At 32.8% G+C, this 144,179-nt stretch overlaps 1 protein-coding gene across 1 annotated transcript; it reads right to left on the reverse strand.

The window, feature by feature from the left end:
* Positions 1–21,308: 21,308 nt before the first annotated feature.
* LOC129227372 (irregular chiasm C-roughest protein-like) lies at positions 21,309–121,360 on the reverse strand. Its single transcript, XM_054861922.1, has 13 exons — positions 121,320–121,360; positions 103,008–103,202; positions 97,979–98,101; positions 84,836–84,942; positions 78,174–78,381; positions 75,127–75,241; positions 71,300–71,442; positions 67,620–67,874; positions 66,625–66,746; positions 62,086–62,260; positions 51,836–51,946; positions 36,019–36,236; positions 21,309–24,732 (listed from the first exon to the last, which is right to left on the reverse strand). Exons 2-13 carry the CDS (start codon positions 103,027–103,029, stop codon positions 24,358–24,360), a joined length of 1,974 nt encoding a protein of 657 aa, XP_054717897.1. The 5' UTR covers positions 103,030–103,202; positions 121,320–121,360; the 3' UTR covers positions 21,309–24,357.
* Positions 121,361–144,179: the final 22,819 nt, after the last annotated feature.

Raw genomic sequence — 144,179 nt, forward strand, 5'->3', positions numbered from 1 at the left:
GCTATCCGTTTGTTGATAATCTCAGCTTCAAAGAAGACGAAACTAGTCTCTGACTGTCATACCCGAGCTGTCGGTATATTTCATGTAATTTCCATGTTTGTTATTATTAGCTGCGGCGTATTTTGGAGAATTTGGGGATACACCCATCCTCCTTAAACATAAAAATTATTTTTTTTTGGCTACAGAAAGTGATTAAAACGGACCATATCCCCTCAGATTGTTTTTTCCGGCTATGCCACTGAGTGTTAGAGCTCGGGTTATCTGACATGAAAATATAAAATAAATCTATAAACAAGTGAAAAACTTTGTAATATGCAACTATTTCAACAACTTGCCTTTGTATGCATTTATATGTACTAATGACAAAAAAAAAAAAAAAAAAAAATGCAGAAATGCAGTCCTAAACGCATATATGCACTTTCCTTGGGCTCAAGTTGTTACGTCAGATTTTGTGGTGCGGCTTCAAACTCTTTTAAATATGAAATTTTTAATTGGTGCAAATTTGAGACATAATAGAAAACTAATGGGCAGTTGATTCACTATTTTATTAATTTGGAATTAAGTAGGCAGGGGCAGGACAATTTGGTAAGGTACTTCGGACTTTGGTAAAGTTCTGTACTTCGGTGCAGTTTTTGAATATCAATATCTTGCTAGTTCATCATTACTTCATGTAATTTACCGACAGTCCAGTTGACGAGCTGAATCGCACGCCATTACTGCGAACTCTCGCTGGTGAGCTAAATTTTTTAACTACTAGTTTATTGTCGCCATCAGCTTCAATGAGATTATATCTGCCTTCAGCTCTGTTATAGACTATTTCAGACTGATGAGTCCATAACAAGGACGAAACTGCCGTTTCCGGATATCATAACCAGGCTGTCAGTATATTGCATGCAGCTCTGCCTTATCCCGACTTAAGGGCGGTAACTTATTGCTTATCATACTTACTTACTCGTATTTCAGACAGACCAACAAAATCTCTTAACAAATACTGTTATGTGTGTTTGGCCTAGTGCATTCTAAGGTTTATAAAATACTTCTGAGATTGAAATTAGTTTGCAATGCCTAGTATTGCCCTCCTTTCTAAAGTTGATTGCCAGTGCCTGATTACTGAATAGTTCAACTAGGCCTAGGCCATGGCCTTGGTCATCGCTTTTTAGGGGCCCCTGGCCCTAAACGGCTAAAATTGAAAGATTTGACTTCAGTCGATCCCGAAAAAGTGTTTGACCAAGGCATCTTGGTATTTTAATGAGGCACTGTCGATTGTGCGTTCCGGCACCCCTCTCACAGGTCATTAGACACCGACTCCAGGACGAGAGCCCTCCAAAATTAAAACAAACCCATCAACCCCCCCCACAAAAAATCCCCAATATATACCCCCCCCTCCCACGTCGTAGTCAACCTCTGGCTATCTTCTGTACTTAGTATTTTCCGTTTTCATTTTCTAGTTTTCATCGACGAATGTTCTTTGTCCGACTAAATACCATTTTCAAAATATGTTACTAGATGGCAGCATGAGCATACAATTTCATATTTTGGAAAGGTGACCATAAAGCTACTGAATATGAAATTTGATGATGATTTACGGATGATGATTTAATGTTGATGTTATTTTTTTCTGTTTTGGACTATTGGGTGAAATATGCGCTTGTTGCTGCTTCCTTGGAAACGAGATTGCTTTAAGTTTAACACTTAATTAGTTAATGGAGATAGGAGACTTGGGTGCATGAGTCTATCATAGGCAATATTCGTTGATTTACGCAAATGAAACGCCCCTCATTTTTCCTCCCAATGTGATTTTCTATCCATACCGAGTATTTTGATAATATATTTGTTGTTTTTAATGCACGCATTTTTGGGAGAGTAATTTGAAATTTCAAGTTGTTCTATCCATAAACTTCATTCATAAAATGATCCCTTCTCTACTATTTAAAATTAAACTGGTGGTGACCACTTGCTCTTTTACCGAATTAGTTGCAACATAATATTGTGCTCATTGTTAAAAAAAAGGCCACGGGATAAATAAAAAAACTGAGCAATGCAAAAAATACTAAAATAAGTGGAATCAGTTTCGTCGATTTCATGAAACGAATGAGCGTAAATTGGAATTGTGGTGCCATCTGTGAGCAAGGAGGTGAAAAAAATAGGTTAGCAACTTCTACGTTCGTGGGAGGGAGGAGGGGGGGGGGGGGCATTAGATTAGGTTGGTTGGCAGATCTGAAAGCTGAGAAAAGAAGGGGATGAAATAAACAAGCATGTTGTGGCCACCTAAGGCTAAAAGCTAATAAGATGTGGGGTGTTGAGGGAGGAGAAACGTTGTTGTGGCCATCACAAAACTTTCTTCTGTATCTAAATTATGAATTCTTTGATATAACGCATTGTTGCAATTTTTTCAAATAATAGTTATTTTTATGCTTGCTTAATTTCTTTGGCGTTTATTCCATTAGTTTTTGCTTAAAATTACCGTAGGTCTTGAACCTTTACCTGTATGTTGACTTTGCCTACAATGCAACTATTTAACATTATGCTATGGGATTGGCGAGAAATTTAAGAGCTATCTCCAAGTTGACATCATTTTTGCGGACTTATTTTTGGTGCATACATACCTGAATTTCGGCAAATGCGTACCTTTATAAACAGATGACCGGACTGTTCACTTAAATGAAAAATCACAGTGTACATAAACTTCTTACGGTTATTTTTCTTCTTAATTTTTTTATAGCTCAAAAAGTGTGAGTATTTCTACTGTCACAAGGCTCATTGTCATTATAGTAGGCTTATATTAGACAAATGTTACTTTTGAAACATAAAAATGATTCCGGATGAACAATTTTTATCTGTAGTTATATTTTGTAACTATATATATTAACTATATATAGTAACTATATATATTTTATTACATTTTTGTAAAGTTCCTAACATTATGAATTGAAAAACAAATTGGAAACACTTAATGTCATCTTCTATTTAAAGTTGACTGAGGGAGAATCATTGTCACTTCCTCATTATTAATACTTTCAACGTCATTTGCAATAGGTCAATAAAATGTGTCGCTATTTCCATTATTTCTTGCAAATTTAGCAGTATTTTTTTCATTTGCATCATCAACTTCTAAAATTAGTGCTACATAATACTTTATGGTTTCCTTTGATGCAAGTTTCGCAAATACGTGGTCACCAGCTTTTGTAGCTGATTTATCAATTCTTTTTAGGTCTCCATAATTATCTTGCATTTCATTCATAACAATTTCATCATCTTGGTTGTTTTTCATTTTAACATCGTCACTATTAGGAGGGAGTAATGCGGAGACCCACTTACCCGTAGTAGGGTAATTTTATGGGGTAAGTGAGCCCCTCCTCTTAAAAACTTATTAATAATATTTAGTGTAAAAATTCCTATTGCTGTGTGCGCTTTAGGTTAACTTTACATTAAAGTTTATTGGACATCAAAAGTATAATACAAACTAGCCCGGAAACACTTCGTTAAAAAACGTTGCTTAAACTCTCTATAAAACATTTTCTGAAAAACTTATTTGACACAAGTTCTATGACACGGGAAAATGTTAAATGAAGCACAAATGTATGCAATACCAATCACTGTGATGAAATGTGACATAATCAATGCAAAAAAAGAAAAAAATGTGTAAAAGTCGTGTACATATTTCTGTTTTGGGGGGTGACCACTTAACTCTGTGCCCAACTACCCCAATAAACTCAAGTTCAAAACTAAAGCAAAAGAAGGTACAAATTGGTTCTTCTTACAATTTTAACATGTTTTTGAATCTTCTAACCATACCATAAAAACAGTGTATGTACTGCACAAAAGTCAGCGACATCTTTAATTCACAATCCAAAAAAATAATCTCTCCGCTGAAAACTGACAATGACATATAACTTAAAAAGCATGCACGAAAATGGACATTGAGACACTTGGGGATGAAAAACTACATTGGCTTCTTAGTAATGCTGCCAGTTCAGTGAAATCCCGTTATAACGAATACCTATATAACAAAATATCCGTTTCAACGAAATAAAGTTTCGATCCCTCACCTATTTTCTATAACATTGCTTGAACTCCATTACAACAAAATTATCGTTACAACGAACAAAATTTGTGATCCTTTGAAGTTTTAACGGGATTTAACTATTAAAATTATGCGTCATAGCAGTGTCGAGATTCGAAAGGGGGAACAAGTCTCCTGAGGGATCAAGTATCCTCACTCTCCCTTATTAGTCCTTTTTGTAATAAATACCAATATTCCCAGTGTTTAAAAACAAAACAAACCTTTTTTTTTAGCTAATACGTTGCATTTTAACTTGCTTGACATGATTTGTTTAATTTTTAAAAAAATATTTTTTAATTCTTCTGACTATTAAGACTGAATCATCCACACTTTCTTTCGTGATCTAATTATAACAAGAAAAGGGGGCATTTATCATACAGAGTGTTTCCGTTTAACATGCAAGACGTCTATTTTTTCCAACCGTTAGTCCTAGGTGCATACATCCAATTGCAAAAATGTTCAAGATCAGATGAAGTTTGAAGCTGAAAACAAAATGAGTCCTATAATGAAAGTTAAAGGTTTTCTCATTTGTTCATAAGATGTTTTTCATCATCAAATAAATTTTATGCTTATGAATGTTTTATATAAAATTTAAATCAATTTTAACTGCATCTATTTTCATTTTCAAGTAATCGAGTTTCACTTTTTGGATTAAATCTTCACTGCAGAAAAGGATAAAAATTTGAAGGTTGAATTCTTTCAACTTTTAAATCATTTCTTGCAGCGAATATTTGCAATATTCGTGAAAAATGTTTGGAATGAGAAATTGGCTACAAAAGGAAAAAAAAAAGATTCTAAGAAATATTCCATGTTCAAATGAGCTAATTTATTAATCTAAATCACTTTTTTAATTTTTTTCGTACATTTCTCAAACGGTGTGTACGTATGTGTGTATGCTGTTTTTAAATTTATTTTTAAAACGTAGCGAAGTAGTGACTACTTTTCAAAAGTAGTTTGTAGTCGCTTCATTTTGAAAAAAGTAGTTGCAGTTGTAATTAATTACAATTGTAATTAAGTAGTTGTAGTTGTAGTTTGCTACAAAAAAAATGTAGTTTTTCCAACCACTGATCTCGGACGAACGTTTGCGAAAATAGAGATTTTACAGTAAACGGGATCACCCAATAAATGAAGAGGCTTTTGCGGCAAGTGAATAGTTTAAAACGTTCCCCAGCATGTTCATAGCAATTTTGCTAATTTTGGGTAGATATTTATGCACTCCTATCACAGTATATTAATCTTTTTCAAAGAATGACCGGGAACCATAATGAAATGAAGATAATAATAACACAACAAATGCTTTTCATTTTACATTTTGAAAGCTCTACGCATAGTCTTTTGAGTACTTATGATGTATAAGAGTACATGTATTTCTTTTTCAAAAAAAAAAAAAAAATCTTTTAAAAATTTTTTTACTGCCATTATTTTCCCACCAAAACACAATAAAATTCAGAAACATAAAAAAAAGTTTTTTAAAAGTTAATTTTTTTTTAAAGAAACGTTTTTAATTAAAGAAGCCATTTAAAAGAAACGAAAACGTTTTTCTCTTGAAGAGAATTTTTTATATAAGGTTTAGAAAAACATTAGTTGAGAGCGTTTTTTCCCCTTTTAACAAATTATCTCTGTTTTATAATTTGTCTTAGGGTATTAATAGAAACCGCATGTCTTGTAATTAAGCTTATGTTATCTTCACTAATTCCAAAATGTTTGGAAGCTTCAAGGAGCAATTTTATTAAGCAAACCTAATTCTTAGCAACTAAATTAAAATTGTTGACGCTTTAAAATGTTTTCTCTACTCTTTTTTCAATTTTTTCTAAAAAGGAATGTCAGTTGTTGAATGCTTTATGAAGCTTAGGTTTCACGACCGAGCACCTTTTGTATTTCAGTCAGAATGGAGCTGGTACAGTTTTTCTTTGAGGCATTGCCTGATTTGTAAGTAGAAAAAAAAAAAAAAAAAAGTAAAATTTAAAAAAAAAAAAAAAGATTCAAAAAAAAAAAAAAAAAAAAGGAAAATATGGTCCTTTTTTAAAATAAGTAATTAATATTAAATAGAAATTATCGTAATAAGAATCTGCAAATTTCTTAGGTTTTAAAAATGTAAACATAAGATAAATGAATAAAAAATGTACGTAAAACATCAAAGGAAAAAATGTAAAGTATTGGAATACACATCAGTTTTAGACCCATCATGGTTATGGCTTTATATTAGTTAAACAAATTAGAATATTGTATACATATCACGTACTTTGTAGTTGTATAACTCAAAAAGCCAAAATTCCAAATGTTTAGGGCTGATTACGAAGTTTTGATTTACAAACCTACGAGGAAAGTTTGTTTTAGGAACATTATGAATACAGGTGAATGAAAATTATCATAACTTACGTATTGATACAAATTCTGTAAGTAGTAGTTATTTTTGTGATTAATTTGTTGTAATCTAGCTAAATTTGTCGTTTATTTCATTATCTTTTATATGAAATTATTTTAGTAACGTAATCTGTAAATAGTTTCTTGTAATGTACATACAACAACCTAACACTCAACTGAAGTATACGGTCCCCCATTTCTGAACGATAAGATTTGTGAATGGAATAAAAAGAAAATTTGAGAAATTTGCAGAACTTTGAGAATTTTCTAGATATTTCTTCGCTCAATATAAAACGCCGGGCGTCTTGTGAATGGAGGAGTCAGTTAGTTTGTTTTCTAACTGTGGAGTCTCATTTTCAGCGTTCCGCTGGAAGCGTGTATTAACCAAGCCTTTGCGCTGCGTTTTTGTGTATTTTGATGTGAATACGTGTGTGACCATTGAGTTTTCGGAGTTAATTGATATCTGCCTAACTGCTACGGTTAATTTAGCAGTTGATAAGGTTATTTCTTGTACATAGTTGTAAATAAATCTCCTGTGTTTTCTCAAGAACTGTGTCGTCATTTAAAGAAAGTTTGAAATTGCAGCGAACGCGTATCAGTATTATGGACTGCATCACAGCTAATTGTTTTTACAAAATTACTTCCTTTTTATCGATGGGGGGAGTTCATAGTAGTTCATACCATGCTTGTTCTACTTCTGCTTTTAAGGTCTTACGTTGAAAAATAGTGGCTCCTATTTTCAGATAATTTTCATGCTAAATTTTCCCACACTTTTCCATGCGATTTAAATCTGGACCAGTCCATGTCAGTCCATGACATTGATATTATTCATGATGAACCACATATTTGTTGACTTAGAAGCATGAGTAGGCGCTTAGTTTGGCTGAAATACACAGTTTGATCCTTCCAGAAAATTGAAGTAAATGATCCTCATATGTATATAGTTGTGAGAGTTCATTTTCTAGCTGCACATTGCCGAAAATGTTTGTGCTTTGAAACCAAAGCCTCACGAAGTAATTACTGATCCTCCACCTTGCTGTCTACTAGAGAAACGTCTTCGTCTGCTTCTTAAATCATACCATTAAAATTTATATTTATCGGGTTCATCCAAGTTCCATTTTTCTTATTGTTAGGTATTGTTGACATCCATTTGACATCGTAAGACATCATTCCTTTGCACCGTTTAACTGCAGATTTTTGTGGCGGTTTTGTATTCAACGGACAAACATTTTTCGCAATGTATAGCAGGGAAATGAACTCCCACGGCCATTAGCAAGTGTTAGAGGACCATTTTATTCCAATACAGGATTTGCTGGGATGACCAAAATGTTTATTTCAGCCAGAGCAAGCACCAACTCACGCGCCTAAGTCAACAAATATGTGGTTCACCATGAGTAATATCAATATCATATGGACTGGCCATCGCTAGACTTGAATCCAAAGGAAAAGGTATGGAAACATCTAGAAAGAAAGTTATATGAAAATGGGTGCTAATATTTTTCGACCCAGGACCTTAAAGCATCGACAGAGCAAGCATAATATGAACAACTATAAACCAGGGCTGCGGAGTCGGAAGGAAAATGGTCGAATCCGACTTCGACTCCAGGATTTTGAAACGTCCGACTCCAGCTTTTTTATTTTTTTGATTTATTTTTTCAAATAAATCAAAAAAATAATAAGGTAAAGAGGGAAAACCCCAAAACAGATTGAAATATGAATTCCTTTTAATTAAATTTTCGCGCTGTATTTTATTGTAAGTCTAAGATGCATACAATGCTAGAAATTCAATTTGAAAATCAAATTATCCAATAGGTGCAATTTCTAAAGTGAGATTACTAAAAAGTCCCATTTTTAAAAAAAATTGAAAAGGATTAATTTTCTCCCCTTCAATATTTAACAAATAGATATTGATCAAATCCTGTGCTTTCAATTTTTGAAAGCACAGAGAAGAGTGAGAGAAAGAGTTTTGAGAGAGAAAAAAAAACTTTTTTGCTAAGTCAAAAAACCTTTCTTGAGATGGGGCGCCCCCCCCCCTTTCCTCCCGGTGGCTGTCTCCTGAACTTAATTTCAGAGTTTATAAAAATTGAAATACTTTAATTTTGAAAAAACTCCCCATTAATAAATCTTAAATTTCATCTTAAATATTTCAACAAAATTATTGCACTATATTACGGAGAGAGATCGGGTACATGTACGTCTGGAGCAAATTTTACACAAAATGCGGCGGTATGCAGCTTTGTACGAATAGCTTTAACTATACCTACATTTCTTGGCTCAATTTTAAATTTTATTTTTTTTATTGGCAGCTTCAGAATTAATTAGATTGTAGGATTAACAACAATCATTGAGTGTTGTAACCAATAAATCATGTACTAATTTTATTTTGTACTTTTCAGGGTTAACATAACCAAGCTTTCTTAGATAAAGTTTTTATAACTAAAAAAATTTTTATATTTTATCGGATCTTTTGGATTTGCTTTTTCGTGCCAATACTCTTTTGAATTTACCAAGCACCCTGAGAAGTTTCTCGACTTACTCGAGCAATACATACATTCCTTTTACTATTTTATAACAGCGATCGAGGTAAAAAAATATATTATTATTTTTATTTGGAAGAGATTATTTAGAAAATGTTAAGCAACGAAACTGTTTGCTGACAGTTGCTATTAGTTAAATAAAGTTAAAAAATAAGCAAACTAGGAAACGGCGCGGCGCGGTGTAAGCAGCTGTTACAGAAAGTTCGATAAACAATCAAGCGAGCTGATTGCAACAATGAGTTATTTTCTTATTATTAGGTATTTATACATGTAATCAAATTAATTGGTAGCCCTTTTTTTAAACATAATACAAGGAGAGTCAGTAAAAACTAAAAAAAAAAAAAAAGAAGAAATCCGGAGTCGGAGTCGGCATATTTTCGAACGACTCCGACTCCTTTACCCCAAAATCAGTCCGACTCCACAGCCCTGCTATAAACTCTTCCCATAGATTATACAAAACTTGATACTTTCGATGGAAAACCAGGTGTTTGAAGTAATTAGGGGAAATGGAAACACAATATTTCATATTAATATTTGTAACTGTGTTTCTGAGCCTTAAAAATATTTTATACATTAAAAAGTGTCTAATTATGGCACAGTATATTTTCTGTTTTTTTAAATAAAATCAACACATGATGTTTATTCTAATAAATCAAGCCTAGCTGTTTCTCGTACTATTTATTATTATACATTTATGAATTGTACCATTAGTCTTATTTTCCTGTGAATTGTATTTCATGCTTGTGTCTATACTTTTGGGGCATGGGTTACATGCTTTTAGCTTCTTTACTAATGGAAAAAAAAATGATGAGGTAAGGATCAAAATACAAAAGGAATTATGTGGAAAAGCTACAATAGTTTTTTTTAAAAGTAAATTTTCTTTATCAGTGAAAGGACTTTATAACCACCGTGTATATTTTGAGAAAAATGATAATGCAAGAGCCATACTGCCCGAGGACCTTATTAGAACAACTGACATAGAGATAACTTGAAAAATAAAGTGACATTTTGTACCCAGGAAATGTCAATTACGTGTGAATAAACCCGCAGCAGACAACGTAGGTTTTGTGAATAAAATGTTTCAGGAAAGAAAAGCATTTTGTACATATGAATTTCGTATTGCTTCAGGGAAATATCATTGTTATTTGTCTATAGCTTTATTTGGGAATTTTTTATCAATCAATTCAGTTTTAACAAGGACATATTATGTACAGTTACTTTAAACTCAGTTTAACCGCTGCGATGATTATCGAATTAATTTTTAATTTAGCAAAGCATTACAGAAATAAATTAAATTGCAATGAATTTTGAACCTTAAATATAATCTTGGACTTTATTAACAGGCCCCGTATATGTAAAATATCACTCTACTGGCATTTTATATACCAAGACAGCAAAGATAAAATATAATATGGATAGAGTTCCCTTTATTTTTTTTCTTATTCAGCTCTTCATAAACACTTAGTATGCATTTGAAAAAATAAATAAGGCCTTTTAATTTAAAGAATTTGTGATTAGAAAAATATCACATTTTTGGAGAATCATACGAATATGTACCGCAAAATGGGGGTGAATCTGAAATCATTTTAGCTTTGGACATAAAGATTTTTTTTTAATTTAATTTTTGGCTAGAAACTTCGGTCTGATCTTGTTCTTGCAGTTTGTAGTACAAACAAATATTTAAAGAACGTTTTATTTATATACACTGCTGACGATACAAAACACCCGGAAGAAAGCATGCAAACCATGTGAAATTTACATCATGCCTTTACGGCGATGAAATATGCAAATCATTAGCATTACAGCACAGACGCACCTCATGGGCGATCGTAGCGCCACCTGTAAGCGCTAAATATGTGAAGAACAGATTGGCGATTTGAAGTACGGCCGAGGAGCCTGAAAGGCAGAGAACCCTGGTCTGGCAAAAACGTTAGAATCTAGGTACAGGACTTTTTCCAAACAGAGTGGGTATGTATTTTTTTTTTTTTTTTTCAAGAATTTTAACAACAAGGAGCTCTCCAAGAACAAGATGTGCTAAGAAGTCTCCAATAAGAGTCCGTCCCGAACAGTCTTCATTCGGATTAAGAAATAATTCTCAAAAAACCTATTAGGATTGAGTCACAGTAACTTAAAATCTTGTCTGAATAAGGACGCAATTCCTTTAAATGTCATTATGATAAGGGCACAGTCACAAAAGATGCCATTATGAAAAGAGCAAAATCCCTAAAAGTCCTATTAGTGTAAATACATATAAAGTCCAGTAATGATTAGGGTACAGCGCCTTAGTTTGATGACAACGCCAATAGGATTTAGACACAGACACAAAATCGTAACTAGATAAGGATGCAGGCCGTAAAAGTCTCCATCAGGACAAATGCATAATCCAAAAATTTCCCGTCGATTAAAAGCGAATTCCCTGAAAGGTCTTTGCTAGGATAAGGATGCAGTCCCTAAAATTCTTATTACGACGAAGTAGGCTTGCCAGACGTCCCAGTTTTCAGAAAAATCCCGGTATCCCGACCGGTTTACTTCATGTCCCGGTAAAGGATTAAAAAACTGAAAAAAAGCAAGTTTTTCCTGCGAAAACGAGCACAAGAGGTTGAATGACATCCCGGGATTGATAAAAACTCACCTCTTAATAGAATATCTCATATTCATCCTAATTGCTAATCGGACTTCTTTGAATTGCAGAATTGTTTAGTAAAATTTTCGCGGTTCGTCGGATTTTTAGAGGAATATACCCTTTGAAGTAACCTTATTTAATGCATACAACTTTCAAACTCCGATCCTAAACTCGGAGAATTTTTTGTATCAATTTTACTATAAAATCAACATTTTGATCTTTTTGCTTCAAGACAAACATTTAAGAAATATATCTGTGACGACATATTGCAAGGATAGTGTAAAACATACAGAAAAAAAACACACACACACACACACGCACAAAAGACCATGGTTATATGAAGCAAAGAGTCAACGGGGGAGTTTTGTTTGCCAGCGCCGCAGAGAATCAACGAAAACGATTCTGCAACAAGATTGATACATGGGTGCAATTTACTGAATAAGTACGTTCCTAATCACGTAACCAAATTAGTAACCTATCAGCGACTCGCGTATGATACCAGAACGCAAAGTAATGTTTATCGGCATACCCGGCGAAACTGAAAAATGTTTAATAAATTTACCACTGGCCAAGATCAACAAAGCAGACTAAGGATGTGTGTGCAAAGATTTTTTTTAACTAAATTGTAGCAATTTTTCTTACTTAGTGACCACTCTAGATTTAAACTACTTTAAATGTTTCTCTTCAAAAAGACTCCGTACGTTTCATAAGAAAAAAATGGCCCATTTGCAAAGCGTCTTCAAGATGTCAACCCCATAATGCAGGACATATGTTCGATGAGTCACTGCTTGAATATAGAATCTGTGGATATAATTCTAAAAGAACTAAAAGGTTAAGACAGAATTTTGAGAGGTTTCACCGCCACATTTGCCGGTGACTTTAATCAAACTATTCCAGTAGCTCCCTAGATGAACACTTGCAGATATACTTCAAGCCTGTTAAAATTCTCCTTTTAGGAACTCTGTACGATCTCTGTATCTTAAGAACACTTTTAAAAGCCCATATTTTTTGTATTAAAATTAAAGGCGTTATTCCAATAACTTCGTTGCGAAACTTTAATTTGTCCTATGTATACAATCAAAAGGGATCCCCTAGTAAAATTAATATAGACTAATATGATTTAAAGTATTATTCTTATTCTTAATGGACCAGCAGCACGTCAGTCAGATCATGTTCATGGAATTTCCATGGTCCTTGCACATTTCCATTTCCAATATAACTAATTGCAATTTCCAATGAAAAATTTCTTATGCCATCACCGTCATCAAAACTGAAGGTCAAACTTACAATCATTCACAGTACGACGTTATATTTAGGAAGATGATATTGTTCTCGGAGAAGATAAGGTTGGTCTCTCCTGATTAGGAAATGAATTAAAACAATTTCTTTTCAAACCTCATAAAACTTAACAAAAAGTATTGCATACCGTGTTATTTTATAACAAAGAAATCCGCATAATATTTATTTAAGACAGATATCTTTTCCACCCGAACAAGTTTCGGGACGGGTCTCTAGTAATTTATAACTTTTTAACTTTCTTAAATGTTTCTTTTCAAATTACTTCAAATAGAAAATGTTCAACAGAAAATAAAAGAATGTTACATGAAAAAGATTACAAAGTTTCAGTTTTTATGTACTGAGTTCTGTACAAAACAATTGTATTTGAAGTGTCATCAAAACAGTATGTATGTAATTATCTATGACAGCCTTCATATCGAAGCATAGAATTTCCCTGAAGCGCTCAAGGAATTTGACGAATTTTACTCTATAAAAATACATCTTTAGAATTTCTCTTATGAAACTTACCCAAAAGTTATAGTATTGGTAAATTTAGTCTCTTTTAACACAATCAAAAAACTAACTGAAAAATAATTGAAAAAAAAAAGGTCAGGATATTGCTTTCATCTGAAAAATTACTTCTGGTTTTTATGTTCAAAAAAACATCAGTAACAATGCAGGAGTCCGAAGAGAATTTTTCCATTAAACTAAATTCTTCCTGGAATTCATTTTAAACTTATTTATTGCACTTTATTCGATTTGGTTTTGTGTTTCCAACAACAGCTTAGGCTCTGGAAAAAATCTTATTTTGTTAAAGTTAAAACTATAACAAGCATTCAGAATTAGATTCCATTTTTGCCAACTAATCGACTCATTTGGCAAACTTAGGAAATGAAAAGCATTTTTCACCAAACCTTTCATTGAATTCAGTTTCTGGTTGACCTATTAACACCAGTATTCCCCAGAAATGTGACGATAAATTTTAGAACTACATAGAGGAGAGGCTTATTTATTAAATTCACTTTATCCGATAGAAGGTTATCAGATTATTTTTTGTTTTTTGCTTCAATTTCAGTCTTTACCCATTTGCAGATGATTTCCAGAAATAACATTCTATCAATTGGTAAATTAATGTAATTACAGAATGTGGTAATGTGTTGCAGAAACAATGAAATTCAATAGTATTTTCATTAAATTTACTAGAATACTTTATAGTTTAATTTTTAATCTAGTCTTCAAGATCTAAATGACCATACTTCAAATATAGAACTTTAATTAAGAAATAATTACATTAAAATAGGTATGAAATATTCTATATTTTATTGCACTGTGCTTTTCTTAAGAAAGGAAAGAAACAGCAGCTGTTTTGGAATATAATTTTTTTTGCAATTTCATGTTCTTGTATTAATTACATCGTGTGAGAAGTAGACAATTTAATAGAAATAACCATTTTTGTTTAAATGGTTTAGGTGCTGCGGAATATAAAAGAATGGGAAAAAGCAAGTTTTGAACATAGCAAATGTAAAGTAAGAAATACCAGCGTCAAAAAGCACAAATTGCAGATTACTGCAGACACGTGTTTCGGTGTTAGGAGAAACGCACTTTTCAATGCAAAAAGTAATGAGCTTATGGATGAAAAGACATCCGAAAAAAGCGGATTATTGGATGTTTTTTCATTCATAAGCTCATTACTTCTTGCATTGAAAAAGGTATCCCTTATAACGCCGAAACACGTGTCTACAGCAATCTACAATTTGTGCTTTTTGACGTTGTTATTTCTTACTTTACTTTTCAGAACAAAGGTATTTATTAATCTTATAACAAATGTGATTTCTCCTCGCCTTAAACAACAGCTTTATAATGTAATATTTAATCAAGTCATTTATGTATTTGTTGGGTGTATTTGTGGTAATTTATGTATTTGTTGACACTATGTTATTTGAAGCAATTAAACGTTTCACAGCATCTACAAACTGTTGAATTTAAATGCATTTCGATTCAAAAAAGCCCTTTAAAAGAGAAATTCTACGATATCTTTTACGACATGGAAGTTCTGACACTGCTGTACTCGTCTTAAAGTTATCAAGGTTCACTTATGCATTGTTTGCAAAAAAATATTCACTAACTGATTTTTATCTTCGTACTCGAAACATGTAACACTATAGCAGCTTATATTTGTTGAGTTTTTTTTTTTTTTGTGATGGAAATGTGAAATTTATGGATATAAACAGTGAAACCTGTGTAAGTTGACCACTTGCGGTACAACTACTTAAGTGGTTAATTTAACAGGCGGTAACTTACAGAGGTTGATTTATATGGTACATAATGGCTAATTCCGTGCCTGATAAAAGTGGTCAACTTAGACAGGTGGTCAACTTACAAGGGTGGTCAACTTCACAGGTTTTACTGTGTATATGGTTAAACATATAACTTTCTTAACCACTTAACGCATTTACCCGTGCATGACACGGGCTTGAGCAAAGCTACTGGTAAATTTGCATATGCTCAATGTGTCACAAGGGAAATCTTGTATTTACGTTACTTTACTTTATTTCTAGTGTTCGTGTGAAATCCGTTCTAGCAAAAATAAATTATTTAAATTATTTACCATAGATGACCCCTGTATGCACGTGTAAACTAAAGCCCTGAATCATAGAAAAGGTAGCGACACGTCCACCATCTTGGTGCTAGACGATGCTATGGCAAAGTAACACGTTTTGCATTTGATTGTGATTTCTGATTGAGTTCATGTCAATCCGCAATCTAGAGGGAAAAACACGTTACTTCATTATAGCAGACGTAGGAAGAAAGGCATTTAGCCCCAAGATGGAGGACGTCGTGTCGCTACTTAAGCTACGATCTAGGGCCTTAGTGTTAACCGTGTAAGGCATTTTGATGATTAACTATAAGTTTGTTAGCGATTCTTTGGTTTAGAGCAGTTGTTTGGTGTGGAAAAGGCAGTGGTGTCCATTTTTATTGCGTAATTCTTTTAAGTATGACAATTTGATTTCGTTTCAATATTTGGAAAGTCAGAATAAGCATATAGTCAAATCGTAAAAACTTGTGTAAAATTTATTTATAACTTCTCCCTTCCTAGTCACCCCATGCTGAAATTGTAAAAAAAATAACTTACAATATATTTATAAGTTCATTTTCTGTCAAAAAAGTCTCGATTATTTTTCACCAGTTTTTTTTTAGAAAAAAGGTTGGGCTTTAGGGTTTAATACACTCAAAAAGTTATCGATTCTAACAGACAAAGAAAATAATTCTATTTCTTAAATTTTTAGGTTTTTTTACTTTCTATTTATTTGTGTTAAAATTTTACATGTTTCCAATGCTATTTTTGTAACTGTAATTGCTTATTTAAGAAATATATTTATAAAAAGTAATTATTGTGTTAAAAAATAGAATTTTATTAGTAGGACCGGAACGTAATGTCGCTTTTTCGTTTAATACAAATTTTTCGCAAGCTTTAATTTTTAATCAATGATGCAAATCCAAACCCTTTTGGAAACAAAAGAACAAATTTTCAATCTCCATTCATTTAAAACCTATTAGTTTTGTATCAAAATATCTGGAACTATCATTTTGGATTTCAGCCAAATTTTCAAGATTTTTGTCACCCAGCTACCGGAATAAAGAAAAATGAAATAGTGCGAAGTCGGACTAATTGATTACAGCGATTGTCAGAATAATTGTGGTTCTGAAACCCGAATTTTCTAAGATCACACCGCTTAAAACGAGCTTTGGAAAACATCAAATGCGGCAATTTTTTTAGCTGACATTGATTCATTTGATTTTTCTTTATTCCTATCGGTATGTTCCAAACTACTTAAAAAATTTTAGATATCCACAACTCCAGACATGTTTCTCCTAAACCAACTGATTTTTATCGATCGGAAATGAAAATTTGCACATTAGATGCCAAAAAGCTGGTGCAGCACAAGGGTATTTACAACATCTATTAAATATTATAACCTATTAGAAATTCCTTAGAAACAAACGACATATTATTCTGGTATCTCTAATGTAACTTACAGTTACTTTTTTAACCTCTAAATACATGAGGGTAGATTTAGTAATAATGTTCAAAAATGTTGATCAGTTTTACAGTGAAAGAAAGAAATCGCTTCCTAGTAGTTCGATTTTTCTTTTCTATGAATTATAACGAAAAACGGAATAAAGGGTTCAACAGTAACTTATTTTGATTGTTATTTGATCAGAAAAACAGTAAAAGGAAACTTAAAAAAAAATCAGCATTGATTATTTATTTATTCTCCAAAATGAAATAGGGAAGGACATCATTTTATTAAACTTTCAGCTTTGATTGCTCACTAGGCCTTTAAAATTGAAAGTGGAAAAAGAGGGACACAATATTTTCATAATTTTGTTTTGGCTGTTAACTTGGTCTTCAATTTAGGAAACAAAAAACTTAGTTTTCATTGTTTCACTTATCCTTTAAAAAGAAAAAAAGAATGGTCTTATTTGAAAGTTTTAAGCTTGATGGAAAAAGAAGGACATAATTTTGCAATAATTTTATTTTGACTGTCAATTTGTTCTTTATCATGGAAAACGGAGAATGAACGCTTTAAAATCAGATATATTTTCGACTTGTTTACTTACCCCTTACAATTAAATTCAGATTATTTTACATTTTTGTGCCGATAGTTTACTTATGTATTAAATTTTTAAAGGGCGATATTATCCTTCAATAAATTCGTTTTGATTGTCAACTTGCCCCTTAATACTGTAAAAACGTAGAAAAAAATTAAATCTAATTTAATGTTTAACTGTATTTATCCATTGTAATGAAAGGACATTATTGTTATTATTATTTTTCAATTTTAGCATTAAATATTTACGTGTTTTCCGAATTGAAATTTAGAAAAAGCAAGACACTGTCATTTAAAATTTAGTTTTAACTGTTACTTCAATCTTTTTCACGGAAAACGGAAAAAGAACATTTTAGATAAGAACATTTTTTTTATTGCAGTTTTGATTGTTTTCGTACTCGTTACGATAAAAAACAGTATATTTTTTAAAATTTAGTTCCAATTATTCACTTGTCTCCTGAAACGGAAAAAAAAACCGACACTATTCTTCAAAAATTTCATTTTGACGGTTAACTTGTCCTTTAACAAGGAAAACGGAGGAGAAAAAGAAACCTTATTTAGTTTTTGACTCTTTACTAAATGTTTCTCGAAAATGAAAAACAGAAAAAGAAGGGCTTCTTTAATTATTCAGTTTCAATAGTTAACTTCCTTTATCTCAAAACTGTGAGAAAGAAAATCTTAAAAGATGTCATGTGTAATATTTATTATTATTATTTATTATGTTTTCTTATTCTTTGCAATGAAAGAAAAGCAATATGCTTTCTAAATTGTAGCTTTAATTGTTCCCTTTTCCTTTAAAATGGAGAAAGGAAGGTACGATTTTTCAGTAACTTTAATTTGCCCCTTCACACACACACAAAGAATAAAAAAAAAAGGGGGGGGGATAAATATATAAAAATTAAATTTAAAAAAAAATTAAAAAAACTTTAAACTTATTTTAATTGCTTACTTTATTTTTGTAATAAAAGAGGGACATTATTTTTCAACCATTTTAGTTTTGATTTTTCGGTCGTCCTCTGAATTGGAAAACGGATAAAAGAAGGACATTATTCTTCAGTGAATGAGTTTCGACTGTCTTTGAACAAATTATAACAATACTAACGACAGAAAATATAAGAATTTATAACAAGAACATTTAATTCAGGAAACTTTATTGCTTACATCATTCACAGTGAAAAATATATGATAGCAATGTTGATTTATGTCTGAATTTCACCGTTATGATTACTAACAATAACGGCTTCATACACTTTTTTGTTTTCTGTCTTATACACATATTTACAAGGCAACTGGCACTAGCTAGGACGAGGAAAATAGAATGGATATGATGGACAGAAATCTCCTCTGGGGAAGAGAGTTTTGCTTGGAAGAGTCGAAGGTGGGACACGTGACCAATTTTCTCATCACCAAGGGGCGATGAAATGCAAACATATATCTTTGGATATCTTACGATGAAGCTGTTTCAAGAACAATAAAAATAAGCTACTTAAAAAAAAAAAAAACTTTTAAAACCCAACTTCTTAATAAATCTTATCACATAAATATTTTGAAAGATATGATTTTTTAACCATTGCATTAAGGTGAAGGAATACATTTCAGTGGTACATAATTTGTACTCTTTTTTAAAGCACAAATGCCTAATAAAGCCCGGATGAAGGTGGTACTTTTCCGTTATAGGTATGTCACGGATTGTTTTCAACAGTTTTTGCCTGTGGTCAAAACAAAATGCTTAATGACTCAAAACGCTGCCAAAACCAGTATTACTTAAAATAAAGTAACCAATTAAAAAAAACCCTATAGGTCGTTAAATATATAAAATACGATCATACGACGCCAAATATGATCATCAGTAACGAAAATCTTTGAAGTAAATATTACGTATTTTTTCATTGCTTATCAATTATGCAGTAATAAGCATATCCCAATATTGCAATCAATGAATTAACGGTGAATTTCACTTCAATTGAATGTGCGGCATGTAGTAAGCACTAAATCGTATAGAGGTCAAGTATACGCTTATTGATGAGATTAAATAAGTTCTTGTGCAAGAAAAAAAAAAGAAAGAAAAATTAGCTGAAATTTTATTGTTCTCTACATAAAATAAACTTTCTGAATATTTTGACGATGCATATTCATCGTTTTTTCTCTAGATTTAAATTTGCGGTATTATATTCGATGTTAATTTTTAATAAGTTTATTCAAATAATAGTAATTGTTTATGCTGGTTCAAAGCTTAGTCAATAGTATATTTTTATGAAGGGTTAATGTTTAGATACCGCAAAATAAAAGATTTTTGTTGAATTCCTTGTATTTTATCAGCAGTTTTACTAACAGCGTGTTTTCAAAGCGCGCCGTGAAGTAGCAAAAAAAAAAAAAAATGAAATTTGTGCCAAGTACGACACCAAAGGTTAATATTTCTATTCGGTTTGTAAACTTGCATCAATAAGTTATTTAACAGATTTTTTTTTAATTTGAGATTATATTTGTTTTTTCTTTTCACGAAACACGTCTTGTCTGATATAATTTTGTAATGCTTACAAACTAAAAATATATTACAGTATAAATATAATTTAATAAGCTCTTATATTGCTGTAAACAGTAAACTAATCTCAAAGCTAATTACGAAAACAAACGTGAGACATTACTTATATACATGTTTTAGATTTTTGAAACAATTATTCTAGGCAGAATAAAACAATATCTAAGAATACTTTTTACATGTTCTTTTGCTTTTTATGACAGTAACAGTTGTTTATTGATTTCGATTAATTGAACAGAGGCGTATTGCTCAAGACACTTTAAAAAGTCATTAAAGTTAAGAGTTCTCCATAATCTGCACAAAAAGACGCTACAGAATCCATTTAGTACTACAGAACTTATCGACATACGATGGGTGATTACAGATGACTCAATAGGAACCCTTTATAATTCTTATTGTCTTTGCCGAAAGTCCAAGTTAACTCGTGGGACTTTAGGCAAACACGTCATGGACCGAGAATTTCATGATGAAAAACGCGTAAAATTTTTCAGAGAATTTTCAGTCAATACCACGAATCTTAGAACCCATAAGTAGTTCACGGAAAATATAAAAGATCACGCAAGGGTTACTAGTGCACCAAATAAGGTGGTACACTAGTAACTGATCCTGAACGATTATATGACGTGACGAAACGAGAAAAACTTGAAAAACCTACTACCATTGACATTGCTCTTCTTGTAATTTCCGCATGAATCTTTAGAGCCATCACCACGAATCTTTAGAATCTAAAACCAGTAAGAAGATGGCACGTGAGGTACCAGTGTATAGTCTGACCACGAAATGCATGGAATGAGCAATCGACCAAGTTAAGACGATTCCATCTGAATGAATCTAGCAAGGGAGAAGGTAAAGTAGCGATGGGATATTGATGCACGCGAAGTTGAAAATGAGGCGAACCAAACAAGGTTTCTATGGAAACAACAAAAAGTAAATAAAATGTTTTCATTTTGTCCGGAAATGTAAAAGCAAAATGGTAAGTTAAAAAATATAATGTAAACAATATCTCAATTACCTTTTGTACAGATCTAATAAAGTTTAGACTTATTACCGCCGTGAACAAATTGTCAGTTGTATAAAACTGCGTCTTAATAATTAAGAGGTAATAATTAAGAGGTATTAAGAGGCATATATATGACGAACAAGCTACTACCCTTGTAAATTAATAGATACTCCCATTTCCGCCTATAAATCGGATGTTTGCTTTCCATATTATCGGTAGTCACACAATACAAAACCAAATGATTTTAGTGAAGAGTCATTTGTATTTAAAAAAAAAAAAAAAAAAAAAAAAACGAGGAAAACTCGAGGATTGTCACGGCACAGTGAGTTAGCAATTTCAAAGAAAATAAAAACCTTTCAATCAATAATACTGCTATCTGTACTAATGTTTCTTGAAAAACCAAACTTATTAAGCAAAAAATAATTACAAAAGCTATTAACTGATTGACAAGACACAATCGGTGAACTTGAGTAAAAAATGTTAATTTCATATCGTGTAACGAAAGTGAAACAGCTTCATCGCATTTTTAGAATGTAAATAATTAAAACAGTATACATTTAAAAACACCATAATAACGAAACAAAATGCAGTTTTAATGAGTGAACAAATGTTGAAATGCTTCAAATCGAGTAATAAATATGATTTAACAATTCTTAGACAGCAATATGTAGTTCATTCACACAGCAAAGTATTCCAAGATCAAGATCATTTTTTCCAGGACATTCACATTTCTTCAAATTTCAGTTACAATCACAGCTAAAAAGTATGAGCATAATGACACTTATTCAAAAAGAAAGAAACATATCATAATCAACGAGATGAATAGACAGATTGGTTGGTGGTTCATTGAAAACATTTCAGTGAATCTCATATCTCTGCTAGCGAAAAACGGAGAACGCTGTCCAAATTTTGCTTTTCGGGGTAATTATTTGAATATTCGACAACTGTCTATTTAATCATTATCAAACGCCAGCAAACACATAATATCTCGAGTTAGCTATAGAATTACTAAGCGTGGTTTCGAGGAAACAGTTCGATACATAATAAAGCCAATGTATATATCACTTGTCTTCTAGCAAAAAGTAGAAAAAGGTTGCCAAATTTGGCTTTTCATTGTGATAAATTAATGAATATTAGTCAACTGCCTTTTAATTCTGCCAAATGCTAGATAACAAATGATATTGATTTCACCATACAGAGCAGCCACTTAAAGCACTCTATTCATTCATCTCGTTGTCCATAACAGGAAAATTAAGCTTGAGCGGAGTTGTATCCTGAGGAAAATAGTTAAAATATTGAATTTGAAACAGAAATTTTTCAAAGTTGTAAAAATTGGGGAAAAATTATCTTTAAAGACTGATAAAACGACAAGATTACAAAAAGGAAAGTGGACCGACTTAGGTAGCAAAATATTTCGAACATTTTTGCAACTGAAGACATGTTGATATGGTGATCGCCGTTAAACAAAAAGTGCATTCAAGGTAATATCGCAATAACTGAAAATATATCTTTAACTAATTTCCAAAGACCCCTAGAAATGTCATTGTCAGAAACCACTACTTTAGGCGGGATGGCTTCTCATGGATATATGGTATATTTTTAATATAAGAAAAGCATTCGTCAAAATGATGTACAAAAATATTCTATTTTAATTTATTAAATAATTTTTAAATGTTAAGCTGACTATTAGACGAAAAATACTGCAATATATGCATAATAGATGGCGGTAAAACAAATAAATTACACCTACTTATCAACGTTATGGGATTTTAAATATGACATTGTTGTAGTATAGGTAGTTCTAGGCGGGTGTTAGATACTACTTTCAAGGAAGAAATCATTAAACGATTAAATTTAAATAAGGAAAGAGTTACAGAAACATCTAGTAGCCATTTAAAGGACCAAAGGATGTGTTATGGATGTGTAATAAATATGCACACGAAGAAATGAGCTAAATCTTTAAATGTCTTTAAAAAAAAATCTCAATATTAAGTTGTAAAACAGTACTGTGACAAATTTTGATGCTTCATGAAGTACAACGGTCTCATATTAGGCATCATAAGATTGTAATTTTCGAGAAAAAATAAATAAGTAAAGGGAAGATAATGGAAACATTTGTTGCACATTAGATTTGAAAGATTTCTGTTTCAAGAATCAAAAACTTGATGAAGATGGGATGTACGATTTTCGTTTGGAAAAACCCCCCGATGCTCCAGGGCCAAAGCAGTTTTTAGGAAGGATAAAAAGACACGAATACAAACAAGCAAATTGTTGTATCGCAAGAGGCTAAATTTTCACTTTTAAAAGTCTTATTTTCTGAAGATGAAAATGACGATGACAAAATGATTTGATACGTAAAAGGTCATGCAAAGGGAAAATCGTTTCTACAATCAGGCAGCAGAGGGCGTTGTAAAGCACCTTTCATTTTTTCTTTTGTATTCAACTTTTTTTTTATACACTGTGACTTATCGAAGTTCGATCTAGCTTCGATACAACAATCTTTAGAACTTCCATTCAGGAATAAAACGCGGGATTCAAAAAAATAATGATACCAACACTAGAGTCAAAGTGAAGTGGCACAAATTTATTGGAACAAATGAAGTTTGGATCCATATTAGATCGCTGGCACTCATATCCAATGAAATCCATCTTTCGCAGTATGTTCTTTTGACTAATTTGAAGAATGGAGATATTTTTTGCATGCTGAATTTCATCATGCTATTGTGGAAAACCTAAACAAAAGTTTTCACATTTATAAAGTCACTAGAAATGTTCAACAGTCGTTAAAGGAATTTGCATAGTTAAATACATAACAGTTCTATTTCCACGGCATCTCTATTCAGTTTTCTGATGGCGATTTGGTAGAACTCGGCAACGTTTGACATATACAAGGCAGTTCATTTCCATCAAGGAATTGTTTTTCCTAATGTCTCTCAAGCTCTTCTATTCAAAGATTGGCGAACAAATTGTTCCTTTCTTTTTTCTCCTGTTGGATTAGGACGTCAAGTCTTCTTTGTGGCTCCAGATTGCTGTACAGTCTTGAAAAAACTGTTTCATCTATCTAGTAAGGTCGCCATGACTGGAAGCCCGCAAGCGTGTTAATTTGACAACGGAAGTAGGGGCTGTTGATGCTATCACTGGACAAAGCCTTTCCAAATAGAAGCATTTTCGTGCGTCCTTGACCGTAGTTTCTTCAAACTCTCAGAACTTTGTCCCTATGAGAACAAACATATATCAAGAAATAGTCGGAGAAAAGAACAATCAGTCGTTTGACAATATCCCAGATGTCATCAAACAATCTCGCTGCTATGAAGCCTTACTGAAGACCTTAGGCCTAGCGTCAGACGTGGGTAGCCAAGGTACCCGGCTTCAGGCCTTGCTGGGCTGTGATATATCTTGTCTGCCCAGGTTGCTGCGCGCTGGCCTGCTGGGGCGACGTTGGACTGGGTGTATGGCTTCCCCATGTTGATGTGACGAATACGGCCCCTTGAGGCGGGGTTTGAGGCATGTTCGAAACAGAAGTCCTCATGTAAGGATTGTTGCCATACCCCGCTCTGAATCGGGGATCATGCGAGAGATCACTTAATGACTGGGGTGGAGGCGGGTTGCCGTAGATGCCGCTGTCTCGGACACCACCAGTGGGTGGGACGGCTGGAGGGGTGTAATCACGAGTGTAGTCCACATACGGGATGTAGCCGTTGTTAACTTGGCTTTCCTGAAAAAGGGAAAATAATTTCATCATACTTGTTTAATGAGTTGACGAGTGACTGAAAATGGAAATGAAAGAAAGTGACTATTTATCTGAGAAAAAATTTCAGCACAAAATCATTTTCAACGTACATTGAAAAGCAGAATAACTACAGATCAGAATATGAACCGAAATCAGTCGCATTACCAGTACGACAAATTTCTTAAAATCGCGATTTAAGAAAATGTAACTGGCTCGTTGTTGCACTGAATTGGCATCAACTTCATTTTTTACTAAATATCCCAATTTTTATGCATTAAATTGTACTGAAAAAGAAAATTTTGGTTGTGTTGGACGGAAGCCCATTAGAACTTGTGTGTATTAAGAGAGAATTTTATTCTGGAGTCTAACTTTTTAGTTTTTTCAGACATTACATCATCATGAAAGAAATTTTAAGAAAATTTTCAGTTGCAATTAACTGGACTTTTTTTCCTAGCTAATGGGTTTTGAGGTAAAAATTCAATATCTCTTTGATGAATCTTTCTGGTGTTTACCAGTTCAGGTTCACGAAAATCATTTAACTTGCTTTATTAGAGATCTTGGAGGGAATGATAGTGTGGGTAGAGGATGGGGTGCTCAGTTTGCTTTGAGAGATTAATGACCTCTCTTTTGGCATCAACAACTTCCTACGGTGAAACAACTATGTGCAATACAGTGTATAAGCATAAGATACACAAACAGAAAAAAAGAATGAAAATAGGTTTTGAAGGAATGGAAAAGTTGGATACAAACGAACAGGAGATTTTTCTCTAATTTCGAACGGTCCTCGGTGTATTATTTCTCCTAAGTTTTAACAGTGAGATGAAACTTTTACCTATTCTTTCTAAATGTAGAACATGCAGCTCAACCTTTACTAAAATAAAACTTAAAGCTTATTTATAATATAACTAAACTTTTAAAGTATTCAGGAAAAAGCATGCATTACTATGTACCATTTGGCATGCAGACATAAAACATCATGTAGTGTTGTTTTATTTAGTAGTATTTATTTAGTAGTGTTACGACGAAATTTTGTCTTAATGCACTTGCATAGTTGCTGAAGTCTTTGAAACAAGTATAGATGCATAATAACGCAGAACACAAATTAAGCAATACCTTGATAATTATACAGCAATCCGAAATAAAAAAAAATAGTAATGATATAGTAGTAAGAAGAACTTTTGAATGTCTCACAGTTAAACAGATAATTTAATTGTTAAGTAAGAAAATTAAATTACATTTCATGATCAAATGTCAGCTTATACTAATATTAAACTGCTAACTAATGGCTGTAATTTAATTCATAATTGCTCTAGTGCTAATTCAAATTAAATAATGACTGTCTGACAGAGAAAAAAAAAAGATCACCCAATAACATTTAGTTTATTCGCGCATTAACTTGATCATGATAATCTAATTGTACGCTCTGCCCTTAATTCACATAAATTCTTATTATACAGGAAAGATTAAATGAAATGAAATTATATTATTTAATTGAAGAAGCAGTGATATACAATTAAAACAATGTTAAACTTTAAATATGAAACGAATAACTAAACAAATAAATACAAATATTGCAAAAAGCAAATCATTGTGAATGCAGTTCAAAAATTTCCTGTTAGTGAACAAGTTGTTTTATGGGTGTTAATGAAGAAGTTTAAATTTTTTAATTACATTTTTAGAAAGAAAAAGTTTTTTAGAAATAGTCAAGAACATTAAAATTTTGAACATGTAATGAAAAAAGAAAATTTTTAAAAACGGGAAAAATAGTTTAACTGTTACTGAATCTAATAATCCGAAGAAAAAAAATCCACTGTCACTTTCATTTAGGTTTTACTGATTTATTTGTAAAAATATAATTACAAATAAATAGGTTAACAGGATATTAAACTAACATTGCTGAAAAAAGATACGTTGAAGCTAAGTTAAGGACAATAGCCTCAATTGCTAAATATCATAGCGCAATATTAAATTGTCCTTCCGTGCATTATGTAAACAGCATTAATCGCAACAGGGAGCTATAACTTTCAAATTCTACAATCATTTTGAAACAAGGATTTTTTAAAATTTTGAAACAATATACAATAGTTTTGAGGAAATGTTAAGGAAGTAAGAAAACGTTAAGTCTTCTTAAGCATCAATTGATTAGAGATCAGAACCTTTACAAAAAAGAGATTATGAGGAATTAAAGAACATGGGATAGAATTTGTATTAGGAATTGAGCTGGTAATTGTTGTTGATTTGAAAAGAACTGTATTATTCCTTGAAAAAAAAAAAAAAAAAAAAAAAAAAAAACAGATAGTTTTGTTATGAGTTCCACATGAACTGCATTTTGTTTCAAGAGTCAGAAAACTTTTCGTTTTAATCCGCTTATATCTGACATGCAATTGCATTGTACCTTAAAGGTCGTGAGAATAAGGATGTGCTACAGTTAAAAAACAAGCACCCTTGAAAGAATTAGAAAATATGAAGCAGCAGAAGTAATAGTTTCGGTTCATGGCTCGGTTGAAACACAAACACAGTTTTTATCAAAAGTTATATGAGTTAAAACCATGTTAAAACCCATGATAAATTCAGTTTTGCTTCAAAAATGCGTTTAATACAAATTCTATAAGCATGAGGGTCATAACTTAAATGCTGTTGGTCAAAGCATAGGTAAACCTTTATTACAATAACAGGAAGGAAAAAAAAAGGATTTCAAAGATATTCTAAGGGATGAGACCGAAGCAATAAGGGTTCTTTAACCCAAAGGCAAATATTTCTTGTTCTAACATGAGATATGACTATAAGATCAAGATTCAACAAATGATGTAAGGACTGATACAAATAACGTTCGGAGTTCCATAATCTAAGACAGAAACAGGTTCTGGTTCCTCCCCAAAGAAAATAATTATGACTCTAAGCTACAAAAGTTGCAATGTATAAAAAGTAATTTGTAATTATTACTAGCTTTCAGAGGCTTGAAGTGCATTATAACTGAAGTAGGGTTTCAAAAGAAGACAAGATTCATTTCAGAAGGAAAAACAAAAGTAAAAATTTTTCTTCATAAAAAGTGGTTTAAGCGAAGACTAGAATTCTTGCTGTAAATTCAATAATATTAATATTTCATCTTAAATTCAATGAACGCAAACGGGTTGATCAGAAGTTTTAAAGCAAGCAGTAGCAGATTCGCACACAAGAATTCTTGTTCATAGGCATAAGAGTTGAAATGTATCTTGATTGCAATGCTACCATTATGACGACTACTTAAACGGATTAACCAGTAGTATAAAGTGCTCAGAAGCAGATATGCAGTGAGGACAAGAATTCTTGTACTAAATCATACGAATAAAAATGTATCCTAATGGCGATGCTACCATAAATATGAGACGTTTACTTAAACGGATTGATCAGAAATTTCAAAGCGAGCAGAAGCAGGCTTGCAACGAAAACAATAATTCTTGTACTAAGTCACAAGAAGTCAAATGCATCCTAATGGCTGTGCTACCATGAATGCAAAACACAAGACAAGCAACGCAAAATAGCAATGCAAGAATGCAAAATACAAGGTTTATCATGAGTTTTAAAACTATCAGAAGCTGCTTTGCAGTGAAGACAAAATTTTTTGTCGAAGTCAAAAGAATTAAAATGCACCCTAAAGGCCATTTTACAACAAATTCAACACTGCTGCGTGAACGGATTTATCAGAAGTTTTAAAGAGAGCAGAAGCATATTTCCAGCGTATGAATTCTATTACTAAGTTGAAATATCCTACCGGGTATGCAACCATAAATGCGACTGCTACTACATCTGAGTAATTATAAGTTTGAAAGCGAGCAAAAGCAGATTTTCAGTGACAAATCAAGTGTTTATGTACCAGAATAGTAGAGAAGAATTCTTGTGCTAAGTTATAAAATTAAAATATATCTAATGGCTATGGTACCACAAATGCGATACTAACAGATCTATCAGTAGTTTTAAAGCAAGTTGAAGCAAATTTGCAGTGGAGACAAGAATTCTTGCACCAGGTTATGAGAATTAAAATGTATCCTAATGGCTGGTGAAACTACTCCGTAAGCGGATGTATATCAGAAGTTTTAAAGCAGGTAGAAGCAGATTTTGAGGGAAGACAAGAGTTCCTGTATTAAGTCATAAGAGTTGAAATAAATCCTAATGTCTATGCTACCATGAACGTGAGACTTCTACGTAAAGGAGCTATGGGGGGATTCTGTAAGAATGACAGAAAAAAACGGACCCCAGACATAATCGTTGAGATCTGCGGTCCGGGACGGCCGGTCATCCAGAACAGTTGTCCGCACGAAGCATCTGCTGTTTAGAGTGAGGGGAGGTTGTGAGGGTTGTGGAGAAGAAGAATGTTGTGGCGGAGAAGTTGATGCTGTCGTATACCGAGCAGCCTCGATTTGGCTGGGATGTTGTTGGTAGTTGTTAGGACGGTTGTTGGTTAATCCGGTTGTTGAAGTTGGTGCAAAAGTTGGTCCCGCCTCACTCATGCCTGCGTAAGGAAGAAAAAGTGAAAAGAAAAGAGAAAGAACAAAGTCAGTAAAGGAAAGGGAAGATGAACTTCTGTAATTGAAAGTAAAGATCTGTTTATAAATTGAAAAACAGAGCACTTAGAATCTCACATAATCGACATTATGGTCAAAAATAAATGAAAATATTGTATTTTTCATTTAAAATAGTTTATCTTACATTATTCTGATTCCAGTAATAATCTTAATGGTCGCGCGAATTTTTTAAGTTTCGTTTTATTATGAATATTGTTAAATATCTAGCCAGAAATGCTTTTTGTTGTAAAAAAAAATTATAAATGTACCTTGGTAATATTGGTGTGAATATTAAATACGTAAATCTGAATCTACCAATTTTTTTCTCGGCCCACTGTGAAATTGAGGGATGGTGCTTATTTCTTAAAGAAGAAGGGAGCTTTCATCTGTTGGGGGGAGGGGGCTTAAGAAAGAGTGATTTGACCTACCGCACTAAGTGCCAGTCATCAAGAGTGTAGTCAAACAGACCTTCAAGATCTTTTTCCTACAGGGTGCTGCCACTAGGAACAGCCACAAGCCTTGATGATGATGTTCATAATGTACCCCAGTGGTCCAGATGTAAGTTCGTAGCAATACCATAACTCTTTTCTGGGCATCTTCCTTCCGTTTCCTTGTGGTAACGTTACTGGATCGATAGGCTTAAGATGATGTACAAAGTTATGTCCTTTTTTACTTCGTATATGTTTTGCAATTTCATTTTCTTTTTGATATTTGTTGTCCTTTTATTGACATTTGAAATATAATAAACAATAAATGAAATATACTCTATTCAAAGAACTGTGTTATTTCAAGACAAAACGAGCCTACTGAGTGTTTGAAGCTAGTAAGTAAACATTAATGGATTTGCGTAAAAATTTCAATTCTATGGTAAATTACGACTATCTACACTACATCATAACTCTACGAGATATAGACGGAGCAGCTTTGCCTTGCCTCTCAAAGGCAAAAGGATAAATTATTTCTGTAAAATTATTTGATCGATTCTTTTAAGCAAGGTTTCCGGTTAAACTAGTATATATTTTTTTGAATATTCAATCTATATAAAGCTTTTTCGTGATTGATATGAAAAGACAACATTCTACTAATCCTTTAACTTTGCTACACAACAGGATTACGTATTCCTGATCACAAAAGAAATTGAAAATTTAACTTAATATTAACTAACCATTCTTTAATTACATTTGGCTTCTAATCTAAAATCCTCCAAAATATTGGTTTTGGCTTAGCAGGTTCAAAGTTTGTTAGTTACCTGCCTTAACGGGTTTGTCTAAAAGATTGCAATAAATAACAAGTCTCTAATTTCAGAACTGTTGAAAAATATTCCATGAATTCTTGTTTGATGTTTAAAAATATTTTTCAGCCAATAATCTAAATTAAGTAGCGGAATTGATTAAGTATTAACAAACTATAATCGATATAATGGAAAGAGGAAGTTATTTACTTTTATACTGATAGCATTTCTGACAGATATTTATTAAATGAATCAGCTTGCAAATTGACGCTTTCGAGGTGCAAAACAAACATTGATTTCCTTCGCGTTAGGAAATATACATTTTTGCACGTAATCTTATAAAAAAAAAAAAAAAAAAAAATTAAAGGAAAAAGAGAAAAGAAAAGTTTATATATCTGTTTCTCTTTCTAAAAAAAAAAAAATGTTATATGAATGCTCATGATTAGAATAGAAATTTTTTTTCCCAGTAAATAATTTCGAATAATATGTCTAGAACAATTATAAAGAAGGTAAGATGTGACGAAAGGTAAGTCATAATAAAATATATAAAAGTAAAATTTCCTGTAGTAGCTTTAGAAAAACTATCGTTGATTCCAGGCAAGAAAAAAAAAAAGAACGGATGTGAACCATTTTAAACAAAAATACTGAAAATAACCATTTTGCAGTATTTAATCACAGTTTTCAGCACCATTTTTCTGCTTGCGGCTTAATAACAACTTATCAAATTGTTATACATGACAAAGGTTCGTTGAAAACCATTGTCACGTGGGCTTTTCCTGTGAAAGTGATGGATTTCATTGCAAGAATAATTAGAATAAAAATAGCATTGGAGCCTTTACTATTATTATTAATTAACTATTAGTTTTAAGCATAACCCTTTCTGCTTCTCCCACTGTCCTAAGATGTTACAGACTCTGTAAACTGGTAATACTGTTTTCATTTCAAGTACTAGAGATTTGGCAAACGATAAAAAATAAGATAATTAACAAATAAAATTCATAATGGAGTTTCTACATTAAATCCAAGGTATGAGCAGAACAAAAATAGTTTCATACAAAATGAGTTTGCCAAATAGAGTTTCAGATAAAAGCTTTTTTTTTAAAAAAAAATTCTCGATCTTACGATTACCGAAGAATCTTTTCTTATTCAGAACTCTTAAATCTTCTATAAATTAAGATTATTTACATATTAATAAGAGGGAGGGAAAGAGTTTTATCGTTCTTTTCCCATTATTAAGGTTGTGCTTCTTCGTATCACGAATTTGGTTAATATTTTACATGCAGTAACGTTAAAAAAATGTTATATTTACTGTGTATACTCTTGTCATCCACAGTTTAACTGAGCATGGAACTCTTAACAACTGAACATTATAACTTCCTTGATCAGTTAAACTGTGCATGTCACCTAATTTTCCAATAGTAAGAAAATTGGGTGTCATGCACCGTTCAACTGAGCATGACAATCTTAACAGCTGAGCATAGTGATTGCTGTGCTCAGTTACACTGTGCATAACACCGAATTTTCTAATAGTAAAAAAAAATAGGCGTCAGGCACGGTTTAACTAAACATGGCAATCGTAACGCTAAAGATCGTCATGTTCAAAACTATTCAGTGAGTTAAAACAATTTTTAAAAAGTTGAATTTTTGATTGAACTTGAATTTAAAGCATTATCAAAATAAATTAAGTCACTCAATGTGCCCCTTTTAAGTGAGTAACATAAGAGATGAAATATTCTAAGGAAGTGAGGGTATGGAAAGAAAGAAGCAATGCAACAGGCTGCATGCAATAAAAGTCAGAGTTAATCCTCTATAAGACCGATTAAAAGTATGCTAACGAACTTTTTATTTGAAAGTGTTAACTATTAACTACAAAACATCTTTCAGAGATAAAGTTAAGTTTTTTTGGGATTTGCACAAGATTTTAATATTTCATGAATAGTGAAACTTATAGGAAAATAGTTTGAGCTTGACTAAATTAAGAAAAATAAAATATTGCTCAAGCTTAGAAGAATTCGAGCTTGAAGGTCAGTTTTTGACTAAATAAACAGTCCAGTTTTCCAGAGGCTAGTTTTAAGGCGAAACGAATACGAAGTAGGGGACAGAGAGAAAAAAATGCAGGAAAATATATATTATTTACAAAAAAAGATAACAGATGGCGCCATGTGTTAATTTAGTACTAGAGTAAAGCGATAATTTTGCAAAAACAAAAATTCTATTGCCGGATCTTTTTCGCCAATAACTGCCAGGTCCGTCATTTTAAATTGTTCCTAAGGAATGGAGGGGCCGGGGGGGGGGGGGAGGGAACATTCTCAAATTTTATCATTAAAAAAACACACGTCTAAGAACCTAAGATTTTAATACCTGGGGGGGGGGGGGGGCTTCGTTTGTATTGTAAAAAGGATTCCTTTTAACCGCGTAACAAGTGTCTGAAATTCCAACCACTACTTACACGTTTTTACGCTGGCTTTCAGTTTTTAATTTTTCGCACTAAGATAGGATTCTTATTTTCAAATATTTTACAGCTGGATCTTAATTTTCGTCTTTATTGTTTCTTAACCACACAAATTGCTACACCGACATCGTTTTTGTTTAAGCAACTTATTTTTCTTTCAAATAAGTTTGTTTAAAAAAATGAAAAGCTTGACTTTTTAAATTCCATTTAATAACATAGCTATTAAATCAGCACTAACTAAAAAATACTTGTATTTAGTATATAGTCGTTGTATAATCATAGCTTTATTTATTTATTTTTTCATAATCAGCAACTTTACAGACAATATTACTATAAAGAAAACTGGACGTAACCATTTCCACAGTATATGAACATTTAATTTGAATTTCACTCGGCGCGCAGTTTTTGTAAGTAGTACCTGGGATTCGTCCCTGACAATCCCTTGCAGTTGAAATCCTCAAAACACTGTTTCTGGCTATCTGCAGTCGCGAGAAAAGGGGAGGCGGGGGATCCGGGAGTCGTGTTGGTTCTGATAAACTCCCTGGATCTACACTGGCTGGAAACGTGCATTCTTTTGTTCTGAATAATTTAGAAATCTTTTCTATAATCTATTGGCTTCTATAATAGACTATAGTGAAAAAAGAAAACGTTTCGAGTTTTCTAAAGTTTTATTAGCTCTGCGAAACAGGAGTTTCATCTCTAATAAAGTTGAGTAGGGTAACTGGTTAACAATATCAACAATAGTTAAAAATCAGAAACAAGAAGTCAAAAGAATTAAAAGATTCTTTGATGAAAGAGAGAAAAAAACGAAACAAATGGAGTGAAGCAAGAAATAAACTCCTGATTTTTAATCATTTTTTATACAATAGAATTATTCACAAACAGAAAATTAATCTAACGAACAACAGTGGAAAATTAAACCAGAAGTTAATCAATGATCATTAATTAAATGGCGAATTCATCAACAATTAATTAATAAAATCATTTCTACTCATAAAATATCGAACTTTTGTTTTTTTACGATTTATTAATGTTTTTCTTTAATTTATAAATATTTTCGAATGAGTAATAACTTTTCCTTTTTCACAAGTCAAATCATACCTCTTAAATAAGGTTTGCAACTTTTAAATTAATTTCTGTTTGTTAAGATCTCAGAATCGTGTGTTTCTGAAGCTTTCTAAGGGTGGAAGATATATTATCTAGAACAGGGACAGGCGGTTCTGGAAAATATGTTCAGTTTGTTTCAGAGTTTCGAAGAAGACATTTACAAAGGTAAAGGACTGCGATACATAAACTATTCGACCAATGGAGTTAAAATTTTGAATATACTTATAGTCTTAAATTAAAGAAATACTTGATGATGGTGTGAAATCATTTAAGGAGCCTATACGTGCTATTTCGGCAATCATTGTGACACAGGAATGCATACTCAGATTAAAAATTCACCTTTTCTTCATTTTCACAGGATGTAATTCTGCTGATCTGCCTAGTTTTATCACTGTTTAATGTTAACAGCGCTCTAATCTTTACCTCGAACAACCATCAGCATCGCCTGAAGATCATGTGACTTCTAGTTGCTAATATTATAATCGTCTCTAAATTTTTCAAAGATTACAGTGCATAAACAATCTATATACAATGAAGGGACTGTAAATTTCATATTTTCACTTTTCATTCCAAAATCCCCCCCCCCTTCGTACCTACCACTATTTGTGGTTTAACCCTACTAACTCTTTCAAGGCTTGTATGCTGTGGTCACTCGAGCATGCTTCAGTCTTAAGTTTCTTGGATGAACATCATTAACTTTCTGAATGAACGTATAAGCCCATTGTTCTCAAGAACCAACTTTCACAGGCTTGTCTGGACGTTTAAAACCAATCTGTCAAGCAGTTGGTATGCATGGGAGTCTTTGGGATACTATGATCTAAAAGCTCAGAAAGTAGTTATAATATTTAGCGTGTGTCGCGAAAGTTTCAGTTCTTTTATTAGGATATTGACCATTTACCAAAATGGCAAGTCTTCAATGGCTAGCAATAATGCAGTAGAGCAGAGGTACCCGGCCTTCTTTTCTTACCCGAGGGCTTCATCCCATATTAAACTGAATTTCGCAGCTCAACACATATGTAAAATTTAAATACATTAATATTTTTATAGATATTATGAAAAACAGGGAAAAGTAAAGAAAGTTACAAACTAAGAATTGCTGCTATAATTTCTTAGTTTCCATCGGTTTATAGGAAACCAATTTCTAACTATTTGATCGAAATTCGCGGCACTCATTCTGAAGGCATCCTAAATATGAGGCGGTTAGTGGAGTCAACTTTTCTAAAAGTCTCCGGTCAATTAGTTGACTGGCATTTTTCGTTGTCTTCACACGAGACAACTTAGTTGAATCAACTTTTTGTCTAATAGGTCGAATTTATACGAAGAGCTACTCCATAACACTGTTAAAAAACTGAACCGAGTTGACTGTCAACTAGTACTCGCGTGTAGAGCAAACGCTTGGCAATGTCCCGATGAGTGTAATCAACTAAGAAGTTGATAACACTTATTCAAATGAGAATGGTAGTGGCATATGGTATGACTGTTGTGTAAAGAATGACAGGCGATTCATTGACTTTTATACCTGGTGGACCTGAACCACCCGTTCGAAAGTCGATTCCACTAAGTTGCCTTTTGGGAAGGAGGCATTATACTGAATGAAGATGATTGGTAATTTTCGAAAGTTCCAGAACAAAGTTTTCGATTCGTAATATTGAACATAATGCTGAGCCACGTGGATCAGCTTCTTGGAGCCTATATGTCCAGTGGGCTTCAGGTTGGGTACCACTGACTTAGAACACACTCGATCAAGTCAAATTTAGAACAATAACAAAGGTCCACATGGATCCGCGTTGCCGGCTCCATATAGCCTGCGGGCCATGGGTTAGGCACCAGGACACCATTGCAGTGGAAAATGGAAAAATTCGTACAGGAAAAGAGGAAAGCAAAGAGAGATGCAACAGAAGAAGAGGTTCTGCTGCGTTCGTTGCAGAGAGGTACCTTACCGGTTTGGGCGGAAAGTTCGCCTCCGAGTAGTCGTTGGGGTGGTTGTATTTGTAAAGTTGTTGTTCCTGTGCAGCCCGGTCGCTATGCTCGTCCCAGCTGCGCTCGTGCTCATTGTTGGACAGCGAGGAGGCCGTTCGGATCTCGGCTTTCAGGTCCGAATCCCCCGACGAAGCCGAGTCCGACCCTTTCGTTTTTTTCTCGGACCCGTACTCCTCATCTGCAGAGATAAAAAGCGCAAAAATCAACAAAATGGCTGATCGGGGCCTTGCTCAACACAACAGAAGGGAAACAAATCAAAATAATATAAAAATCAAAGAAATTTTTATACTGGCCGTGAATGGAAAGTCAAAAATGTTTGCATCAAATTGCAAATTCAAATCAGAATATTTTTCAAGGGTTATGTAATTAGAGAAGCATTATTTAAAAAAAATAAACACTAATCTTGTGAGGACCAACATTGAGCACTTGAATCTCTGCATCCCTAGAGTTCCTAGGTCTGCCATAGATCAAGGGTTTGAAATCTTCTTTAATTGCACAAACCAGAAATTGTAATATCAGTCACAGTATGGTACTTTGAAGCTGCGAAAATGCGCGTTCGGATTTTTGTTAACGTCTCGATAATTAATTTGAGCTTTGTGTAGGTAAACTAGCATTCAAAGACGCTTTAAGAAGAACTCAATTACTATTGTAAGAGTGGTTCTCAAAATGCTAGAAACCCGTTCGGTTTTTCAGGACTCAAAACTACTCAACATTCCACGGAATCTTTCGTAGTGTGGCGGAACAAGTGATTTAAATATAAAGAAGACACATAAAACGTTCATTAATAGGACAAAATGTACTCTTGTAGATATTATAACATTATCAAGATGGTATCTGTTCTGTTACTTATGTAGAGATGTTTTTAGATTAACAACATTGCGTTGAACGGTGAGTCAGAAAAAAAGTCGCAAGGAAACTTCGAGTTCCCTATATTTCATTCAAAATTCTTCTTCACAGTTTGTTAAATTACATAAATTTATGGCTGCGCCCAATCTATAAATTTATGATGATAAAATCCAATTTAAAGGAAGGTTAAATTCTGCGAATCGCATTTTATCCTCGAAAAACCACAAACGAGAATACATTTAACGCTAAGAGAAACTCGATTTAATTAAACTATAAACACGAAGTTATCACAACTCAAGTTCAGTTCACGTCACAAGCAGTGGAAGAATCTGAGATTTTAAGCACAGAACTCTCGTTAGTCAAAACTGATCCCAAGCTTTTAATCACTACGAGAACCCGGGTAACAGCATTTTCACTTATTTAAACACGTTTCTGCACTTCCTGTTATAAAATCAATAACATGCCTTAATCAGGAACATATTTCGCCCAGAAAGTTTTAGATTCATAGGAAAGATTGGTCGTTATCTGATTTCTGAGGCTATGTTGAGGGAAATGAAAGGGTAGCTCTTTCTCGAGGTCTCTTTCAGAAAATATTTAGTATAACTCTCATATGTGTATTCATACATATTTTAACTATAAACAGATATGACTAAAAATTTCAGTTTCAGAAAAGTACTTTATAAAGACGAGGAATGTACTTAAGATTTCAAGTTTTGACATTCTCAGTAATTGAAAGAAAGCTTATAAACGGAAGAACATTGTGGACTCATTTTCTGGAACTTAAATTTTTTTTCTTTACTTTACTTGATTTCGTACTCAATCCCGTTTCAATAAGTTAAAAGTAAAATAAGAAATTTACCTGTGCGAAAAAAATTAAAATAAGAAAAAACAACACCAAAAAGCACAAATTGCAGATTACTGCAGTGTGTAACAAAGAAGCTTCTTACAAATATTGTTTGAGCGAGCATTTTTCGAGTTTCGGCGCGTTCAAACAAACAAATGCTTTTTGGAGTCTTCATTTTATACTATGTAGAGATTTGGAAACTGAGGAAGAACGCGGACTACAATTTTCTGGGTAAACTGCACAAGTGAATATTTTTGAGCTTTACCAAGTTCATGAAAAGGATATAATTAAATGAATAAAAGCAAATAAAATGAGATAGGCATGTCACCTTCTGTTCATGAATTCAGAAAGAATTACCCTTAAGGGTTTTAGTGTAACTCCTGCTTGTAGAAGATCAAGAGGATGACCTAAGAGAGGAAAGGTGGAAGGACTATTTTGATGAGGATTTTTCAATGTTAAAAGTTATGAATTAGAGGTCATTGTCTGGCAGGAATAGGGGAATAGGAAAGACTTCTAAAGAAGACCAGGTCCCCCAAAAGGCTGTCGGGTCAGTGTTGCTGTTGTTGATGATACAAGTGAATTCATTTCACTTCCAAGATGAAAAGTTAAAAAAAAAAAAAAAAAAAAACCCTACACATTAATTAGGTTAAAAAAAAAAAAAACTGCACATTTAACTGTATTTAAGAATTTTAACTATCTAATTGTTTATTCTAATATAGTCGATCAAAACATTTTTACTGATTTTTTAAGTGTACGGTCGAATCTCGATAACTCAAAGCTTATAACTTGAATAGTCCTTTATCTCGAAGTTTTCATTAGTTACCAAACTCTAGAGACTGTTGTGGAAGCTTCCCATAACTCGGACTACCAATAACTCGAACGTTTTAGTCGGTCCCTTGGGACTTCGAGTTATTGAGAGCAGACTGTATTTTGGATTAAAAAAAAATAACAAGGAACCCTTGATTGATCTTTGTGGAACCCTGGAGCTCCGCAGAACACAATTCAAGATTCATTGCACTAAAGCAGCGTTTCTTAAATTGTGTTCCGCGGAACCCAGGGGTTCCATGGAGATCAATCTAGGGTTCCACTAAACTCTCATTCTTTATTTTCCTTTCTTTCAAGAAAACTTAAAAAATCTATCAAAATAGTAAATTTTCAAAATTTAAATTTTAAACTTTAAAGTTTTGTTTGTGTCTACAAAATTTTGTTTGCAAAGTTGTTTTCAATTGTTATTATTTTTTTTTGTTAATTTTAGAAATTATGTTTTGACATTACAAAATTTTATTTGAGATAATTTTCTCTTTGACTGTAAATAAAGCATTTCAAGAACGTTGCTTCAAACTATACTACTTACGAAAAAAACAGGGGTTCCACAAAAAAGCTGGTTTATTTAAAAGAGTTCTACTCATTAAAAAAAATTAAGAAATACTGCGCTAAAGGATATCGAGGCATTGATAGCGACAGAGCATTTTAACTCATTCTTCTGAGCGAAAAAGGTCGGAAATCTTCGCAACCCCGTTATTTCTCTTACAAAGTTGCACTCCGAATTTTTCCTTCTTCGGCTAAGACTCGGGGTGCAGTCTTAATCTCAATTGAACTAGGACAACAAATCTTTCATTTATTTGAACACATTTCCAGTACTTCCAGCGATAAAATCAATACTCCTCACTAATCAGCGGCGAATTTTCCCTCGAATTTTCGTCAGCAGTCATGAGACATCTTAGAACAGTGCCCGTTCTCCCCTCAGTAATCAGCCCTCGTTCCGATCGGAATTATTAGCTAACACTTAATGAATCGAATTGATCTGCCTTCTTGTAAGTTTCAATTTCTCGGAGTTAATTTCGAGTCTCCTAATCGTAAGGTTTACAGATCTGGAGGAAAGTTTGTGAAAAGTAAAGGGGGGGGGGGGAATCGACGACTTATCGATAGAGTTTTCATGGTAGAAAAGTTAAACTGTTAACGAAATGTTTAATAGAAAGCAAATGAATTTCGGCCTCTTGAATTTATTTTGTTAACGTGTCTAAAGACTTGATTTTATTTCAGTTTCGAAATTTTTCCACTTGTAATTTACAACTCAATAGTCAGAAACAGATTTGATTGAGAAGACGTGGAATAAAGGGGGTGGGGAAAATTCAGATACATTATGTGAAATGTGTAAAATTTTGGTGGGCTTAAAAGCGGACAATATTCAAAGAAATAAAGAAAGGAAAAAGGGAAAGAGATAGAGAAAAGAAAATTACAAGCATTAAGTTTCGATAGATCAATTTAGCAAAAATAATACCGAAATGGCTTTTTCCGCTAAGTACTGAATTTAAGCAAAGTTGTTATATTGCTTTCAAGACAACTGTTTTCTGCTAAGTCATTTTTACAATAAATATTTGAGACATTTCACTTTGGTCGAAACATTGTTAATATTAACAAACGCAAACATATGTCTCAAGGGAAAAAAACCCTATTCGAAATCTGAATTGATTACAAAAAGAATTGGTACGCTTTTTAAATGCGTAATTTTTTGTTTTTAACGTATGAATTCAATTCAGAAGTTTCACCTAAAGTTTCAATGATTGTTACTAAAAAAGGGAACTAGAAAAGGCTACTAGAAAAGGGAAGAAGGGTATGATGTTCATAAGTGAGAGATGTCCAGGAGTGGAAGCCAGCGCTTTGAGTTCTACTTCCATTTCAAGGTACCATACTATTTTTCATTAGATTAAATGAAATTTATTGATACTATTTGTAGAGCTTGTACTAACATTAAATAAATTTATAAATATAAATATATGTTCTATAAATAACATCAACAGTTGGCAATCATACAATTAATATTTCGGGCAAATGGAAATTAATATAATTGTTGCTTTTAATATTAAGTTTTAAGGAGGTTTATTCATAAAGTCTATTAGAACAGTCTCAGATAATACTGTATCTGGAATTTCTATATCGTAACTTGAATTTATTCTCAAAACTAGATTATCTTAACACAAAAAACTAAACCTCAATATAAATTTTTACAAAGTTTATGTCTGATATCTTTTCAAGGGTGCAACTACATATCAATCGACCTTAGATTAAAAAAAAAAGTATTCAAAACAATGTTTTCGCTAAAAAGTTTGAATTAAAGCAGAAACAATAAACTTTGAAGCTACCATTAATTATAAAGAAACAAATTCCTAGTCATTTGCTGTTCTTTAACGATAAAATAAAAACACGAAAAGTATTTTACTTTTTAAATTCAAAATTTTACAAAAAGAAAAGTATTTAAAAACCTTTGTTTTTCCCTTAACGTTATAATTTCAATAAAAACAAATCCATTTGCTTTTTTAAGAACATTTTAGTAAAAACAGCATTAAAAACATTTGTTTTTGCTGAAAAACTAGATTCTGACTAAAAATTGTTTAAAAATAAACACAGGGCGTTTGCTTTCGTAAAAAAAACAGCTGTCAGTTTTAATGGAAGCAATAACATACAAGACATTTCTGTTTTACTCACTTGCAACAAAAACAACCCAATTTCAGACATTTGTTTCGTTAAAAAAATCAATTTTTAATGTATCTTAGCTATTTATAAAGATAAATAAAACAACCTCAAAACATAAGGTGTTTTGAAAAGTTGAACTTAAATGTTTTGAATCATCACTGCTAGATTACTTCTTGTCTTGATGTTAAAGGAGTCTTACATAATAGTCTTAAAAAAGGTTTTTTTTTTCCCTTTTCATGGGAAAAAATACAAAAAATTAAACGTATAATCATTGTAATTTTATTTCTCTTGGGAAGAAAACGAGATATTTCTTCTTCTTTTTACATTATTGTAATCTCATTTCCACAGTAGCATTTTGGTAGTAAACAGAAAAAGAACAAAGAAAAAAATCATAACACACTACTCTTTACCGCAGATGAAGCTTTATTCCCCAAAATCTCTTTGTGTATTTTCCAAGGAGAATAATGGTTTTGTTCTCAAATATAAATTGAAATTCTGACTTAAAAATTTAGAGAGGTATTTCACAAATTAAAATATGTAATAATGGGAAAAAAACTCAGCGTAGAATTTTTTATTTTTCTCTAGCAATATTTTTAAAAGCTAAAGAACGTATTTTAGAAAGTCCAATTTACTGTTCAAAAATAATGGAGCATTAGAGTTTTTTTTTTTTGACTTTATAGTAGATGCTAAAGAATAAACTGTGTACTTTTTAGTACTGTAAAGGTAAAGTCTAACTAGAATAAAATCGTAAAGAAAAACTGCGCTATGCAAGAAGAGATAAAACATTGAAGTTTAATCATCTACTCAAGAAAAATGACTCATGCATACAAATAGTATAAATCGACTCCAGTTCTGAAATATGTACCGTATTACCCTGCATTAGCCGGCATGCCAGAAAAAATCGAGGTTGACCAGCATGCCAGAAAATTCGAATTTTAGGGCATGCCGGATAATTTAAGGTTTATTTTGCAACAAAACAGAAGTAAATTTATTCATTCAGTTCCAATCAGAAAGCAAACCATTGTAAGGAAAAAAATAAGTAAATCCCGATAGTAAACTTCTAACAAAATTGTGTAATACATAAATATGTGCTTGTTATTTATGGTAGGTTATTACTAACGGATTTAATTATATGCAAATAAAGTAATCAATTCAGAAGCAACCATTGTTACTGCGATTTGTTCATACTTTTTAAAAATAAATTATTTTAAATTTCTTTTAGAGAGGTAAGTTTATTTTTTATTTATTGAATAGCTATGGTAAATTCTTTAGCACTGGTTTAAGGGCGGTAACTTACTGCTGAAATGTTTTCTTATTTTTAATTTAGTTTTAATAAAATTATTCGTTATTAAACTATTTTTCTTGTTAAAAAGTCAAATGACACTGTTAGTAAATATTTTTACAAAACTAAACTGTTTATTAATACTAATAAAATATGTGTATCACTTATATTCATTTTTAAGCTGAACATATTTTTTTTATAGTATTCATTTTTCCTAAGCTCGATCTTTCCGGCATGCCGGCTAATGTGGAGTAATACGGTATATTTTTTCATTTTTTGAATCTTTTTTTCTCATTTTGAATTTCTATACTCTTAGGTATAGTGCAACCTCGTTTATCCGTACTAACTCGGTTATCCGGACCAAAAGCAATCCTAATATTCAAAAATCCAGGTAATCCGGATAATTTGGATAATTACCAAAACAAATCCTTAAATAAGAAGACTTACAGTTTATTGCATTGAAGATCAATGTGTTGTTCAATATTACGCAGAATTGTATCAATGAAGATTGAAAACTATGTTATTAATTTTTAACATTGTTTATTAACAAAGAGTTGGTCTCCAGTTTTCTGTTTTTAACATGTGTGGGATTTGAATGAAGCACGCCATGTTGTTTGTTTGCTGTCGTAATTTATAGTACGATCTATACTGAGCTCTACATGTAACATAACAAAAAGAAATGGCTTACTTATTGTTACGTTATTGCTATCACAATTTTGAATTATTAAATGCAGCGATAAAACTTTTTAAAAAAATTGCAAGTTTTATTCGCATTATCCGAAGTTCTGAATCAACTACGGCTGGGTAAACAAGGTTCTATTGTATAGTTGATCACTGCACTTAAAAGTTTTGCATGAATTTCAAACTATCTTTTCAGATTCACACTAAATAACATACGAAGAGAATGGAACGGAAAATAAATTAAATCCGAAAATAATTCATCATGTAATGGCAATGGATCATGACACTTGCTGTCTTCCAACCACAAAGTGAATACAAATTCACTGCAGAGAGAAATTAATAAAGCAATTTGGTTTGTAAAAGATCAATACTGCAATATACTCTGTCTAAATTTTGCAAATAATCAGACCAAATTCGAAGAATAAGGAAATTCTTTGGGAAGTAATAATGTCCTCTAGTGACCTCTCATCTTGGAGCTCCTGATCAAAAGTCACAAAACTTATTAATTACGTATTAATTAGTCTTAACAGTGCTGAAATAATAAGTATTCTTCTGAGTAGGCATTCCAATACTCTAACTCTTTAAATGCAAATTCAGGTTTATTAAATTTCATATGTGCCGAAGACCTCTAAATACTTAAACTCTCTGACAGTAAATATTCTTTACAGTCTCACAAACTAATCAAATTGAGGTTGGTGGTATAAATAACAGTAGTTGTGATGCAACTTATCTTTACTAATAATAAAGCTGAAAGCCTCTCTGTCTGGATATATCTCTGTCCGTCAGGATCTCTGTGACGCGCATAGCGCCTAGACCGTTCGACCGATTTTAATGAAATTTGGCACAGAATTAGTTTGGAGCATGGGGGTGATCACTTCGAAGTGATTTTTCGAAAATTCAATTTTTTTTCTTTTTCTATTCCAATTTTAAGAACATTTTCTCGAGCAAAATTATCATAAGATGGACGAGTAAATTACCGAGTTATCATAACGTGGAACCGTAACATGGGCAAGCCAATTGGTGAGAATTTTATCATACATTATTTGTAAATATACAGGCGAACCAAAAGACTTTTTAGTTTTCTACTACGGGCAAAGCCGTGCGAGTGCCACTAGTGTGAAATAAAAGTATTTACTGCATAAATAGAGAGTGGAAGAAACCATGTACATGTGTGTAGTCAAGAACTTTACATTTTTACTGCATGCAGCAGTTTCAATATTTTATAGATTTTTTTTTAAATACCCTTTCTTTATTTTAGCTTAACACTAATAAAGCGATTCCTGAAGCACTGAAAGCAACTACGTATTTAAATGCGTGATGCTTTATTGTTTGTTTAAACATTCAACATTTAAATTGTTCTATGTTTAAATTGTTCAATGCCACATTCGTCATATTTGGTATTTTTTACCAACGAAGTTTATGTAATCCGAAACTGACGTTCATATTGTATTAAAGCGTTGTAAAGGTGTGAATTAGGCATTGTTATTCCTTCAAATGCCGAGTTTCTGTTAATGAGAAAACCTTTATTTATATTGTATTCCCGTGCTGATAAGTATAATAATTAGCATTAATTACTTTTCTGCTGAAGATACTCTGATTAATATTCTATTTAATTACATAAGCATTAGGTAAGTTACTCTTAGTGTTAACTATTAAAAGCTTTTATTGGTTGTGTCATTATCTCTATTTTAATTCTATTAAGATGTTTTGAGATAGTACATGCATCAGATTAGCTATATTGTCCTTGTATATGGTACTATTAAGTTCATGCACTGTGATTAGAGTTCGTACTGTTACCATTTTTGCAAAAAGTTGTTGTTTTGAATTTTATATGGGTTTATTTGTTGTATTCTTACAAAACTTCGCGCCAAAAATTAGTCGTCCTTTTGGTGATGTCTCTTCTTTTTCTCGCCAAATATTTTATTCAATAAAGGCAAGATTACAATAAATGGAGATTTTTCCTTCACTCAAAAGTCCTACTTATAGTCAAGTAAGTGATAGAATACGCAATGAGACTAACATGGACCCAGAAAAAAACTTATTTTTCGAAGATATAATTTTTTTTTTCATGTCCGACTTTGTAAATAAGGCGTGGTCTTATTGACTCGCTGAATGTTTACGCTTACTATCAACCGCGATGCCATTACATGAGAATAAAGAAGCGAATTAAATATTTCGCTCTGCGCTAACGGCATCAGTGAATGGCAGTTCATCACTTTTGACGTCATGCTCAGAAGCGTAAAAAATGAAAGTGAATCAGCGCAGCGATTAAAATAATTAAAAAATATTAAACTTTGTGAAATTATTAAAAAAAATGGTTTAATCCAATGTTTTAAGCATGCTCTTTTAGAAAAAAATACTTATAAAAGTTTGGAAACAACCCAAATTTGTAACAATACTTATTGGAGAATTTTGATATTGTAAAACTACTTTTGAAAACGATAGATACAATTTTTTAAATGCTGAAAACAAATTGAAAAGTATTAAAAGAAGTGTAACTTACTAGTACTTGTCAAAAATCAGAACTAGTCCTGAAAATTATACTTTTAACCTTCTTAAATGAAGATCTATTTTTTCTCCTTACGGAGATACGCTGTCTAAGAAGACAAGATAAATGGAATTCTTCAGCCAAACCTTTTTGTCGCCTTTGGAACGAAAAGAAAGGGGATGGAATATCTGTCAATTATATGCTACTTTATTACCCCTACTTAATTTCGAGGCTATGCGTTTTCGTCATTTTTAGACGGAGCAAAATTATTCGCCTTAATATTTTTTTTTTTTGCTCCAGAGTCTCCATTGAGCGAGTATGTTTTACGCCATATTGATCTATTTGAAGGGTTATCATTATCTCAATATAAATGGTGAAAATATATAAAAGAAAGTATAAGGAATATTTTGCATTTGAAAATAATGGAGTTCTATGCAAAAAAAAAACTTTATTTAAATACAACAATGTTTAAAGTTAAAAATGGCTGAATTATTCCAAAACAAACCGGAAACCTTTCAGAGATATATTATCGAGTAGTCAAGCATTTTTTCCCGCTACAACCACCGTCCACTAGGTTAACTCTGGACTGTGTGGGAAACACTACCACAACAAACGGAAATTCAATAAGTACTTGAAAAAGATAATCACTCTTCACAACTATATTACCAAAAGTATTCAGACACTTTCAAAAATTCACACTTTAATGGATTTCTCGAAAAATAAGAGACTAATTGTTCTGTTACTTTTGTTACACAAAAGGTATGCTTCAGCTGTCATTTTCCAATAAAAATTAGATCACCCATGCATTTCGGGATCAGCAACGAATTGAGAAAACAAGAAAAGGTTTTGAATTATCCTTCATCGCAAATAGCATGGAATAAACTATAAATTTCAAACATAGCTTTAAGAACTGTATAGAAATTATTTTCATACTTCCGTGAAAGTATCACTTATATTCACGAAGATTTAAGCATTTCTTTTAAAATTACCGATTTCGCGCTCAGGTTTTTGGCTCATAACATGCTGAGTTTTCCATCGAACCTGAAACTTTCAGAAAACTCGACAGCATACAAGAGAAGTATAGTACTTAAATTTGAAGTTAAAATATTGAAAATTTGACGAAATATGAACATTTAAAACACTTAATTGTTTACTGCGCATGCGCGAAAGATGGCAATTTATAACTTTTATAATTAAAATGCCAAGTAGATTCCTCAACTTATAATGAAGTTCCTAGTCAATATCTCAAAAATTTGGAAAGATATCAGCGATTTAATGAACCGAATTTTAATAATTCTTAGATAGGCGATGAATCGTTAAGGGTCGTTCACAAGTTTACAACACTTGCCTGCAATCGATCAGTGTGATTCATGATAAAAGCAGATTATTAATATTAATAATTGTAAAAAACATTGCAATTATTACTATTTCTTCTGACTGTAGAGTCGGTTACAAATGATGTTACGCTTTGAGGGAGGTCGGAAAAATATGACGTTTTGTGACACTATTAGGGTATATGTGTGACGTAACAAGTTTTGGTTGAAATAAAGACATTTTTCACATAAATATGTTTATGTAATATAGAATGAAATGTGCCGAGGGGGGGGGGGGTTCGAATATGTCGATAAAAGGTGTGACATCATTTATAGACACCCCTTGTATTAAGAGAAGCAACTTTATACATGGTATACATGGTTCTAACTTACAGTGCTGTCCAAATTATTAGACTAAAGAGTTTTTTTTTTTGTTTTTTGTGCACTATTTGTACTAAAATACTACTTATTTTACTGTTAAAGTACAGTACATACTGTAAGCTGATTATTACGTTATTTTTGCATAATTTAATGTTTGCAGGTGGCAGCACTGTCTGCTTTGTTTGTGTTTTTTATTTATCTACCTACCAGGAACATAACCTCAATCAGCTTAAACAGTACACTAGTTCTTTTTATTAGTGTGTTCTGTTATATTTAAAGTTAGTTATAGGTAGTATGTGAGTATATATAATAGTGAGTATTAAACAATTTTTTACCTCCTTTTTAAAAAATGTTAAGAAATGGTGTAAACCTTGTGAAAAGTATGCCAAAAAGACTTACAATGCTCATCAAGAACAAGGGAATGCATACTAAACATCAGATAATTATTTCACTATTCGTTAATGTGTCTACAGTTATGTAATCAATAAAGAATTTGCTTTTAAAACAATCTTAGTCTAATAATTTGGCCAGCACTGTATGGCGATAATCTATCGTTAGTAATCACGGTCTAATTAAGGCTGTTTTATTTTATTTATTTATTTATTTTTTTTTTGCTTTGAAGAGGGTGAAATTTTGCTATTATTGGAGTCTGCAGTTCGAAACAAAACAATGTGCAAAAAACTTTTTCCAGAAGCGAAAGCAAAATCGAGAATTATACCCAACATTGCACCAAGCACGATCATTATGTCAGGATGGATTTAGACAGTTTTGCTCTGTACTAACAATTTATATGTGAAGCTTTCAAATTTAGAAGATGTATATTCTCAAAACGAGATAAGAGAGGGGTCTTCAGACGATAAAAATGAAGCATTCTTCATTCCTAACGAGGCTGGAAAAATTTGAGGGGTAGGCTGAAGGCGAATTTTGTTTGATGAATAGTGGCGCTGTTGCCAACAAATTATTTCATACATCGCTCCGAACCTTACGAAGAGTGCAATTTGCGAAACGCTTTCGTGAATCTGTGAAACTAAGTGATAGGATTTTGTGTTCCTTGGTGTTGTTCTTTCTTTTCTTCTTGATGGAATCGATTTGCTTCTTCCGAGCTTTGTTTTTTCCTAATTTCTTTTTAATCTGTTGTTAGAAGCGCGGATGCCATTTTTTTTTTCTCTTTTTAATAAATCTAGGGATAAAGCTGATCGTTATCTTGCGACACACCTGGTGGTAGCAATTAAGTTTATCTGTTGACAAACTTGGTGATACTCTAATTACGCTCAACGGAATTCGGTGAAAAATAAGAAAGGAATTAGTACCTTTGTTGTTGATTGAGGAAAACGCCGGAAGCGACGACACTCAAGACGAGAATCAAAGCAAGTAATTTTAACACTGACAGAAAGAGTGATGACAATAATTATGGATTTCTGTGATGAAGTAAATTAGCTAATTTATGACTGTACGCTTTCTTTGGAAAACAAAATTATGGTATACAATATACAATTGAGATAGGCATGGTCAATTTTTTACCTAGTTTCAGCATTCATATATTCTGCTTCGGGGAATATTATTGTGATTCTTTGCTAAAGGTAAAATGTTCAATCTGACCCATCTGGCTATTGAAATGTTTTCCCTGGGTTCCAGAGTTGGATTCGGAAGCTTTAAAGTTTCAAAATTCGGAGCCGGAGTTGATTATTTTTCCGTCGACTTCTCAGCACTTTTTAGAATCATGGTCGGGGGTTAAAAATGATCTTTACAAAAATGAATAACATTGGTAATTACATTTTTTGTGATAATTTATATAAGTAATTCTTTTCAATACAATTGTAATTTATTCTGAAAGGAAATGAAGAAAAGCCTTTTCATTTGTTCTCTTTCATGAATATTCACTAATGCCAATGCTGTTTTGCTAGCTTGAAAAGAAGAAACAGCATATTGTTTCTAAAACACCAAAGAAAAGATAAATTTATAGATGAAATTTTTTAATATTTTAGGCACTAATTCTTCCAATCCTAAAGTGTTTGGAGCCGGGCCAACTTAAACTGACTTTGGTGAAAGCAGAAGCAGCGATGCATTTCATTGCTTTTTAAAATCGTAACTTTATGATTATTTTGGAAGACGCAGACGCAAAATTGAAAGTATTAAATATCGTCAGACGAAAGGGTTTAGTACTACATTAATATTTTCTTTTTCAATTATGTGTAAAACATAATTACATCTATTTATATTTTTCGCTGCTTGCAGCTGTTTAAATTTTATGCATCTGAAAATTGAAATTTACGCAATTAGACAAGTGTACTACGAAATTCATCTTAAGTTAAGACTTATTTTAAGCCACACATGGAAAATTTTGCAACTTTTATTAGCAAAAGTTTTCTTCTAACTTTAAAATAGTAAATATTTTTTTTTAAATTGCACACGAACAAACGAAATTTTGTAGTTTATGTTTAGAATTACGGAGTAAGTGCACATTATCGGTTTAGTAAGTTAGAAAACTCATATTCATAAAAATGTTATTTATTCAGTTAGATCAGTTTTATACGGGAGTTTTATTGTTTGAAACCGCACATTATAAATGTGGCAACTTACGTATGTTGCCCGTACCAAAAGTGATGCCCGACCTTACTTGAGTTTTTTAAATGTATAAACGAACACTGCAGAAAAATGTATTTTACGCTACCGAAACTAATAACAATAAAACAATAATCTGGAAACGAACATTTTCAAACCTAGCTACTACTTTAAAAACAAATTTGCCGAAAATAGTGTCGCTTGGTAGAATTACAGAAAACCATTTTTTTTTCTTATAGTCGAAATGAACATAAATTTTTAAGTTCCCAGTGATCAATGTTTGTTTTGCAGAAATTCATTGCTAAGACTGAGAAAGACTTGAAGTTCGAGGCGCAGTACAATCAATTTCCTTTTTTTCCCCGAATTGATGTTTAAGATCTTATCTGGATGAACTACAGTTATTCGTCAGTAAATGATATTACATAATATATGAAGCTGCCACAACAAATGGCAAAAATTTATTTAGAAATGAAAATAAATTTAGAGAGATTTTTTTCCCTTATAAAATTGTTTTATGGTTAATAGATTAAGATAAAATAGAAGATATTGCAGTTACGTTTAAAAATAAAAGCTGCAAATTTTTAAATGTTTGCAAAATCGATATGAAATGTAAGAACAGGTTAATCGAAAGAGAAAGATGATTTCATTTTAAAATCCTGATTTGTTTACTGGAATCATTTTTTGTCCTTAAGTTTTTGAAAAAAAAATGCAATTTTTAAAGAAAGTCATAAAAATAGATTTATTTACAAAACAATACAGTATGTCCGAATCAAATGTATCGAACTCGAGCAGTCGATTAAAAAAAAAGATGTTTAAGCGCTACGAAGGCAATATTGACCAATTTCGGGAGCTGAATTCTTAGAGCTTGACGGCAATTTTTTTTTTCGCGTCTGAGCACCTGCGCTTTTTTAAAGCTGACAAAGGAAAAAATGGAATCACCGTGAGAGAAGTGGTGTACAGAACAAAAATCCATATTAACTTCAAAAAATGTTTCCAACAGTTTATCGAAGAAACCCACTCCGGTATAAGAGCATTAAAAAGAGGTACTAAATTTATCTCGAAGCGTATAGTGTACAGAAAAGGCCACTAAGGGAACTCACTAAGCAAGTAAGAGAGCTCGCTAAGCCACTAAAATGGGTCACTAAGTTACTAAGGGAGCTCTCTAAGCTACTAAGAGAGCTCACTAAGTTACTAACGGAGCTCACCAAGCTACTAAGAGACCTAGCTCATTAAGTTACTAAGGGAGCTCACTAAGCTATTGAGGGAGTTCAGAGCTACTAAAAGAGCTCACGTAGAAGTGTACTGATTTTTTAATAAAATCTTAGCGAGTATTGGCATCTAATATTAGTTTCCTTATACTTTAAATTCTTTGTTAAGTATAACGACCTCTTCAAAACTCGTTACAGTGATTCGAACACCCTGAAGTGTTGATAAGTAAATAAACTTTTGTGAGTGATGTTTTATATGCAGTCAAAAGTTTGAAGTTTCAAGCACGAAACCTTCATTTCGATAAAGAGCATATCGTGAAGTTTCTACAAATTTCATAAAAACATATGCTGAATAAACACATGTACCCTGACACTACTCTACAAATTCCTTCTAATTTGGGACGCATGAAAGGGTTTCGATTTTTTTAAATATATAAAGTAACTTTTTGTTTTTGATGCGAGTCCTCCTCACATATCCATTGTTTTTCACTTTTTGCTTTAGAAAACCAAAGTGAAATTTGCAAATTTCATAAAAAATAGCTTTTGAATGCCTTAAAAAACCTCAAAATCTAATTGCTTCAATATCCTTTGCTCATTCTTCAACTTCTTACTGCATATATAATATCACTTTAAACAACTTCAAACTAAAAGGAATTTCATAAAACAGAATAGAGCGAATAAATTATATAAAAGTTTACCTTTAATGACGGATTTTCTTCTTAGGCATAATATAATAACTATCGTAACAGATACAATGAAGACAATACCACCTATGACACCAGCCAGGATGATTAACATTGGTATACTCTCTATAAGATGAAGAATGCTCTTGTTACACATGTGAAGTGAAACAAACTGTTTAAACTTACACACACATACATATATACACACATATACCATTAAAGCATAAGTTATATATTATTATTAACATATATTTTATATAAAATATAATTTTTGACGGACCTTAGTATGGTAAAAATACCAAGTAACAAAAGAATTAAGTTTTACTTTGAGGTATTTAGGAACAAAGGCAAAGTACCATAACAATATTAATAAACTCACATCTAATTTTTTTCTGTAAAAATATGCTCGTAGAATAACATCGCTGATTAAAATTGAAAATTAAAAAGTAGTAACTTTTCCATTGATAAAGGAATGTTGATAGTTTTAATTACTATCCCAAGGGAAAAATTTGATGTCGGAGGAGAAAAAAATGAACAGTATACACTACCAAAAAATGGTAATGAAATGCAACCAAAAAGTCAAGAAGTTGACTTTCAACTCCTTAATTTTTTTTTTTTTTTGAGCTGAATTAAAAAAGTCAAGAAAATTATTGTCGAAGAAACACTAAAATAAGTTTAAGAAAATTACATAATATGCCTAAAGGAAATTACTTAGGCAATAAAAATATTATGTTGGCGAAATTGGTAATTATTCAAATATTGTTTATGAATGTATACACTGTAAAAACGATTCAGAAACGTTCCTGGAAAATAATAGGCAGCTGATGTGCCCAATTTCTGCCAGTAACATATCTCCCAAAAACCAGGAATGTTTTCAGTTGAAATTCAGAAACCTTTCTCAGATTATCCAGAAAAATCCAGAAATATTCCCGTACGAAGCTAGTCGCGTCGCTGGAACGTCAGAGTAATCTTAGGTAGGGATAATATTTCAGCTCCAAAATCTGTATTGCAAACACGGCCAATGCTGAGCCAGAATTGCAAGTAAGTATCAAGCATAATACTTCCTTGCAATTCCATCCAGCTAAGTTAGTCCAAAGACTTAATCGCTCACTTTGGGAGCTTAAATCAGTCTGGACGAGCCGCGATCGAATAAAAGCTTGACACACGTTATAAATACTGTCAGTTATTCTTTGAACTGGGAGCTAAAACTATTTTTTACAACAGTGAGAATTCTGCATTCATGCAACTTATAGCAATTCAGGAAACTTTTTGACAATGATACTTGATATTTCCAGGAAGTGTATAAAAACCATTGAAATCCCGAGACGTTACATGAAAATACTCAGTAACGTTTCGGAATTTTTTTACAGTGTACGGATGCTCTTTACCGACCCCTACAAAGGCTTCGAATTTTAACGATATTGATAGCTTCTGATAATGAAAGTGAGCCTAAGTAATAGTAAGAGAAACTACGTTATATGTTCACTAATTTGCAACAAAAGTTTTTGTCAGATAACTTTTCATCCAAAAACTCTTGCTGCATTGAGAAAGAGATTCCTTCAAACCCCAAAACTGATATCCGCCATTTAATGAAAATTTGAGCATTCACAATGTTGTTTTTCTTATTGTTACTTTATAGCACATAGTTATTTACTCATTTCTTGGTTGGTTGGTTAGATCGTTTTTTTTTTTTTTTTGGCGCAAGAGCCTTAGTATATGCTACACTGCCACTCATTTCTTGTACCTAAATGTTCATATACTGGTCATAAACTGACACAGTATATATAGTGTGCATATACTGATTGGCCAAGCACTAATTCTTTATCTTCAGGGCCCGATTAAGATGTCAGCGGGCCCAGGGCCAAATTATTTTTGCCCCCCCCCCCTGTACTAACTTTACTGTTTTAGCAACTTGATAAGCAATTTCAGCCATTGATTAAAGCAATTTTTGCCATTTGGGGGTCCATAAATAGTGGGTGCCCTAGGTCAAGGCCTAGTCGGCCTATTCTGCAATCAGACCCGGAGGGTCTAAGAGCATAAATCTGCCGAGTGCAGGTAAACGGCAGTATCTACAAAAATGAGTTTTCGAGACATTTGAAGAAATGTGTGTCGGATTCAATATTAACCGCAGGGAAATCTTGGAATTAGACGTTTTTCCGCACCTTTTCTACAGCGAAAACCAAACAAGCAAGCTTGTGCAATAAAGCTAGCGTACAACAGATAAAAAAAACCAAATGCAGTTACTGCCATGGCCTACCTGCACATGGTAGGAATTGTCCATACAGCTATTTTTTATCAAGAGCACGAATGATGCATGTTTTTTCCTCTTTTCAAGTGCGTTAACACCATTAATAACAATAAACGGATGATCACTTGCGTGTATTTTAAAAGCCGCTTCCCTACTTTTTCCGCATTATTCACAGTAACGCATTCCAAAGTTCATCTCTCACCACACTGCATAAATGGCCACCGCACCATTATACAGTATTGGGCTTCCACGCAGCGCGGCCAAAGGGCGGAAAATGAAAATACGCATCCGTGCGTGCGAATGGGTTCGGTTACAAAAGCCGAAAAATCAGGCATCTGCGGTCGGGACTCGGGCGGATGGAACGTTTTATTAATTAAAAGTGAAACGTTCTGGGGTGGGATAGCAATTTGAATCGATTGCATTATCGATATTCACTTTAGGATTGGGTCAGGAATTTCTCAGAGCAATTTATCAGATTTAGTAATTTGGGTGAAAAAAAAAATGGCGGGTGATACTTTTGTGGGAAATTTGGAATTAATGAGCATTAAGTATTTAAGATAATTAATGTTTTAGTTTCCGCTGTTACTCTAGTTGAAGTTTTTGTAATTGGATTTGTAAGTGTGAGCTTATGAATAACATGCAACTTTTATGTAACTGCTCTAGAAAAAGAATATAATTTTTATGAAAATTAAGTGAATTTAAGTTTTTAATGAAAAACAATGTTTTATTGATTGGCAGTTTTAATTATTTTAGAAGCTAAAGAAAAAATAAATAAAAATAATAAATAAAGTAAAATAAGATAAAATAAAAAATATAAAAAAACTAAACTAAAATAAAATAAATAAAGGAAAACTAAAACCGAAATTCAACTTCTGTGTTACACTTACTGTCTAACACTTTGTACCATGAGTTTACAAAACATTGTGTTAATTGAAAAAAGAAAGATCTGCTGCTTTTTACTGGTAAATATCTAATTGCAATCGAAAAACAAGCCTCTATAACAATCCCCCATTTTTTCATTCCCTTTATCAGCAAAGAAAATTAAACAATAGTTATAATAACTATAATTTTGAATAATACAATTAATCTTGTATTAGTTCATTTTGTAATGAATGAAAAAAAAAAATACAAAAAAAAAAAAAAAAAAAGTTAGTACTTAAAGATAAGTAAAAAATAAAACATACAACACAGCAAAATGAGATGTCCTATAAAAATAATGTACGAAGATGCACGCCCAATAATATTAATTTAAAAATAATTTCGTATAAAATAGATTACAATTGAAACATAAAAAAAATGCATTAACTAATTACAACTATTAAATTTCTTCGAAAAAGTGGAAAAAATTAATTCAAATCACAACATTTTATACGTTTTTATTGTTCTATTTCATAATTGCGTGGATTAAAATATATTTCTTTAAAAATGTGATATATTTCTTCTATAATGGATTTTAAGTACAGATCTAAATTGATCTAATTAAATAAATTCCTAAGGAAAACATATTTTCTATTAAGAGAGTTTTGATAAGAATTGTTGAAGCATATTTTTTAATTACTAGCTACGTCGACCGGCTTCGCACGGTCCACCTCGAAAATAAAAGTTATGTCAAGTGACGCGTGTTCAACAATCAGGCTTGAACAAAAAAAAAAAAAAAAAAAAAAAAAAATCTAAAATTTCTGCGGTAGATTTCGGAAAAATAATCAAAAAGTAAACATTTTAAATCCCCTGATTACATGAGAAACCTTTAATACAAAACCCAGAAATTTATTTGCTCATATTTGAGACAAAAAATGGCAACAGATCTTTCGTCTCAATGATTTTCTTCATGCTATAAATTTAGAAAAAAGTATTTCTGCGGAAAGTTGAGATGAAGCACTGAATAATAATTTGAATGGAGGAAAGCCTTCGAAAAATAGGGATTTTATGTCGAAATCTAAATATTATAATTAATAGTTTTTAATTGATATCTCAGCTATTTATTATCGGAGGATTATGTTAAATAGCCAGACATAAAGACGGGAAGATTACGAATCCATCGATACCTTGTTCGATGGTCAGTTCGCTGTCGTTCGAGAGAAGAAACTTGGACATAGATGACTACTTAGATACATAGGTACATACATAGATACATACGCTCAGTTTTTAATTATATAAGATTAAGGAACGCATTCAGAAACATATAGAATGAATCGAAGAGTTTCTTTACCACTTTTTAACGGATTATAAAAACAAAAATATAAATTCAGTTAAACGAGTTTAAAGCAAATATTCCAACTCAGAATGATCAATAAAATGTTTGTAAAGAAATTAGTAAAAAATACAGATTAAAATGCAAAAAGCAAAAATAGCAATAAAACTGAAATTAATAACGTAAATTTCTTACATAGTTCATTAATTACTTTTTTAAGTTGTGAAGTAGTAAGTCCTTTTTATTTGTATCACGTTTTTTTTTCACCCAAGCATGAAAAAGTACCATTTAGTTTGGATTTTTTTCTTAATAGCGTTTGAAAACAAAAGTAATGTTTTAAAAGATTCATATAAAAACTAGTGCATGATGCGTGAAATAAGTTTTAGTTTTAAACTTTTTTTAAAGAGAGATTATTCATAAACGGAATATTTTATGAATTTTTGAAGCTATTATCAATCGCATCAGCCTATTAGTCATCAAAAGCATCCATAAAGCTGTTCAATGAAATACGATATGGATAGCTGAATTAAATAATACGATTTTACCAAACATTTTCAAAATTCAATTCATAGCTTAAGAGATTTAATACAATTTTTTTTTGTGTAAGACTGCTCAACAAGCATGTTTGGATATTTTTAAATAAAAATTCATTTTAAATTCTTATTTTTAAAATTTCACCTTAAAAAATACAATACATTCATAAGTTAAAAATTGTATTCATTTTACTTGAAAAATGAGATATAGTAACAAGTTTCTTAATAAAATTTGCTCAAATTTCAGAGTATTTTTTTTCTTTTAAATCTTTTAACTAAACACGAAATTGCAAACATAGTACCGAAACATATCATCGGAGCATATGTAAGTATTTTTTTTCAATGTTAGCTATAATACTCAGGTTTTTTTGTTTGTAAAAAGATAAAAATATTACTCTTAGTGCAATTTTGATCAAGTTTCTATTCATTTAAGTTTTGCAAGAAGTCGATCACATTAAACAAAGTTAAATTTTCAATGTTTTTCTCTAGGAAATCAAAGGACGAAACCATTAAGTAAATGTTTAGCTCTTTCTTTTTAGAACAGAAGTTTAGCCGAAAAGTTGCTAAAAATATAAATATCCACGAAAGTTTTCCCAAAACATTTTGCATGGATATGCAAAGATTCCTAACAGTTAAGTCTTGAGAAATCATTCATAACTTCCTAAATAATTCATTCTTTAAAATAAAAACTTAGGAACAGGAAAGAATTATTTACTTTCTTTCAGAGTACGGAATTGAAATGTAGCAAAATTCTGAAAATGAGGGGGGTGTTATGGGGTGGGATTCCAACGTGAAATGAAAGTCATCACAAAATAATAATGCAGCTATTATAAGAAAAGAAGCAAAAAAAAGCGGGAAGCGGAAAAACTTCAAAACATTTTAATGATTTAGCTCACGCAGATGATTTAGATTTTTCGACTAATGGCGAAAGTTTCAAAATCAGTCGCAGCGAATTTAAATCCTTTTCCATCTCTATATGTTTGCCGAGAGAAGATTTTTTTTCTGGGGGTGTGAAATGCTGATCGAACCGTCACTTTAAAAATAAGGAATCATAACTGCAAAAGTAGAAGTTTTAGTTATTTTTTGGCTTGATGAAGTAAAGTGACAACTCCCAGAACTGTCTGCTTTCGTGGCAGCCGTGCATTAAACGTTTGTGAAGATGCAGCGCCATCTGACGGTTTTTATCGGATTTTTTATCATATTAGTTTTGCTTGATCAGAAAGAGTGAAGATAGTACTCTTGTCATTTTCAAGTAAATAGAAGTTGTTGTTCCGTGTCTAGAATATCATGCCGAAGTATTGGTCTCGTCTGTAATCCTGCCCGCCACTTTTCCTTTTTGAAACGAGACTTTTACTTGTTTTTCTCTTCGAATGTTTCTGGTTTCTTATTTTTCAGGGTAATACACATTTTTAACTATTATAATATTTTTTATGCAATGCTCATGCAGAAAATGGAAAACATGAATTTGAAGGTAAAAACGAAAAAATAATTGCATTTCTCTTAAGACTATCTTTTTCTACCAAATGATGTTTCAATTCAGTGTGTGTGAGTGTAATAATCAATGTTCGGATAAAAGAATGGAAAAAAGGTAGGTCAAGTGAAAACATCAACAATTTTTGTTTGAAATAAACATATAGTCAACCCCCGCTACAACGCGATTCGACTTACGCGAAATGGCTATAACGTGAGTTTTGTAGGAGTAACGAATTTTAATGCTAACGCTAATTCCTGGACCACAACGGGAAAATTTTTGGCAGAATAATTTCGGCAGAAAGTAGAAGATAAATTCATCATTCCTTCTTGTTATTCCTCTTCTTCTGACAAATTTTCTTGAGTTCATGTGGTTTCAAATGGAGACTGATAATATGATTGCGCAGCGTAAATCTTTATCTTCTATGTACTGTACTGTACTATAATAGTGCTGCATTTATTATTACTACGTACTTTACGTACGGTACTGTTTTATGTTTTTCTCCTTTCTGTCACTGATCATTGGTTTTGTGCATTGTAACAGTATTTTACGTTGAATAATACAATTTTTTTTTAAATACGGAAAAACTTCACTTCTTTATGCAAGAAATGGTAATATATAGTTTAGAAATGATAAAAGGTGTCAACAAATGCCTAAAATAGCTAGGTATGTTTGCAAAAAGTTCGTATGTATATTCTTTTCCTCGGCGCGAAATTTCAAAATTTCGACTTACGCGAGTGGTCTTGGAACGTATCCCATGCGCAAGTAGAGACTCGACTGTAGTTCATTCAGCCACGGGCTCTAGCCTATTAGTCCATAAACGATCACCTCTGCTATCCACATCTCAAAGAGCAGGGGTGCTACTTTTCAATACCAAGGACGGAATTCCGTCTTAAAAAATTGATTGACGGATTCCACAGACATGAAGGGAAAATAAACTTTAAATTTAAGGACATGAATTTGTCAGTCATTTTCTTAAAAATCGGAACTTCAGTACTGAAAAGGGGCAACCTTGTCTATAGGCCAAACGTAAAATAGGTATGTTCATTACACTGTAAACTAAAATAAATAAAGGTCATCTAAGCGATGGGTTCAGAGCAACTAGTACCTCTGAGCTCACTGTCGCATATCTTTCGTAAGTAAAATGTAAAGCGAGTGACCACCATGAGCTATAGATCTAATAAGTATAGATAATCCAGTTGCGGGCTCCGATCAGTTTGTACCTCACTTTCTGTCACAAACACAAAACTAAAGTCATATAGCCTTAAGATTACAGAAACATTCAAGCGAAACAATTTCGTATTTATATTTATTTCCTATTATCCAAATGTAGTGATTAATGTGGAGTGGCAGAAGAGTCTCATTACATGATTGCAAAGCTTATATAGCCCATGTATATCCACGAGTCGAATTCAAGCATATAAAAGTAATGATCGTTTAATGATTCTTGGTTGTACTAGGACATGGAACTAAAGATTGGGATTGCAAAACTTTTTGACGAAGACTATCATCATGATAATGCTACCATATTAATAATATATTCTGGAAACTGAAACATTTAAACGAGTAAAAAGACCGTGTGCTTCAACGAATCTTTATTAATTTTGATTAATAAAGAGGCATTTAAGTGGTTAAGAAAATTAAAAATTCTTTTATTTCTTTCTATTAATATTAATGGTTTTGCATTAAATGTTAAATGGATTCGAAGAACCAGGCTTCCCTAATGGACTGATTTCATTTCATTTCAACCTCCTCTCAACAACAGTAATCTTTGCAAATCAAGCATTCTTTATTTTTCTGCAAAAGACTTCTTGAAATGCCGAAACGCATCGTAAAACTAAATTGATCGCGATAGCTTTTGCCATTATGCGCTCTTAAATTAGTCTTTTAGGATTGAAATCCAAAAATATTTCCGAGGCTCAACTCAAGTAAATGTTCCAATCAAGCACCAGGCTGAATGAGATACTGCTGCCATTCTACGTTTGTACAAATCATCGATAAAACTTACGACGCGAAACGGAGGCCGGCAATTAAAGATTTTGACCGTCAAAATGGCGGCTAGCTCTGTAATTTGCATAAAATCCCCGACAACTGGAATAATTAGGAACAGGGCATACGCCCTCGTTATTGCTGTTATCGCGCCAGCAGAACACAGATACCATCTGTGTGTGTGAAGTGAAGGGAAATGGTAAAATGGGGCTTAAAATCAGGCGCGCCTTTGCTTTGATAACGAATGCAGAACCTTTTCTAATGCGAATACCGCCATCTTGTAATGGTCGCTTCATGCAACCTTGGCGAAGTACAGTTCTGCATAACTTCGCCACTTGATGGAGTTTCCCAGAATGTCAAGTTTTTAATGTCACTTTCGTGGCCGCCATAAACTTTTGCCAAAATGGCTTTCGGAATCTGATGAAACAACCGGTATCGTTTTCTTGGGGACATTTCATACGTTTTGAATTGCATTCATTCGTGGCAATTGCGAGCGATAGCAAATGTTCCACTCATATGGAACAAAAATAGCTCAGAAAGTTTTAGTAGGCTTATTTTCTTGGAACACTAAATACAATAGATTCCCGTTCTTACGAACTCGCAGATAGAAACTAAATAAATATTAAATTTGGAGTTTCTCAAAACGAATGAACATATCAGCGTTATAGAGACTAATAATTTGTAACATTTTGAACATCATAGGTTCTCAAAATGAGCGTTACCAAAAATTTAAAATGACTAAGAAAATAAGATTGTAATATCACAATTGTAATCTTTTGTAAATTAAAATTTTGGGTTGTTGCATAATCTCCTGCAATTTATCAGCTTTTTTTTAAAAATTTCGCTCTAAAAATATATAATATTTTGTGTTGTTCAAAATCAAATGTTTTGTTGGGAGCAGGCCGTAAACAACAATGGAGAATATATTGTTGATTAAATTGTTGTTATTTTTCGCTTCAAAATAAAGCTATAAAAAATTCCAAAAAAAAAAAAAAAGATCCACCAATACAACCTACTAGAAAAAAAGACAAAAAATTTCTATGAAATCTGAAAATGCTCTCAGATTGTCAAAACGACCATAACTACAACTGAAAATAATCGTTACTTGGATCAAAACAGAGCAAGAGTGTTATTCAGCCGTGGGAAGGTAAAGGGCAGTATTTACAGAAGTGAGTTTTTGAGATATTTGAATAAATGCGTTTCGGGTTTCATACTAATAGAGAAATATTGCATTTTGACGCTTTTTTATGCTTTATTTTTTAACGGAAACCAAATAAGGTAGCTTGTACAATAAAGCTAAAGTGCAAATAAGGCAGTGAGAAGCAAAAGGATATAAGTGCAAAAATTAAAAATTTAGAGATAGCCAGTCCGATTGGTAGGTGTATCTCCTCTGTATTGGGGCAAGAGATAGTACTAGCAGCCCTGGCAGCTTCTGTTATACAACATGAATTAGAAAAACTGTTCAGTGAAAGCCTACCAAGAACCTTATCTTTAATCGCGTTTTACTCAGAACTAGAAAAAAATCCATTTACATCCCTTTATTTCTCACATTCCTCAAATGATGGCAGTTACTGCCCATTATCTCCTCATGGCAATATTATTCTTGGTGTTCATCATATAAAATGTCTTTAGCTCATCGAAAATTATAAGATCATTTGCTGTGAAAGAGCATAAACTGTGTACATTTTTAATTGCTTCGTTCAAAATTTACATCTGAATGCATTTGAAAAAAGCATGCATTTTTAAAAGACATTAAATGATGTAGGAAATTGGCTCAGCTATAAGCAGGAGATTTAAAATTAATTTTAAAGATCTTGCGAGTATTAAACTTACTTTGCTTTTTGAGTAAAATGAGCATACTATCTTGTCCAAAGCTGTTCCACACAGAGCAGTTGTATTGCCCAAAGTCATCATCATCAGCATTGTGAATCGTGAGAATGTTTTTAATACCATCTGCCATTGCATCTTCTGCTATTTGATATCCGTCATTGTTGTCTATATCCACGTGCTGCAAGAAAAGAAAATCATGTCTTTTTCTATCGAGGTAGGAAAATGAATGATATTATGTTACTGGGTATAGCCGTATAGCATATTTCTTAAACTTAACAGAAGTATCACGATATGCACTTTACTAATGCCTAGTTCTTTGAAACACAATTTGCCAGTGCATCGTTTTCTAGGTTAAAATGCTACCAATGCTGAAACATTCAACATGCGTACCTGAACTTCAAATTATGTACATAGAATATAAATACATCTAGCTCCAAAATATTTACGTGCGAATTTCGTTGCAAACTTAAGGATTTATGCATTTCAGAAAACCATAACAGCTGATCATTGCGATAACTAAAAATCAGACAATGATCAATAACTATGCTACATTGATTAACCGAAATGGCGTAGAACAGCAAAAAGAAATAAAAAAGCTTTGACTGAAATCAAGTAATTGGATTGAGAGTGTTATCACAACTCAAGTAATCACAACTCACAATTTAAGTAAACTCAGTGTTTATTAATCGAGACATAAATGCCAATACGTAGAATGTGTACAAACCCGAATTTTAGACTCTTGACAAAAAGCCACCAATAACAATCCACCGATTACGAATTGAAAATTTACCTATTTGGTGGGAAAATGTACTAATAAAGATCTTAGCGTTTTTACTAATTGAAATTAAACATTTGACTTTCATTTTTGATAAAAGTTAAACTTTTAATTGCAGTGGAAAATCTCGCTGCATATAATCTACTAAAAATTTTACTGCAGTATGCTACTTTTTGCAGTTCCTTCTGTAGGTAAAAGTTGCTTAATACACTGTTTTGAACTAATTTAAGTGAATTTCTAAAGATTGAAGAGTACGTAATAGTCTGATGTAAGGCAATACATTTTTAAATAAAAGTTTTATGAAATTTAGATAGAAGTTTCAATGCTTAAAAGAACGCTTTTTCAATAAAAAAAAGTATAGATAAGAGTGCTTTTTGGTTTATTTTTAAATCAATTCTCTCAAATACTTGTATGTTTATTTAGAAACTTTTTACGTAGTAACTGAACTGTTTCAAAACTGACAGCATTAAATATTATTATGATTATACAAAGTAATTTTTGAATTATTTAAAAAAAATGTTATGTTCAAGCTAAGAAAAACTTTTCTTTCGAGTATCAAAGAAATATTTGGAATTTTTATGGATACTTGAATTAAAATGTAATAAAATAATATTTATTCCTTCATACGCTTAAAGATTTAGTCTTACATAAAAAAAATACTTTTAAATTTTCAGTAATAAGATAGACTTGCAGACAGAGAATGTCTAGATTTACTTGTTTACTGTCTGGGTTTGAGACTTAAACTTAAACTCAATTAGATTTTCTACTTATGTCTGAAATTTAAATTTCTTTCTTCTAAAAATCAAATATTACGTAAAAGTTATGTTCTTGTAAATTTTGAAATCTGTAAGGCCTTAACATCGAATTTCGCTAAAACTCAAAATATTCTTGGTCAATTCTCAAACTTTTTCCAAACAAGTATTCATTAATATCTAAGCTTTAATTTTTATTCGACGATTTAAAAAATATTAATTCAGTAGAAAATATTTGAAGAAAATTTGAAAATACTTTTTTTAATCATATTTTTTACAGATTTTTTTTTTTTTCAAATTTGCCGAATAAAAATTAAAGTCATCTGTTTGAAAAATATATGCTCCACATTTCCTTACTTTATCTTTATCAGTTCTTGACTTATAAGAGTTTTAATGCAAAAAATCGGGAAAAATTGCATAATGGAGAAAAATGCGTTTAAAGTTTTGAAGTTAAAGTTAATATTAGTTATAAATGCATGCAGCAAAAATAATTATATCTTTCATTCTAATTAAGATAGAAACACGATTCAAATGTCCTTTTGAGCAGAAAAAAAACGGAGAAGTTTATTTAATAATAATAATAATAATAATAAAACAAAATTTTACGATTTTTGTGTCCCTGACTCCCTTAAACTCTGACATAAAAATATTATTATTTCAAAACATTCTATTGTTCTACCAGCATTTGTTTCGTTGAGATACTACTGTATCTATTAGACACTTTGCAAATTTTCCATTATTTTCCTTATGAAAAATACTTTATTTTTAGAGTCCAGCTGAAGGGTTCCTCGAAAGTACATCGGCAGAAGAGAATGCGGCCTTTATCGAGTGAAATTCGAAATAATAAAGAAAACATCAGAAGCATTAACTGCACGCCAATTCCCAGCATCGCCAGCTGTTTCGTTTCTCAGGGAGCGTTCTAAGTGAAGACCGCCCCATTCGAAACTGAGAAGGCCAGTCACGTGATCTAACGGACATCCATTATACGATCCGTTCCGAAGGAAAGAGTTTCGCGAAGCAGGTCACGTGATATCGCACGTAAGGAGGTATATGACTTATGAAAGTTTAAAGAGTTTTAAAAGATGTCTTCTGGGATCATGCGAGTTGGTTCGAAAGGGTTGAACTATTTTAGCAGCAATGCAACAGGGGAAATTTCATAAAAATGCGGGAATTTGAGGAAAATAAATGACTTTAAAAAAGAAAACGAATTATTTAATCATCATTTCTATACATAGTTTTCCTTGTTTAAGAACACATGCAAAATTATTTCGCCAGTTGCATTGTAAGTGTTGAAGAAAAACTATCTTTCGCTTGGTAGATTATCGATTTTAACGCATCTAATAGTTAATAGAAAAAGAAAGTAATGAATAAAGGCAAAAGGAAATTACATAATTACATAATTAGAAAATAGTAGTTTATACTATTGGAATGTGATTTTGTCTCACTATATATGTCTTATTGGATGATAAAGCAGAATAAAACAAAAACAAAATACTCATCATGTTACACTGGTAAGTTTTTTTTAAGCATCCCTTAGGTCTTGTCACTGATTAGCTTATCATTCTTAGCACGATTTGACCCATGATCAAAAACCTTATGAACCAGGTAAGATGTAAATTTTAAGTAAGACAACGGCAATTCACGTCGATGTCCGTTTGTGAAACTTGTAACTACGTCATAGATTTCTCGTAATTAAGCCTCGCTTTAAATTTACCTTTTTTTTCTGTCATTTAGAAATCAGAGGATAAGTTATTTAAACAGTGACACAAATTCAAAGTAAAACAAAACAAAAATGCATCACGTGACACAGAAAACTTCTTTTTAAATGTCACTTAAGTCTTATCACTGATTATAACCCATGATCCAAAACATTATGAATCACGTAAGATGTCAAATTTAAGTAAAACAACGGCAATCCACGTCACGATGTCATTCCGTTTGTGAAACTTGGAACTACGTCATCGATTTTCCATTAACAGCCTTGTCCCCGGAGTAGCTTAATAATTAACTCGTAACTTAAGCTACATATAATCTAATTTAAATGCTGCTCCAGTTAAATTTATTCTGCGGCGAAGAATCACTTTAGCTCACACAGTTCAAGTTTACGGAAATTTTACCTGGAAAATTTGCATACTGTCCGGTTGAATTGCAGTTTGACGATCCCTTAATTTGTCTTGTTCCAGATAAATGTCAAAAGAGTTACTCAACAATCTCCAAGAGTAGGAATTCTTGAGCAACTCGAGATATCTGTTTAGAAAATTTCACTAAAACGCAATTTAAATGAGATTTTAAATCACATTTGAAATATTAGAATTGCATTTTGTTGCATCAAATCGTAGAGTGATTAACATTGTGCTTTGAAGATTATCCGTTCACTGTATATAGTACATCTATAATTTTCCGAAACAAAGAGCCAAGGGAGATCAATTTACAATCTTTAAACATGAGGTAGGGGTTAACTATATGTATCATGTTTTGAACGAATTCATTTAGTTTTAGGTTTTATGTTTCCAAGAAATTCGCTTTAGAGGAATATATCTTGTAAAAAATTTTCCAGAAGTAGATTATTCAGGAAATAAAAACTGAAACTGGATTCTCTCTCTGAAAATAAATAAGCAAACAAAGTGCAAACAAAAATGTGAGCAGAATTCAGTAACTATTTTCATCTAACTCATTATTACTGTCAGAATAGAAAATACAGTATAAAAATTAATTTAATAAACTACTTTTTATGTTTTTATGTTACAAAAATCTGGCTCTGACCATACCGTTTTGCTTAAAACTAGAATAAAATTTGATATTTGTAAATCATTTCTCTCGCATTAAGTGTGGAATGCATGAAGTCTAATTTGTTATTAATGAACATTAAAGAAGTTTTTTTGTTATAAAACACTTTTTTTTTCATAATTGAATTTCTACCACTGTATATTTTTGCAGTTAGATGCCATGAAGATTTTATTTTATAAAAAGATACAAATAAAAACACAAGATAGTTGTAATATTGAAGAGTCTTACTTGCGAGTTTCTAGACCAAAGAATCCTGGTTGGAGGAGGCACAGAAGATATAATACATTCCAGTTTCACTTCTTCACCTAGGGTTCCATACTGTACAGGTGGACTGCGGACTCTAGGTGGACCTGTAATAAGTATATTAATAAGAAATACTGTATAGGATCAGAAACAATTTCCATAGTAGGTCATGAATGCAATAATTTTTTCATGATGTTTTAATGTTTAGCTACAGACTGTTGAAAAGAAAATATTTTTCAAATTTAAAAAAAAAAAGAAAAAAAAAAAGATTGAGCTGCAATAAATTTTTGTGCACTCTGTATCAAATCTAGACATCCGAAATTATTGCTTGCACGTTTCACGTCTGTGATTGTAGGTAGACTACACAACGATTAACTTCATTATCCCTTTTTTTCTCATAAACCTTTTCAACATAACGTTACTGAAGACATAGACATTTTATGTAGATTTTACGTTTTTTGCCTTTTGCCTTATAAAGGTTTTCGACGTTTCACATAACTCTATACGTTATCCGGGTAATGAAATGCATTTCAAAATATGTCCAATCATTGGCTTAGGAAAAATTGAGGCAAAGATCCAAAGTCAAGTGATTCAACTTCGACGAATGGGCGACATGTTTTGCGTAAAACTAATGAAAAAATCCATATTTCTTCTAATACTTTACTTCAAATACTATCATGTGGCTTAGGATCTTTGTTACAAGAATAAAAGGCTTAATGATTCACTCTAACCGCCTTTTATTTCTTCTCAATTGTACAGACCCAATGAGACACAACACATTTCTTATGAATAATAGTGAGGGAAAATATCCTACTATTATATGACACCGATCTAAGTGAGATGCAACACTACAGATTGCAGATAGGAACCTTGAAAAACTAAAGTTGATGCTACTGAGTTTTGGTAATTGTACGAAAAGGCTTCTTTTATCAAATTGATTAATAAGTATGAAAGTTAAAAAAAAAAAAAAGTGACTTTACCTTTGATGAAAACCAGCACATCTGTAGATATTTCGGCAAAACCGGCAACTGTTGCACGACACGTGTATCGTCCAGCTCGGTCAAGGGTCAGCTGTGGAATGACCAGGCGAGGTTCTGTGCTGAGGACGGCGTCTGAACCTTCGAATGTCCAGACCGTGTCCGGCTGAGGATTTCCTTCCACATCACAGGACAAGGACACTTCAGAACCAATGTCGGCTGCAACGTTTTCAATGGTAGAACGAAACACGGGACCATCTGCGTTGGAACGAAATTGATCGAAACACATTAAAAAAAAATAAAGTAAAAAAATAAATAAATAAATTTCAAAAATGAAAATTTCATGAACATCATATCCATGAAGATAAATTAAACAGTTTATCATTATAAACTTATTGCTCATACATAGTATATCTAAGCACACATACATGTACTGCCGCAAGTACATACATATACTGTTGCATGTAAACGGCAGTATCTGCATAAATGAGTGTTCGAGACATTTGAAGAAACACGTTTTGGATTATTATTAGGCGAAATTTTAGGCATTAATTACGCAACATTGGCCATAAAACAATGATTATCGTGTATCCATATGAAATGCACCTGATAAAACTTTTAACCAAATACGAAAACTACTTCAACCAGTTTTTTTTTTTCAATACAAATAAAATATTTTATTATTTATGATTGTAAGTTTTTCCATATGATTAGGTTTCTGTAATGGCACCAGATAGATATATTTTAAACTATTTTCACTACTAATTTAATGTTTTTCACTTCCGAAAAGTATTTGAAAAAACTATTTTATGATAAAAAAAAAAAATGACTACGTATGAGTGGTTTAAAAGTATGTTTCTCATGGAAACTTCAAAGCACGCCTTAAAGAAATTTGAATTTATTAACATTTTTGATGACATGTTTTGATTTTATCAGATATTTATTATTTTTAATTAATTTAATCATACATTTCCTAAAGTTTGCAAGTCATTACTTTTTTTTTTTATAAACAAAATAGGTTCACATCGCAATTTGTTGAATTTCGCGAAAGTTTTCAAGTGGTATTCCTCAAAACTGATCCCAGAAAAAGAAATATTTTACGTCTACATCATGTAATAATAATAACAACAGCAATAATAACTAAAGAACAATTATTATTATCGACAAGCTATGTGCTTCACAAGAATGCGTTATTGATAAATCTTAAATCACGCAATCTTGTAAGGAAGGCATTTGTGCATTGATACAGCTACGAAGGTAAAACAAACTTTACAGACACGAACTGTTTGAATACGAATATAAGATGCTTCTTGTGAAACGTGCTTATAAATATAATCTCAGTGAGTCACAGCTACGCAAGGATTTTTCCATGCCAAGTGCTTATTTAAGTATTAATTTGTTCTAATTTTGTAAGAAGTGTAACTAAAAATTATTTTTTGGGTAAAAGAATTCTTTTAGACGAATTTTAGTTAACTAATTATGGATAAACAAGTATTGTTATCTGAAAACCGTTCTAAAGAAGAGGCTACATTTCAATTAAAAGTTATACATTCTCGGCTTCAATACATTTTATAAAAACATAATTTGAAAGATTTTCGGCTGTACAATGCATCACATTTTTTTTTTGTTTGTTATGATATCAACAATTTTTATTTGTCTTTATACATCGTTTATTTCCATGATCCATTCTATTTTCATTTAAAGCTATTTTTGTTGTATGAAACGTGCTATTTTTATATTTAGCTCTATCTTTCCTCCTAATGGATGTTTATTTTTAAAATAAGGAATAATTATTATGTTAGTAGTGATATGTATATGAAATATAATTTACAACCACAAAAAAAAGGAAAAAAGTAGTTTTTTTTATTGCTCAATGCAGAAAATTCTATGTATCAGTATCCTTATTTTTAAAAAAAATGTAAGTTAACAATATTCTTGCTATTATTATAGCAACTGTACACCATCAGCACGTAAATGAAACTTTACTTGTCATAATTGACCCAAGAAAAGTGTGGACAACATTAATTATAATTTCATAATGTTCCTTTTGTACACTTATGTAACTCTCACGCCTTCGGGAAGAATACTATCGAAAAAATGTTCCGTCACAAAAATTAATTTGAAATTCAGAAAGCTAAAAACTATATTTTTTTAGATTATCACTCAAATCAGCTACATCGCACTTTAGGTAAAATTAAGATGAAACAGCAAAATACGAACAATGAAAGAACGAAGTATATTTAATGAGTAAAAAGTCATCCATATTAGCATAACGTTACTTGAAGTCTCTTTCTTGATTTAAAATTTATTCACACAAGATGAAAAGTTAACCACTAAGAAGAAAATAGCTTTTCTGGAAGAACACTTTTCGGACAATTTGTTTGCCTTAAACTACATTTGTACGTTCATTTGCATTTGTTTATTTCACCGCATTTTTAATTTGTTAAAATTAAGTAAATAAGGACATCTAATTATAATTAAAGATGTAAGGATTAATTACGAGGAAGAAAAGTACATTCTGAGTAAGTTAAAATAAAACGGGATACTGGCAGGGTAAAATATTCCATGCAAATTATAACGAAAGATATTTATAATTTTACTATTATTAGTGAAGCGTAAAAACAATTTTAAGCTACATCAGTAAATTATCGAAGAAGCATTTATACTACTTTTAAATATGACATTTAAAGTTGGCTAAAATTAATGAACAAAATAAAATCATCAAATGTGTGGATTTTACGTTTACGTATCTATTCTTGTAGTTTCTGCATTGATTTTAAAACATATGTACAAAAGTGGTATTGATGTTGCTTATAGAGTTCAAATACATATTACCTGTTGCCAAAAATGTAGCTAAGGTAAAAATTATTTTCAAAGCATAAAAATACTCTCCGACATTTTTTAGGAGTGAAACTCACTTTGGGAAAGTGAAATATGCCAAATATATCAGTGGCGAACCTAGCATGGGTGACATCCGGGGTGGTAATTTGTGGTGTGGAAATAAAGGGACCCGGAGGTTCTCCCCGGGAAATTTTCAAATTTGTAGTTTTAAAAATAAATATTTTTCAAAACTTGCAGCAACTCATTCGTGTGACACCAGGGGCGGATCAGCCCCCCTCGCCCCCCATGGCGTCGTCCCTGAATATATATATATATATATATATATATATATATATATATATTTAGTACAGGCGATGTTTAGCATTTAGAATATTTGCTATTTTGGACTAAAAAATACAACTGACATTCTCCGTCATTTTTCACTAGTGTAAAAACTTATTTTCGACAGCCGTAATTTTCATGAAAATGAAGATATTCGTGAGCTGAAAATTTTCGGAATTTTATAGGAACAGAAATGGAATTTGGTTTTATATATAAAGTTGAAATATTGCGTGAGGCTTAAATTTTTGCTATTACAACGGAATCGCGAGAATTGAAGATTCGTGTATATAAGTGCTTTTACATTATGCTAAAAGTAGCGTCAAAGTAAACTTCTTAAATGAATTTTTGAGTCACATCTTTGAGTTTCAATGCTTGTTTACGCTTGTAGGTTGTAAAAAATCACTTCCTGTCGCAATTCACCTTTTACTTGTTGCCGCTGGAGACATAACTCAATCGGAGGAAGGAATATAATCTAACTTAAAAATAATATAACAATTAAAAAAATTCCAATTTTTTCTTACAGAGAACATTGAGGGTGTGAGTAGACTTGGTGGTTCCCACGTCATTGTTCACTTCGCAGCTGATGGTGTCTTTATTGTATTCACGTGACACCCGAGATATGACATAGGTGGTGCTGTGGTCTCCTGGTATGATTTCGTCGTTCCTGCGTATGATAAAGAAACAATTAGAGCAGTCAAAAAGTGTTCCATCAATGCCTCTTTATTCTCAATAAAGATTTTTTTTTGTTTTAGAGAGAGCTGTGGTATTAAGGGTATCCGTTACTTATTCAAGGTTAAACGAGAGAGAACTTGAGAAGGCAAACGTTTTCACATTTGCTTTGAACTGGTACCGATTTGTTAATTAAAATGCCCTCAAACGTTGGAATACTACAGATTTCTCAAGCAACTTGGATAGAAATTTAAGTTAAAAATTAAAGCTTCAGGTCTTAGATTTGCAATATTTAACGCATGAAAATACAATTAATATTATTTTTTTTAAACATTTTATGTACTAAAGGAATTTTTCATTTCAAAACACATTTAAAATGCAACTGAGATTTTTGATTTTTATTAGTGTTTTCGAAAGTTTAATGTTATTATAAATGTTCATTTTAAAACTAATTGAAAATTCGTGATATAAAAATTCGTTCTTACAAAAAGCATTCAGTATTTAGTAATATATTTTTCGCCAAATTGAAGATGTTTCTTTTGTGAACTAATTCATTAAAAGTGTACTACTTACTAGAAATCAAATGATAATTATAGTATGATGTTATTAATTCAAGAATAACTAATCATTATAGTCAGGGCAGCCGAAAGTCGAGGCGCGCCCCTCGTCAGTCTGGTCGCCGAGCCCCAAGTTTCCATCAAGAATGTTAAAAATTAAAACTTCAGGTCTTAGATTTTCAATATTTAACGCATGAAAATACAATTAATATTATTTTTTTAAACATTTTATGTACTAAAAGAATTTTTAATTTCAATACAAATTTAAAATGCAACTGAGATTTTTGATTTTTATTACAGTGTTTTCGAAAGTTTAATGTTATTATAAATGTTCATTTTAAAACTAATTGAAAATTCGTGATTTAAAAATTCGTTCTTACAAAAAGCATTAAGTATTTAGTAATATATTTTTCGCCAAATTGAAGATGTTTCTTTTGTGAACTAATTCATTAAAAGTGTACTACTTACCAGAAATCGAATGATAATTATAGTTTGATGTTATTAACTCAAGAATAACTAATCATTATAGTCAGGGCAGCCGAAAGTCAAGGCGCGCCCCTCGTCAGTCTGGTCGCCGAGCCCCAAGTTTCCATCAAGAATGACATGGCCTCTTGTCCCCTGATTATACTTCCATTTTTAAATGATAGCTACGGTAAAGTAAAGCCTCAAGATAATTTATAACCTGTCGATAACTCAAAATATAACAAAAAGTTCATCTTTAGTCTGAGTCTACTTTCTTTCACACCAATTGCTGTCTTCGTTGTGTATCCTTAGATGTTAATATTCATTTTATTTAACTAGCTCTTTAAACATGTGCTTTTTGTTAATTTGATTCATTTATTAATTTTTTGATTAATTTTTTTCTTACGTTCTCGTAAAATACAGCTAAAAGAGAGAGAGAGAGAGAGAGAGAAAAGAAAGAAAAACTGAGCGATTTTAGAAAACTTTTACAATAAAAAAACTATCTTGTAATTCATGAAAGAGTCAACATTTATGTTGTCAGTGATACCCACATTGTACGTTTAATGTAAAAATCATTTTAATAAGAAATGCAAAAGATGATTTGAAAACAATTACCAAACCATTACATGAGTAAGCCAATCCTCGTGACATATTTCCCAGGCAGTTAATTACACATAAAATATGGATAAAAACCGTTTCCTTAAAACATAATTCTTTTCTATTCTATTAACGTTTACTTTAATGGCAATTTCATTCTTGATTAATGGAATAGAAAGAAAGTACCAAAGCAAAAAACATTTTTTTTTACAAATTAGCTTTTTGGTTTGCATCGTAGTTTTTTTCCATTTTTAAGCATAATTAACCTCACAGAAAAAAAAAAAAACTATTTCATTCTTTTAACAAGAAAACAAGATGAACATTTACAAACATAAGTTTTTTACAAACGAAACCTTATAGGAAAATATTTTTTAAAGAAATCCTGCACGAATAGTTTCATCACAAATGCTATTTTTCATCTTCAGCAACGACCGTAGCTCTAGAAACGGAAAGGGAAAAAATCAAAAACGCTGCGAACGTTTCCAGTTATTGCCAGATCCTAACTGTGAAAATTCATTTTTCAAACCTTCTTCACACAGTTTGACAAATGATCTCAGTTTCAATTAGCATCCACATTCGAATACGACTTTTTATTCTTAAAACACCCGATTCTTCTCTTTATATTGATGAAAATTAAATACAAATTTCTTTTCGCGTAAAAGGTTGAAAAATATTTGAGTTTTAAAACCTCTTTCTTTCGTGTGTGGCTCTTTGAATGTTTAAGAAGACAGAATTACTTTAAACACGTACGCAAAGCACTGGTCGAGGTATTCTCTTCATTTTTTCTTTCTGCTATTCTTTGCTTTTAATTTTGAGGTTGAAATTCGAAGGAAATACTATTTAGCTTTGTAGCCTGAGGCCACAAAATATTTTAAGGGAAAGGGAAAACAATATGTCGTTAAAACTTTCAACATTTTGCGTTTCTTCATTTTGTAAACAACCATGAAGATACGTTTTTAATTTGAATGATACTGTTTAAAAATAATAAATGGAGACTTCTATTTTGAGTAGCTAGTTTGTTTTTTTTATTGAAATTTCCAATTTACATCCTGTTCACTTATCTATTATTTATTTTTTCGGAAAGAACTAATCAAACATTTTCGAAGAGTGATACTAAACTGAAATTACATCTAGGGAAAATGTTTTGGAAGCTGATAAAAATAAATTTAAATGAAAAGCGAAAAAATTGTAAATTTAAAAACAACTAAATGGTTTAAAGAACCGACTAGTGTACTGAAAATACTTACGCAGCAGCCTTAAACTATTGTATAAAATATTTTGCTCTTTTAATGGTTTTGATGTAAAAGAAAATATTTGGTACTTCAAGATTAATAAAATATTGTGAATGATCTTCGGTTATTACTATTATTTTCTTTATTAGAAGAAAAAGCTTACTAACTAACAGCTAAAAGTAAGGACACGCCCCCCCTCCCCAACAAATAAGTAGAAACATACAGATACGCTTTCCTTTTTTTATTTTCGATAGTAAATAGACTTCGAATTTATGTTTCAAAATTTTTTATTTACATTTTAGTTCAAATGTACACATTACGTACAAGCGTAAAAGAAGTGTGTTAAAACAACAGTGATCCAGGATCAAAAAAGTTTTCAAAGTATTCCTTAATTTTATGCGCTCATTTGTTTGCTGTTTTATTCAACATAAGACATCTTAAATCATTTAAGAATTGATTTTTTTAAATTCACTTTCTCTGTATTAATAAATTAAGTGTCATCTTTTGCAGATGCTAAGTGCAATAAAAGTTAGTAAAATGTCTTGCAACTTAAGCTTAAAAGTTCAACTATAGGAAATTGTTGATAATTTGACTTGGACCAAAGCTACTTTGATTCTTCAGATAATGCATTGAAAACGAGGTACGGAACGAGAGAAATAAGGCAACATTAAAAGTAATCCCCAAACTTAACGGTACAAGGAAGTAGTCAGATACAAGAAGAAAAAAATCGTTCTTTGAAACTAAAGAAGCAATTTGGAGCAATAAAAATTCATATGAGTCAATCTCCATGTGTCTGTTCATAGAGTTGAGTAGAAAAAGCTTTGCTCTTACCTATACCACTTGATGTTAACGTCTGCAGGATTGGCAACGGCATCACAGGTGAACTTGACATTATCGAGTTCCATAATCTTGTCGGCGTTCACTTTCAGGGTGATTTCTGGGGGATCTGGAAGGAAGAAAAAGCATCCATCTTTATTAGGTGGCTTGTCAACTCACATAATGGTTTGTTGCCTCGCACGGCAAATCCTCGTTTTTTCCCTCTCAAAGATTTCTTTTCATTTTTTTTCGTTTCGATTCGTTTTCTGGCAAAACAAAGCCACTAAATAAATGCCATTTCTGGACAAACACATCAATTTTTCTTTTACAAAAGATAGACTGTCATTACTTTGATAAGCCCCTTGAAGTGCAGCTACATGATGGTATTGAACATCCGCTTTGAAACTTTTTGATTTGGGAGAATATTGTTACGAATTTCATTCACGAAAGAGATAAAAAAATTATATTTCTCAACAATTAGTAAAGTGATAAGTTCTTTTATAAATTGTTATTAAAATTTGATTCATAATTACTTTTGAACAAATATTTTTTCAGTCAGCAAAATAACTATTTCATCTTTACCATATCGTGGATGGGGCACTATTTTAAAATCATGTTCAGTATAACCTAGATTTAACGATTATCAAGGGACTAGAAAAAGTAGTTCTAGAAAAACTCGGACCAGTGAAATATATCATTAAATTGAGGAAATCGTTACACCGGGTATCGTTAAATCGGATACTATTGAATCGAAGTTATACTTATTTATATCACACTAGGAGTAGTTCCCACTTGATATAAATTTCTTTTATTTCAACGATGTACTTCTATTTCATGCTCAGTGTAACTGTTTCATATGATGTTTTCTATTTTATATGCTGTACTTAAACTACATACCATATTTCTTTTCTATTTCAAAAAAAAAAAAAAATGCCAAAAGTAATATTTATAATGATTACCATTTAGTCTAGTTTGGGCCTTTGTCTTTCACCCACAATACCCAGTATAAATTCCAGACATGAGTCATGAAAGCACATACCGCTTCTTTCTTGCTGTACAACAAACTTAAGGTTTCGTGCTCGAAAATTGGGAGTTGCTGGCGGAACGTAATGATCACAGTTCAAATCATATTACAGTAAAACCTGTCAAGTTGATCACCCCTGTAAGTTGATCACCTGTCTATCTTGACCACCAATATGCACCAAATTTGGCTGAGAATCATACAACAAATCCTTTGTAAGTTGGCCACCTGTCTAAGTTGACCACTGAAGTACTGCACTGCAAGTGGTCAACTTACACAGGCTTCATTGTAATAAGTTTCTCACAGAAAGGTTTTTTGACAAGACGTGGCTAAAACGTGTGTTAAACAAGAATTTAACTTTTAAAAGCTCGACAATTTGCTGATTCAATTGTGGAAACTTTCTCGCCAAATTTAGCATGACTCTAATGATAAGTAGTTTATTGTATTGTTTTCTCTAGGGAGCTATTTTTGAAATTGCAACTGATTTATTTAATTTTAAAATAATAGTAAAGTAGAAGGTAGGCAGAGCGAACCCGTGTTATCTAAAAAGATTGCACTACGTATGTAACAAACGGTAGCCAAATGCAACTTTTCATTGCAATAACTAATGAAATTTCGCCAATATCAAATGAATGCCCGTCAACTCCGAGTCTAGTAGTTACTGTCAGACGTGAGAAATCAGGTGGCATCATCTGGGGATATCATTATGAATATGAACGTTTTATCTTGCTGGTGCAATCAAATACCAATGATTTACCTGAATTTATTATTTAAAAACTTAACATTCTTCCTCCCTTCAAGCAATACCAAAACCACATCACATGCAGCTCGGATCGCCATGTTTAAGCAGCACGCAGATTATATGCCCGGATTCAACAGCAGAGGAGAGCAACGGCTCGCCAGGAATTATGTCCAGATTAAAGCAGACATTAGCAACTCAATTCTGCTTGAACATTAAACTAGGAAGGTATCTTTCAATTATTTACACTTGCCAGTTAATCGGGAATCAAATATTTAACGTGGATGGATTGCAGTAGGGGCTCCTGCAGTATTATAACGGCTTTATTATCATCATTTTCGAATATTTATTCAGATTTCTGACATTAGCTGAATGAAGATCGTGCTGCAATGTTCGTTATCCCAAACAAATACAATTATAATGCTTCGAAAGGTTTGGGGTAAATAGTTTGAAATTTGTGTCATCGTAATATCTTAACACGTGTAATTATTTTAAGGTATTTGGACACGTTCGGAGTATACTTTCTGAAACTTGCAATATTGCACACTATAATATTATATAACTTACTATACTACTATAAATTTATCTAACTACTATAGTATTAGTTACTATAATATTATCTAACTTACTATAGATGAACAGAAGAGCATTTCTGGCGTGGGTAGGTAAACGGCAGTATCTTCAGAAATGAGTTTTCGTGATACAGTCGAACTCGCTTATAACGAACCCTGATTTAACGAGAACCCGGATTTAGCGAGGAAATCAGCTTACTTGGTTGGTACAATGATAAATCTATGGGAGTACCAATCGCTTTTAACGAGCAAACCATGCTTAAAACGAGTAATATTTTTGTGATTCATAAAATTTCTATTGACTTCAGTTCAGCTTGTGCCTATACGAGCAAATACCGCCGTCCCTTTGCTATCTTTATGAGCGAGTTCGACTGTATTTGAATAGGGAAATAATGCAGTTAGACGTTTTTCGCACTTTTTTTCAGAGGTAACCACAAATGACGTCACGGTTTGAGAGGGGAGGAAGGGGGGGGGGTATTATGCACTTGTGATAGTTTGTGATAAGAGAAAAGGTGTGAGGTGTAACAAGAAATGTGACATCATGCAATTTCATGATGTTATGTTTACGTAATGTAGCGTGACAAGTGATAGGGGAGGGGGTAAGGTGAACCCCCTCTTTATCACAAAGTAAGGTGATAAAGAGGATTAGGGGGTCAAATATGATAAAAAAAAGTGTGATATCATTTCTAGACCGCCCCTCATATATTTGGCATGCACCAATCTTACTTACATTTGACTTCGAGACTTATTCTTGCTGTTAAAGGCTGTTTAAGAGCTGGATTTTCAGACCTACAGGTGAAAGTCTTCCCGTCATGCTCTCTTCTAGGGGTCAAAGTCCATTTCAGTGCAGCATTTGCCCTTTTGCCGTCACTCAGCAACTGCGTCGTGTACTCTACATCCTCGGAAACTACGTTTCCCTCGCCGTCAAGCCACGTCAGCTGCAAACATTGGAAACATTAGATATGTGTCTTGAGGCATCATCATCATGATCGGTGCAATTGTGAAAACAATTATGACGGCATTTTATCAGTAACTAAAGAATGTTGCATAAAAGTGAACACAAGTATCATACTAATTTCTTTGTGTTAAAAAACAAAGGAACTTCAAGTATACTTTAAAAACTGAAATGAAGAATTTAGGACCTCATGTATGTGGGATTTAAATATTGTATAATTAAGACACGGATGAGAAAAAAAAATGTTGAAAGTTTATTTAATATCTTTCGTTCAAATTGAGGTTTAAATATTGCGAAGAAAAAAGGGGTAAGAGACGGAATTTTCAATTTAAAAAAAAAAAAAAAAAAAAAAAAAACTAGTGGAGCAGTAAAAAAGACATTAATTATTTCCTCACGATTTTCTGCAAATGTAGAAAAATAGAAATACTTTGTGTTAATTTTATGGAACGCATTGTCAATAATATGTTTTGGTTCTGCAATATAAGTATGTTATCTGTAATGTATTTTATCCAAATTTCTACAGAATGCCTTATTTCTTTTCTATTACGTTGCCGGTAATTTTTAAGAATAACTGAACATTAATCATTTCATGTAAATAATTTGTATTATTGTTAATTTTATCATTAGATTCATGAACGTGAAGTATACACATTAAAACTGTAAGACACAAGGCCCAAAGATGGAAATAAATGTAATATTTTGATTCATTTATTAGACGATAGATGTGAAACAGATGGTAAAAAAATAAATAAAACTACATCATGATATTCGGAGATACAAACTAAAATATTATCAATAGTTCAAATATCTCAGGCAATAGTAGAAAACGTTACGACAGTCAAAATGTCGCATAAAGGAATATTTCCCCAGTAACAGTGCTTTTAGCATAATTCAACAGAAGTGATGGAAAAAGGAATGAAAGAAAGTTGATAAATGAATTTAAAATATTCAAATCAAACAACGGAAAAAAATTGTATTGAAAGAGAAATATCTATTATTGCAGAATTGCAATTTATCTGAGAAAGACAATATATGCAGACATATGTAGATGCATGGGCATAAATTGTAATACTTACCAGGAAACATCACGAGTTCAGTAATCATGAAAAAAGTTAAAAATGGTCGCATTCGAAAGAGTATCTTTAGAAAAAAATTTGACCCAAATATTGTGTGCCCTCGTCCTTTTGTTTTTGAGATATGGGGGGTCAAAGTCTGTCGAAATCTTACGAAAATTCGCCAAATTTAAAGACTTGGCAAGAAATGGAAAATACCACGTGATTTCATCGCCTGCGTCTAGCAAGACTCTCATTTCCATTTCTGGTCATCTGCAAAACGCGTAAACGATGTTTCGAATTAACCCTTTACTTGTGTGGGTAAAATTGAAAAGTAACTATGAAGCCTGTGAAATGGAAGCTAGAGAGCTTTATCCAGAGGAGCTACAACTTTATAACGAAATTGAACGTAGGATTTAACTTTGTAATCGTGATAATAATGCATTTCAGAATTTAAGTGCATTTTAAGTGTGTTTTACTTAACTAATTTAAGTTTGTACTCTTGTAATGAAATGTGTTGTAAGTAATTAATAATTATGTACGAGAATTAATATGAATAAGTAAAAAAAAAACATGCTTATTAAAGCTTATATATTGAAAATAAAATGGATAGTTTTTGATGTTGAAAGAACATGATCATGGGTTGTAGTATCCCAGCTCTTATTTATTTTTTCAAAAGTTATTATCATTCATGAAGTTTTATTGTCTGACCACTGCTAGAGAAAATGTTTAATTTAAAATCGAAAAAAATAATAATTAAAAAAAGAAACAACGGATAGTAAATGTCAAAAATTTGCACAGCAAAACTAACGATGTCGGAAATTACTTCATAACAGATTCTTATCAAAAATTTTATAGTCGACGTTCATTACAACAACCCCTGTAGTTCGAAAAAGTCTGTCACTGCAACTGAAAGTCGCTATAACGTAAATGCACATCATATTGCATGTTATTTAGTCATTTTTAAAAATACTGAAGTCACTTTTACCAATTATGTTTCACGTTAAAAGGGAATTCAAATACGAGCAAAATAAAAATTAATACAGTTTTTTTTTTTTTTTGACTTGTTAGAGGGTTTACACATAACTTGAAAACGATACACATAACGAAAAACACACTGGAAATAACTGACAGAAATCGTTTTTTTTTTAATTTGAGAACATGGTTTGAAATTTTTAAAAATGTCGTTTTCTTCGTATTTAGATACTGTTGAAGACTTCAGATTTACGACTTTTCAAAAAAAAAAAAAAGACTTTAAAGTGTGTTTACCGTTTCTCTACGGTTATCATATTTTCTTCAAAACAGTTTCATCATCGAATAAACTCTTTCAGTGGAAATATTTCACCCGCAGAAGCATAAAAGTTTTAAACATCAGTTTTTAACAGTCTCAAGAATAACAAAAAATTCCATTGTTTTTACAATAAAATAAAACAAATATTTCGGGCAGTGGCGTTTTCCCCTATACAGTTGCACGTTAATATCCCGGAACACAAGCCCCTAAAAATTTCAATGCCGCAGTCCGTGCCACGACACCCCGCGCCATGGTAGTCACCCCGAGTAAAGAATTAATGCGATATTTCTCACGCGCTTTGGTGGTGACCAAATATGGAAGTGAAATGTCTTGTCAGATGCAGATGTTGAATTCGCGCCGTACCTTCCATTTCTGAACAAAACTCCCTAAATTTGGCGACTTTACTAAAAATTTCGGCAATTTTTAAGACATCATATTTCGATAACGTGGTCACGAGGGCACGTAGTTTCAGTGCCATAAACATGTTTTCCAATGTTCTTTCGAATGCCACCAATTTGGAATTTTTTTGAATTTCCTTGATCATGATGTTTCCTGGTTAGCTCCTGATATTTATTTTTACGGTCGCAGTAAATACTAGGAAAAAAAATAGGGACGTTTAGGATTATAGAAATGCAAACAAATAGCGTTACTTAGACTGTCATTTCGCTTTGCACAGTTTTGTGCCTACGATATCCATTTGAATTGATGGAAAATTTAAGTCAATCGAAGTCTGATCTAGCAACATCTTTTTTCAGTAGCGTTGCCATTCAGCCAAAATTAATCGAAATGTTAGAAAATAGGAGGAGAAAAAGTAGGGGAATCTGGAACTACCAAACTAAATAACGGAGAAAGAAGAAGAAAAAAAAAGAGATTTCATTGCGAAATTTACAAACACCAATGGCGAACACCAATTTCCCCTTCCTTCCGTATCTTCCAGGATTGGCCCATTAGAGAAAGGAAGAAAGAAATTACTCTGGAAGAACACAGTGATGGAAAGAAGTGGAATGAGAAAACAAAACTGAGGGCAACATTGGGGATTTTCTTTTTTCATTTATCCCTTTTTTCGAGAGGGCGGAGGGAGCAAAATAGGGGAGAACGAAAAAGACATTTAGTTAGGGGAGGAAAATTGTGGGCTACAAAATCATCTTCAGTTTTTCTGAAGATCCAGAGTGTTTTGTTTGTTATTCGATTTTTTTGCTCCAACCGAATGATTACTAGGTCCTCCTTAAAGCTCTTCAAAGAGGACAGACGCTGCGCTATTGTCGTTTGAACAGGAAAAAAGAAACTCTAACCACAAATTTTCGATTCTAAAAAAAAAAAAAAAAATACGCATTTTACGCAGAGTCATACATTTGGATTTTGACAGCAGCAGATGGAATGTGAGTAGATATTATCATTATTTAAAACTATTTCCAATAATAAGAGCACATTGTAAAATTGAAAATTTCAAAATTTTCGTAATAACAACAACAACAATAATAACAAAAATAATAATTAAGTATTTTTTTTGTACATATGCGGGAAAAGTATTTAGCGAAAGATATGTACTCTATTTTGCAAACAGCGTCAGCTGCTACGAATTGGTTAAAATTGTATGCATATTATCAATATTTTGTAGCAAAATTTGAGATTTTAATACTAGAAATTTACAATTTTCTACCACTTGATTTACGGCCTTTAAAATATTTGTACATTATGAAAAAAGGATAGTTTATTAAAATTCTGCGGAAATCTTAGCCTACTTTCAGAACTGCAAAGAATTTTGAATCAATGGATGTAAAAGCAGTTATGATGTTTAAAATTATTTCATTCAAATCTATTTATTAATATCTATACATGAATAAAGTTAGCATCTGTTTCTTACAAATTTTAGTGCATTAATTTTCCATACACATATAAAGTAAGATAAATACTAAAGCACCTTATATAAGAATTGTGTTGCAAATTTGACAGTACGTCCGTATAGATATGATTTGGTGTGTTTGTGGTTGGGAGGGGAGGGGGTAATACGTCAATAATCTGTACGAGATTTACATCAAATTCTATAAAAATAAACATCTGCACACATTTTAACAATTTGAAATTAGTCTCACCATAGTCACTAGTTCTAGAAATTTGAACAAAATTTAGAAAATAGATACCCAATTTCAAAAAACGAAAAAAGTTACCTGTGTAAACTAAAGTTACCTAAAATGTCTCATCCACGAATGATTCCAGGATCAATACTAAACTCATTTGTAGAGGCATTTTAATACCGAGAGAAAAAGAATATCCCAACAAACAGCCGACACCTTCCCACCCCTCTTCCCTCGACGATGCAATAATTAAGCCAAGGTGACAGACGTTCTGGTTAAAGCGTTCCCCACTAATGAGCAGCCTTCGCCATCTGGAATGTTCGAAGATTCCCTCCACCCCTCGACTTGCCCCACCGGAACCCTAATTTGCTACAAAACAACAGCTTGAGTATCTCGTGGCGTACTAATTTGAGGGGCTTTTAAAAGGTATCCCTGACAGAAAAAAGGGATATAATTCAGGGAATTTCCAAATGATAGGTGGCATCAGTACGATTCCCTCCCCCTGAAACTTCTTCTCACCCGTTTTGACCGTTTTGTTTGTTCCCTAATCAAGGTATATTTGAGCTCACTTCTTGAAAACGGTGTTGCACCATTAACGACAGAATTTTTTAACTCTGGCGAAAAAGATTACTTATTAGTGAACGCTTAAATTGTCCCCCCTTTTTTTTTGCTTTTGCGTAATAAGAGGTTTAGTCGCTTGGTTTTGTTTTTGCCTCGATACATAAACAAGGGAAAGCAAATTAAAAATAAGTTAAGGTGCGAGAAAATTTCAGGCTGTTAAAGATTTTCTCAGTTCTCATAAATATAGAAAAAGCTTTAAAAAAATCACGTTTTATGTCTTTCTTTCAAAGGCGTGGATTTGGTCGATTTATCAAGAAGTTCTGGCTTACACGAATTTATTCCAGCAAAGACTTGAAAAATTGTGTAAAATAGTAACTTTAGGCATCATATGACTTATTTTGGAGCCATGATTCCTTCAAATTTCTTTTTCTTTCAGACTTAGTACTTTTAGTAGATATTTGACAGAAAAAATGTTTTAAGAGGCAAATTTAAGTAAAATTCCCACTCCCCCATACACAACATAAAACGTTTGCTTCGCAACGTTGGATGAGAGATAGTAACAAAATTAATTTGCATAGATATGAGAAAAATTTGTTTCTTTGCCGTTGGGGGAAAATGAATTTGAAGAAAATGAAAGTTCTTATCATTAAAAGGCAAATGTATATCTAAAATTTAACTGTAAAAATGAATGTGAATTAAAAAAATATGAAAGCGAATTACAACTATTTCTCACAATATCGCAACAGTAATCTCTACAAGATTTTAAGTGCACTCAAGAATCGACATTTTCTCACAATGCTTCAAAAGATCCTTTCATTAGAAAGGAAACATTTTTCAAGTATTGGATAAAATGCAATAAAAATGAAAAAGTAGTGCACAATTGTGCGAGATAAAAGAACCAAAATAAAAATGTAAGATTCTAAAATTGCCTAAAAAATAAAGGCTATTATATCTTGCGAATTTTGGGCAAATGAAACTGCAACTGCAACAGTTGAAAATGATTATGCAACTAAATATAATTTTCTCAAATCTTTATCTCGTCTCCGTATTATTATTATTATTATTATTATTATTATTATTATTATTATTATTATTATTATTATTTTTGCATCTTGAAGATGTAGTCAGTTAATCTATTCGTTTAAAATCTTTTGTATGTCAACTATTTGTGCTTTAATTTTCACTTACTATAGAAACATAGAATAAAATGTCTTTCTTATTGCAACTGCTAAACTGATTTCTAAAATTGAAATTAAGTATACACACACAAATTTTACAAAAATCGGAGTAGAAATAGTCTTTTATGGCCTATGTAATGCTTCTTGTATATAGCTCTTGATGAAAAACTGACTAATAATTATTTGTTTAATTACTACATAAAAGGATTATTTATATAAATTTAGTTGCTATGTTGTTTCGTAGAGTCTATAGTTCCTTCTGAAGAAGAAAGAATCTTACCTCGGCGGGAGGTTTCCCAGCATGTGACTCGCAGGTAAGTTCTACTGTCATGCCAGCAGTCGTTCGAAGAAAATCGCCTTGCACAATTTTTGGTGGCTCGGGAGGAACTGAAATGAGAAGAAGAATGATAAGTTTAAGAAATATGAGCACTGAAGACTTAGTTAAAGTTTACATCCCGCAGGTAAGTGACTTTACAAAGAAATTTATTTTCAAATATAAAGAATAATAAGAAAAAGTTATTATTAAGAAAATTTTTTTCCTGCTGTTGCACATAGTTCAATCATAAGGATAAAATTGTGGATGATCCTTATTATTTTGTCATTTCGATGTCACTGCGGGTTCGATCTTCGACAATTTTTACGTGCGAACAGTGCCCGATTATGAACGTTGAAAGCACTGTGCACGAACTTTATTTAGCTTCAGATTTGTCACCCTAGAAATTTTAGTGCCTGTGCTCCATGTAGCCATGCTTTAGTCTGGCCCTGCTTGTGACTGCTTCTGCTTCCCCTTTCGGTGCAGCAATGACTCGGAGTCCAGGTATCAGATTCCTGGTAGCTGAACACATTTAAGCAGATTCTCGAGCAGATGCCCATCAATATATTAAAGCCAGGTCCCTCGCGTATGGAGCCGTAATGATGAGAGCCTTCACGTGGTGTGGCATGGGCACGCTAACTCTCCACCTTCCTACTGCTGCGGATGTTTGACTAGGTCTGTACAGGACCGAAGACAGGCCATGTCTGCCTAGTCAGAAACTAGGGGTGCGGCTTGGAATTGGAGTAGTATACGTTTTCTATGTTTTATGGAGGGAGAAGGCCTGAGACCAAACTGACAAGATGCCTTTCGGGGTTCTCGACAGCCCTAGGTCTGTATTTAGTCAGTAGCCTGTGAGTGTTATATTAAGTTAGCAATGGGAGATACCGGTAAACGCATTATACTTGAATTCACGTTGTTTAGACTCGTCAATGGTCTGCATTGTTTCCTGGGAACGAAAGGTGTATATGCATTCCTTTTTGGGGGTACGTCCGTAGAACCCTACATGGTAGATGCATTGTGTGTGCCACATTAAGTACCCCCCTCTTACGCTGTTTAGTTCGTTCTTACTTATTTTATCGAACAAATTCATTACCTCGCTGCTCAAATAATGTATATTTTGATAACTTAACGTTTAAAGTTCATTTTCAAATAAAAATTTTCAAAAATGAATTTCCTTGAAACTTAAAGAGTAAGTTTCCGAAAATACCAATTAGCTAATAAGGAAATAAAAGAAAAAGAAAAAATAATGTTGAACTCTAGCAGATCATGAAATCAAAAATAGCCCAATAAGAGTATTAGGGGGGAAAAAAAGGCAGAACGTACAGCAAATTGGTTATTTAAAGTTTTTGAAGCAAATAATTAATGCCGCACTTAAGAATTCTTGATGTTGAAAACAATTAAGAGAGAATGCATTTACCAGGGAAAAAATGTTTTTCTTCGTTACGTTTGACTAAATAATAAAAGGCAAGTTGAAGTAAAAAAATGCCAAGCAAGGAAAAAAAAACCCGCTGCGGAGTGTAAAAAGTAAGGAGTATTACTTTCGTATAAACGCAAAGCAATTCATTTGTTAAAAATACAATTACGGCTCGGAAAAAATTTTGAGTTAGTTATTCAATTTTATTTATTTATTCTTTATTATGTAATTAAGTTCGTTGTAACGAGAGGGGAAGATAGACTATTTTTTGTGTTTAACAAGATTTTTAACATTGATTTAAATTTTTGTTTCCGTTTAAGTTCTTAATTAATAATTGCAAAAAAAAAAAAAATAAATAAAAATGGTTTGTTATACATATATATGGGGGGGGGGGGGCAAAGCGGGTAAGTTTTTGAAGGAAGCTCGAAAATAGTAAGTTTTTGATTCTTATCGCAACAATTTCGGTTTTATTTCCGAGCAGGGTTCTTGAACTTCAAAATAAGAAGTGATATTTTTATTATTCCAAACCCAATACTTATTTATTATCAAATTTTACAAACATTTGATAAACCCGCTTTTCTTTACCAGGGAGCCCAAAGCGGGTAAGCTTAACTAATTGTGATTTGGTACATTTTCCAATCAAATATGAAGTTATAAATGATTAAAACAATTGACTAGCTACCTGCCATTGTAAGGAAAAATATAAAAAAGTTGTGCTTATCCAATTCTAGAAAGAGATATCTAAGAAGATCTAAGTCAGCACACGAGTCAAGAAATTATAAATAAATAAATGATTAAATCCTTTACCCGCTTTGCCTGAAGGCACGTTTTTTATTTAAAAAATTATAACCTTAAATTTAAAAAAGAAACAAACGAAATGAATATCGTAGTTTATAGGTTCATGTTGTCAGAATAGCGTAATATAATTGACAATAAAAAAAAAGAAGTTTTTTTTCGACTAATCACAAGTGACAAAACTTCATTTTTTTTTTTAGAAATGTATCATTTTTTTTTTTTTCATTTTAAGCCGGGCTAGCGTCATGCCGCCTCACTGCTGCTTCACTGGAGGTGATTAAAACTCGGCGGTGTTCATGTAAACACGACAAAGTATGTATCGCCGCTTAAACACGTGGGGAGGAGGAGGGCATACTAAGGCCTAACCGCTTTGGGCGCCCTACCCGCTTTGTTCCACCCTCCCCTACATATGTATGAAAAAATCAAAGTAGTTGCAATTGATTATTAAATTTAACACAAGCACACACACACACACACACGCGTATATATACAATAAAGTCTGCTTTTAAAAATTAAACAGGTATTTGGAAATTGAAGTAGACACTTAATACTTTCAGATCGTCCGCTGTAGAAAAGTATATCGATAGAATTTCTGCACCTCCATGTATGTATACAAAACATTTATTAGAATTAAGCCTTTTCTTTTTATGAAAAAAAGTTTTTTTTTTTTAAATTAGTGTATTGAAAACTAAACAATAATCGAAATGACAAAATAATGAGGATCTTCCATAATTTCATCCCCATGATTGAATTATTTACAACCGCAGGAAAAACATTTTCTTAATAATAACTTTTTTCTCATTATTCTTACATTGTGTGAGTTTTTTCCCCCTCTCTCTAGCCAAGTCTCTCATTTCTAATTTTCTATTCATTTTTAAGCCAAAGGAACAGAAAAGGACGTAGAAAAAATTTAAAAACAAAAAATCTTCTCTTTTCTTCGAAAATACTTCCACTTTTAATTGTTTTCAACTTTAAGTGATCTTACATGCGGTATTAATTATCCGCTCCACGGATTTTAAATAACCGAGTTGGCGTGCCTTCTGCGCTTCTTTTTTTCGCCAAATTCTCCGAACGTGATCTATATGTGGGGAGAAATTCAGCTTACGGCTTTTCTTAAACATTTCATTTAGTTTTTTTTTTTAATTTTTTTTTTTTTTTTTTTTTTTTTTTTTTTTTTTTTTTTTTAAGCTAACACTCGAAGAGCTAACCTACCCCAGCCTAATTCGATTTCAATGCGGTAAACTGCAAATTGCATTGTTATATGATTACTGTTCCTCCCTTCGCACCCTCCCCTACCCCTTCAAAATATTCGAATTTCGAGCCGTGCTGCTCCATTAACGGCGATTATTCGAAACGCAAACGATGTGGAAAAAGATAATAACATCGGAGGTTGTGAATTTGTTAAACTGTTGGATGCATTTTTATTTATTTATTTTTAATTTTTTTTCAGATTTGGTAAAATTAAAAACTATAAATATTTGAAATGCAATCGCAGATGAGAAATTCGAACCTTTTTTTTTAGATTCAAAGTAATCTTATTGTTATTGCTTTTGTTTTTGAGTAAACCCCATTTTTGAGTAACCCCCCATTTTTGAGAAAAAATCCACCGTTTTTGAGTAAACACAACAACAAAATAAAATGAATAATAACCTAACGTCGTAACTTAACATTTGAGTTTCTGTTTAAAGAAAAAAAAGGCGGGATAATCAGGGCCCAATTAAGATATTTTGGGGAGGGGGGGGGGGGCTAAGCCAAACACTTTTTTTGCGCCCCTGTATTTAAACTTTATAATTTTAGTTAACTTTAGCATAGACTGAAGTAATTTTAGCTAATTGGTAGCCCCTGAATAGCGGGAGCCCTAGGACACGGCCTAGTTGACTTTTTCAGTAATCAGGCCCTGGTGATAATACCCAGTGCTACAACATTTATGAGGCTAAAACTCCTTCTTCGAAAAACAAAACAAAAAAACAAAGGCTGCTAAATGAACTAAAAATATGAGGACATTATATCACATGCAGAATATACTAAAGCTTCAACTGTTAAATAAATTACATTTAGCGATTATTTTACTAGATAAAGTCCAAAACTGTACGCACATAATTAATCTTACAAGCTTAAGAGCTCTGGTTCAAGAAAATATTGTATGTATTATATTCATTTTCATTAAATCAATCAATTTACTGAAACACCCACGACGCGATCCAACGGTCTATAAACTACCAGAAATTCAGATAGACACATTTAAAGTTGCACCAAATGTCAAGTGTTATTTTATGCGAGGAGGCTTAAAACGATTCAGTAAATAAAACGACCTCAGACAATTTTACATATCTCAAATGCTTCGCCCAAATGATACTTGGAAAACTCATAAAGCAGCTCAAGTGCAATTCCAGTGGAGTTTAAGCGATGGGAATCATCAGATGTGGCATTTTTAATGTCGCCAATATTTTCTGGATATAGAAATGAAACTAATAATGTTATGGATGCAACTTTTCCTTTAAGTTTTTGCATGTTGTTATTTCTGAATTTCGTTAACATTTTCTGGACACCGAAATAAACAAACAATGCTGTTTGTGGAACTGAAAATTCTTAATATTTCTTTGATGTATTTCCAAAAAGTGCCAATGCTGCGGGTACAAATGAAGTTATTGATTATTTTTGAAACTGAATTGTAAATTTTTTTATGTTCCTTGAACACCGCTTTGAGCACCCGTCAATATTTTTTAATATAAAATAATGAGTGTAGGAATGGAACTACCTTGTTGTTCATTTTAAAAAGGCCAAAGCAAAGTTCAACGAAAACGAAGAAACGGTAAGAAGAGATGGTTGGACGAGGTTGAAAAGGACCTAAAAAGCAGGAAAATAACTCGATTGGAGAATTAAAGTATGAGACAGATTGCTTTGGAATGGAGTTGTTTCGTAGGCCATGGTACTATATGACCTGTTAGTTCCATAATAACAATATACAGCCGTTTACTTATGGATATTATACTAAATTGAAATAATTAATATAATAGCCGAAATAATTAAGTTATTAAGAAGTAGACGGGTGTTAGATGAACTTTTTTCAAAGAAAAGGTTTTGAGCAAAACTAGATTGAAGTTCAAAATTTAAATAGGATTCCATTGAAAAGTGTTCTATATCATGCTGCATAGCAGCACCTACATACTATCTTTTGCCCAAAACGGAGGATTATTTCTTCTACCTGTTGTACTAGTAATTTGCAAATTTTTAAATCAGCGCTTACAACCTTTGCTTTTTGGTGCATCGATTGTGACAATCAAGTTATGGCAAATGACAACAAAGAAAATTGTCAACAGAATGCTTTTATAAGTCGAATACTAGCAATTGCTTCCGTTTTCTAAAATTCGTATTAAAAGTAGATAAAAAGCCAGAAATCAACTTAAATAATAAAACTTCAAGAACTATTTCACAGTAAGGAACGATTTCGGAAAGACACGGAAAACTCTCCACCCACCCCCAGCGCATGAGACAGGTAATCGTATGGAACAGAATCTCCTTCGAGTTTCCGTCCGTATTCTAGTCCTTCCTCCCACGTTTTGACAAGTGCTACCTACTAATGTTTCTCCCACTAGCTGACATTTCAGATGAATTGATCCAAGCTCCCCACTGCTATTCGGAAACAGACCCACCCTTTTCACAAGAGCGGGAAAAAAATAGTTCGAAAAAAGGGTCTATTCTGCGGTCGTCACGGACCATTTGTCCCACCGTGCCATTTGTCAAGAAGCGAAAAATGGGCGGGGGGACAAAAGCGTCTGTCACTTGAAGGCGACATTTCATTGCGAAAAATCACAGAAAATGTTCCGGTGCACTTTTGAGGGTTTGGTATATATACATACACCCTTAAAAAGGAAAGAAAAAAATGAAAATCTAGAGCGTTAGATGAATCATTTCTCACTAAAGGACTGCCTATGATCCAATACGATGCGCTCCAGTTTCAGCTCTATCACTTATTGAAAAACAGTTATTTGTTTCTGACAGATATGAAAAATATTTTAGAACGTTATAAGCATGTATTGGATACAACAAACATCGATATTCGCATATGTATTAACAGATTTTGACCATATCACTCTACATTTATTAAGAAATTGCACAAATCTGCTGAATTAGAGCAAACTCGAATAATTCTACGGCATTTTTAATTAAAGTTGGTTTATCGAGGTATTCGTTAGTAAGTATGCCAGGATCACTTTTAAGCAGCACATTATGATGATATGTTGCGAAACATTACGTTAAATTAAAATAATGGAACGTAAGAATGCATTGTCGGCTGTAACTTCAAAATTGAACATTAAAAAGTTCCTTCATTTATAGTTTAAAAAAAAAAAATGCTATTACATTATTAACAATAAATAGGATTAATAAAAGTTGACTATTAGCTATAATATTTCACATTAACTTAGTAATATATTGGTGAAAACAAAAACAACTATGACTTAAGATTGATAGAAGAATGTGCCACAGCAACATGCGTTTAGATATTTTTCCACTCAAGTAATTTTTTAATGGGCTATAAGAGATTGCTATTATTAATCAGTAATTGCCATCACTGCTTTCGAATAAAATCTCACGTCTTATGATGTAAAAATGTGTCTTTGGAAATCAAAGTTTTTCTTTCCTCTATTTTTCATTTGTTTGGCTCAAATTTTCAAGCATGACTCATTGAAGTTCTTTTTTATGAGAAATACGTATTTATTTCTGGACAGATAATTCATAATCAAATGTCTCTACATGCATTAAGCAGAAAAAAAATCCAAGCACCGAAAATTGCAGCTTGAAAGTAATTAAAATCCATCTGATTCAAAGCACACAGATCCACACGCTTTCAGTTCCAAAAATGGAAGCAGAACCGTTCACAATGGGAGCAAGCAACATTTAGATGAGCCGGGTAAAAACTTTTACCCCCTGACCATTGTTGGCAGGACAAAGGGAAATGGGAGGGGAGAAACTTAATAGTTGGTGGGGAAGACCAAACCCTTTGTACAAAGAACAATAAAGAAGTGAGGGAAAAGAGTTCATGAGTTTAGGGATTATTTCCGAGATGCTGAGCTGCAAGAAAGGGTTGCCGGGAAGAGAACGAATATTTTTAGATGTGGCGCCAATTTTGGCTATTTCACGTACATAAAATTCAATGCAAACGACGATGCTTAGCAAACATTAATTACGTTTTATAATGAGGAATTTTGATAATAGTATTATGTGATTGAAGATCCAATTTAATTGTGAAAATTTTCTTTTAGAGTATTTCTTGCACTATAAAATTTTTTTACGCTATTGTAGTTAAATTTTTGGAATATAAAAACTGGATTTCTCTGAAGGCGTCAATAACTACTTTCTGGACCAGGAATATTCCTCTAAGATGTTTTTGGGTGACACGTCGCCTAAATTTACACACAGATTTCTCTTTCGAGTTCCTACGTGCTCTGAAGAAGCCTGAGACAGGTCAGGCGAAACGGTACCCATAATCATCTGGATAGATCACGAGCTACAAAAATGAGGTGTATTGAAATCCATTGAGGTTCTCATGCATCTGAGTTCAAGGCATATAGATTCAGAGGAACTAAATTGATATCAAATATTTGCACATAAGAACTGGATTTCAGAGGAATCGACAATACTACTTTCCAAGCACGAAAGATCCAAGTTGTTTCTGGCTGACATCTTGCTGTCTAACACTAAGCAATGACTTTTGAATTCCTTCGTACTCTAAGATTAAGACACGTCAAAAGAAAAGTCACACAGAAAAAGCTTGAATAGTCCAGTCCACGGCATACAATACTAGAAAGTACTAGTTATGTTAACACCTTTTTAGGTTGTAATAGATCAGACCACTTGGGGGCTTGAAGTATGACGCGAAAGAGAGAGCTCTGTAGAATATTGTTGAAAAGCAAGAACAATGCTATAAGTCATATGCAGTATGTCGATGCTGCCTACTACTGTAAATTTCTTGAGACGTTGTATGCATGCAGACTTCAGGAGAAAGCCACTAGTTGCTTTTGATTCGTCCATGCTGGACTGAGGACGTTGTCGGGTATCTCTTGCAGTTGTAGAAGGTAACAGGACGGTGATATCCGTCCTACTTATATAAGAAAGTGTGACTGCGATCTCTTTAAAAACATAAAAGAACTACTATGAGAACTTTAAGCAGAGAAGAGGTTATCCATTCAAAAGGAATGTACAAATGACAATAAGGGCATTTTCCACCTATCGATGCATTTTTGCTATTAATTTGCTATCCCTAGTACAGTAGCTTTTGATTTCAAATTAGAATAGGCTTTCGCAGAGATTTAACATCGTTTCGGGCGCTGCATCAGTGGGTCTAGAGGTTTCGAGTACACTTGGAACATGGAGGGCACCTTATACTTCCCAACGAACGATTTAAAAAAATTGGTGTAACTATGCATTTATGAGATATCCTATCCTTAAAAATAGTGAATTTAATGCGCAGCAAGTAGTATTAGCTTTTTCTTTTTCTTATGTTCCAATGAGGTAGAATACTACTCCTGATGATTTCCGTACGTACGCCTCTATAAATGAGTTCCTTCGAAAATCATCACATCATCAGAATTTTTTTGCCTGAGGACATTTTCTAAGACATCTGACGGGGGGGGGGGGGAAGGGGGTCACGGAGTTACTAGTCCAGCACTGGAGTTCTTTCCCATGGTGCAGACCGGGGCGCGGTTAGGGAGTTATGCTTCAGTTTTACCTGATTACTTTAAGCCATAGCCATTATGACACTCCTTGAAGCACGAGACTGGTATTGTAAACATGCATTACACACCTGCACGGGTACTTTTCTCAGAGCTGATCTGTCAGATGTAGACAGAATGGATGCTGAATAATGATCTCCGTGATCTATCTTCATGGGTCCCTGTTCGTCCCAAGAAGTGGTTCCTTGCTAGTCTTATAGCAATGCTACAGAGATTCACCTACTATCAAACTGTTGACTGGCCAAAAGCTATTTTTAAATGTTTTAGTCTTACCGTTACATAAGGTATAGTTAAGTTTTTCACATAAGTTCTATATTCATATCCTTTCTTATAATTCCCAGTGACATTCCAAAAGTCTAATTTCCTTCAAATACATATATATAACTCACATAGTATCTATATGTAACAAATGAGGTAGAAGGGAATCCAGGAAGGCTGAAATATTATGCATGGTTCAGAAATATTTTGATACTTCTTCGCAACATCTTGAGCAATTTCATAGGGTTAAACAGAAAAAAAAAAAGAGTGCTACTTTTTTTCCTGTCGTAATGCAATTTCAATTTAAAGTTGAAGCACAAAAGTAATGCTTTGATGAAGCCGCAGAAAAGGGAATGGAAAGTTACAGCGGAAAGCAAAATTAAAACAACTAAAATGTTCAAATCCACTAATGTAATGTAACTACGAACAGAAACAACATAATGACCTAAACTAAAATCAATACATTTATTGCGTAAATTATTTTCTTTTCTGCTGAAAAGAGTTATAAATCCTTCTTTTATCATCCACTAATTCCACGTAGCGATTCATCGCCAAACACAGCAACCCAGCATTCAAAACATCCACCATTAATGGCAACGAAAAGCCCGTTCCGGCTGGTCAGGGAAGATAAGGGGTAGAACTTTTCACGCCCAGTCCCTCATCCTTGGCCTCCCCCAACACCGAAAAAGCTCTGAATACCGTATAAATCGAAATACTTTCTCATTTATAAATCCAAACAGCGTTTGTGCCACTGGAGCATAAGCGACGGTCCACCACTTTAATCGGCGTAAACCACCAGTGCCGGATCATCTTTCACTGCAGCTCGAGATGGATGGACTTTGCCGGACCGCAACCGTGTTGCCGGAACCGTTAGATAGAAGTTATTTGATGAATGTTTAGAAAAAAGAAGATTGTTGGGTATTTTGTGTTTGATAGTTCGTGCAATCGAGGGGATATTTGTGGATGGCAAAATGACCGACGTTTAATGATGTTTTCATTATTGGACTTCTGAGATTTCTTTTTTTTTTTTTTTTTTTTTTTTTTTGAGTTTTTTAGAGCTAGATGATGATTTTGCTTTTTACTTCGGTGAAGAGGTATTTTTAGTTGTATTATCGTGAAAAACAAAAATCCGCAGTTGATAACATTTTTTTCCAAATGTTTTTTTAAATAAAATAATAATGATAAAAAGTTGATTTTTTTATACGTACATACAACTGTTTCTTCCTTTTCTCGTGTTGGAAAATTTAATGAATAAACGTACTTCCACACTTCAATAAATATTTGAAATTCTTCACACTTTTTAAAAAAATTTATTAAAGAATACTTTTAATAAAATAATTACGGAAAAATTATTTATTATATTCTCCGCCAACACATGGCGAGGAAAAAAAACATTCTCTTTCCATCATAATAACTTAACTGTTCTATCTCATTTCTTTTGCCGTTGCCATTTCAAAAAAAAAAAAAAAATATATATATATATATATATATATAGTGCAACGATAAATAAATAAATAAAACAATACAAAGAATTATATACATTGCAGACGATAATATCAAAACTAAGTGTTAAACACAGCTGACGATAAATTTACAAAAACCAGTGTCCAACAATGCTGTATACACGCGCACTGAACAGACTCATTATTTCTTATTTTCTTATGATTCATGTACATAAAAAAGCTAACTATTATATTATCTACAGTTCGAAAATTGGAAAATACTCGTCATCGATTAAAAGTTAATCCGCCAACTACTTTAATTGTTTTTTATACCGAAGGTACCTTTGACCGACAGGTTGTTTTATATGCGTTGCCCGATATAAACGTTTTACCACCTATCGTTATAGCTTTTACTTAACAGGCATTCTATGTCTACTGATCTCTAGTCGATAGCAACGTTTTATCGGTAGTTCATTTCCTTGTCGAAGATGTTTTGTCAATTATTTATTTATATAGCAACTGTATTTGATTTACACAACATTTCTACAACAGGTGCTTTAGATATCACATTCACACGTAGCCAAAGAAGAATTTCAGGACAGTCACTTTTGAGTTTTTGATTTGAGAAACTGCCCGCAAAATGTACTAATTTGACCAAATGATTAACGTTTTGGAAGTACGATTCTCTGTGTTTACTATAATTTTAGAAGTATAGGAAACTGTCTAAAAAGCTATTCATCAAAGAAATATTACTTCTTACACACGTGCATGAGTACACGCACCCAATCTTTTGAGCAGTTAAGAAACATCAATTATTTAACTGACGTAAAAAGAAGCAGTGTCCGGTCTATGTCAGATTTTTTTTCTTTATTTTTTTTTGTACAGATTATACAAACAGAAAAGCCAAATATCTAAAGGACTTATAAAATTAGAAAGGATCTTCCTCTCCTTCATGGTTTTGTAGATTTAAGCAACAACGAAATACAATGTCAACGAACTGAATAATCCATGATTCCTTTAAAAAGCTAATGTGTTATGAAATATGAGTATGTCTTGCTTTTTTAATATTCAAAAGCGCATATATTGGGTTATAAGCTATTACGTTATTCTTATTGCCTCAAGAGTCCCATGAAAACATTTTTTATTCCGCTTGGAAATTATTTTGTATTGCCACAAATGCTTAGTAACACTAAACATTAATCTCTTTAGTTTTTTTTCCGGATATTTATGAGTTAAAAGCTAAAGTGGGGAAAAAATGCAGCAATAAAAAGTCACATAAATTTTTAACTTAAGTACCTGATCTTATTATTGTGGAAGTAGGGAAAGGAAATTTACGAAGCTTAAAATTTCATATTACTACCCTTTTGTTTTAGCTGATACATGAAATTAGTTCAAAAAAAAAAAAAAATCATGATTTTACGATTTTTAAAATACTACTTTATTGGAAAATAGTGGTACCCGCACGGCTTTGCCCGTAGTAGAAAATTAAAAGGTCATCTGGTTCAGCTGTATATTTACAAATAATGGATGCTCGCCCATGTTATGGTTCCACGTTATGTTAGTTCCGTAATTTACTATTCCACGTTGTGATAATTTGCTCGGTAAAATTTTCTTAAAATTGGAATAGAAAAAGAACAAAATCGAATTTTCAAAAAATCGCTTCGAGGTGCACACTCTATGCTACAAACTAACTTTGTGCGATATTTCATGAAAATCGGCCGAACGGTCTAGACGCTATGCGCGTCACTGAGATCCAGCCATCCAGACAGAGATCCAGGTAGACTTTCAGCTTTATTATTAGTAAAGATATAAGAGAGTACAAGTAAAAACAAAATATTTTAAAATTTTGATGGGTTATTACAAATTATGACAAGCATACAACTTGTATTCCTATGTTTTATAATCAGAAGAAAAGATTCTAGCTATATATAAAAAAAAAACATGTGTTTTGTTCATGTTTATGGATATCATTATTTAGAATTTTTTAGCCCTATCTTTTGGTACTCTTTTAAAGATACATTTGAAAACAATATAATACTTTACAATACGACAAATTATTAAAAGAGAACACATTTTTTATAATCACTATAGCTGTACCCACAAGGCGATACTTGTGCTAAGAATTTTAATAAAGTTTCTTGAGTTAAAAAAATCGCCTCCTAAGTTAAAAATCCTTGTTTGCCAAAAATGTACACATTTTTAACCCGATCTTATTCTTTGTAGTATTAAAATTCCCTATTAGAATAACTACAACTGTCCCTCAAAGCTCCATATCTCTCGCCTCTAAGAAAAGAATGATTCGGATAGCAGGAGATCGGAGATCTGGAGTTCTACTGACCCTCCCCCCCCGACCTGTGTATTAGGTGAATTCTCCGGTTCAACTTCTAAATTTTGTCATAATTTCTCTGAAATACACTCGAGTATTATTTTGATAACTAATTATTTTGAGAAGGATAGATCCCCATACCGTATACAGTGAAGGCAGCATTCCTGGATCGTATGCCCTTGACGCCATCGACTGCTCCTACTTGGCACTGGAATTCGGCGTCATCTTCCAAAGTCACGCTTCCGATTTGGAGGGAGTAATCACCTGTTTATAAAAGAAATAAACTGTGTTACACAGATCCTTGTAAAATAAAAAGAAAATACTCAAATAAATTTCGTAATCATCACAAAAATAAAAATTACCTGGTATTTTGTAACCTATATGGTTCACATTTTTTTAAACCAAACTCAGACCACTCAATTTAAAACGCATCGTTTGCCTTAAGAAGGCAGACCAGCACCACAAACGTATATTTTGTCAAAAACATGCACAACAATGCTTTTTGAACCGGGCAATAGTACCCCAAGTACCTTCTATCAATTGATGAGACGGGAAGTCTAACATCCCGTTTACATACAGAAATGGACGCATCTATTAGTTTGCAGGGATGCCAGATTTTAGGTGTGTGTTAGCCTCTAAATAAGCGACATTGAAATGAACAAAACACGCTCATAAAATGTTTATTTTTCTCCCTCATTCAGATAGACTCCGTCTTAACATGGCGTTTGCTAATTCAATAGCAAACGTGGGCAGACAGTAGTCATGCATAGTTTTAAAAGAAAAAAGAAAGAAAAAAGCTTTTGAAAAAGAATAGTAGCTAAGAATGACGTTTGAAAATTGACTTTGGTTGAGATTGTATGTAATGCGTGCAACAAAAAATGAGTCGGATCCAAAATGTGCATATTTTTTAAAGATGTTAACAGAAAATTAGTTTTAAGGTACATATAAAAGGTATAGTTCATGTTCATATCTTAAAAGACAATATTGATGATATTTAAACAAAAAAACAGAAATTTAAGTTTATAAATGCAATTTGTATTAAAATTTTTATACAATAGTAAGCTATGAATTTTAATGAGAGAGTTGTTGAAAAAGTTTTGTAGAGTCAAAACAAGAAAAAATACTAAGATCTGCAAGGCTTATAGGAGACATTTTCTTATTCGGAACCTTGACATTTATAGGTCAACTGGCAAGTATTTCGCAATGATGTTTTCTTTTTCCTAATTTGCATTCAATTTTTTTACATGTTACATTGTTTTGTAGTTTCGACTTCTGATTTCTTTTCAGAAAAAAAAACATATAATTCCTATTCACAGAATTTTCGAAAAGAATAATTTATATAATAGCTGTATTTCGTGTGCAATAATAATGAAAAAAAAAACATTCTCTATAAATTAAAAACCCTGAACGGCAATACGAAATGATTTTCTCAAGATCATTATATTTAAGGAACGATCGTTCATAAAACGAATCGAATACAGTAGCTTCAAAAATAAATCACAGCGATAATTTAATGTAAAAAATAATTTAATAAAGAAAATGTAATAAAACAAGCTCTCCGTATTTCTCACAAACATTGCGATCGCTTTTTGAAACTAGAAAAACGGGCTGGCGTTTTCTCATATTTATAGCCCATTGTGTCAAATTTAATTGTCCCTATGACGTATTCGAGGGATTTAATCTGCCAAAATTCTGACCTCGACAAAATAGTATAAATAGCGTTCTTTATTTTACCGTTCCTTAAAAATGAAGTTTATTGCTGTTGGAAGCGAAAGAATTGTATAAATACATCCATTTTTTACGCTTTTCCAAGAATAGATTTTTTCCCTTTAAAATATAATCTCTTTACAACGTATTTCAACTCATTTTTACTTGAAATATTGCTAGTTCAATGTATGCATTAGAAAGAAACTTTTTATATTTGTTTCTCCAGTTATTAGAGACATTTTTTGTTGAATGCTCGTAAAAATGTGTTAGATGATTTAGTTGCTTCTGCAAAGGAGAAGAAAAGGTCTCAAGTAATTTTGTTTTAAGTATTGTACACTTCATAAACGACATCTTGAAGTTATTGTCCGATGGCATAATAGACTTCAACAACACTGAAATGCGGAGAATAGACTTTAAAAATGATCTGCCCAATGGCGCAATTTAACTGTAAAAGGAATGGATAAAAGTAAGATCTATGTTTGAACTTGTATCTATTAATTTTGAAGTAATGCTTTGACAGATGTTAAAACCAAAAGTTTCATAAAAGCGTTGGGAAAAAAATCAAATACAAATTAATAAAATTGACAAAAAAAAAAAAGTCAACCAAGCAATCCATTACCAATTTTTTTCTTTTTTTCAAAACTATTTTTTAAAAGTTCAGTTATCCTCATATATATTATAGCGAATGATCTAATAACGCTCCTGACGTCACCATTAATGAAACTCACGCCACGGCATGATAATTTGATGATATTTTTTGGTAGTGTTTAGCATGCAGGAAAAGGCTTTATTTTGACAAGACTAAACTGGACCCGGAAGCTTAAAATGTTTTACTAGCAAGACTCATTTTAGGAGAATGAAGAGATGAAAAAGTGGTCAACAATTAACTCTATCTACTGGGGTTTAGGTTTAATCCACTGGCGTTAGGATTGAAATTTCAACTATCAAAATATCACCAAATAGGCAATTACTTCGTACTTTCATGTAGAAGCAATTTTCACCCGTCATACCTTGACGGGCGATTTTCTAGTATTAAATAAATGATTGGGTGAATCGCCAAATCAATAAATTAGGCGTTTTCGTAAAGTTTTGGCAGATTGTCAGATTTTTTATCTCGATAACGGTGGAACGATGATCAAAAAATATATTTGCTTCAAAAAATGTCTCAATATGCTCTTGGGATAGCTACGTAAGTTAATGTTTTTCATTTTTACACTATTCGCGTAATAATGGAGTAATAATAATAATAATTAAAAAAAAAAAGAAAAACCTGGTAGCGCAGGTCAAGCCTACGAACTTGGTCATTGTTGTTTGAACTTGTCGGTTGCACAAAAGATTGAGAGCACTTTCTGGATGACTACTCTGATATTAATAACTTTTCGGTGGTGTTAACTACATTTACACTATATCTTGTGATTTTTTTTCCTAAAACAGCTATGTCCTCATTACTGCTAAGTTTATTCACTTGTTTGACCTAAATATATTCTTATGCCGTTTTTATCTAACAATTTTATATACACCTGTCTTACTATGTACAGTCGATCCTACTAACTGGAATTTTGGTTAAAAAAATATCCCGCCTAATGTAACTTTCAACGTACCTCACTGTTGTAGTTCGCCATTTTGATCCCGGACAATGGAGTATCTCGTTAATACGTAAGGGGTTTTTTCTTGGTACCATTCACTCCTACGTTTATCAATCAATATTTTACACTCGTTTTTTGTTCAGTATCTATTACCAAATGCTAGTGTCATCAATAAGGGAGTTGGAAATTAGACACTAATTAACGAAGACATTAATTAAAAACGCATTTTCGCCCAAATAGTTTTCTCTACGAGAAAGGATGGTCCAATTTCTTCGAATTTGATACGATTGGAATGATCTTAAAAAAAACCTCAAACGAAATTTTCACAAAGCATCGAAAGTCCAATAAGCTAAATTAATTTCTTGTGACCACCTGGCTATTCCTTTAAGCGAGCTCTACCGTATTTGTTTACCATCATGTACGCTTATTTATACATTTATTAAATACATACATACATCTATATCTGTTCAAAAGCCTTATTTATTCAATGTTTTTCCCTTCAGCGAATACCTAAGGTCCTATTTATTCCCCTTAAATTAACTATTCCATACATTTACTTATCTGTTATCATATATTTAACAAATGGTACTATACTAACCAATATTTTATGCCTTTATCTATTGAATAGATGAAAAGGAACGGTTTTTCCTTTCCATGCTGTATCTGAAAAATTAGGTGAATTCCGCCTTATTACATGTATCCTACGATACTGAAGCAGTTTATTTTGAAAAAAAAAGAAAAAAAAATCCTTTTATCGTTCTTCTTACCGAAAAAAAAAAAAAAAACTTTTACAAGTAATCCATTTTTCTGTCACTAAACTCGCAATTCTGGTTAAGCTTTTGAGATAAGTCACAAATATCACGTTATTCCTCGTGTGATAAGGTCAATGTAGCAGGTGTCTCACAGAAGGAATTATCAGTCACGACGACAAGCAAAGACACGGAACATAACCCACCAAATAAAAGCATAGCAGAAAAAATATCTGTTGCAGATCAAGTGAAAACTGTTCTGACGTGTTATACCCTAACACTAGACAGACGATTTTTTTTCACTAAGTGAAGTAAACGGAACCGTGTGTGGCGGAATGGATGGAATAATATTTTCGAAGTGAGTATTTTGAATTATTTTTACGATGCAGAGTTTTTGCTGAGTGTAATTTGAACTTTTTGGAAATAAGGAGAAAATATCCGACAACATAGTTTAATGAAGTCGATCGCAGAATTTCTAAAAAACAAAGCACTTACTAAACAATTTCATACACTGCGATATTGAGTTGCTTTGCAGAAAGTAAAAATGCATGAATTAACTTGAGAGTGTGGTAATCAAATCATGTAGAACAAATGATGTGTGATGAACGCCTACGACGAACTTTTGTCGCAGCTGCAATGAGAGGGAAACCATCAATAGCCGCCGACAAAATTTGAACATGTTTGTGCCATGCTTGAAATTTGTTATCAATAAAAAACCGTTAAGGTACATTATTTGCTACGCCATTTAAAACAAACAATATACTTATTATTGAATTCAAATATACAACTTTGATACATCTGTGCTTTCAACTGTTAATTCTACTAAAAAGAATGATTAGCATTAGTTTTTAATATTACATATAGTAAGGTAACTTTTAAAACAATAAAAAACATTGCACTAAGTTATCCGTTCGAGAACTGCAGTTTCATGCTTTTTAGCACTTATCATCCCGGCATACGAAGTAACTGAGCTGGAAGCGGAAAAACCTCTTAAGCAAACCAAGAGAGCCAAAACAAACTGGTAGTTAATGTAGAATAAGCACTCCAGACGAGTGACCGCAGCAATGGTGCGGTTCAACTCTACGATTAAAAGCACACATGTACATGAAGTTTTAGAAGCATTCTTACCTTCGTCGTCGCTTCCAACCATGGTGTAACGCGGGAAGCCCCGTAGCTCGCGGTCAGATCCGAGGCCGAAACCATTCCGCGTCCACTGCAATGTGCCAACTTTGTTGAGTACTCTACACGGAAGAACAGCTGGCTTACCGACAATTGCCGTCCGGTCCGCCGGCTCTATGGCGAATACCTGTGGTGGTTTTCCTCCTAGAAGAAGAAATACGTAGTTTACATAATCATTTTTACATTATTTAAAAAAAACTTTTTTAAATTATAAAGTGTCATAAATCAAGAAAGGTTCATTATGATCATAAAGTGCTCTTTCTTAATGGCAACAACGAAAAACGCCTCGACCTAAGTTGGAAAACCTGGCAGTAGTTTGAGTACTGAAGATCCTAATCATAGCATTACGACGCTGCCAGGTTAGGTTTGCCACAACGTGCTTACATGAATAGAATATGTTCCTATGCAAGTATCGCTCAATTTGTATTTTTTTTTTCTTTTCGGTAGCAGACGATATGTTCCAACTGCTGATAGGATGTTGGAATATGAAGATTCCATGTTCCTGAGGATGAAATAGACGATATCAGGACAGCAGACATGTGTTTTATTTTAATATTTAGAATATTTGGCATTTAAATGCAACATTAAAATAATTCCAGTTTTTTTTTAATCGTTTTCCAAGACACCGAAATCTTGTGTAAAATACCAAGCATGAAAATACCCTTGACAAAACTTTTGAGACGTATTTCTGATTTTCAATGCGTGAAATAAGATTGAGGAGGGGGTTAAAATATCTCCAATGCTACTCTTGAATTTAGTTACTTAAAATCTAAAAATTACTTAGAACGTTTTAAAGGAACGAAAAGGATGGTGTGAGCGTTTTCAACAGCTATTCAAAATTCCCTCTGCATTAGGAAAAAACTCAAACATATCCGATTAAAATTTATTTTGCCCTATGTAAAGAAACCAGAAATACGTAACTGGAAACAAGATGTTTAGCCAAGTCAGAGAATAAAAAAAAGCAAAGAAATAACTCAACTTCTACCGAGTCAATCAATTCTAGAAAGATAAACAACGCACCAAATATCGTCTGCGGAACACGTCTTTACTTGAGAGTGCGCTGGGAATTCATCACTGGAAATTCCTTTTGCAACAAATCATCTCCCAGTTTTATCTTCTTGGAAATGAAGCCGACTTGAAAAAACAACGACCGGATACTTTTTCGCACATTTATCCTTAAGCTTGTTTAGACACGTAAGTTTTTATATGCTAGTTGCTTGAAAACATCTAAACTTGATGGGCTGTGATGCTCTGTGTTTCCTGTTTTGAAATTACCAAAGCTGCTAGCAGGAAATGATAAATCCGGGAAAGTAAAGAAATCTTACTTAAACATGACAAGAAACAGTTCTGGGCCAAATCAAAATAAGAATGATTATGAGTTATTTCCCTAAGTGCTTAAGCAGTTAAAACAAGTTCAAGACTTCTTATATTTCTTCCGTTTTCTGAGGGATGGTTCTCAATTCAGCAAATGGCGATGTAACACTTTGACGTCGCTGCCAGGTTAGGTTTGCTCCAATTATATATTGCATATTTTGCAATTGCTTGAAATAGTCATCTTATCAATAATTGCGCACAGGTCCGGATCTGCGCACCCACGGTGGGGGTGGGGGTGGGGGGCAGGTTCTTAAGGGGTCTACCGGCCCAAGAAATTGAAGGGAAAAGAACTTGATGAACAACCATGATATAAGTTTATGACAAGATCTTTCGCTAACCTTGCATTAATTTCCATAAAAAATAAATAAATAACAAAAAAAGAAACATTTTTTCGTCAAAATCAAACGTTTACATTTTATTAAACACATAACTCTGGAGAACGGAGAACGACACGTATTACGTACCTTATTATTGAGATTAATGACTACACATATCTTTTAAAGATGGCAACCAAGGGCTCCTTATCTACAATTCATTGATATCAATTTTTAAGGGAAATGTTTGGCCATTTTATTGGAATCGAAACTTCTTCTGTTAATAAAGACATTCAGTACACTTTTACTTCGTATTAAAGAACTATATTCACTGCTATGATTACACATTGAAGCAGTATTATGAAAAGTGACCGATGCATCATTTACAGTACATAATAAATGTGTACTTCTTAACTGCTTGAAAAAAAAAAAAGAAAGAAAACTGTAAATAATAAATGACTAAACTTGTTAGAAAATTGAAAATTGCAAAAATATGGGACGATTTTAAATAATAAGATCAATGCACGTATTTTACAAAGAATTAAAATTTTCGCAACTTTTAAAACAATCAAACTGTTTTCAGATTCATCAAAATCATTTTACGCACTAAAAAACTAAAATAAACTATCTAGCCATCATCCAAAAATCTCGCTACTTTTCAGGTACTGAGAAATCGGGAAAAATCCTACATACCATCAGACACATTAGAATATTTGCCCATCACGTTTTGCGTAACCGCAACTGTGTTTGAGGTAATTACTGCCAGAGAATGTCCATTAAGTTGGCGACAAATTGCAGTACTTAGCAAATTGAGGCCAACCCACGGTTGATGCTTTTGAAGTGCACCCAATGCCTAAGAAAATGTTTTCATGCTTTATGAAACCAAAATATGTACGTCATATAAATTTCGAATTGCTTTACCGTCACGTTCTCCCGAAGATTCTGTGCTGGGTTATTTGAAACGTTTCGAATGCTTTGATAATTTTATCGATTTACCTCTTCCGCTTTAAATGCGAACAATCTATATATATAATTCTCTTACGTGCCGGCAAATGAAGGGGTGAATTTCTAAACCTCTGTTGGCAACACTTCGCCGATAAATCATGTAAACAAACTTCTACGTTGTTTTGAAATCTTGAATCACAGAATACTCAACGAACTTTTTTTTTTTTTGAGATGAGTTTGAGTCGGGCTGTGGCCCATTTCAACCTTAATCAGCAAAGAAAAGCTCAAAGAAGGCAGGAAACCGTTCTTGAATCCAATTTAAGACGAGCCATTTCCAGAGTTGTATTCTCTGATTCGCTGCCGATAATTTTTAGCGGCTGGGGAATTTTCAGTCAGCAGTTCCTTCAACAGATCAGGTGCGTCACACAATGCCGGTAACCGCACCTTTCCGTCATGGCAACATTTAGTATATTTATTTGCAGTATTACGCTCTTTCTGCCAATAAAGAGCACCACAAAATTCGCATTCTTCACACATTGCTCCACAATCATGTTCATCGGCAATGTTGTTTTGAACGCGTAGGCGCTTTGAGCGTCGTCTATTCTCTGCTTCAGTACGACAGTTCAGTTCAAAATGAATAACCGAGAAAGAATTTACTTTATTCCTTTTATTCTCAGCTGAAAGGTTTCGCCAAATTTGTTTAGGGTTATAGTAGTTTTAGTATTGTGCAAGCAAAGTAGCCTTGGCGAGTTTTCGCGTTTTTAGTTAAACCATTTTTTGTTCGTGACGTGGCAAGGATTCAGAATAACAACAAGAAGGACAAACGTTTGAGAAAATATGTTTGGTGCTCTCTGAGCCTGTTTTTAGTCATGGCCAGCTCTATGTGGCATTATCAATCTATATATATAATTCTCTTACGTGCCGGCAAATGAAGGGGTGAATTTCTAAACCTCTGTTGGCAACACTTCGCCGATAAATCATGTAAACAAACTTCTACGTTGTTTTGAAATCTTGAATCACAGAATACTCAACGAACTTTTTTTTTTTTTTGAGATGAGTTTGAGTCGGGCTGTGGCCCATTTCAACCTTAATCAGCAAAGAAAAGCTCAAAGAAGGCAGGAAACCGTTCTTGAATCCAATTTAAGACGAGCCATTTCCAGAGTTGTATTCTCTGATTCGCTGCCGATAATTTTTAGCGGCTGGGGAATTTTCAGTCAGCAGTTCCTTCAACAGATCAGGTGCGTCACACAATGCCGGTAACCGCACCTTTCCGTCATGGCAACATTTAGTATATTTATTTGCAGTATTACGCTCTTTCTGCCAATAAAGAGCACCACAAAATTCGCATTCTTCACACATTGCTCCACAATCATGTTCATCGGCAATGTTGTTTTGAACGCGTAGGCGCTTTGAGCGTCGTCTATTCTCTGCTTCAGTACGACAGTTCAGTTCAAAATGAATAACCGAGAAAGAATTTACTTTATTCCTTTTATTCTCAGCTGAAAGGTTTCGCCAAATTTGTTTAGGGTTATAGTAGTTTTAGTATTGTGCAAGCAAAGTAGCCTTGGCGAGTTTTCGCGTTTTTAGTTAAACCATTTTTTGTTCGTGACGTGGCAAGGATTCAGAATAACAACAAGAAGGACAAACGTTTGAGAAAATATGTTTGGTGCTCTCTGAGCCTGTTTTTAGTCATGGCCAGCTCTATGTGGCATTATCAAGAACAAGATCTTTTGAAGCAGTGTCAGTTGTGGCTACCAAACGGGACATTTTTAATTGTGTATATGAGGAAGTTTTCTCAGATTAGAATATATAAGAGTGTAAATATGTAAATATATATAAGAGTGTAAATAATGTAAATACATCCCTCGGGGGAGCCTGTAACCCCTAGAGGGCGCGTCCCCAGGTGGCGGATAGGGGAATGCCTTCATTGGTTTTCCAATGGGTGGTAGAAGGGAAATAAAATACCTTCCGCGGACCAACAGGTAGAAGTGCAATCTCTCCAAAGCAATGACAGACACTTTTGTATCTATAATGGTAAAGTTGTGCACATTGCCAAGGCAGTCATCTTACATACAGCAAAGTTAAACTGTCGAAAATCTGGCTAAAGCAGACAAATTAACATTATGAACGTAATTTTCATATTGGTTAAATGGATGGTGACCTAAATGCAATTACCAACTTTAATTTTTACGGAAAATTTTAGCTAGGCTAATGTATTGGCATACAGCGAGCGAGCGAAGCGAGCATGGATCGCGAAGCGATCCACAGGGAACTGCGTAAGCAGTTCCGGGGGTTGGCGAGCGATAGCGAGCAGGGGGCGATAGCCCCCTAGTTACAATTTAATGTGTAACAAGTATTTGCTAAATGTGCTGTATTCCATTCAAAATGAAATCAAAATGTTCTATTTATATTCTAAAGAAAATTTTTGTTTGAAGAACAAGGCGCGCAGTGTTTTTGGTCTGCTGTAATATCTTATACAAAATCTACGGTTTAGTGGAAGATTTTCGTAATAGTAAACTACAAGAAGATGCGAACTTGATACTTGAATATGACTTTGAAGGACATAACTTACCAGCCAGATCTTTCAATTTGAAACCTACGGCTACACGCTAAGAGATGGAGTGAGGTGGAGGAAAGACCCTTTAATTCGATTTTTATACAAAGCTATCATTAATTATGCTTAAACCTCTGTTTTTCCCAACAGATTGTAATTAGGTCATACAGAATTTCAAACCTCTTTTCCTCGCGCTGTGAATTTTTGCTTTAAAACACAAAATTAATTTTTCTTGAAATTTTTTTTTTAAAAACCTTTGTGTCTATTTATCGTTTTTATTATACCATGGCTGTTGGAAATGATTACATAGAAATAATAGGAATAAAAAAAAGTCTATTAGCCATATTTTTATTCCGTGTTTTTCATGTTTCTTTTACCCAGGCACAGGGGCGTGCACAGTGCACAGGGGGAAGGGGGAGAAGGAACATCTGTTGGCCCGGGGGTCGATCATGAAGGGGGCCCAATATTTTTTTAATAAGGGGTGAAATATAGGGGTAAACAATATGGAGGGGGCACGTAAAATCATTTGCGACGGGGCGCCGAAATTTCTGTGCACGTCCTTGCCCAGGCAGGTATAGTTCCCGTCATATAGAAAAATAAACAAAAGTTAAGAAGTGAAAGCACTTGTAAACATGAATCTGTAGAACATACAGTTTCTCGTAAAAGAAAAGATTACTTATTATAGACTCTATATTTTTTAATGAGGACTAAAAATTTCCAGGAAAAAGACCGCTTAAAAACCGTCCGCCGAGAGGAGTTTTGATTTATATTGACGAAACTAATGATCATTCGTACATAATGCTCTACAGAAAACAATTTAACAACCAAAATCAACTCTAACTTCGAAAACAAATAAGCAGGAAGTAAAACGAAAAAATCCGTTTGAAAAATAAACTACCTGACGAGATTTAGACAGCTTGAGAAATGTTGGAGTATAAATCCGCGTCTTCACCAATCATGGATCGAAGCGCCTGCTATGCAAACGAGTACAAGACGAAGGTAGGAGAACTCTCTTTCCGACACCCCCCGTGGAAAACTCTATCAGCATTTGAGGGAAGACGAAATCAATGCAGATTAAAGGAAGAAACCGTTCAAGCCCCTAGCGAACATAAATCTTTCCATTATGATGTAGCCCATAACCATTCGTTATGAAGATATATTCGTGCAGCTAATGGTGGCTTACCACACTTGGCTGTAATGGGGCATTGTGCGTGTGTTTGTTCCGATAATGAGGGGATAACGAAAGTTTCTCACATCGAGGGGTTATTTCTGGAAGGTGATAGTTGTGTTTGGTTGAATTGACAAATTCTGCTCCGATTTACAATGGAACTTAAAAGACTTTTTGGTGTTTCTGATCTTTAGAAAATTTTAAAGTGGCAAATTCATTATGAAAGAGATTGTAGTCAATACAATGGGACTTAAGATTTAAAGGTGTTTCTGATCTTTAGAAAATTTTAAGTGGCAAATTCATTATGAAAGAGAGTGTAGTCAGTACAATGAGACTTAAGACTTGCTGGTGTTTCTGACTTTTGGAAAATATTTAAGTGGCAAATTCATCATGAAAGAGAGTGAAGTCAATACTACAATGGGACTGAAAAGACTTGCAGATGTTTCTGATCCTTAGAAAATTTAAAGTGGCAAATTCATTATGAAAGAGAGGGAAGTCAATGCAATGAGACTTAAAAGACATTCTGGTGTTTCTGATCTTAAAAATATTTTAAAGTGGCAAATTCATCATGAAAAAGAGTGAAGTCAATTCAGTGGAACTTAAAAGACTTTTAAGTGTTTCTGATTCTTAGAAAATTTTAAGTGAAAAATTCATTATGAAAGAGAGTGTAGTCAATGCAATGGGACTTAAAAAATTTACTGGTGCTTCTGATCTCTAGAAAATTTTTAAGTGGCAAATTCAACTTGAAAGAGAGTGCAGTCATTTAGAGCAGTTTTGAACCATTTAAGTTTTTCCACTTAAAGTTTTTCATTATTTTTGGTCAATAATTCGGGAATTATTTTTTAAATTGTTGAAATCAGGGTTGCGAGTCGGAAGTCGAAGGTTTAAAAATCCAAGAGTAGGAGCTGGAGTCGTTCCTTTTCCCTCAGAGTCTAACTCTGCAAGTGCTGCGGAGTCAGAGTGTGTCATATTTTGGGGCTGGGGTAAAGGAGTTATGGTAGGAGTCGAAGGCTCTAAAACCCCTGGAGTCGGAGTCGGATATTTTAACTCCGACTCCATAGCCCTAGTTGAAATTGCTCTTTGCGATACTATAAATAATAGAAATTGTGCGATGTTGTAAAGTTAACATGAGAAATCTCCATATATATAACAGCGAAAGATCGAGTAATGCTCCTGTCGTTACAAACTCGCGCCACGGCATGATAATTTGATAATATGTTTGGTAATGTTTTGCATGCAAGAAAATGCTTCATTTTGACGAGGCTGAACTAGATCCGGTCACTTAACTGTTTTACTGGTAAGGCTGTCATTTTGGGAGCGTGAAGAAACGAAAAAGTGGACAACAGTGAACACAATCTACTGGAGTTTAGGGTTAATGCACTGGAGTTAGGGTTAAAATTTCAACTATCAAAATATCACCAAACAGGCAATTGCGTCATTAAAATGTAGAAGAGTAGAAGCAATTTTCACACCTTGACGGGTGACTTTCTATAGTTTTAAATATTTAGAATTATTTTTCTGGTTTAAAGTAGCATTTCCCTTTTATTAAGATAATTAACTTTACAATCTATTTCTGACGCGACGCTAAATCACTCGAACTGCACCAAGCTAGTAATTCCTTTAAATGGATTTTAGAATTATTATTTCTTAATTTTGTACAACTAGCAAATTTTAGAAGTGTTTCTTTCATTTTACGCCAACAAATACAGTAAAATGAAATTTCTGAAAAACTGTTTATACTACAGATTACAGAGTTTTTACTATCTGCTGAGAAATGCGGTAAAAGTTTCTGTTAGAGAGGTACTTGAGAATATATAAAAACAAAATTTATTAATAACTTTTTAATTGCAATTTTAATAAACTTCGGATATTCATTCACGTATTTTTAAATTTAGCTGTTTTTTTTTTTAATTTAATGTTTTGTAAAAGGATTTTAAAAGGATTTACCAATACAATATCATTTGTTAGTGCATATTAAATCGAACTCGAATAAAGTTTTGAGAAGGTCGTTGTTTGCCTCATTAAAACGAAAACCCGATGATACATGCTGCAAAAATGACTGTTATGGAGATATCAGGGAAAGTAAAAATGAATTCATTTACTAATAATAAAACTGAAAGTCAGTATATCTAGATATCTGGATCTCTGTATGTCTGTATGTCTATTACGCGCGTAGCGCCTAGAATGTTCTGCCGATTATCATGAAATTTGGCACAACATTAGTTCGTGCGATTTTGTTCTTTTTCTGTTCCAATTTTAAGAACATTTTATCGAGCGAATTAACATGGACGAGTAAATTACCATAACGTGGACGAGCAAATTATCATAACGTAGACGAGCAAATTATCATAACGTGGACGAGCATATTACCGTAACATAGGCGAGCAAATGAACACAGCAAATTGGTGAGAAATTCATCATCCATTATTTGTAAATACACATGCGAACTAAATGACCTTTTAATTTTCTACTACGGGCAAAGCCGTGCGGGTACCGCTTGTAAGTAATAAATAAATAAATATATTTGTTTTTATCAGCACAACTTAACAAAAGTGATTTTATATACAAATATGACTCATACGAAGCAACATCAACTTCATGCGGAAATATGTTCACAGAGATTTCATAACATACTGAGCAATGATTAAAAAAAGGTTTGAAAATTTTCCACATTGTTATTATTTTTTTAAAGGCACGTTTTTCAACTTTACTTGTAGGATAACATTTTTGAATGGAAATTAAATCAGCTAAAGTACTTTCCAAAAATAACTGTAGTAGAGAAATCCGTGCAAAGCAAAATTAACATCACCTATTGTTTTTTTTTTTTTTTTTGCTCTTATAGATTTCATGATAAGTTCGCACTCAATCTTCGTCCTAAGACAAAATCACAAGACATCTGTAAAATTTCACTTCTTCCTTTGTTCCCTAATCAAACAAATTCATTTTTCCTCCTCCACATGCAATTTCCAGCCTTCCAACAAGCGAACAGCGTTTATGATTAATGAGCTTTGCACGCTTCAACCATCAGAATTTGCCAGAAATAATTTATTGTTATAAAGCCTTCAACGGACAGGGGAAACTCACTTGGAAAACTTTTCCGCTGTTCTTTCGATAACGTTAGAAGTACTGTCATTTTTAGCTCCCCGCAAGGCGTTAAAACTTTTCTTTATTGTGAAATGTAAACAATTTTTTGAAGACGCAGCAGCGAGAGGTGGCAGAGAACTTGCATAATTATGAAAACCCTTCCAACTAGAACTTCTGCCAATATGCATGCGCTTTATTGCATTCTTTTTATTTCTTTCCCAAGAAAGAAGAATTCTGAGCATTTGGAATTTAAGTATTTCCGACTTTCTAACACAAGTGGTTATTTTTTCTATGGTTGAACTTTTTATGGAGGTGTCTGAAAAGTGTTTTAACTAGACACTGAGGACTGTTTTTAGCATCTAGAGCTTGCAGAGAAGGTTAAAAAACAATATACTATCAGACGTCTGGATAAAATATGTTGGCTTTACAAAATGTCTGTATAAGTAGAGCTCAGATTCTGAATAAAAAAAGTGCACTTTATTTTTAAAATCCTTCAGAAGTTTATTTCCTATTCATATTATAAAGGACTATTCTATTTTTCCATTATAATGCGTAATACTTTGTTCTGTAAAGTATGTTTTATTTATAAGATTGAACAAAAATAAACTTACGCTTTACAATGTGTAGTTTTATGGTAGAGATGGATTTATAAGAAGGGATAAAGGGTGTTTATTCCATGCCACACTTGTTACCATTTTGTGACTTATCACTATTTTGTTCAGGATGTTATTACGTTAGCCAAAATTTGTGGAAGATATTACACTAACTTTGCGTCATGAAGTGTTTTCATTGTTGAAAATGAAGTTAAACGAATGATTTCAAAAAATGTAACAAAAGGGGAAACAAAAGTAGGTTGCATTCACAGAGGACAGTTAATGTTCCGAGAAGCATTGCAAGATAACAACTGAGCTACATTTGACGGACGCGTTTTTTTCATCTCTCATGGAAATTTTCCACCTACTATTTCAGTTTAACAACTTTAAAATGATATATATCAATCAAAGGTATTTCCATTGAACGTTAACTCTATGAACAGAAGCTCCATCACATAATTTATTTTTCTAAAATCTATCATACGTCTGTTTTAGTAAACTTAGAAAGCAGAATCTTCATTTCTTTAATCATAATGTATCACAAACTTGAACTGAGTTGCTTCAACTCGTGTAGTGAACAATGAATTACATTTCTCAAGATGATGTAGTGCTACTTTTCAATATTTGAAACGAATCATCTGTTATTCCATCTTGTTGCCATTTCTTACTTCCATTATTTCTCCAGATGCTAATCGTTAATGACTATGTATTTTAATTTATGTCCAAGACTTTAGTTTGCAGCTGCTAAAGATATTAATTTATAAAATCATTTATTAATTTATACCACATTTATAAAATCTGTTTAATTAATGGATATATAGAAAACTTAGGAGGAAATGATGAAACAGGGAAGATAATAAATTCATCAATTTAGGAAGACATAGGATCTAACTTGGCACCTATACTACGTTTTGAAAAGCAATAACATCTGGCTCCGTTACATAAAAGAAAGTTTTGTTACTAGTTCAGCAGTAGTAGGGTTCCCCTACAAAAGTCTCCACATAAAATGCGTTTGTTTTTTGCGATGTTTTTTGAGACTGGGATGTCATGAAAATTTTTAAACTGAATGCCTAGTTCAAAACTGCACTGGTAATTAATTCCACCCGCAAACGTGCTGTTATTTTTTAATCAAGCTCGGGTTGATGAGTAGGTCATAATAACTAACGCAGCAAGAAATTTCTCTTCTGGTCAGAAAAGGACCTGCCTCTAACTAGCCAATGCTAATACTTGAATATGAAAATAGAAGCGGTGATAATTAGGTTTTAATTTTACATACACATAAACGGATACATAAAGCCGATCAGATGATGAAAAAAGTGCTTTAAACAGAAGGTAATGCTTTAATTTTCATTATTGGAGTATAATTTAGACTTTCCGCTTAGAGATTTGGAGCCGAGGACCACCACCTTTCCTACTCCACTGCATGATAATAATGGCTGAGATGACCATAGATAGCTACTGATAACTGGTAGATACAAGCTGCCTATCTGAAACATGAGTAGATAGATTATTAATAAAAATCAATTCACTGCACGATTGCAATCGTCTGTATTTAGCGAAAGTTTGAAAAATGTATAATACCTTAAATCTATTTTGTTAAAAATTGAGATGAAATGCCAGCATCTTAGATGTGTGAAATGTACTTGCACCATAGGAAGCAAGATTTTATGAAGCAGTCAGGGGTGCAAAGAACTCAATTTTTCAGGAGGCTGGAAATTCTCAATTTGCTGAATGGAAATCCCAATTTTCCAAATTATGATAATATTGCCGAATGGTACTCCAAATTTTGCCGCATAGAGCTCTAAATTTCGCCGAATGATAATAAGTTTTGCCTAGTCAGACAAAATTTGGCATTTAAAGAAATTTCTGGAAGGTCACAGTGACCTCTTATCGAGGCGCCTCTGAAAGCAGTTACGGTGCAACTATATTTGGGAGAAGGAAGAAAGCGTTTATATTCTCTATAAGAGAGAAATCGTGAAATGCACAAAAATAAAGCTTTCTGGGCCAATTTTTGTTTTCTTCAAAATAACAAATTTCGTCATAAAATCAACTAAAAATATTAACCACATATTAAGAGCTGATAGTCGAAGACATAGTCCTGAATCCAACCACAGAAAAGGCAACCTGGAAATTCAGCAATCTGCTGCTACTCCCGTTCTCAACACACACACAAGAAGACATGTTTACACAAATACCACAAGATACTTTACGGTTCTCTTAACCAACCATAGCCCTTATAACAATCCTCGGTTAAGCTCCTTTAGAAATACGTGACCTAACTCCGGACTTAGCGCCAACTCTGAGGAACTCTCTCAGGAAAAGCTTGACGTATCCGATTTCCGTCCACAAAGCAGCATCTATGCATGTAATGAGAGGGGGGGGGGGGATAGAATCTCCAGCGATACAGTCGATTAGGCCGAGGCCTGCTCAATATGCATGTAAATCCCGGAATGCATTACGTACGCTGCCGAATCAGCATATCTTGCGAGCTCTTAGTGCATATTACGCAGGCCGTCGGAGTTGGGGTTTGATTTGTTAAAGATTCGCGTCACGGTTGGGCGAGTCATTAGCCCGCAACACATGGAGGCGAATCTCTCATTTTAACGAAGCTGCGACGGTATCGTTGCAGTGGTGGCCCGAGAAGGCATTTCGATTTCGGGAATGCATCTCTCAACGACTTATTTCTCAAGTTTTGAAATAGTGAATTTTTGGAAATTTAGTCGAAGATGGGCTATAATATGGGTGTTTCAAATAGTTTGTCTGTGGAAATTTTCTGTGTAATATTTTGAGATAAGAATCTGTTTGGTACGTTATAAAGAATAATTGTTATATCGAACTGGGGTTATGGATTGTAGGCAAAATAAATTTGAAATCAACTTTTAAAGCAACTGAGACGGTATCGTTGCAGTGGTGGCCTGAGAAGGTATTTCGATTTCGGAAATGCATCTCTTAACGACTTATTTCTCAAGTTGTGCAATGTTGAATTTTTGGAAATTCTGTTGAAGATAGGCTATAATATGGGATGTCTCAAATATTTTGTGCGTGGAAATTTTCTTCGCAATATTTTGACATAAGAATCTGGCACGTTATAAGGAATCATTGTTATATTGAGATGTGGTATGTATTTTAGAGAAACTAGTTTGAAAGCAAGCATCAGGGAAACTTGGACGGCTTCGTTGCAATAGTGACCCGAGAAGGCATATTTCGGTTTAGGGAATGCATTTCATAACGACGTATTTCTTAAGTTTTGAAATGGTAAGTTTCTGAAAATTCTGATAACGAATGAAAAGTGGTTATAATAGGTGTGTTTCAAACGTTTTGAGCGTGGAAGTTTCTTCTCAATACTTCGAGAAAAAAAAATCTATTTGGCACAGTATACTAACCATTGTTCTACTAATCTGGGGTACGTGTTGTAAGAAAAATAAATTTTAAATCCTCAGGGAAAAAATTCAGTTACAAAATTTTGGATACTTTATTTGTCGACAGATATCAATTATTTTATGAACGAATTCTATTCATTCACAATTAAAAGTACATAAACACGTGTAATGCTTTTTGAATTTTAGTTTACACAACTCTTTAGAAATAATATTTCCTGTAATTGTTTTACAGGGGAAAAAACATATTTAGTTAAATACGGTAGAAAGGCAGTAGTGACACATTAAAGGATAATAATACACAAATTTCGATAAAAACACACAGAAAAATATAATGAAAGTTGAATCAGAGAGATTGAAAACTATTTTTTTTTCTGAAATCTCATATGAGAAATCTTTAGAGATAAAAAAAGGTTAAAAAAATATTAAACGGTATTGGAGCATAAAAGAATAATTTAAATTAAAAAATAAATTCCAAAGATTAAAACAAACGAAATAATTCAAAGTAATAAAAAAAAGTTGTTTGCTATAGTTATGACTCAATGTAAAATTTTTTTTTTAAAGCAAGTGTTTTCGATAATTTTAATGGAGGTGTAACGTTGAAACCAAAAACAGTGTTGAAAACATAAATATAAAAATAAAAGAGTTTTAAGAAAAATCTAAAAGTAAATTCGGAAGATTTAAATTCGTTCTACTTCCTTCCACATCTCGCCATTGCATATTCTGACAACATAAACACAACTGCTCCTAAAAAAGTGTTCAAGTCTTATAAGAAAGGAGTGACAAAATCTCCAAGAAACAAAGTACCAAAAATGACAATTTTACCAACGAAACTCCTCAAACGCCACTTTCTTGTTTATCCATGGAAAAACATACAGACACACATACGAAAAATAATTTCTTGAATCTTTAAAAGATGGTTGAGGGAAGTTTTCGAAATCAGAATTTTCGATTCTTCCGCAACCACCCCATTCCAGACGATCTCTTGTAATTTTCGTGAAGTGTTGCAGGTAAGATTGCTTCTCGGTGAATGTAAATAGAGTCTCAGAAATTTGAATTGCTGATGTCCAGAATAAGAGAAGCAAGTATCGTCTGCATAGAGCTTTTTAAAAGCACACTATTTATTGTGGACTTCTACTCTTCCGCTGTTGTTTAGGAAGAAATTTTGAGCAAACTTTTGGTAGTTTTTCATTTTAACTGGTAGTATTCATCTAGATGGAGCTATCGGTCATGTTTTGTAAAACTTAGATGTTTAGTATAAACTAAATATAGGCAGACTTTACATGCTTAGGCATAAGTTCAAAACTTTGGAAAGGAATAAAGAGTGGGCTTAAAATGCTGTTCGAATCATATATTTCTAGTATAGGATTACATTTAGGATTTGAGAGCCAAAAGACTTGCTTTCTTAACTTTTGACAAAAGTGTGAAGATCAATGACATTCCTTTGAAACAAAAGGAGAAAAGAAAGAAATAAGAAAAGTTTTTGAAATAACTTAAATATCAGCTCTATGACGTATACTTTAAGAAAATGAGTAAAATTTAAAAACAAAATGTATAAAAAAAATAAATAAAGGAAATAAATTGTATGAGGAATAATTAGTTTTGACTTCTCCAACAAATCCTTCTCCATTTAGTGGAAAATGTCTTCCAAAACAAAACTAAAATGTCCATCACGTGAACGTAGCTGACGTTCTATTAGCTCTTACTTTGACAATATAGAGTAAATACTAAAAAAATAAATTATGAATGACTAGTTCCCATATGTACTAGTTTGAAATACCAAGATAGAAATGTAAAAAGTTCAAAACAAAACGTCGTAATGGGCAATTATGGGGCTATAATAGATCAATCTCTTTTGAACTTTGAGTATACATTACTCATTAAAAGATTAAAAATGGTGTAAACAGGAAGTGAACTATTATCAAAACAAAGTAATTTTAGAAACTAGTTCTTAGTCCTCTGCGAGAAGAAGGAAGCTCTCGATTCGGAAAACGTATTATACAGAAAATTAATTTAAATTACAATTGATTTTTTCGAAACATAATTTTCCGACTAAATTGTGAGATAAAAGTTTACTTTTAGTACAATCGTTACAACAAATATCACAAGACATTGCAGCTAAAATGTACTAATCGGCGCTTTAATGATTAGAGATTTTTCTTTTGTTATTAAATATGGCTTTACTTGAAGAGGAATCTGCAAACCACATATGCATACATGCATTTGCTGTTTTAGTACTTAACATAAGTGAAGTCCGCAAGATGTTTGCGTTGTTTACAAAATGCACTTACTGCCAGATAATTTTTATATACGATATACAACTGTCTGCCCACGTTAGCGATGGAATTGGCAAGCAGTCAGTTCAGATGAGCCTATCTGAACAAAGGGGAAAAAGGAAAGATTTGAAGCGTGTACTTCATTCATTTCAACGTGGCTCTACTTAATTTAGTGGCTAATGCACATCTAAAAAAGTCAAGTTGCTATGCCTGCAAATTGCGCCCATTTCCGCCTGTAAACCGAAAGTTTGCCTTTCCATCTCATCGGTGGTCAGACTGTATATATCTTAATTTCTCCAATAAGTCTGTTATGTGGATTTACAAAAAAAAAAAAAAAAAAAAAAAACAGTATATATTTATTGAAAATATTATGCATATTATACCATACGGAGAAAAACTTAACTCAGCAATACAATATTCGATTATGTGATACATTTCATTGTTCCTGCACAAATACGAATGTTAAGGGAGCACAATCCATTCATTGAAAAAACTGATAGTAATTGGATTGTTGAAGGTTGCCATTCAAATAAGTATTAGTTTAAAATCACTTTCGAAACCTTGATGGTAGCACAAATAACGTCATATTCAGAAATTCAACTCACAGCCAGAACGGAATCTCGTTGAGGCACGGAATTACAGCGAAATATTTTTTGAAAGCGCGAATTTTCTTTCCTTTTGACAGATATTTAAATTTTCCTTTAATGGGGTTGTCGAAGTGTCAAACCATCACTGGTTTCTTTACAAATCTTTCCTTAAGTTGACAAAATTATCTCTTCTTCTTCTTAACAAGTACATCGGATTTTGAGTCAACTAAGCCATATCTATGTGACGTAAACATTTCTCAAATGTTAAAAATCAAAGAACAAAAACCGCCTTTCCTTTATGAGCCTTTTCCTATTGGCTCCATGGAGACTCCAGCGTAGAAGAATGCACCATTCTGCTTCAATTAACTTATCTCAATTATAATCATCGCTCACTTAGAAGCTAACTGGTTCACACAGCGAACTCCTTTAAAGCGAACAGCATCATCTAATAATACAGAGCAAACCCATTAAGAGTGCCTATTTTAGAAGTCGAAAAGCTATAAATGGGGGGAAAGCTACCATTCGAAAAGGAGAACAGATTGTCGTACTCATGGGGTTGCAGAGGAAATAGCATTATGTTCTGGAATGGAAAAGTTGAGCGGTCGGGGGGTGTATGGATCCCTTTCCCGACGTGTCAGCCAAGTTTTGTATCGTATCAAAAACTAATTAAAAGTTTCCTCCCCTCTGCTTGGGGATGTTGCCCACCCCCTTCTGCGATTCGGAGAAGGAACGGATAGTTTCTTTTTCTTTTCCAGCGGATTTTATTAATTAATGGAAATTCATCTTCTTTCTATGACTTCCGGTTGCAGAGATAGGAGTTTTAGGCACCAGTTCTGTCAGCCGGATGAAAAGGAAGGGGTGCCGGATCATAAAAGGGAGATGCTTGCAAATTGAATCCGGGAAATATCGACCTAGATTTAGTTTTGAGGGTTTTACTGTCGCCGAATTTTAAATGTACGTTGAATATTTTAGCAATTTCCTTGCTTATAATGCAGAAATTTCATATAGTTGTAGAGTTTCATGAATTCGCGGAGCTTCATATAAGCTTGGATATTTATGAAAGTTTAAATATTCATGGAATCTTAGCTACAGAGCATCTCAGGTTTTTGTGCAGTTTTTGCGTGGAGCAACTTTTAAATTTTGTGTAGTTTTAGAATTTTGTGCATTAGTGGCAAACCATGCATTCTATGAGTCTCTTAATTTCAGAATTACTAAGTTACTTAAATTTAAATTGCATTTTTGAGCTACAAAAAGAATTCCTGGGCTGCCCTTTTAAGCTACGCAAAAGTATTTTAGTGCTGTATTTTTGAGCTGTGAAAATACATTTAGGATTACTTTTTAACTGCAAAAAACTGCACTTTTGAGTTTCAAAAAGTATTTAAGGACTATTTTTCAGCCACGAAAACTAACTAAGGATTGTATTTTTGAGCCACGAAAAAAAATCTAAGGACTGTATTTTTGAGCTACAAAAAATATCTTAGTCTATGGTATATGGCTATTTAGTCTATGGATGCCAGACCATGAATGATACATAGTTTCTTCAACTGTTGCAACACATATCACTATTGTTACAACCAGAGACATTTTAAACGCTATTTCAAAAGTACTTCTGTCATTGAAAACTTTCAATATGGCTCCCACTTTTAGTCGAGCTTATGTTGACTGCACGAACAAAAAATTAGCACCCTTGAAAAAAGGATTAAAAAACAGTTGGAATTTCAAAATTCAAAATAGTACGCTACTTTTCTCTCCCTGCCATATTCGATCTCATCCTCTAAAAGTTAATTTTATGAATGGAATTGATCAGCAATTTACTCTGTTTTCGTAAAGTTTACTCCTATCAAAATGGCAAGGAGTTTTTTCATACTTCGAAAAAAAAAAAAAAACTACCGATATCTCTGGCTGCAACTATGTTCTGAGATATGGATCCACATTATGGGCAGAATTAAAATTTCTGAGATATATCATGGGTAACATTGCATTGCTTACCCGGGTAGGAGCTAGGCGTGTTTTGAGCGTTGACTTTGGGAACACAAGCCTCCAGGAACATTAAGGAGACGAACAAGATTGTCGTCAAAGGAAAATTCTGCCAGGATAGCCTCCGCATTTTCCGACTCAGCCACCTGTGGATGAAGCCTCTTGGTCTCCTCATTTGTGTTTCTGTAAGAAAAAGAAAAACACTGCTAAGTAAATTACTTTTTGCTGGGCTTTAGTGTAGACAAAACTAGTACATTAGTGAAATTATCGTTTATCGCCATTGGACACCAGAGCCTTTTTAGCCGGCGACATTCTGCAACAGGATTTGCGACAGCATAGAATTTGTCGCTGTTTTTGGTCAAAGTAACATGGGACCTACATATTTGGCGATATTACACATTATTTTGTCTTCTAAAAATTATCCCATTGCACAAGAGTAGAAGTTCCATTAAATGTAAAATAATCTGCCATATAACAAATTAAGCGATTAAAATGTAAAATAGTCCTTCACTTTCAAAAAAGTAAAACAAGCTAGAAAATGACATGAAAAGTTTCACTAAATTATAAAATAATCCAGCAATTAAATTAAACAACACTGAAAAATGAGAAGCAAACATGGCGGGGGCGTAAACAATATTTTTCTATTTTCGCCAAGGTAGGAAGTAATCAAGTCGCCAAGTGCCAATGTACGTTTATTCTAGACTCTCAGCTTTGGCTATTTGTCATTTTCTAGAACAAATCAGTGGTCCTAATATATTTCCAACAGAATGAGAAAAGAGCCTATTTCAATACGATTGCAGCATTGTAATCGACACTTTAGGCAAACATAATTTCAGAACTTTCATACGTATATTCGTGATATATATATATATATATATATATATATATATATATATATATATATATATATATATATATATATATATATATATATATATATATATATATATATATATCTTTCTCTCTAATTTAAAGCAGGGGTTAATTAAACATTTTGTGAGCCTTCAATGGCACCATTGAACTCCCTCGTGCTGAATGTGTTTATCGTGTTTATATGACGATAACTTACGAATTACAGATCACAGAAATGCTTTTATTCTCGATAGAAATTTAATTGCCCATAAATTGTCGATACAACACGTCCAACTATTCGTAAACCCTTGCGAAATTAATTAAAAAAACATTTATGTTAGCTATGATTAAAAGAACTCATATTGTATTGTTAAAACAGAAAATTCATCTTACAGATAAATACAGCTCTGACAATACAAATCACTTATAAAATACAGTCAAAATACAAAATAAGGGTTTTTGTCGTTATAATTACAAATCAGGAAAAACTAAAACAAAATAAATCGCATTTTTGTGTATGAGTGTTGCTAATTTTTTCAAATGTCGAAGATATTACTTTTTAAAAACTGAGTAAATGTAATGCTGTTAAGTTCTAAAAGAAATAACGCTCAGAAGAAAATCACGACGCATTTCCCCCATCTAATAAAAAACGTACTGCTAATTGTAACTGTCACCAACTTTTCAAAATTTGATGAAATAGTTTTCTTGTAAGAATAGTGGAATAACATATTAGATATTACTTATGAAAAAGTTTTAAAAAAAGAAAAAGAAGGAAAAAAAAAACAATGTGGATCAACCTTTTATGCTCTCATTGCTGTTATTATTTTAAATCAATGTTCATTAATTTTGAAAAAAATGCTATCAGCTATTAGTTAATGACTTCAAGTAAAAAAAAATACATCTGTTCAATAAGTTTATTTTTTTTTTTAAATTTTCATTAATTGGGTAATAAAAGTTAAAAAAAAAAAGATTACTAATCAACTATTACAAAAGTATTTATTTTAGGGCGCTTGTTCAAGCAATCGCGACTTAAGAACAATCAAAATTACATTCCAAAGTTCAATATCGTGGAAGTGTGGTGTTAAATATTTAATTACAAAACTGAATCAAAATGAGAAATTAATTGTTCCAAATGCCACCAAGAAAAATGACTCAAATCCAGCTTATTTCCCGTTCTTATTTAACGAAAAATCAGACACGCTAATGAATTGACAGAACTCTATCGGGGAAACTTTACAAACATTTTTTTTCTTCGATTGCTTTAGATCAGTGAAACATAAGATTGCAAATGTGATTTTTGCGTGCTAGCATATACTCCGATAGCAATTTATAATGTATCAACTTTTGGATACCCTCCAGAAATTTCGAGAAAGATTTTTTCAGCTGCTATAGGGGAAGGAAAAAAAAATGGCGAAGAGCTGCCGCAAATTCACGGGAAGTAAACAGAAGACAAATTCGGTAGCCGATAAGACATAGCTAGGAATGGCGCTGTTATATTTAATTAGTCGGAATTAAACGACAGGAACAATGCAGGGAAATTTAATTAAGAACTTTGATTTTGGTTGAAGAAACTGTAAGGAATTTGTTTGCGATAGAACAAAAATTTTTGTAAAGCAGAAGTCATTTACAGTTTGCGGTGAGAATTGGATTTCGGAGGGTTTCTTTTTAAACACAAATGATTGGAGACTTTTTATGTTTAATTTAGGGGATGGATTGGGACGTTTCGTTTGAAAATTCAACAAACGAAAAAATATTGTTTGAGCAAGAATTTTATTTACAAAGAAAAAAAACTGAAGAGATGAGACGGGATCACGTGATTTGGAAGACCAATGAAAATTTCCAGAATAAATTAATCGAGATAAGTGGGAGTTTCGTTTTTAATGAAGATTTTTACTACAGTGATAGTTTAATTTTTTGTCGTTTAATGTTAGCTGAAGAAATATCATTAGATTGAAATTTTACTTTTTGGAAACGATAGCAGCAATAACTTCTTTCTCCGTCAAACATTCAACTGCATTTTTTTAAACATTTCATTTCTGTTTTTACTTTCCTCTAGCACGCGATAATTTTAATGAAAAACATTCAAAATGACATGCTTATTGGTTTCACCAATTTATAACTGTTATTAAATCATAAATAACTTTTTTAAATGTGTAAAAAGTAGTCACATCAATATTTTTGGTTAATTTTCTCTTTCTAATATGGGTTATACAAAATAAAATTGATATATTTCTTATTATTGTTCAAAAAAAAAAAAAAATAACTTAAGGGTGAAAAACACAAAGTAGTTTCCTGACTTGAGAGAGAATAAAAGTATACTAATCTTAATACTCTATTTTGAAACCAAAAATACCTAGGATAATCATATTAGTGATGGAACTATTAAATCACGTAATGAGTATATGCTACAAAACTGATTCGTGCACCAATAGAATCATGTGAGCTTCGACTGCATGTGCATATAATCCCATTATTTTTTCTGCAGCCCATAAAATGTTTTTAAAATCGAAAAACATAAATTTCTCACATTAAACAACTTTTTGCTTCATTAATATTATTTTAACTCATCGTTCTGTTAACCTAAATAATTGTTCCGCATAGCTATTAAATAAGGGAACAGGAAAAGTAATTAATATTTTTATTTCAGCTCACAAGTAACCCTACCCAAGTGTGAATCGCCGATTGGAATAAAACTTTGCACATCGATAGAACACTTAAAAATATTGAACCCGTGTTTTCTTTTGTCGGCAACAAAGAATTTTAACGGGGTAAAATTTACCCCTATATATTGGATAATTGGGGATTAGAGGTTGTAATATATTCTTTTATTTTAAATTTTAATTGCATAAAAAAAATTTATTGACAATTTGAAAAAAAAAAAAAAAAAAAACACCTAAACAAACTAAATTTATCGTGTTTCGGAATTTTTCTGAAAATTCTATTTATTGGGGTAAACTATCTCTCGCAATCTTACGCTGGAATTTTTTTTATAGTGTATAAAAATAAATAGCTAACTGCAATTACACCCAAAAATAAACATACACTTTCATACATTTTTTTATACACAACTGGTAGCCAGACCCCTTAGCCCATCTATTCCATTTCCAAGAACAATGGATGCTCCAGTTGTTCCAACGGATCGATTTGAGGCAATTAAACAAGTGGACATTTATCCCCAAAGCGATGACTAACGGCATCATTCAGCTAAGGCAGTATCTCATAAAACTAAGTCTAGTCGCCGGGGATTAGCAAATCAGTATCGGGCAGTTTTTCTTCTTCCGCACCATCTCTGGGTTGTTTTCAATTAAAGCGAGAATCTTCCACACACATCTCGCCCTCCTCCGCCACCTTCTCAGTAGCACGTTCGAGGGCGGCAATCGAGATTAAAAGGCTGAGCACGTTCGACGGATTGTCGGTCGCAGAGTTTCATGATATTAGTAAGAATGCTTGTGATCGATATTTGTGAAGCTTGCTTACGAGCGATATTAAGAGATTTTCAGCCATCTCTTCCAATCTGGAAGTTACAAGAAAGCTCGGAGAAGAAAGAAAGAACGAAAGAAAGTAATGTGTCCGACACTTGAGGATGAGCCAATAGATGGCTATCTTCATACATAAACCCACTGGTGATTGAGCAGGCCATGGAGTTCTGTAATAAATTCGTTAGTAGTTTCACGTTTAGGATTGTTCTGAGCATAGGTTAGAAAATGTCATAATGCGCGTGATCCAGCATAAGTGGATATACACTAAAATGTTGTCTACATACATAAATCCACTGGTTGGCAATGGAGTTCTGAATGCGTATCACAAATGGCCATGAATGCAACTTGTAAGAAACTTCACGTTTAGTATTATTCTTAGCATAGGTTAGAAAAGGACATCATGCGCGTGATCCAGCATAAGTGGGTACACTACAATGCTGCCTTCATACATAAATCCACTGGTTTGCAATGGGGTTCTGAATGCGTACCACAAATGACCATGAATGCAACTTGTAAGAAATTTCACGTTCAGTATTGTTCTGAGCATAGTTTTGAACATGACATCATATGCATTCTTCAGTGTAAGTGGATGAAATAAAGTGCTGTCTTTTTATGTAAACCGACCGATAATAAAGCAAATAATGGAGTTCTATAATACATATCACAAATAACCATGAGTGCAATTCGCACGTAATTTCACGTTCAGGATTCTTCGTTGCATAGGTTAGAAAATGACTTCTTATGCATCAGCCAATAAAATGTTAATTGCCAATTAAAATAGATTTTAGAGGCTTTGACGCACCTACGCCCACAAAACGTCATTGAAAACCGTTTAAAATAGATTTGGTAAAAGTGGCATTAAATGCACGGCCTAAAGATACCATGTTCGATCGATGTTCACAGTTTGGAAACATACTATTCGATGTACAGTAGACTCCCGTAACAGATATGGATTTGAAATGCCTCCACCCAGATAAACGAATTTACCAAATCATGCAATTTATGTAAAATTTGATGAAAGGTTTTGAAAAACGTATTTTGAATTAATCCACTGAATAATTTAACAAGATATTATAAAAAAGGTGGAAAAATTGAATTTTTATCTAGATATACTACTACAAAGTCATTTTCCTCGCATTCCGTAATAATGCTCTTTCCCATTTTATTTGGAGGACTGAGGGGAATCCCGGGTCAACCGATCACAGTTAATCGAGCGTCTACTGAATCACTGAAATACCGAGATGAAGGCCGTAATTTAAATTTGAATCAGTTTCTGAAAAGTTAAACTTGCTAGTGACAGTGACTATCTATTGAATGTTGTAATTTCTAAACTTGAAATTATTTTCAATGCTTTTCTTTTATCGTGGACAGCAAAAATTATTAGGAAACAAAAATAAATAGCTTGGTAATTAATTTTTTTCTAGTCAACTCTCGTTGGTGTCACAGGCATGGATGTAATATTACTTCAAAAAATTATTAAACAATATATTTATGTCTTTTACAAACACTCAACTGAAAACAAAACTTTTCTGTTCTCAATAAACACTTTCAGTCAAAAATAACTGCAGTAGAAATTGATTAGCGTTTTACACTTCATTGAGAGGAAACATATCTGAGGTTAAACAAATGTCCACTTCCTCGTTCACCCTAAGAAAAACTATTAGCTCTGAAGCTGTCTGCAGTTTCACGTTTCCGAGTCTCGTTTTTCTTATTCACATTTGTACTCAATCATGACTCATTTGATCTGCCAGGCAGACTTACAACTAGCACGGGCTGGAACACGATGAAGTAGATCGTTCCGAACTTTCCAGATTTAATAAATGACCGTTTCTAGTGAAGACATAAGGGTCATGGTCACTTAAGAAACAGCGTGTTAGGAAAATGATACTTAACCATAAATATATTTCGAATTTTTGCACAGATCCTTAAATCATAACAAAACGAAGTTAAATTCAGTTTTTGATGCAGTTGAATTTAAGCAAAAATAAGTACGCTCTTTATTAAAGCATCACGAAGAAATGGAGTAGAGAACATACCAATGGCTCTTGATATGCAGAAAAACGTCAAAAATTTCTTCGAAGTAAGAGGTCAAATAGGAATATTTTTCGGATAATCAGTATTTCTGGAAAAGCAATAACACAAGACGGAAAAAGACAACACGACAGTTCAAAGCACTTTGACCAACTTCTTTGGTAATGTACAGAAAAAAAAGAATAACAAAGCAAGTACATGTGTGAATTTTTATGATTTCTTACACTAACCCGTTTTTTTACGAGCTTTCGATTACAACAACCAAGTATATAGGTCCCTGCTTGCTCGATATACACGAGTTTGACTTTACTAGAAGAATAAATGACACAATTTTTGACAGTTGCTTACACTTGGACCATTAATAATAAAAATAAAAATAAATTCCTCGAAAGTATAACAAACGATAAATATCAACTGGTTTACTTTGGTTCTGTGAACAGCATAAGGATTTGTAAAAGCCCCTATCAGATTATTTCCTGTTTCCTCTGCAGCGGCCCACTGTGTTTTTGGATATCCAATTTCTAGTGCTTCCAACAGCCGAAGACATGAGAAACAAAGAAGTTATTGTTAGAGGACCACATGAAAACGCACCGAAAATAAAAGAAAAGGGCTCCTGCGCAAGGTCGAAGTTTAACACAAGAACAGTGATGGAGATTATGTTGTTACATGAAACTAGGGGTTAAGTTTTGTTTCTTGTGCGATGACAGCCTCATACTCGTTCTTCTGAGAAAGATACTACTACGGCTGCTTTAATGCATGGAGTTCTTTTTTCTTCACTGAGTCTCAGTGTGGGCGATTCTGGTATTCATTAAGGCTACACAAAGATAAGTTGTGCTTTATGTTCTGTGAAACAACTCATTAAAGCAAGTTTATGAAGATAGGCTATTGCTTCTGATAGCCTCTTTAAGGCTTAATATTTGTTATTATATCAAGAATATAGAAGACGAACAGCATGGCTGGTAGAAGAAAAATACCGCTTTGCAATGTTTTGCGTGATATTTAACTCTTTTTTATGCCGCTCAAATATGCATTCTTTACGCCACCCGGAATGATGAACCGGTACTAAAATTTGAGATGGAAATATTGAGATGAGGATTTAGTGACTCCAGAAGGATTTTTTTCGTCCGGGAAGGCTTAGGATTTTTAATTGTTGTTCACTCAGCAAGTACGCAACTCCAGTTGGAACCCGAGAGGCAAACACTATGATTTTCCAGAGAAGGTTTGAGAACGGGTTGTTGCTTATCAATCCATATGTAACATACATTAAAACATACATACACACTACATGCATATGTGTATACATACTACATATGTAAAGATTGGAGAGATTTTGACCGGAAAAACCTTGGAACAGCCAAAGAAAGATGATTTCTACCTGGTAGTTTAAAATGTGGTAAGAATAGGTAGTAATTAAACAGTAAAAAATTAACCTTATATAACTAAAAACTGAGCGTATGTACCTATGTATGTAAGTATGTATGCAATTATTTATGTATGTCCAATTTACTTCTCCCGAACGCCAATGAACTGAACATCGAACCAGGTATCGATAGATTCCTAATTTTCCCGTCTTTATGTTTGGCTATTTAACGTAATCCTCCGATAATAATTAGCGGATATATCAATTAAGAACTATTTATTATGACACTTAGATTTGGACATAAAATTCATATTTTCGAAGGCTTTCCTCCATTCAAATTATTATTCAGTGTTTCATCTCAACTTTCCGTAACAATGCTTTCATTGAAATTTGTAGCGTGAAGAAAATCATTAAATAAAAGAACTGTTGCCATTGTTTTTGGTATTTTTCCGGAATCTGCCGTAAAATGTTACTTTTTTTTGTTCAAGCTTGATTGTTGAAAGGTTTCACTTGACATTACTTTTATTTTCGAGGTAGACCGTGCAAAGCCGGGCGACTCAGCTATTTTCAAACATAAAGTCTGTAGATTATTCAAACTGAAAATTAACAACTTCTTCTTTTGACTATTAAGTCCGGCAATTATCGAATACTAATTCCGTCGTTTTTGGAAGTGATTTAATTTTAAATCTGAAGCTTACTGAGAAATCACAGCGTAAAGCTCTTAATTAGGGACAAATACATTACACTTTTGTCCTTAGAATTTAATTTATCCAGTAGTTTGAAAAACTATCATGAACGAAACACTTTCGTATCGGATTTGCATTAACATTTCAGAATCTATTTTTGCATACTAATAGCACTAAGTGGCGGTTTGCTATTTGCAACTAAATTTCTTCTTAGTATCTCAGTAACTGAATAACATACTGCCGTAAAAAAGTAAAGTGCATTATTTTTAGAAATATCTAGTTTTTAAGATATTTTGAAAAAAAAAGAGAGAGGAAAAAAAAAGTTTTGGATTCCTCAATAACAATTTTGAGATGTTGGAATTTGGCGGTTTTTTGGGGGGCTTTATTTTTTTAGCGGAAACCAAGTAAGAAAGCTCGCAAAACAAAACTAAAGAACAATAGATGAAAAAAAAGGAGGGGGGAGGGGTTTGAAAAAGTTGCACATTTTGCTCTTTACCTTTATACGGCAATCTTTCCACTCTCTAACTTTAAGATTAGATGTAGAATGTTTATTTTTAATACTTGATTTAAAGTTGAATAGTTGAATGACATACTTATTAAGACGTTATGATGAAATAAATAATTATAAAGTTGCTATAATAAAATACATAATATTTTATTGCTGTACAATTTGATCGTCTAGTGACTTCATTTGTTACATGAAAAAGAAAAAAAAATGAAATCGAATTCAAAATATAATTTCAGTCAGATTAAATTTAATCATTTACTGTCTAAACCCTTGTACTATTTGCAGTAGCTTATTGGACATTTATTTAAATCAAACTCAAAAAGTAGCATTGAAATAATGAAATAGAATAATATGATTTTCAAGTTAATTATTTAGGCTCAAAAGATGCTTCAAAAATAAAATTAATTAGCTTGTCCAAGTTATTTTAGAAGCTGATTTTTCGATTGTTTTAGAAATTGATTAAAAAAAAGTATTTCCAATTTTTAATCAAATAGAATAGAGTTTTAGCTTAAAAATCATGCAGACAAAAAAATTAATGTGTGAAAAAAAATGTCTGCAAAAAGTAAATGTATATAGTCGTCTAAAAAATAAAATTCAATTTCATTGTTCGTGAAATAGAGAATTCGTTGCTAGGCAACAATTTATTAATCAATATCTGAAAAAGAGCTAATAAAATCACGTCTCCTCTTTGTTTTCAAAAAAATACGGGGCTTTTGAAAAGAGAATAAAAGCAATAGAATGCTAACCAATGCTTTGCTTTGTCAACTCCTTTCTAACTTTTCAAAAGTTTTGAAGATGCAATAAAATGATTAAATTAGAAGAAAAAAGTGGAAAAATTACTTTTCAAGGGCTCTCTATTTCTTAAAAAGACTACAGCTTTTAAATTAAGATTTTTTCTTTCAATTATAGTTATTTTCAAAACACACATTCACAAAAGTACCTATCATCAACATTGCGTTTTCAATATGTCAAGGTGACCTCGAATATGAATTTTTTTATTTCTAAGTTTACTTTCTCCGTCATAATCTCAGGGTTCTGTTTCCCAGTTTTTAATTGTTGCCAAAAAAGCAATGAAAAATAATAATACTTATAAAGTAATAATTCATACTTCCGCTTAATTTTCCAAAAAACAATGACTAACTGAATTATTATTAAATTTAACAAATTAATTTCAAAGCTGACTTAAGCAAGCACATATTTGTGGGTGTTTTTAATAGCTTTTTTTCTCCTATGCTTGTTCAAAAGTGCTTTTAAGATCGACAATACAAATCAGCAATATTGAAAAAAGATTAACGTAGTAAATATAAAAATATTTTTTTCCTTACGTGCAATACATTTATATTAAAACGAAAGTTTCAAAGAAGGATACGTAACAAGCAAGTAAGTTTAAAATTTCAAAAAGTCACACCAAAAAAAAAAAAAAAAAAAAAAAAATTAAACTTAAAAACTTTAACATGAAATATAAAAAAATGTTTTTTTTTTTTTTAAATTCTAAAGACTATTTCTAAAAGCTTGGTTCACACTAAAAAAGTATGAAATAAAATAAGTATATGATTTCTTGATTTGCAACACTCAAAAATTGAAGTTAATCTTGATACCCTCATGTTTATATTTTTTGTAAAGCAGCCGATAAAATTGAAATTGAAAAATTTGAGAGAAAAAAAAGACGGTATTACAGCTCTGTATGAATAGCTTTTACTATCCCACCTATATTTCTTCTATTCTCAGAGTGTTGCAATCAATAAACAGTAGTCATTTTATTTTCATACCTTTTTTAGTGCTTTGAGAAAAAGGGTTAAGGAGAGTCAAATGTCTTGGTACAAAGTTTGACATCACTTATGGACAGCTTCATTCTGAAATCCTGTGTACTACATAGAAAATATATGATGAGTTAAATTTTTATGAGAAATTATTGACGTAACAATATTCAATCGCTTTTCAGTATTTAAATACAGATTATGAAATTAAAGATGTTCCAGTTTTTAACATTAGCACAAAAAATCGGCAAAAATGCCGCCGAAAATAATTATATCATTCGAAACAGCTCCTTTCAGAAATATTTCCTTATCCCACAGATTATTATGTCACATTTTTTCAATACTTTTCCCGCAACCTTCAAAAAAACCAGAACGAGAAATGATTTTTCTAAATCACCTGTTTCAAATTAAAGCATTCCCATCGATCCCGGAACGTTTTTCCCTGTCTCCCCCCCCCCTATTCACAGTCAATGTAATCGTTGATCAATGGGGATTTAACTTTATCCCCATCCCTACCTCGCTTTTTAAAAACTTTCCCTCTTTTTACACACAAACTACTGCGACTGTCTCTTTGTTGAAACAGATGGTCGTAATTAAAGGGAAAACGATTTGGAATAGTAATTCTTTCACACACAATTCATCAAGATTCATTCTCCGAAGAAAAATTCTATGGACTCGATTTTTCTTCATTTTTTTTTTTTTTTTGGAAATTCTTCATTTTGAAGTTAGGCATCATTCCTTTCCACCCCTAATTCGTTTCCCTTTCTTAAGAAAATAATGATTGAATTTATTTTTTTGAACTTTTTGTGGTCGCCGACTTGAATACATTCTTTTTGCAAGTTATGTAATTTTTTTTTTTGGAAGTTTGATCTTAAGCTGGTTAAAATAAGTAATGATTGAATCATTGTGGAACTTCGAAGGGGACGGAATTCATTTCGTCAAAGTTTTTCTGTTGACACATCAATATGCTTTGTGAGCATAAATGTTTTCGGTTATTTTGTCTATTTACAAACTATTCCGTTGATAGATTTTTATCCTCATCAAATCACTTGACTAATAAGTCGGGAAATGTTCATAATATTACCCGATGAGGAAATTGTGGACATCCAGTTAGGCTGGACCCAATACATGAAAGCAGTGTCATCGAAATATTTCTGGAATTATTTTGTACATTTCATAATCTCTGAAGACCTTTAGCTTCAGTTTAGTTTTTCCAACTTTTTTGGTTTTTTCTTTGCTTTCATGAACAAGCTTGTTTTTACATCTAACAGGTGCTTTTTATCATTTCCGTGAAATGCCAATCAAAGCAATTGTCACAAAGGTTCAAACTTCGTTCCCTGTCGTTTTCGACCGTAAACGTGGAGAAGAAATCGCATATGATGCACCAATCTGTTATAAAATTCCTCACATGACCAAGTCGAAAACGACAGAGATGTTAAACCTAGATGTCTAAGAGCTGAGTTGAATATTTCTTTAAGTTCGTTTTTATTGCAAATATTACCTGTAGTTTATTTTCCAATTGTTCCATTCATTTCAGAAAAACATACATAAGAAGAACCGTTTTCAAATTATATTCTTTTTGCAAACGACTTTTAACTCCCTTAAAGAAAGTCTACTTTCTGGTTACAGGAAAATACAATAATCAGCCTATGACAAGAGTTGCAATGAATTGCACCAGAATCCAATTTATTCATTATTCTCAGACAAGTGCATAGGTGAATTAGATTAAAAGAAGGGTTAAAGAAATAAAGCCCTATATATATTTGGTCTTCGCAAAAAGAAAAAAAAAAATCGGGATCCTTGGAGCGAAACAAAAAGTGCAATCGGCTATAATACCCAAATCAGCCAAGATGTCTTTTCATTAGTGTGAAGCAAAAAAAGCGAAGGAAAGCTGGAGATTGTAAGCAGTGGCGAAAGTGTCCACGAGCCCGGACTATTACTTTTCCTGGAACCGTTCGGCCTTATTACCTGTCTGTCAGCTGTCAAGAGTTGGTGGATGAGAGAGGAATCAGTGGAAATGATAGGAATATAGTGAGAAGAAATCGGCAAGGTTTTGTGTTTAGGCAGGGATAAAATAAATATGGCATAGGAATATTTCGTGCAACCTGTTATTCCTGTATTTCGATAAAATATTCAATTGAGATCTTGTGTTAACGCAAAGAAAAAACCTTGTTTTTAATATGGATTTAAGATTTTGCATTTTAATTCATCTGAGCATAGCTAAATTTCAAAGATAGTAGTTAAAAATTGAAAGAAAATCGACAAAAAGTCAGAGAGAGAGAGAGAGAGAGAGAGAGAGAGAGAGAGAGAGAGAGGAGAGAGAGAGAGAGAGAGATGAGAGAGGAGAGAGGAGAGAGAGAGGAGAGAGAAAGAGAGAGAGAGAGGGAGAAAGTAAACAAAAAGATAAGATATTTTTCAAAAATACTGTGAGCTTGTTTGAATACAAAACATGATTCATAGTTCATGATTTGTATTTAAGAAGTTCAATTTTAATTTAACTGAACATAACAAATTATTAAAGAGATCAATTAAAACTAAATAAATAAATAAGTAACTAAAAGAGAGTGCAAAAAGAAAAAAAAAAGAGAGATTTTGTTTTTTACTGTGGAAGTTTATTTAAACACAAAAAAATGATTCGTGCATGATTTGTATCAAAAAATCCAAATTTAATTTTAATTTGGAGTTCAGTACACGGTACTTTTAAATAATAACACATTTCGCAAAATTAATTCATTGACGAAAATCATTTGTTTAAAAAATAAAAAAATGTAGACTAGCTTTTTGAGTGAAATACTTTTAAAATGCCTATTGGAAATTATGTTTTATTAGGAAAAAAATTCTGTGGCACAGAACTTATTCACTGTGATCATTAAACAAAACTGCACCAAGTATATTTATCTTACCTCACCCTTCATACAAGTACATTAAAGACAATAAATTAGAATGCACTTTAATGCATTCTTAATATTAGATCAATACGAAACAGATATAGCAATGCCTGCAAAGTTGCAAAGCAGCTTTAATGAGTGTCCTGCTTGAAACTGAAGGGGGTTTCACAGCCTTCTGCTAATCCCCTCAAAAGCTACCGCGCGTCTCGACATGATAATGCCACCAAATCCAGCTCATTACATGTTGCAGTGCTTGCACAGGCACTAATAAGGTTTCCAAGCACAGTGCTTGGATGCGGTACGATGACAAGGTGTGTGTCTTTTAGGAAGTTTTAGAAGTGCCATTACAATGATACTATTGTTAAAGGAGGTATTTGAAGTTGGCGATGAAGACCTTTGTATTTAAAACGGAAATTGAATTTTAAAATGACTCTTTGCTTCAATGGGTTACGAGTGTTGGCATTGATGGAACGAGTATTTATGTACGGAGTTACGAGAATAGTGAGTTATGACCTACTGTTGGATTAACTTTTTGACAGTTTTGAGATGAAACTGGACATGAAAATATTTCTTTCAAGCAAGAAAAAATAAATAAACAAATAAAATAACGGTTTTAAAAGATTTAAAAAAACCTTTCTACTTTATTAATTTATCGTCCATAACATTTGTTTTTAAAATTGAAGACTTTAATACCTTTGAGAGCAATAATAATTGACAAAACTAATGAAAAAAAAGTTAAAAATTAAGTTTGGATTTTGGGACCTTGAATTCAAACTATGTTTTTATCAATCACATATCCCTAATTGTTTGGATTATTGTTTCTACGAATAGCTTTTATCTTACTCATGATTAAAACTAATAATTTGAATTTAAGACGTAAAAATTGAAATGAATGCTAGGGGCTGGATGTTATGGGCTGGATGTTGGATACTATGTGCTGGATGTTGGATGCTCGATACTGGTTTTGCGTAAAAAGATTGTTTAAAGTCAAGAAGATTGTTTATAAATAATTCGATTCCGAGGCACATGGGCGCCATCGCCCAGGGGAAAAGACATGCACGCGGGGGCCCGTGGACCAGAAGACTTGCACATCACCACCAAGTTGGAAGGACAGCCTCGCGGAGGCCCGTGCACCAGAGGAGTTTGCATGTTTCGCATAGAAATATAAAATCAAACGACATCAACTACTGTCAAGTGAAATCAATAAGCAATCGTGAACGCTCAAAAAAGAAGTAGAACACTGTGAAACATATTATAAAGTTATTACATTCTCTTTAATATGGATACTTGCATCATAACGCGTTATTATGAAATAAGGGAAGCAATAAAACTGTTAATTTATTCATCCAGTTGAAGTTGTGAGCAAGGAAAATAAGATACATGGTCATAAAAAACTTGCCAAAAGAACAATTTTTTAAATAACCAATCAGCAATATTCACTTATGAAGTGCGAAAATAAATATGGTTTACCGGCATTTGAATCAACAAATAAACATTTACAATTTTTTGACAAACAATAAAAGTTGCCATTTATAGAGAGCAGTTTATTTTTAACGCACGTAAAAGATTAGTTTGTTCTTAATGCAGAGGAAGTTACTTGGGATCTCTGTATAATTAGTGATAAAATAAAAAATCACGAAAGTCGTCAGGAACAAAATAGCTTTAATTTTTATACTTACTTCTTAGTACCCCTGTCATATTACCCTGCTTAATGACTAAACGAGCCCATTGTCCCGAGTGTGAAGTCGTCATTTTCACATAACTTGAAGGAAATCAGCGATTTCACTGAAAGGTATGAGCCATATTTTTTAAGCCAACTACCATTTCTCTCTACTTAGCTATACCAGCTACATTCAATGGACTACTTTGAAGCAAGAGGCCCGGCTGGTGGCGTGATGGTTAGGCGCTGACCTTTTACGCCTGTGGACCCAGGTTCTGACCTGGGGTGGCCAGTAGGTGGATTTTCGAGACGCAGAAAATCATCAGCGCCCATGTCGTATAATTATGCATTATGTAAAAGATCCCTTGGGTATTCGTTTGACTTAGAATAGATTTCGGCTAAATTAAATTCCTAGTGCAATTTTGCATCAAAAGAGAGCACAGGTGCCTCCATCTGGTGGAAACTGGGGGTCCAAATTGTCCGTGCCAGGAAATCCGTGCCTTAATAGTGGCCCATGAAAAACTGGATGCCGTATCGGGGGATCGCACTATATGTACCTGCTAAAGGTTAAATAGCCTAAGACGCAGCCCCCATCAGACAAAAAAAAAAAAAAAAAAAAAAAAAAAAATGAACAAGGACTGTAGAATTAGAGAGTAAATAATTGACTCCAACCCCTTTACTACAAAATAAGTACGACTCTGACTCCGCAGTCTTGATAGAGCTGCAGACTCAGAGGTAAAATGACCTACTTCGTCTCTAATGCATGGAATTTCAAAGCCTCAACTCCGAATCATTTGCCCCAAAATCAGCCTGACTCCGACCCCGCCCTCTGCTTTGAACCAACCGACATTCTTTAATAACTTCCGATGCAATAAACGATTTTCCAAAACAAAAAAAGGACTATTAGTCATTTTTTCCATTTCACAGAAATGCTGACTCGAAAAAACAATTCCACCATGACCACATTTTCTCTAAATCCTAATATTATGTGATAAAGATCGGGACAGACGATATTAGCTTTAAAAAGGAACTTCGGTAGAACGCGGATAGAGCGCCAATTGCATCCGGGCGCCCACGAGCCAGGCCACGATGGGGGCGAGTTCTATCAACGGCGATCCATCATACCACGGCAGGACAATTGTCGAAGCGGCATGACCCGGATAATTAGTCCGGTTGAGGGAAGAGTAAGGGGGTGGATCGAATAAAAGGGATAATATCCGACATTCCGGCGACATTGAGTCGTTTATAGAGGGAGATGGGGGTGAGGATGTACATACGTCACAGAGTTTTCAAGGAATTGTCTCACCAGTGTAGACGACAGTGAGATTTATTGCTTTTTGTCTTAAGGCTTTGTGAATGAGAAATCCAAAACTGTTTCCCTATTTCACTGGTTGAAAATTTTGTATTTGCATATGAAAGTTGAATGCATGCAAAATATTATTAATGATGTCACGATCATCAGTTTTTGAAAAAGAAAGTCAAAATGCTTTGGTCATTGTAGATGAAAGTCAGAAATATTGCCACAGTTGTGACTTCGTGAATCGAAATATGGAAGAAAACTTTTATTTTTTATGGTAAATAATTCAGAATATTGTTTTTCTTTATGAATGTATGAAAGCTGAAAGAATCTAAAACGTGATTAATAATGCAGGGGTGATGTCTTGTGTAGTTCCTGTAGCTCAATAATGGTGAATAAAGGCAGGGAATGATGATTTGCTATGGAAACTAGACATATCCGTGTATTATCATAGCAGTGCAATTTCAAGCATTTATCAGTTTTCACTAGTTAGAAAAGTAAGATTTTTTTTTCGGTCATGGCGGAGTAACCCGTCCCAGCATGTTTTCACTCGCATACCCTCTCCACTGCTGTATTTAGTTATCTACATGAAATATACTTTATTTGGCAGGGTGTTCAGACAAGGGTTGGTAAGAGTTGTTGAGATCTGTGGTCGTCAACAAACGAAAAGCTTGCATTAAGCAAAATAGAGACCGCTTCTATAATTCCTGTTTAACTAACAACATCATTGATCTGCTAATTTCCACATGAGGACAACAAACCATATTGTTTCATGTGTCGTGATTTAATTTTTTATTGAACTTATTTTTTAAACACGGCATAAGATGATCTGTGCGTCGTAGCACCAAGATGATGCTCGTGGAATTTTGATGCTTTAGTGAACAAAAAAATCTCTCTCGTTCTCTCTCTCTCTCTATATATATATACATATATTTATAATAAATAAAGAAATTTCACTGAATTCGACAGTTATTTGACTTTTATGGACAAAACCTGCTGAAAAGTGGCACTTCAAATTGTTCTAACCTTTAGAAAAGTAATATAAAGCTTTTTTTTCGTTGGATACATTGTTATACTATAAAGGTGCTCGAAGTAGCCATTAGCAGCGTCTAACATTGCCAATACCACCGAAAGTAATGCAAGAAGCTGCATTCTAATTTTGTACATAGTTTTGATTTGCTGTAGAAGCATCTCTAATGTAGCTGAACCATTACCAATGCGTAATTTATTTTGATTCTTCCAAATGTCGAAATATCGTAGTTTAATTGCAGTCTGGCAGGTATTTTGGATACTATTGCCAAAATGATCGATTTCGCGGATATTGGAAGGCAAATAGCAAGTCGTTTCAGCTTAAACGACTATTCTTGTCCTACGATTACATGGATAGACGCAGGAACCTGCAACCTACCCTCCAATATCGGCGAAATCGACCATTATGGCGGTGGTGGTTTGACGGTCTGGGAAGGCATCATATTGGATGGTCGCACACCCCTCCATGTCTTTGAGAGAAGCTCTGTGACAGTTGCGAGACATAGGGATGTGGTCTTGGAGCCCTAAGATCCCTTCTTGAGGGGCGCTGTTAGCCCCGAGTTAGTTTTAATGCATGTTAACACAAGACCACATACAGCTCTTCTGGTCGAGGAATTTCTGGAAGGGAAGGATATTCACTCGATGGATTGGCCAAGTAGATCTCTAGACTCTAATCCTGTAGAACATGTCTGGAACGCTCTCAGGAGGGCAACAGCAACTCGCAACACCCCTCCGGGGACCATCCATAGCTTGAGAACGGCGTTGAGGAACGAGTTTGCTTAAGGATCCCATGAACTGATTTATTTCAAGTATGGAGTCACACTGCGAGACCTATATGTCTGTTAGAAGGGACCGGACCCCCTACTAACCCCCCTTTTGTTGGAATTTTGCAATTGCTGTTTCATACCATCCGACTCTAACGAGTGTTATTGATCACGCTTGTGTATTTTCAATTTTAGATGGTTATTTGTTTTGTATTGTTTCAATGTATGTATGTATCAAGTTTCATTAAAATCGGTCCAGTAGTTCTGGAGATAATTGACCAAATCTGAAAATTCTCTAAATTTCTTACACCAGTGTATAAATTATCTAAAAGAAAATTTTTTTAAATCTAATTTTGATTCAAAATTACTAAAAAAACAACCGGTATACTTTTTTTTCGAACCTCTAAAGAAAAAGTATTTGCAATTTTCGACTCAAAATATATTAATGCAAAAATCTTTAATGTCAAATTAAAAAAGAAGTATTTGTAGTCGAAAATGTTGGAACGATATTTAAAAACTTTGCTTCTTACGATGAAATAAAAAATGGAAAGACAAAAGGGAAACTAAAAAATACAAATAAAGTTGCAGTCCATTCATCAAAATGGACATATTTTGAAAGATCATTTCGTAAACATCCTCCAAAATCCAAAACGAATATTTTCTCAGCATAAGGGAGAGACGGATTACTTTACTACCAAACTCAAATTTCAAAAATTGATGAGGGAAGAAAAGTTCTCGAAAAACACGCGTCACCAAGTGATGGTTTTTGAGATAGAATAACGATTCTAGAGGTCCCTAGCTGAGTCCAAAAGCTGGCGAATCCTTAAATGCCAGAAAAGGACATTTTATTCAAAGGGGTTCAGTGGGTTACGAAGATTTATTGCCTTGCTGGATGCATCCGTCTCAAAAATAGATGCATGCCAGCAAAAGGGCGGGGCGGTACCATCCCCAAATAAAAACATTTTCTTCCACTTAAATCTGGAGAACGCATATTCAGAGTATTGATCTGATTCTGTGGCAGAAGTCTCCTTCGTCTCTTCATTTGCGCACTTGTGTTCGATGATATATGCGAAAAGTTCGAACCCTCTTTTGCGTCTGCATGTTTCGGAATGGATGATTCAGTAGAAAATTAGGGGCTGAATAAACGGCGAAGAGATTTGGCGTTGTTTTGCAATTTTTTTCCCTATGCCCATTATTCTGGGACAATCTTTCTCGAAAAACAGAGGAAATAACGGACAAAAGCGACAAAAGTTAGGAAGCGTGTAGATTTATTTTAAGGACTTGACAATTAAAACTTATCTATAGGTTTCTGGAACTTTCTAAGAGCGGACAAAAAGTAGACAACCTCTTATTACATTCTAGTGATAGGAAATATAAACTTAAGGATATTTTACGATTGAAAAAAAAACAACAACTATAAGTTACTTTATGATTCCAGAAAAGAGCTAAGAACAAATTGAAATGAAACGGCGGTAGAATCGGTAACGAACCTAGCGATCATTACTAGGGAGATCCGGGATACAGTGAAATAGCAGCACTGTTAAAAATTCAGGAAGATTTTCTGGTAATTGTTACTGTAAAATTGCATCGCCGACGCATCGCTGATTTTTACGGTAATTTATACCGGAGAAATAAGCGATCCCAGCGCCAACTGGTTGCTGTGGCCTACCGAGGAAACCGTAAAATTTTACAGTAACATTTGATATTTACGGTAATAGTTACTGGCAACATGGATGCCAGTAACAATTACCGTAAATTTTCCGGAAAATTTTTAACAGGGCAAACTTCAATGATAAAATATTTACTCTGTGTGCGACACCACCAATCTGACTATACTGTAACTGTGTTATTAAACATGTTATCGATTCCACCATAAGAAAGAAAAAGTTGTCTTTACAAGCCATTTACCAAATTTGAGACTCGATAGTAATATTGCGTGGTATAACATTAATAATTTTTGTTTTTATAAATTGAAAACGCTCTTCTTAAAAGCATTTCAAATATTAAATGAGGCCTACTGAGTTTCAATGCAACACTTATTTATTTAATGTTAGGCTTGTTTTATGCTTGATTGTACTGCCATATTTTTCAAGTGTCTGCGGGACAAAGTGGAATAATGATTTTCATTTGTTTTTTAACACATTTAAATATTTATTGATTTATGCATCTATTACTTAAGAGTCTTAAACATTTTTTTTACTTATTCCTTCACGTATTTTTCATTACTAACTAAATTATTTCCACATTTATTGAATCCCCTATTAATTAGTTTATTTTTTATCCATGCATAGTTATTTTCTTTATTAATTGATCAAGTCGTTTCTTCAACACAACTTTTTTTAAATTTGTCAAAGAAAAATATTATTATTAAACGATATCACTTGAAAAATTTTCTAAATATCCTTTTGCTCCATAGTAAGGGAAAAAGAGAAAAACAAAAATTCAGATTTTTTTTTGAAAGTTCAAATTTACAGCCTAACACTAAAAATAAGTCTTCTTTTAAATACTTTGTTTTTTCTTTCTATACTGTAATTAGCAATTAAAATTTAAAATTTGTGCATTTTGAAAAAAATATAAATAACGAATTACCTAGTTCAATTAGTGCATATGTTTCGAATATCCATCAATAAATGATATTTTTTCTCCGCAAATAATATGAGCTAAAGCTATGAAAAAAATTAATCTAGTTCGCAAAGACCTCTCTGTCTTTCTTTCGGGGCAAAAAAACGTGGTTATAAAGGGACTTCTTCCAATAGTTCTTATTTCCTTATTATTTCTTTTGGTTGACTTTCCTGCAATTCGTTCCTTTTTCATAGCTGGCAAAAAGCATTGGTGCGTTGACGGGTTAATTCAACTGTCAGACGAATTGAGGGTCATAGAAATAGGCAGAATTCCACTGACGTATATGTGTAAATAGCTGATGTGTTTGGCGAACTGCCTTTGAAGAGAAATACGCCAGCCTATTTATTTTATGAATCGGGAGTTATGTTTTCTTACTTTATCCATTTTGGAGTGCAAAATCAGTCTGAAAGTTTCCGCACAGAAGAAATAATATTTGGCAAACGGCATGTCATGCATGTCTACATGACTAACAGAAAAATCGTACACATTTTCTTTAATGCTCAGTCCTTGCTATTTTATAGATTTGGATCCTACACTCTTATATTTCTGAGAAAGTTGTAAATGACTATGTTAGCTTTCAGCCCCGACGATTGACTTCATATATTCCTACTTAAACTTTGCAACAGGTCGCCAACCTGATACTAAATTCTCCAGAACTTACTAAAACCGGAAGTGAACGTGGTGCCCACGAATGTAACGTTAGCATTAGTTTGAACTAGAAGTTGAACCGTTGAAGAAGTGAAATATTTCATACTTGTCGTAATATGACTTCTATTGCTGTTTGAAGTCATTTTAGGAAAACGTGAAAGCAGATTCAGGACTTGGCAAATGATAGTGGATATGTTTCTAATAAAAATTGCTAACACGTGTCTTAGAGACGCAAAAAAAATTTCTCTATTTCTTGTATTAAAATGGAATGGCAGAACGGCTTTATAAACTAATAATTTATAATATGAAGAAGTGCATTCAACCATACACTTTAATATTGCTCATGAAAGAAAAGATTTCTTGCTACCCTTATACAAATAAATGAATCGACATTGTATTACATATATTTGTATGCAAAACGAACATTGGTTTACACTTTTAGTTCAGAGATTTAATGATCATTTAAGGAGTTTTGAATCAGCTGAGGTGTTTTGAAATCTTTGTTTCAGATGGTAGTATTTGCTCTTTTTATTACCAGTTAGGTCAAGTACAAGTCCTTAAGCTATAGAAACAACTCAAGTGAGAAAAATACGTTCTTGGAGTTGATGGAAGATTTAGAAATTAAACTGCTGTCCGTCCTGTAAGATAAATTTTAGTTCTAAATGTTTAGTTCTTTCCCATTATGAATTAAAGTTTTCGAATTCGTGCAATACGCAAGTGTGACAGGCATTTTTAGGTGACTTGTTACTTTTTTTCAAAATATTTCATGAATCAAACTCTTTAGTAAAGCTACGGTAGGATAGCTTAAACTACACATGTAAAGTTTCATAGTTACGTCAAATTGAGTTTAGAAAAATGTCATAGCACGTCAAAAACAATTAACTAAGTAACTACTTTTAAGAAATATGATGTCTAAACTATTTAACTACATCAGTCGACTAGGATTGTAAAATATTTTCATCTACATGACTAACAGAAAGAATTTTGTGTTATAAGTTGGCTGCAAAATTTGCTGTGATCATGATTTTTCAAAAATCAATTTTACTTTTAAAGAACTGCATTAAAACGCACGAATCAGAACTATTTCCTAAATTTATAACTCATTTTGAGATATTTTCCTTTCGTTGATTGGCAACAGGCAACTCAGAGGTGCAGAGATTCCCTCACTAAATAGCCACCATTTCCACTTCCAAGAAACCTTAGTTTTACAGCTTGCTCCGTTTTGTAGTTGATACTCTTTTACCGTTGGTTGACTGTTAACAGGCGAGCTTCTTCTGAACAAGTCGAAACG

Source organism: Uloborus diversus, chromosome 8 (assembly GCF_026930045.1).
Source record: "Uloborus diversus isolate 005 chromosome 8, Udiv.v.3.1, whole genome shotgun sequence".
In the NCBI taxonomy this organism is placed as follows: Eukaryota; Metazoa; Arthropoda; class Arachnida; order Araneae; family Uloboridae; genus Uloborus; species Uloborus diversus.

Coding starts and splice junctions, on each gene's coding strand:
- LOC129227372 (XM_054861922.1), bottom strand. CDS start 103,029: ATGGTTGGAAGCGACGACGAAG. Junction 75,242..78,173: donor AATAAGTCTCGAAGTCAAAT/GTAAGTAAGATT, acceptor TCTTCCTTCCAG/ATCCCCCAGAAATCACCCTG. Junction 24,733..36,018: donor CGAACTTTCCGCCCAAACCG/GTAAGGTACCTC, acceptor TCCCTTTTTCAG/GAAAGCCAAGTTAACAACGG.